Source organism: Carex rostrata, chromosome 9 (genome assembly GCF_964058835.1).
Source record: "Carex rostrata chromosome 9, lpCarRost1.2, whole genome shotgun sequence".
In the NCBI taxonomy this organism is placed as follows: domain Eukaryota; kingdom Viridiplantae; phylum Streptophyta; class Magnoliopsida; order Poales; family Cyperaceae; genus Carex; species Carex rostrata.
The window spans coordinates 5,844,212-5,977,174 of NC_135926.1; the positions used below are offsets into that span (position 1 = coordinate 5,844,212).

Genomic DNA, 132,963 nt, shown 5'->3' on the forward strand with positions numbered 1-132,963 from the left:
AACCTTTAGCAAAAGAGCAGCTCTAATGCACAAGCAATCATGCCTTAATGAAGACCCGATGTCAGGACCTTTTCCATCAAGCACCTCATTGCAAGCATCTATTCCATACAGATAATCGGATGAATAATCGGATAAATTATCCAAGCATTTGGTTGCAAATTGCACCAATTTTTTTCGCACCTCAAGCTACAAGAAAAGAAATGTCAAATCAGGGTTATGCTATTTTTTAAGAAGATAAAAATAGAATAAAATAAATTAAATGAAAGATAATTTGTCCCACCTTCTGCGAAGAATATTTTGTTGAAGGTTTTACGGAAATACTTGGCCAAGATGAAGGCTGGTATGGCACTGCTGGGAATGGTGGAACATACAAGCACTTCTGAATATCACCTGTGCTATATCTCATCGCATTCTTACCGCTATCTAAAATTACAAAGGAGAGATGTTATGAGAAAGTTCATGATGTCATATCTAAAAGCAAGATATCATACATTATTTTACATTGCTTACCAGAGGTAACATCCATTAGGTACACATGTTCACCACTATAACTTAAAAGAACCTCATCACCATTCGGACTGAATGCAACATGAGTGAGGTGCAAGCTCGACTTCCTCTGTTAAAGAAAACAATGCAATCTTTTACAAATTGTCACATTGTTACAAAATAAAGGTTGAGATTCATTGAAAATTTAACTGTACTATTTAACGATCATCATAAATAAAGCTTCAGTTTATAGTCCAACAACTTAGGCATGACTATATGGTATATATATAGCGACCCATAAAATCATGAAATTCGGTGCACGGCACACCAAAACGATGAACTTAATTTCTGATTTTAAAGCTTTTCAAATTCATTTTAAGAAAAGTCGCCATAATTGTCAAAATAATTGCATTATAAGGGATTACATCAAAGAAGAAAAAGGATAAGCAATGAGAAAAAAAGGAAACAAAAACAGGTAAGTTACAGGCTCAGCAAGGTGTACTGGACAGAAATAGTTGACATAAGGAGGCGGCTTAGCTGTGGTACGGCATGAGCTAAGAGGAGGGAGCATTCTTCTGTCATATAACCGAGCAAAAGCATCACTGCACAGTTTCAAAAGATGTGACATAAGCATATGCATTTTCTTAGTACTGTAGTGTGCTAAGAGTGACTATGATTTTTTTTTCATTGTGGGATTCATCTCCAAGTACACAATCCCTTAAAGGGAGACCACATGTATCCCATCTACTAACCTAGTCACATTGAAATTATAGATGTGCTCAAAAGGCTAGTTGCATACCTCCCGCCTACAAGAATTTGATGGGGCCGTGTGGGGCTGATGTCACATGACTTAAGAGACAAGCATTGCCTTGGAAAAGCCGCCAAAGATTTTTTGGCACCACTACGTAAATCAATCTAACAGAAAAAACAAATTAGAAAAACAATTCGAAGCAGCTATAAAAGGAACATACCTGGTCTACATTCAGGTCAAAACATTGCATTTATCCTACTCAGACTTCATAAAAAAAATAAAAATAAAACATGCGGGGCTGGTAAATGGATTGGGTATCATCTGATTTAACTTGCATCCATATCCACAAAGATGCAGAAAAGGATATTTATGATGATGAGAGGATATAAATATGATTTGGTGTACATAATGCAAGGAGAACATGCATTTAAAAAAGCACTGTGAGGGCAGAACCGAACAGGATACACATATCTACACAATTATTGACCAAATCCAAAATGCGAAGTTTTCGCTTCCCCTCTTCACTTTTTGCCAAATCTACTTTTCTTCCAAATCACCAAATTGCACTAATTTATTATGTTATATACAGATTAAGATATAAATGTACATTACTATCCACTCAGTTTTCAATCTACACAGACTTCATTACCATAAATTACTATCCAAGTTGTCCTACCTTCTAGGTTCACATCACAACCCCCACCCCCCCCCCCCCCCCACCCCCCAAAAAAAAAATATAACAACTCAATAAGTAAATAGACAATATTAATAATAAAATAAATTAAAATAAAAAAAGCGGAAGGAACCAGGATATGTAAATGACAGAAAGGACATACAAGTATATTGCGGCATTCCTGAGTGGTGGACCCTGCAGGAGGGCAAGAAGAGCACTCGCGAAAGTCATGCTGTCTGAAAGTGCCATCCTCACTTGCACTCCAAACTATGTTAGGGTTACCAACCTCCACCTAATAAAATAATTCTCATTAGAAAAAACATCTGTCTAAAGAATAACCAAAGCATAAAATGGATCTCTCTCTCTTTCTCTCTGTAGATATGTGTGTGTCACCAAAACCAGAGTTCCCCAAAAATTCCAAACCTCGTCTGAGGAAGCTGCCACCTACCTACCAACCACCCACCACAGCTCTTCTTTCTGAACCTAGGTCTATCTCTTCCTCATCCAACAAACAACAAACAAAGACTACTCCCTGGCAAGGTTTAAGGACTGCTGGATCCATTGGGTAAGAAATCTTCCCTCTCAGACCTGGCTCTTCTCTTCTCTTCTTGCCCCATTGCTTTGTTCCCTCTCATTGACCAGATCAAGAATATTCCCACGCCTAACTAAGTATGCAGTGTATCACTAGAAGGGGTTGATTGTTTAGCACACTGAGGGTATTCTGTGGCACCATGGCAGGTGACAACATAAAGCAGATCGGCCAGAGGTTTTTTCTCTGTGGTAGGTCCCAAAGTTTAACTGGTTAATAGGCCAACACTGGGCATGGGTCTTAATAGTGATGGTACGGATTTGGGGCCAAATCATTTGTTCTTCAGGTCTGAAAGGTAAGAAGTTCATTGCACATCATGCATCAAGAGATGTAAACCACAACTGATGGCAGTTTAAAGTAACTATTGCAATGGAAAAGACACCAGCATTTTAAGGGTTCTTTATAATTTTTCCACTGTGCGCGTAACTTCATTTTAATTGTTTTTTTTTTAATTTCTTTTTAATTCTCCTTCTAACCACAATACATTTCTTTAAATGATACCGATATGCATTTTGCTGCTAATTTAACTGGTAACAGTATTAACTAGAGTTTACTTACAGCTAGTTTCTTAACCCTCCTGGTGTGACATCGGTACAGAGCGGCAGGTACAGGAGCAACTTCTTGAACCCTCGGTCTCACACGAGATAAGTTGAAAACACGAACCTAGCATAAAACGAACAATCATTTCCTTTCTTTTCTATTCTATTTTTGTAATCCTAATCAACAAAACATTATTTTCACCTCTGCATCTCCGGCTCCGGACACTACCACCTCATCAGATGTCTCTGGTACAAATCTGGTGCAAAATATGTTGGTAGAATGGCCACTATCGATGCTATGACGAAGCTTCTTATCAGTATAGTTCCATATGTTAATCTGTAATAATGCGGCCATTAGTTTTCCACTAAACTTAAGGAAGCATTGTTTAAAGTGTACGATATCGGTTCTACCAAGGATAAAATATGGCCTGTATACACACTTACCTTTGTGTCATCAGAACCCGATATCAAGAGAGAACCCTTGGAGTTCCACGCAATAGCATTGACACAGCCAAGGTGGCCCTGGAAATAATAAGGTTCTGCAACTTGTTAGATACTAATATAATGATCATAACAAATTTTGTTGAAAAATATCGAGCACTTAGTGACTAGCTTTTGTAGCAGTACAATTCTTTAATTCTAATATACATCTGTGCTTAAAGAAAACTTTTACTTACTTTCTTCAATGCACAAAAGGTATTAAAAAAAATCATTATATTTTGTTTCTATATACTTTACCAACATTTCATACAGTAAGAGATAAGTGGTCAATGTACCTCCATCTCTTTTTCCAAGGCAAGCCTTTGCACCAGAGAGGAATGAAATTGCAAGTTCCTGTTTGTTCCCTATGAAATTTGAGACAAAAAAATAAGCTGCTGTTGTCAGATAAAAAGATATAGAAAAGTATCAATGGATATTGTGAGCTTTATTTCGACATAGAAAATTATCAGCTTAAATTTCCAAGCAGAGCCAAAAATTAAACCTAATTATACAAAATGTTCTATCCTCAAGGTCAGCGTACTGTTATCCTCAAACATAAACACAGACACAAGTTCCTCAATTTAAAAAAAAAACTTAAGAATGGTATTATTAAAATTTTCTCCTACATTTGTTAAATGATTATTCACTAGATCTTTCAAAAATATGAAAGTTATCTGTCAGCAAATAATTTTAATTTATTCCTTCTCCGGAAAACAATTATCCATCTTGCACCACACTAAAATTGAATAAGACTGTATCACAGTGGCGAGTACAAAAAATAGCATAAATTAATCTCCCGTAGTGTTCCTATCATACTACAGCATAATTCATTTAAAAAACGACAATTAAGCTCGATAAATGAAGAAAGCGAGGATGAAAAAACATAATCACAGAATCTTCAAAGATAAAGAAAAATTATCACGTTAAACAAAAAGAGGGAAACAAGCGAAGCACCTTAATCGAATCCAGTCGCCGCCTCTCGATATGATCAGAAATATTCCCATCGGGGAAGCTCCAGTGTAATTTATCCATTTCGTCGCGAGAATGAAACCCTAACCTGACGCCAAGAGGGAGCGATGAAGCAAAAAGTCTCTGATTTTAGCAGATGAACTGCCTTGAGATTGCAGCGTAGATCGTACTTTGTAATCACTTCTCGCTTCTCGTACTGCAACAAAGGTGCTTTAAAGTTACTAACTTCGAGCATAGAGCACAATCGAAGCATTATTGAGAGGAGAGAGACAGAGAGAGTGTGTGTGCCTGGCTCGAGATTTCGTTGCCGGACTTCACTTATACCTTTCCGCCAAATTCTCTCGCGATGGTGCCGCAATTTTTTCTCAAGAGCAAGAAGAATAATATATTGAGTGGAAGAAGGAGAGGTAGAGAGAGACGGGGTTGGAGAGAGATTCTTGGTTCAATTTCTGATGATGGCGGTGGAGACAGAGGTAGCGAATGGATCCTCAAACAGTCGGCTTCTTCTCAGTGGTATACATTATGTCGTCCCGCTCTCGGCGCTTCTATTTCGAGGTCGCGCGCATTGAGAAAAGAGAGAGACCGACCTACTAGAAAGTGCGAAAAAGAGAGAGAGCGCGCAACCTGGCACGTGACATCCCCATTGTTGTTATTGCTGGGCTGCTGGCCAAGTGGCCATTAAATCGAGACTTCAAATCCAATGGGAACCGTCCGATGACAAATAACGCTCTGATCTAACGAGTTCATTTCATCGTTCAGTTCTTTTTACTGTCCGTCCGATAACATGTCTGGTTGCTAGTTAGAATTTTAATATCTAACAAAATATTAAGAAAGACCATCTAATTTTTAAGGAGCCAACAAAAATATTCATAATAGTAGCTCTTAACTATAATTTTAAATACTAGTTAAGTGCCGTAGAAAATAAAAGTATTACATTATTATACTTTGATGAAAGGAAAGAGGTACTTGCATGAGTTTATGATATTTTGTACTTACTATATCGTTTGTAATTGGTATTATATTGCAACACATTGATTACTGGTTAATAAGAAGTCAATTTAATTTCTAGAAGACAAATATGTTAATTACAAGCATTATGACACATAATTAGATAGAAATAAAATTCATTATCTTCTCATTGATCAATATTTTAGGAAGGACCCTGATAACAATCCCCGCAGGTCTATCCCCGCAGAAAACCCCGCACAAACTGCCAAAAATATCATGGGGGGGGACCGCTCAATAATTAATACTCCGCAGAAACTGTTAGTATTTAACTTGAAGCATCAAAGTATTTATCCTCGATTTTCAAAGTATTAATCCATATGCAATGATCTCTATTTATGAAAGAATAAATCAATTCATTAATTGTCCTCGCACAAAATTTCCTTTTTTTTTGAATCATCCCCGCACAACTGGGGACCATTAAACATGGGGGGACCACTCAATCATTAATGAACGTTTAAAAAACTGTTAGTATTTAACTTGAAGCATCGAAGTATTTAACTTGAATTTGTCAGGTATTAAACCCTATGCAATGATATCTATTTATGAAAGAATAAATCAATCCATTAATTGTCCCCGCACAAATTTTTTTTTTTTTTTTGAATCGTCCCCGCACAACTGGAGACCATTAAATAAACAATCCCCTCACCCAATGATAAATACTCTGAGACATAATGATAAATATTTTATGTTACATGAGTAAATACTTTACATTATATGGATAAATACTTTATGTTACATGGATAAATATTTCTCATGCATACTTGCAACTTTCAGTAAAACATCAATGATAAATACTCTCATGCATAATGATAAATACTTTATGTTACATAGATAAATACTTTGTATTGCATAGATGAATACTTCTCAGACATAATTGCAACTTACAGTAAAACATCAATGATAAATACTCTCAAACATAATGATAAATACTCTATGTTACATGGATAAATACTCTATGTTACAAGGATAAATACTTCTCAGAAATAATGATAAATATTTTTTTGAACATCAATTAACAAATAAGCATTATTAACGGAAATTGTTTTTAGATAACAGTATAATTAATGCAGATATTGTTTTTAAAGGAATAATTAATGCAGGAATTGATGAGGAAGGCATAATTAATGCGGGGATGGGAGTGGGGGGTTTCTTATAATTAGTGGGGGGGATAAAAGGAAACTTTTAGGGAAATTAGTGGGGGGATATATGGCAGTTAAGGAAGAGAGAGATTGCGGGGAAAATGGGGGGATGAGAGTGGGGGGTTTGTTATAATTATTCTTTTAGGAAACATATATATGTTATATATATGTTAGTGGACTAACAAGATTGCATCAAAGAGATCAATTGAAGAAAATAGCTACCTAATAAAAGAAAAACCCGACATAAGTTCAAAACAAAGCAATTCAAACATACAATATTCTAATTAGACACAAAAGAGCTAGCCAACATAACTTCAAAACAAAAGCGAGTCAAAAACAATCCTAAACCCCAAACCGGTTCAGTTCTAGATCTTGTTCACCATGGTGCTTCTCTTCTTACTATGTTTCTTCTTATGCATAATCTGGAGCGTTAACTTCTGTACAGGGCTGATACGGTCTGTACCAGTTAGTATGGACCATATCTTAGGCGCCATTTGGTGAACTTCTTGACAGCTGTATTTTGATCAAATTACTTGGCCACCAATCATCTCCAGACACCCTTTGGCTTCTATAAAAGACCTCTCGACTGAACATGACATTATCTTTGTATCTTTTATGTTTTCAATTTCTTAAGTGAGAAAAGTGGAGTGTGTGGATTGAACATGACATTATCTTTGTATCTTTTATGTTTTCAATTTCTTAAGTGAGAAGAGTGGAGTGTGTAGAGATTAAGTAGGAGGGTACTTCGTGTATGGTTGTATCTCTCTTATTTCTCTATTGTAAACATGTTGTTCCGCAGCTATGTTTAGATTCTTAGGATTGGTAGTAAACCTTGTTACTCATGATGTTTTGATATATATTTTATTTTGATCATTGTTTAGTCTTTTGTTATTTGATTGCTTTTGCGCTTTATGTTCGTTCTTACTTGATTTTATTTGTTAGTCGAGACTGCCATGTGATGGCCACACATGGAAAGATAGTTAACATTAGGCTAACCATATTAGGATAAGGACGAATACAAATACTAGATTAGTGGTGGAGACCTTAGTCAGTGATATCATTACTTGGATCAACAAAAGTACACATGGGAATCTTAACATTCGCAGACGAATGTCGCATTGTCGTGCCTTACCATGGGACACCCAATAAAACCAAGATAGTAGGGCAGCATACCTAGTAAGTGATAGGGCCGGTCCTAAAGATTTTGGGGCCCAGAGCGGGATAAAAATTTGAGTCCTTTATATAGGGGTGCAAACGAATTAGAAATTATTTGATTTCGTTCGGATTTTAATCTGAAAAATTACTTAAATTATCTAATATGTATTCGTATCTAAGACTATCGGTATTTGTATCCATATCCGAAAAGTTATAACGGATAAGGATGTTGTTTAATAATTAACTATATGTATCTGCATTCGTATTCGTATCCGATAAGATACAACGAATAAGGATACGGTTTAATAATTAATTATCCATAACTATCTGTATCTGACCGTTTACACCTCTACTCCACAAGAAATGATTTGTTAAATACCAATGATTTATTACTTATATTTTAGTTGCATGGTATTGATATATGATCATTAATGTAGTTGGTTCAAGACTCTCTTTGGTTTTTTGTCCTATATGCTTAGAGAAAAAAAACATTATTGATCTTGAATTGATATATTCTGATTAACAATATAACATTATGAGATGAATAGTGACTAATATTTTGGTAATATGATATATGTTTTGTATCCAACAAATTTATTATGAAAAATATTAGATCTAATTAATGAATGAAAAAAACTATATTTAGATATTATACTTTACTAGAATGTATATTAGTAATTTATTTAATTATCCGAATTATATACATATCCATCCGATATCTGATCCGTATGGCTGCTGATTTTGATAGGCCTAAATTATATACATATTCAATCTGATTTTTATCACGAAATAACACCAAATATCTTGCATTTTGAATATAAAGTGAATAGAATATACATAGGATCACTGCGTTTGTCTAGTTTTAACTTGCAGGAAATGAAGAAAACCGAAGAAAAATGCTCAGCGCGGACGGACGGTTTGCGATATGGCCGCACTAAATACTTAGATGGATATCTAGACGCGCGCCAATTTGAAAAAGGTATAATAAGCTATGCATCAAAATCCGTGCAGATGCACGGATTTCAATGCAGCCGAAATCTGGTTGCACATAAAAAGTCCGAACTCAATGCGGGTGGTCTGGCCGCACTGTAGCACTATAGCAGCCAAAAATGGAGCCTGAACTTAAAAATGCCATAACTTTTGCCTCGTAACTCCGTTTTGGGCATATGACCACTTTTCGGAAAGCTAGCGAGAAGATCTACAACATAAGAAATTAAAAAAAAAATTTGGATCCAGTGGGGACGCACTCAGTACTTAGACGAATTTTCAGCATCTCATCATTTCACAGAAAAAAAGAGTCTGAACCTAGTGCGGACGCACTCACCTCCAGTGCGGCCCTAGACAGCCAGAAATACGTGTTTTTGACAGTTTTTCTATTTTTGGCGCACCAAAAACGCATTTTTACAACTAAACTTAGACAATGCAGCCTGGGGAACAATCCAAAAATAGCACCCACTCACCCCACAATTATGCTTCTTGATTGGGCATAGTCTTTGGCTATAAAAGGGGGGGGGGGGGGGGTTAATTCTCATTCAAGGCAACACACACTTAGCGTAAAATTCAGCAGCCAAGGAAAGCTTTTCTAGGAGGGAGAAGAAGGAGATTCGAGCAGGAAGTGGCAAGATTGAGGGTTTTGATCCAATAAAGGGTGTAATCATTTCTTTATTTCATTTCTTCTTATTTTTGCCAATTTTTGTAATGGATCTCTCCAAGAGAGAGTAGATATCTTTCTAGGGGTTTAGGTCAATGCATGAATTTGTTTAATTGTATCTTATTCGGTTATTTGCTTTTATTATGATTGTTTTATGAGATTTGATTGTTAATTTATGTGATTTATCATTTGTGTTGATTACATAGTTTAGTACTTGAAATCGCAGTAGTCCCGCTTCGAAATCGCTTTGTTATGCAAAAGATCCAAAGAAGTTAGGATGAGATGAGTGTTGGGTTTTGACGGTTCAAACCCATTGATTAAGTATGTTGGGGTTTTGACGGTTCAAACCCATTTATTTGCTTAAGGTGCGGAAAGAGTAAAACAAAATTTTTACATCTAACTTAAGCTACGGATTAAATGAATCAAGAAGATCCGTTTAATCCTATTTACAGATCTACTCCATAATTGATTTTCTAAAGCTTTAAATCTATTTACCAATTAAATAGATTAATATAACAATTTATACCTTGTTTCCAAATCACAGTTGGAATGCAGATGAGCGAGAAGAGCTACACCAGGGAAGAAATAGACTCGGAGTATCACACGTGTGATACCTCTATTGGTTATCCACCAGGACTAACCAAAGAGCGGTTTATTTCTTTTGCCAGAAATACTATAAACCGCGGTATACAGCAAAAACACTATTCACCAAAAAGGCGTAAGAACACTATTCACGAACTTTCGGTTAATCAGATTCACTATTAAGCAAAATCTGAAATACCGCGAAATTCGGTAAAACACTATTCACCGATCGAAAAACCGTAAACCGAGAAAGAGAGAAATTCCAATTAACGAAGTAATCAGATTAGCACGTGAATTAGTGAGTTTTCTCTTTCACCTATGCCCCTCTATTTATAGGCATTCGAGGAGGTTCGTAAAAGACCGAAATACCCCTGAAGTTGCCAAAATTACCAATTTGCCCTTTTGTGGCGGTTTTGGAGAGGTATCCAATTTGGATTTTGCTATTTCATATTGGTTGGATTTGTTTAATGGATCCTAAACCCATTAACCCAAAGGAATAGTAAATAGTAACTATCCAAATCAAATATGTATAATTGTCATGTACAATTATATTCGTCTGCAGTTTTCGTCTGGTAATTTTTATACAACATGTCAAACACGTTTATAAACTAACCAGTGTTTCTGTTTGTCATTCTAAATGACGTATAATTAATTATAATTAATTATATCAAGTATAACTAATTATAACCATTAGTTTTTGCTTTGTCATTTTACATGACAAATATAATTTAATTATAACCATCTTAATATTAATTACAATCAATTTATAATTAATCAGTAAGATTCTCCGAATAGCTCCTATATAGTGTGACCCAATAGGATCTGTGTTATGTTGGTAAATAGAGTTAAAACTGTTTTAACTTCTATAATCACGAGCGGCATCTGGCAGTATACATCATGACCATCCAATTACACATATGATGCTGTACTGTACAATATCACGATCCAGTAAACAATTTACTTGTGTCTGTTCTTCTATCTCATAGCTATCAGATCAGTTTCAAGGTAGATGTGTGTCATCCTTGTTAACTGAATCTTTTCTTGATCTTGAGTAGACTATCAAATATAATTACTCTTGTAATTATACCGCATGCAGATAATCTAACTCTACCAAGGGGCCCAGTGATGCTATAGCTCGTATAAAATACGAGGGACAAATAGTACTTTTGGTAGATTATCACTTCCTCAGCTAAGCTACACATATGGAAATGCTACCGTTATGACTGCTTTTTACGGACATCGTTAGATAACACTCACACATACATATTACTTAGTAGGAATGATAAATGTCTTATACTGTAGAACTTGACACTGAATGAAAACATTAATGACACGAACACAATTATATTCAATGTTTCATTCGAGATCTGTCAAATACCATGTTCCTAGAACATGTATCTATGTAATTAAAATGACATCTCGTGTCTATGGTTTGTAAAACTTAACAATCTTTTAATCCACATACTAACCTAGTAACGGTTAATTAGTGTTCCTGCTAATTACCTTGGTTAGTGACTTCTTAAGAATATATATCATCTTAATTATGGAGTTTCACAATTCCAGTAATGAACTCGAAATGATCCATAATACAATAATATTCAAGGCAACAAAATGATATATAATTAAACATTTAATTCATGAACAAAGTTTTATGATAATTTATCGTATTATTGACTTCTAGATTATTACAAACTAACAATGAGAGTACCAAATTATGAACACAAATACCTTAGAATTTGGATTAGAAGTGACCGTACTTTGATATCCATATCCGGAACTATAGAAATTAAGGGTTAGGGTTTGGTGATGAACGAAAGTGAAGTCAAACCCCTACTTAGGACATCTAGATTGACTAAGTATTGATATGTATTTTGTGTGCAAATGATTGTTAAATATCCCTTTAGGATGGTGACAGCACCTAAAATTTGAGGAACATTAACCCACCTCACCAAAATACTTGTATCAATAATTAGTTGAAATAGGCTAACAAGAGTTTAATGGGTCTAGATAGCTAGGGTGATGAACGACGATAAAGTCCGAAACTATCTAGGCACGTTATTAATTCACGAAAGTGACCCTTTTTAACACTTTAGGTTAGAAACCTCATCAAATCATACATGAATTTAAACAATACCGAATAGATAAAATTATCATGGGATTGTAGATCAAATGCCCCTAGATCTCCTCAACTAGAAAGCAAACCAACCTTTATTTTATTTGTTTTCATTGTTTTAAATTCCTTTCTTCGAGTATTGAACCCAACTTTAGGATTGATAGAACAACCCCCCCCCCCCCCCCCCCCAATTTACTTTATTTACTTTACTTTCTTTTATTTTCTAAAATTAATTATTAAAGTTTAAGCTAAGTATTTACCATACTTTCTGTGGTTCGACATCCAAAGTACTACAAGGATAGGTTGTGCGCTTGCAACTAACATTTCTTTGAGTATTTAGGTTTATAAATTTAAAAGTCTAAAGAGTATAAAAATAATCACAATTCCCTATCTCCAAATTACTCATCAATTTTACTGTTTTGTTAAGCCACCGTTGGATCAACAATTTTGTAAAATACTTCATAAATAGTAAAAAAAATCAGAAAAATGTAAAATTTGGTCTCCAAGCACATATTAATATGGAGAACAAGATGAATGGTTCGGATTGACCGTTTGGATATTGAAAAGTCAAATTTGGACCGTATGTATTTCGGCCCATATACATTTGAATGTACATTAGTCTCTCTCTCTCTCTATATATATATATGCCAATAAATCATTCTAAATAGAAAATTTTAGAACTTTAATATATACAAAGTTTGATTTCTAATATTTTATTTATTTTTAATATATAAATTTTTTTTTTTAATATATACATACTAAAAAAAAAATTTAGGGCCCTTTGGATCCTGGGGCCCGGGGCCATCGCCCTGGGTGCCCTGCCCTAAGACCAGGCATGGTAAGTGATATCTAAAATCTTTTAGGCTAATCATAGCAGTCCTTGCATCAATTGGGATAAGTCTTAGTCGGATCTCTTGATTGATAGAGTGATTGTGACATGACAAGAGTGGCAGTCACTAAATTGAATTAGAAACCCTCATACAACATCTGAAAACCAATATCAAATAAAGTAGAAACCAAAACGGACTCACACCACTATCTTATTTATTTTATTTACTTTTTAATTTTTGCCAAATACAAAGATCAAAACCAGCAACTCTCAAGTTTTAGATTTTGTCTAGCCTTTTAAAACATTATGATTTATTGTTCAAGATCTTAAATCTTATTCCTTGCGGATCGACACTAGATAGAAATATGCGCTTGTAATCTAATTCGATAGCAAACCGAATTATATCCTAAATTCAACTTGGGATATGACAATGGTATTAGACTCAAGTTTCTGCGACGTCAAGAACCGATCTTTGATTTTTCAATTTCATGGACACAATGACAATGTCAAAGACTCATAGCATGAGTAAGCAAAGGCAAGATGAGAAAAGACAGCAACTTCTCAAGCTCCAAGTCGAGATGAATTCCAGACTAGCACAATCAGATAAGTGAATACAAAATCTTGACGACCAAATTCAAGTACTCACAGAAGGTCAGAAGGAAGGAAATCAAGGGATAACACTACTGACGATGAGGATGGAGCAGGTACTATCTCATGTGAATCGATCCAAATCACCCATACATGCTTCACAACGGGAAGTGGGATGAATTCTAGTTTTGTTGTTATTTCACATAAACTAAATTCAATTGGTGATTATCACAGAGAAATGGATCTGTCTAAAAAATTGAATTTTTCTTGAGGATATGTTGAAATCGGGCAAGAAAGTGGATCATCGTAGGTGTGATTGGGATTGCCCGAAAGAAGAAGTATTTGAGGGTACATATCGTTGCCTTGCAACGGGTCTTTTTCATTGTTGCGGTGAAGGTTGTACACAAAAGATAATATGTGATGAGTACACCGCAATTTGTAGAGTGAGTGGATGTGTATTTCTGCTCTCACAATATGAAATGGAGGCGGTAGGAGAGTTCAATCAAAGGGAATTGTTATTAGAGATGATACACAAGGTGGAGAATTTTGCACAAAAATGGTCCAATTTTGGGGAGAAATTGGAACAAGAAAGGTCCAAATTCGAAGATAAACGGTCACAGACTTTGTCACTCGACCAATCACAAGAAGAATTAGAAGTCGAGTCAATTCAAATGTGTGATGATCACATTGAGTTGGAAAAAATTTTAAAAAGGGAAAGAGATGTCCCAAAACCAAGAATCACTTGTTGATTTACCAATACCAACCAAACAATCACCAATGCCAAACTTTTCACCATATATTCTACAAATTGATCCTTTCTTACTTCACATTATAGATGACCGCAGACTTTTACCGTGTATTATTTTCTCAACAAAGGGCGACAATGAAGATTTCTTAGACATTGATCCTCATTTGCTCACACCTACCGTTATTGGGACTCATCTCGACTCATACCTACTTGTTTACTTGAAAAAAAAAGGAGGCTAATTCCCTTTGATGCCAGTCCAAATTTTTTTTGCTTGATATTCTGTTAGGCAAAAAAACACCTCCAAAATCTAATATCTTAAGTGGGTCGATTTTTCTTTCAAAATCCTTGAGGACAAGGATCGTTTTAAGGGAAAGGGAATGTAATGTCCTAGGGTTTCATACTAAGGGTATTAGAATAATTAGAAGATAGTAATTCAGCCTTTTTACACTCTATTAGTTGGTTAAGGGCATTTCTATAATTTGTTAATTTCTATTTTCAGCTATAAAAAATCATACCTCGTACCAATTCAATTATGCAATCGTACCAATTCAATTATGCAATCAATGAAAAGTTAACTCTCTTCTGTCTCCCTTCTCCTCTCCTCCTATTATTTCCTTCTCTTTTGTTCCCTCCACTGCCTCCCTTCTTTCTATTGTATCTATTCTTGTTATATCCTAAATTCAACTTGGATATGACACAATCACTCGTAATAAAGCCATCATAATGCATGGGCATTGCTTGCAATGAACAAAATCAACAATTTGTTTTAACTCGTGTCACCAAAGAACTACAATTGGATTTGTCTCCATTGATTTATTCTAGACACATTTTGATTCCGTTAACTAAAGAGATTATTTGTTTGACTAAAAATGATGTGAGTAACAATGCAAGTTTTTCTACCCGACTAACAAAATGTGAAACAAGACGACAGACAAGAAAAACAAAGGGGGACTTTCTTCAACGATATTTACATGCTTAACTTTCTCTACTAATTACAGCAATCTTAATAATTCTAAAATATAAGCCATCAAGCCAGCCTAATTTCTACTGCAGGAGAGGATAACAATCTATCTACAAAACTGCTTTCTCCAGCATCTCTCTACACAAATTATGAGCACCCTTTCGCACCCCTCTGACACCTCAACATGGGCACAAGCAGACCTTTTATCCAAAATTAATTGCAAGATCTTCCCAACGACAACAAAAAGTTGGGCATTGCATTCACAGAGGATTAGAAATCCTTCCCAAGCTCTTTAGGAAAAACTAAATCCAATAAACCAAGCTCTCTTTTTTTGAAAACTTGGCAGGGGCTGCCAAGGTGAACCAAGCTCCCTCCCTCTCTCTAATCAATCTCAATATTCTGAGTGTATTCTTCATAAAAATCACTCACCTTCCCTTTAATTGTCTGCAAAGGAGATACAAACTAAATTAGGACAGGAAAGAAAAGATTGGTGCTATGAGCCTAATACGAATCTATTGAGATTCTTACCCTCAATTCTTCGTGAAGTATCAAAAATACCTTCTTTAGCAGGCAGTGCCTCTGCAATCAAATTTCATAATATCAGATGAAAGTCTGGATTAAAACTATTGATTGTGGAGAACTAATTTTATCTAGAGATCATACAATAAACATAATTACAGCAGAAATTCTTAGGTCTTGCTCCAGAAACACAAGGAGAAGGCCCTGGAGGTGAGGGGTGCCCAACCCATGTTTACTCGCACTAATCAAACTTTTGGAGGTAAACCAAGGGGAGGGAAATAGGAGAGGATGGGAACCAATGCAAAACAATTGAGCACCAATCCCTCAAGCAACAACACCCCCCCCCCCCCCCCCCCCCCCAACAACATACTCCTGCCCCTTGGGTCCCTACCCTTCACTTCTGAATCCTAGTTCTTGAGCACTCCCTATCAACCTTATCTATACCATGCCATCCTCAAAGCATACGTTTTGTTTTAATTATTTCTCCAACTCTGAAGTTATGAGGCTCGTCTTTCTTTTATATTTACTTTTTTCCCAAGTGGGAGTGTGGGGTTCTGGTGGCCAATGAATCTTCAAAGAGAGGGTAGAAAACCTACATCTTTGTCCTGCCGGAACGTTTCTCTCATTTTCTCTACGATAGATGCATATTGGACCATGTCCTTTCCCTTGGCCGCCTCCATCTCCTTTCCCATCTTGCTGTACCTTTCTCTGCATAATGTGATACCACACAAACAGACTTACTAATAATAATATCACTCATATTAGAACTGAAAGTTTTGTGACATTGTTTTTTCAACAGAGAGAGAGAGAGGTTAATATATCTGGGAAATTGGAAGTTTTTTAACAAATACACAAAAAAGAAACCGTGGTATATCAGATCAAACTTAGAGTTCAATAATGATTATAGCAATACCTATATTCCTCGAGTTGCTTGTTTAAGGAAACATACACAGGATACTTCTCTTGATATTCTTTGATGTAAGCTTCAAACCTGCATAGCATAACAGAATGAAAATTTTCCAAATGATATTCAAAGTCTAAACTACCCTGCATAAGTGCCAATTGCCAGTTCTAACCAATAGAGGTGCATTCTCAGCTGTAACATTTTCATCTTGTATCAGCATAATACTAGAGCATCATTTTATGTAATGCATTTGTTGTGGCATCATACCTAGATACTACCTCCATTGACAAAAAAGAAGCTAACAAATCCAAATACAAGCAATAAGATGCATGAGTACCACAGAGGAGTGCTTACTGAGCAATGTCATGAATACGGCCCTTCAGATCAGGCTGGTCCTTGTTGTACTTCAAATAAAGTGAATCATCACAACTTAAAGACCCTTTGTTCTTGCTCAGCTCTCCATTTACGTTAACTTTGCTTGGCTTCTTTGCATGGTCCACCCCATTGTTATTACCATCTTGCTTGTTATTGCTCTCAAGCTGGGGAACCGGGGGCCTAACTTGGGGCACAACAGCATTCCTTAAGATGTGGGACCCTCCAGTTCTGTTGTTATTGCGGTTAGCATCTTCTTCGTCTGACCTGTGGGCCCCGCCACTCTTATATCTATCTATGTCAGAAGTAGCCTCCAGATGATTGTTGCTGCAGCTATAGATAGCAGCCCTCTGTTGAGGTCTCATGGTTAAATTCGGAGAGGAGGCACTAGGGGCCTTTCTATTCCTCAAACTTGAGTTATCATAGGCAACCATTTTATTGCTGTTAACACTATTGTTAGCATTATTACTCTTATTCTCAATATTAATATCTTCTTCTTCATCTTCATCATCAGGTTTGGAAGAACTGCTACTTCCAAATAACCTCCTCAACTCGTCTTCAGGTGTACTGGGTTCACGGAACTCGCCCAATTCAAGCTCTGATATCTCCCTTCGAAGAACCTTTTTCATACGGGCAGGTGACTTCTCGCCATTTGTGCCACTTTTCTGAGGAACTGTGCTATTCTCCCTAAGTCTCTTAGCCAGAGGGGCGGTATCATTTGCTCCATTGTTTGTCAGGTCCCACATGCGTTTTTGTACCAACTTCTCATCAGATAGCTGCTGATTTGGTATAGTTTGATTATTTCCAGGTCTCCGTGCTTTGTTCTTGGCACCACTTTGCTCCTTTGAAGTTGAAACGTAACCAGAGTCTAAACTGATATTCACGTCCCAATCTACACTTCTATCAGGAGGAAGGTTAGGTGAGCTCTCAGGGAACAGACCGCCTTTATTTTCTACCACTGGAATCGCCTCCACAGGCAAGTTCGGGCTTGGGCCAGTTTTGGGTCTCTTAGCATCTGGTAACCTGTCAGTGGAGTGTCTTTTCAAGTTCGAATTGTTCTTGGAGTTTAGGCTGGGACCTGGTCTTCTTTCGCCCAAACTCAACCTTTTATCTGGAAAATCATTTTTCACTGCTGGTCTCTTAACTTTCCCATCACGTCCCCCCAAAATCTGCTCTAAATTCTCCTCCTCTGACACCCTATTGTCCACACCAGTCCCACTTGCAGTAACTGGAGTTACATGCATGTCATCATTCAGGTTGATGAGGGGTGATGAAAAATTGTTGACCAGACCAGGATCTTCCCCGGTGAAGATGTTCTGGCCATATGCCTGTTCTGCAGAAGGGAACGTGTTCAAGTCCGCTCCAATTATTCTATTGGTAGGGTGTGTTTCCTTTTCATCATCACTTGTGATGTTGACCTCCACATCATCATCACTACTTGACGAGCTATCGCTCTGACTGCTGCTTTGGCTTCCAGTCCCTGCAATTTAAATAGGACGAAGGAAAGATGATAAGCAGAGTACTAACCGTGCAAAGCGTCTGTTCATAACCCCAATATGTACCACAGCACATTCAGCAAACAATGTGCAAATGAGGTGCCGAACAAACAAACTATAATATCACAAAATGATATGGAACTTGCATCAGCCAGTGTAATTAAATATGATGTGCATTGTGAAGAAACACAAAATAGATTTGCAATACTATATAAATACCAATACGTTAAAACAAGTCAGGACTCAGGACATCATCAGGAGTACCAGCACAGTACAAATCATGATTACTTAAGGCTAATATACAGTTGGTATTTACCAATCTTTTAAAAAATGCAATTAAACTGTTCGAACAATTTTTGGACCCTCTAGCATAAAATTCTCTGAAGACACATTGTTAAATGGCTCTTTAACAACGATTAAACCATTAATTGACACCCCACTGGCATTAAACATTTTTAAGAGCTTGGATTTCACACAACAATAACATATTTTTTTAGCATTTTCCCATTGCAAAAGACCATCATCTATGCTGCATAATACCAATAGTTAAAGGATTTCAAGGTTTTCAGATGAGAGGTAATCTGTACCAGCAGGGCTGTGGCTAGGGCTATGAGTGCTCCTATCGCTCCCACTGTTCTCACTGCTGTCACTGTCACTGTCGCTGTCACTGCTATCACTTGAGCTAGAAGCCTTCCCTTCACTCTCAATATTAATATCAATACCAACATTAATATTATTAATAAGAGGTGATCCCCCCTCTATGTCAATCTTCTCAATATCCATTGGCTCTTCTTCAATATCAATAACTACATTCTGCATCTTGTTATCATTGTTTAGGGTATTTTCCTCCTCACGTAATGCTTCCTCTATCTCATCGTGAAATTCTGGCGTGTTATCTGGTGAGCTGAAATTAGCATACAAAGATGGAGGCAATTAGGAAAAACATTTGGAACTAAATTGTGGAATGTTAATTCATTTTAGAGGAGGGTTCAAATGCCTCCATTTTTTGTGCCTCCACCATGCCTCCATCTTTTAAAACTTTAATAACTCAAAATTTAAAACTTAAAAGTCAAAATAAAACCGTTAGATGTGATCTATGTTATTTTCTTTATGTGCTCATAAAAAATTATCACATGTCAATTTTGTTTTTATGTGAATCATTAAGTTCAAAAATCAATGTCCAGAAATCATCCAAATTAGTGTGTTTTTTACAAGCTCTTGATGACAATAAAAATAAAATTGAAATGTCATAATTTTTTACACGTGCATAGATAAAATGACGTAGATCATATCCAACGGTTTTATTCGGACTTTTAAGTTTTAAGTTTTGAATTATTAAAGTTTTTAAAAATGGAGGCATGATAGAGGCACAAAAAATGGAGGCATTTGAACCCTCCTCTTCATTTTATTATTTTCAAGCTAAATAAATGATCAACCGGTCATTACAAAACTGGTATCAATGGTACTGAATGTGGCATGAAATAATATAACAGTCAGAACAAAGCTAAGAAAATGGCTATACTATAATTAACATTCATTGCTGAAATAAACTCAACTCAATTGGCATATTAATCCTAGAGAAAACTGAAGCACGCCATTCAATAGGGGAAAAAAGGCACATTGGACATGCATTAACAGAAAGAAACAACCTACAAACCAAAAAACAAGCAACGATGCCATTTTGTCTACATGGCTACAGACACATTCTTATTATAAGAAAAGGAAAGAGAATCTATGTTAGAACCTTTGGTCTGATGTATGCTGCTTAGAACCCTCAGGTGCAAACCCAGGCTTCAAAATGTACCTTCCCGGAGCTTGATAAGTTGCAATCTGGTAAAAACAGGATGTAATTTTAGTATTTCATTGAACATCTTGTGGCCATATTGAAATAAGAGTCTGATATTACTTACAGTTTTCACTATAGTCTCTATCTTCTTTGCGGAATCTGAAAATGTGTTGCCTACAGCTTTTTCCAAGGCCTAAAATAGGGTTCATTAAAGCAATTATCAAATTATTGAAGAAATAAAAATACAGGAGTTCCAAGGAAAAAACACAGCAAAAGGATGCATCACATTCTGCAGGTCTTTCATTGGTCATTTCATGGTAAAGCAGGGCTTAACTGAGATATGGGTAGTCTATATTTTCTTTTTAATTGATCTTCGATGCTGATAACTGTTGCTTAATTATAAATCCCAAGATATAAATCCCTGATCAATCCATCAACAAAGAATACCAAGATATAGGATCCCAATCACTGAACTGACAAAACAAAAGGTTTACAAGAAACTAAGAATAAAATAAAGAGTGAGTCTATGGTACTATGCATATTACGATTTGGTACCGTGCTACGGCTCTATATTCGAGTTTTCAAATCCTAACGGTCGATCCGAACCGTTCATCTTGTTCTCCATATTAATATGTGTTTGGAGACCAAATTTTACATTTTTTGAAATTGTTTTACTATTTTTTTAGATTTATTGAAAATCACTGTTTTTGGATGGTCCAGAATTTTCAGATCAAGTGATTTTCTAAATATCTAAAAAAATAGTAAAAAAATTTCAAAAAAATGTAAAATTTGGTCTCCAAAAAAATATTAATATGGAGAACAAGATGAACGGTTCGGATCGACCTTTAGGATTTGAAAACTCGAATATAGAGCCGTAGCACGGTAACAACCCGTGATATGCATAGTACCATAGACTCACTCATAAAATAAATAATAAATATAAGAAGACCTTTAAGCTTAAGCCCTTGGGTTTTTCAGATAGTATATTGATCAAAAGGCCCCGCAAATCTGCTGAGTTCTGACTTAAATTACGGGCTTTGAATCCATTGCTTGACCTGACCGGCGTTCCCTTCTCGAACTTCTTATTTTCATCTCTATTCAAAGTTTGAGGTGTAATCTCTTCCTTAATTGTCTCGACAGTCAAATCCACGCCAGAACCCCTGAAAGAATGCTGAGGTGGTGATGGGGCAGGAGAAACAGGGGCAGTTTTGGTAAAACTGCTTGAAGGTGGGCCCTTAGTAATTGTCTTAGGTGGAGCAGCTATTGGGGCTGGATAGCAAAGAAATAATAAGATCAAAGAATTAAAATCTCCTTTCAGACATTTAAGTAATTATTTAATACAAGTATTATGGCTAAAAATTCAGGGTTTGCTGTCAATTACCAAGATTTAGACCACATCATTGATATAAAACCCCATCAGTACCAGTATCTGTACAGCTGTACTTTTTCTAGGTTTGGAAAGAGTACAAGTCATCTGAGGATCGACCCTTGACATAAATTATTTATGACTACCAGAAGGTCATGTATCTACATACTTTGTTAATGAAACAGTAGATGGTTCACAGTAACATTATAGTGGCAAGAACCTAGAAAGGTTATCATATAATTAGCTGACCATGGTTTGATTTCTTGAAGAACTTATCCTTTGAACCACCCCCCCACCTTCTCATGCTTCCTGAAAGAAATTTATTATATTAAAAAAAAATTCACGTGTCATGTTATTACCTAGCAATAAATTGTATATAAATTATAAAAAAGCAGATACTAACCCTCAACATTTGCAGCAGCCATCGACTTAACCTGCTTCTGGACAGATAGATTTGCCGGATCAAGAATTATTGATCTGTACCAAAATATAAGAATGTATTAATAGAGTATCTTGCACCGAGAATAATATATAAATCAAACTAAAATGTACACAGTACAGACATACTGATAAAAAATTGATTGTTTGCTATGCTCTCCAGTGCACTATTAAAGATGCATAGCAGCACCATTAATGACTGTGGTATAGAAACCTTTTTCTAGTCCACTTCAGAAGTTTATTAACAATATGCAATGAAAAAAAAGGAAATAAAAGCTGCATACAAGCAGATCCAATAATAAATATTCCCCAAACACACCTTACAAAACTAAAGACTGGTATTGGATTACTTAGTAGCACGGTCTCCACTAGCATAAAAACAAAAGGCACAATGCATACCATTACAGCAAATCCAGTTAGTAAGTGAAATATGGAAGAAAAAGTTAAATTTGGAATAAGAAAAGAGCTGTACTTGCGGGATTTTGACTCGAGCTCAGCCTGGACAGAGCGCATCTTAACTTGGTTCTTAGCGGACTCATCAAGAATCCGTTGAACATTCATTTTTCGTAGAGCAGAGCCCCGTTCCATTAGGAGACCAGTACCATCCTCGCCATTTCGGCACACCACATAAATGTCACAGACACCAAGCTCAGGAGACCATGTGAAATTGTACTCCTTTAATCCAACTTCAATAACCTGTCAAATCCAAAAGAATGAATAAATGAATTAGGGTTTGCATAATCTTAGTTGATATCAGAGCAGATAAGAACAGGAAACCATACTGAGTGGTAAACTGGAAAATAATATATGGATATGAATGGAACACAAAGTAGTGTTTCTCAATACAAGCAGAAAATAAATGAGGTGAATAAGTTCGGATAGAAGCTACTTTATTCGTACTTTATCCAATCTGATCTTCCAAAATTCCTTTAAATTTTAAATTCATGTGAAGGCACAAACCCCAATTTTAGAAGTCCCTTGTCCTCATTTCTCTTTATTCAATATGTTTTAAGTCGATTTCTCTTCATTTCTCTTTGCTATTCTTCTCCCTAACAAAACAGGTTTAACCTAACTCAATATACACCACAACAAATAAATGTTTATTCAACAAATTCTTCTCTTTGCTATGCTGTCAAGCTCGTTCAACTATCATCTCTACAAAGATATCCCAAAACCATGCCGAAGAACAATTGGCATTGGGCGCGCCAAAAAAACACAACGCGATAAATTGCCACCAACAGCGAAAGTAAAAAAGAATATATTACTAATCAAACTCACATTCTCAGACGGGTTCAGATAATTCGGTCCAAATTTAATTCTTGCAGTGCCGCCTTGCGCCTCGCACCGTCTGATCTCATCCGCTAAATCAGGAATTAACCTTATAATCGAAGCAAAATCAGGCGCACCCCCGGACTTTAGGTTAAAAGTCTCCTCTTGAGCCGGCGGCGCAGCTGCCAGCATGGATGGCCCACCACGACCCCGCCCACGGGACGAGGCCGAGATCGAAGCACGGCCCAGTGAACCTCCAGAGCGAGGAGGCGGCGGCGCCGCCGGCGCCGGTCGCCTCACACCTCCACCTCGTCCTGGCTTGTACATGTGCTGGAGAGCAAGAGATGTTGAAAGGAGGTAAAGAGAGGAATTACCGAATTAGGGGATGATGCGAACTTTTCTCGTGTGGGACTCTCTCTCTCTTTAGCTCTCTCTTTCAGCTTTTGTTTCGGCTGGGTCTTGGAAAAGGAATTTGGGTTAGGCGAGAAAGAAGCGGCCTCAGCTCAATTCGGCGCTTCGCTCGAGTCAGCCCCAGTTTATGAGTTAAATTCCAAAATAGATCAACATTTACAGGTGCATTTTTGGCAAATTATTTCAGCTCCCTATGGTCACCACTCACCCCCACCCAGAAATTTTTTTTATAAACCAACATGATTAGTTTTATTTTTACAAAATTATAAGAACTGAAATGTCATTTTGATCTGAATTTTTATTTTTCTTTCGGGACCGAAATGACAATTCGGTCTGAGATATTTTCACAATTTTTCAACATATTTTTTTCTCAAAATATGTAAAAACAACTCTAACCGAATTGTCATTTCAGTCCAAAAAATAAAATGGGACCAAAATTATATCTCGGTTCTTATAATTTTTGTAAAAAAAAAAAAAAGCAATCAATCTGGTTTGGTTTGATAAAATCTATTTTTTATGTTTATGGTTTCTAAAAAAAAATTCCCCACCCTGCCTGTTTTCATTTAGGTTCCAGGTTTTGCCTTGTTTCCATCTAATTGTCTGAATTATTTAGCGATAGTATACTTTGCAATGAATGTTAAAATTACAACATTTGGAATGACATCTGAAGTTTGAACATTCAATTTTGTTATTTTTCTTCATCGGATAATATAGTAAAATATTATAAAACTTGGTTTCTAAATAATTTTAAAGTAGAATATGGACTCGTTGCCCATAATGGCCCTATATAATGCATTGTGTCTGATTTTCTAATAAAATATATACATTAATTTTAATTAAAATAAAATGTATAATCTGAAGAGTTTGACATTGATCTTATACTAAAAAAATTATATAAATCAATATCAAACAGTTACCGATGTACTTTCCATTTCAAAATTTACAAGTTTAAACAAATTCTATACAAAATATCTTACTTTTCCAACATTGTCCAATTAAAGTCAAACAGTCAACAAAGTCGTACAAGTTTTAAATACTCTATTTTTTTATAAAATCTCTTGTTGTTTGTACTTAATTCATCAAATTATCTCGTGCTGTGTGTTTTTGTAATTAGAGGTGTAATACGCATTTAAATTAACTTTTTCAGAGATTATAACTAGCACCATTTTACGAACAGGGATCAACATATTTTTTTCATATTACAATATGCAAGTTAAAAAATATAATATAATAACTTTTTTTAGATCTCAATGCATATCCATGAGAACTTGGCAACAATAAATTTTTCTATTAAAGAATTTGTGAAAAAGTGAGAAAAGATTGCTGCCATCCCGATTTGCTCATGTTCCAAAATGCAGCGATTTTTTGCCATCTATGGTTAGAGTGGAAAAAAAAGGGTCATGCCGTGCCGTGACTAACATGCTGTGACTTTGGTTTTGTGTCGTACCGTACCGTGATCAAGTGAATAGTGACCCGTGCCGTGCCATGCCGTGTCCAAACATAACTAATTACGTTTCTCACGTTTAACTATTTTTTCATAATTTAAGTTAGTTTCTTCAAGATTCACAATTTGATTAAGACCTAACGGTCCTAATTACACGTGACTCGCGTGCCGTGACTCACGTAATTACGTGCCGTGTCCGGATCTTTCGCGTGCCGTGACCAAAATATCAAGGAGTGGTCACGGCACGCGAATGAACACGGCACGGAACAGTAACACGTGCCGTGCCGTTCCGTAATGGAGCCGGCTCCGCCGTGCCATTTTTCCCACACTATCTACGGTCCTAACAAAATCGGCAGCGCACCAACTGCTGAGCTCATCTCACAACTCACAAGCACGTAATCCCAAGCGGGGCCACGGTGAGATTAGAATTAGATGCTTGAGGGCATTTGCTCCAAATGCAGGGGTCATACGATCTATTATAAATAATAGGTGTGGTACTATAAAATTTAGATTGGGTGCAAGGTGCTTGAAGATTTTGGAAATAAATCTGCTACAATCCTAAGGCGATTGTACGGTTCTAAAATTTCAAATCCAACCTTTCATTGGTTTTGAGATTCGTGCAAAAAAATAATTTCTATAGAAATTCGTACAACTCAAAAAATGAAATGATGGATTTAAAATTTTAGGACCCTACAATCCCCTTAGGATCGTAGCAGATTTATTTCCAAAGATTTTAGAGTCTGAGATGGAAAAAAAGTTTAGATCATTTATATATAATGTTTTTTTAATTGATATGTTCATAAATTATAACTATTTATATATACAAAGTTTGGGTTCTAATATTTTATTTATTTTTAATATATAAAGATTATTTTTTTTAATATATACAAACTAATTTTTGGGCCCTCTTAGATCTTGAGGCCCTGGATGCCCTGCACTTGGGCCAGCCCTGATTGGGATGACTAAATCTATAGTATGGTGTGGTAGTTAGAATTTGAATTCAGATCTTTATAATTGTAAAGTTAAATTATTACTCCTTAAGAAGAATAAATATGACCTTATGGATTTAGGAGTGCGAAATAAATAATATCGAGAATTCTGAAGGATATACATGAATTCTCCTATTAATTGAATTCTCAAATTTTTTTTTTTTTTTGAAATCTCTGCAGACGCTACGAAATGGTAAGATGAGCTCGAACTCTCAATCTCTTCGTATGCAACAATCATAGGATTTTTTTTATAGCCAGATGTAATACCGCTCCATTCTCAACTTTATGTTAGTAAACAATAACAAAATAGAGACCTCTTGTTCTTCTATCTCTTATAACACAAGTGCATGAAAAAATTGAGAGGAGACAAAAAAATTTGACGACAAGCAAAGAGAGAAGTGTTTTCATCCTTCTCCAAATTAATTTCATTTGCAAGGAATAAAGAAATCACCTTTCGTTTCGTTGTGTTCATTTATGTCTCTCTCTCCCTTTCTCTCTCAATTGTGCTTTATATACCCTAGGAGCTTCTCAATCTCTGTTTCTACCAGCATCGAGAAACAAGAACACAAGTCACAGCATAGAAAATTTGTCATTAGTTCTTGTAATTTCTGACGAGTAAAGCACGACCAACAAATTAAACCACGAGGCAGTTTGGTCATTTGCAAGGGAATAGATTTTTTGAGAATGCTCAATAGTTACACGATACAATAGATTTAATTTTGTTCAACACAGTTACAGTAATAACAAAGTAATTGACGTTGAACTAATATGTATTTTTTAACTAGTGTGTATTAGAACTTGCATGGGAGAACTAGTTTTGTTTCAGTGACAAAATAATACATTTTGTTTGGTAAGATGTAGATTTGAAATTTAAATAAAAATATCTTGTGAATATTAGACAGTTTGATGACTTGATCATAAACTCTTTAAATACATACATAATGTGTGCGCGCGCGCGCGTGTTGACGAGATTGGCATCCGTCTGGTACGATTCATCCTATGTATGATGTATCAATTAAATGGTTTCCTTCCATACTAGTTGTTACTAGCATGTAGGGGCCAACCTAATAAATTCGTGTCACTAAGGGAACTTGAATTTTGAGTTTAGATATGGAGCCGATTTTTTTATTAATATCCAAAAAATAAATAAAATTTTAAAAAAAATATCCATATCCCGAACGAATTTCAAAAACTACCCAAACTGGTTATCCAATAACCGGATTTGGCACAAATTTCCAGTTAATGGTTTCCCGGACTCAAAAGAGTATATCCGGTTAACCATTAACCGGAAAGTTATATATATATATATATATATTTTTTTTTTTTAAATAACATATCCGGTTAATGGTTAACCGGACTTGTATTTTTTTTTTAAGTTGTGTTTTTTTTTAAACAGAATTTTTAAAATTTTTTGTATTGAAATATTAGAAATATCCTAGAAGGATCACAATATTTTCTGGATTACATAAAAGTGACTTTTGAACCGGGATCAATAACTCAGAATCTAAGCATTTTTATTTTTTTCCAATAACACATAAAAAAATATATTAATTTTTCTTACAGCCGCGAAAAATCCGCCCTGAAAAATATTGATCCGGGTTATTTGTTGCAATCTTTCTAATAAATCAAATTATATTGTATTCCATCTATTTTTAAAGAAATATATTCAACATTTCTAATATTTCAATACAAAAAATAAAAAAAATTATGTTTAAAAAAAAACACAACTTAAAAAAAAAATACAAGTCTGGTTAACCATTAACTGGATATGTTATTTTTAAAAATATATATATATATATATATATATAACTTCCGGTTAATGGTTAACCGGATATACTGTTTTGAATCCGGGAAACCATTAACCGGAAATTTGTCCCAAATCCGATTATTGGATAACCGGTTTGGGTAGTTTTTGAAATTCGTTTGGGATTTGAATATTTTTTAAATTTTTATTTATTTTTTGGATATTAATAAAAAAATCGGGATATGGAGCGTGCAATCTACTTTGGCATGAATATATTAAAAGGATCTTGTACATTTCATTTTTGACCTAATCAGTGTGAATTCTGATTGGACAATCTGGATCTAAACATAAAATTTTGAGTTAAGTTTAAATGATATTTAAAATGTTTAAACATATTTCATATTTTATAACATCAAATTTACAATAAAAACAACTATTGATGTTACAGTGTGTGGCCAAGGGAAGAGGGGGCTGTCCGATGGCCATCGGACCACTTTTGTGTTCGATGGGTTCTCTCACCGTCAGATCTGCTTTAAGATTCGTGTATACGAATTTTAAAGCAGACGCGAAATTGCGGGCGCGAATTCTAAAGCAGATCCGACGGTGAAGAGAACCCATCGAACACAAAAGTGGTCCGATGGGCGTCGGACGCCCCCCTCTCCCGTGGCCAAGATATGCTAGATGGTTTTTGCGGGGAAGGGGTGTCTTTAAAAGGGTTAGTCTTTTTCCATTTTGAAATCGTTGTTGTAGTTTACTTTTTTTACGAACAAAATAGGTAGTTGAAATTCAAATTTAAGCTTCTTTATATATATTGAAATTTGACAATCAAACTTTTTATCTAGGGGTGTCACTGATATTCTTTTAACCATTTACCCGATCCGTATCGTATTCAATAAGGTGGGTATAGGTAAGATCTTTTTTTTTTTTCTATCGGGTATGAGTATGAGTAAGGATTTTTTTTTTCCGTTAGCTAAACGGGTAAGGGTACAAGTAAAGGTTATTTCGTACTCGTTAACCTATAAGATAATTATATATAGTAAAATTATATCATATACTTGAGCAATAATAATGGTGAAATTTATTTGCATGATATTTCATTATGAAACAATAATTAATGATGTACTTTTGTTATTTAGTGTATATTTTTTTATAAGAAAAATGTTAAACATATTAGTTTTATTTACATACCTTACCTTATTATTTAGTTAAAATAATTGAATTTATTCGAAAAAGATATTTGTACTTTTGAATTATTTTACTTTATAAAAAAAATAATTTGATTGGAATTTATTTCACACTTGTTTTTTTTTTTTTTTGAAGTAATATAATTGCATAAGTGAGAAATAGAATTTATTTCACAGTTAAAACCCGTGTTATAAATGGGGCCCGGATTTATAAGCCCAGCATTAACAAAAACTTAGCCCAATGTTGGGCAAAAAAAATCCCTCTGATTTAGGCTGATCAGGCGGCCTATATCGCTTTCTAGCTATCTGGTTTGATCTGGACCATCCAATGGAGATCAGATCTTTTAACTTTTCAGACAAACTGAAATTCTTAAGACAACAGATTTTTTTGTTATTTGTTCAATCAAAGGTTCAGACATATAAACAGAAAAAAATATATAATTAATATAAATTTAATCGTCTGGAAACCATAGTTCACACTTCACACTGTTGACGATGTACAAGTATTATGATTTCTTTTTTTTTTAAATAGAACTGTTTTTTAATATTTTTAATGGAACAAGCACTGTTTATGATAAAGTTATAAAAAAAAGACTCCACTAAGCCATTTTCGGCCCACCGATAGTGCTGATTTTAGATAGATGTGAAGTTTTTTACTCCACCAATCTCTAGAATCAGTGGAGAAAATGTTTTTTTTTTATCACCACTGATCTCTAGAATTAGTGGCGTCTTTTTTTTATTGCTTTCCCATATATAGTGCTTGTTCCGTTAAATTTTTTAAAAACAGTTCTATTTTAAAAAAAGATATTTAATTTTCGTAGATAAACATTATTTTGTTTCATTTCAAGTTCAGGCGCATTGACTACAAAGAACAAGAAGCAGAGGATCGGATGCAAATTAATAATGCATTGATTACTTTTGGATGGATACAGTTAATTGATATCTGATCAACGCATATAATGCTGAGAAAGGGGAGGTAGCATAATTCGCTAGGAAAATGTTATATAGTTATCATACCCACTGTTATTAAAACTGGACCGGACCGGACGGATGGACCGGAATAAACCGGAACCGGAATCAAGTCCGGTTCGGTTCGTCTATAAGACCAAACTTACATATAAACTGGGAAAAAATAAAAAAACCGGACGGTTTTTCCAAAACCAATGAACCAAACCAACCGGTTTTTCATGTTTTTTTTGAAGTTTGAAGTTTGAACTAGCAGCCAACAGGGCCCATTTGGCCCATTTGGCCATTTATTCCTCGGTAAAAGGAAAAGGTAAAATGCACCTAACATGTGATATTTTGTGAGCAAATTTGTGTAGTCTTTTGTGTTGCTATAATGTATTCTATTTTAAATAAGAGAAATTTGGATATATACCCATCACAACTTTTTTAATTAGATATTTACCCATCCAAAATTAAAAATTAGATATTTCCCCATCTAAACATAACATATTTATTAATATACCCATTTTCAATTATTCTCACTAAAAAATATTAATTAAATATTTCAAGGACCATACTACCCTTCACACAGTTCTCTCCCCATTCCACCCTTCTCCTTCCTTCTTCTTCTCCCCAAGTCTTCCCTCTCCTTCACTGACTTCAGTTACAAAAAGAACTGTGAAGCACCTAAATTGGATTTATAAAGGAACGCTCATTTCTTCTCTCCCCATCCCACCCTTCTTCTCCTCCCGCCCTCCCTCTCCCCCCGTCTTCCCTCTCCACTGACTCCAATTACAAAAAAAAACGAAATTCAATTTATAAAAAATGAAATTCAATTTGTCAAAGCATCTAAATTGCACAAATTCATGAGACTCCAGTTAGATGCTCAATCAAAAAGCTTATGCATTGTCAAAGCAATTTAGATGCTCAATCAAATAGTTCCACTTACTCCAGTTACAAAAAAACGAAATTGGATTTATAAAAATGAATTCAATTTGTTAAAGCATCTAAATTGCACAAATTCACGAGATGCTCAATCAAATTGAATTTATAAGGATGAAGCAATACAATAGCACAAAAATCAAATAGCTCATGCATTGTCAAACTACATAACAATACCAATCAAGGTACATAACAGTACCATTCTAGATAAACTAGTTCAACAATTAAAATGAATCTCAATAATTGTTATGGTTGTTTTTCAGCAATTATTTGTGATATAAACAAAGATACAGTGAATTAAGTTGAAAAATGCAAAGTAAAAAAAAAAAAAAAAAAAGTCATCCACTTGCTAATTTAAATATTGATGTTTCATTTCATCTTAGTACAAACTGGTAAAAATTGTCTCGTCTCTCTCAAGCCGGTAAAATCAGATAAGTTTTTTTAATCACTATTTCACATGTCAAATACGGGTAACTAATAATTGAAGCTTGCTTAGTTCATACTAGCTTTTAATTGGTCAATTTGTATAGTTCTCTTTAGTTAGCATTTGGTTTCCTTAAAAAAAATTACTGGAGCATTTGGGACTTACACAAACATATGCAGTGCAATTTTATCCTCTAAATCATATGTTACAATTTTAAAATTTTACATACCTCGAACAATCGACCATCACATCTGTTTGCATTCTCACCGACTTCATCTTCTTACGGGTCGGTACGTCTTTGTTGCTCAAAACTTGGGGAGAAGAAGAAGGAAGGAGAAAGGTGGAATGGGGAGAGAACCATGTGAAGGGTAGTATGGTCCTTGAAATATTTAATTAATATTAATTAATATTTTTTAGTGAGAATAGTTGAAAATGGGTATATTAATAAATATGTTATGTTTAGATGGGGAAATATCTAATTTTCAATTTTGGATGGGTAAATATCTAATTAAAGAAGTTGTGATGGGTATATATCCAAATTTCTCTTTAAATAATTATGTATTTGAACATGATACGCGTCATAATATTATTTTTTTTAATTGAACTTTAGAAAATTTAATATGAATTTTTAACTGTTCTTTTCTATCACAATAAATAAATTTTTAGTCTTTCATCTTTTTTTTGTTGATTTTTATCTCATTCATAGACAAATTAAACTTTTATTTGATATATTAGTGGGTAAATTTCGGTGTAGGTCACTAAACTTTGTTATTTGCAACAAATTAGTCACTCAAGTTTGATTTGTTCCTTTTGAGTCACTCAACTTTGTTATTTGTTCCAATCAAGTTCCTCTATACTTTTTCATCCAAAATTTTAACGGAATATTCCTATTCCGTCCAAAAAATTAACGGAATATACTCATTCCATCCAAAATATTAACGGAATGAGCATATTCCATCCAAAATACAAATGAAATTTTGGATAATAACCCTTACACTTAGTTAAAATTAATTAAAGAATTAAGGATTAATTAATACTTTTGTTTTATTTGAATAATAACCTTTTTATTAAATAATTCAGTGTTATTAAAAAATCAGCGGTTGAACCAATTGATCCACCGGTCCGACCAGTAAACCATCGACTCGATGTATTACCGGATCGATGTCCGGTCCGGTTCTGATAACATTGGTTATACCCAAAGATCGAGAGTTCGATTTTCTCCCTCACGAACCTTGGTAGCTACTACCAAATTTTCAAAAAAGATCAACGCATATAATGCACCCCTAATCAATTGACTGTACTAAATTAAATTATTGCACCTATAATCTACTTGAATTTCCAACACATTTGTTACTTGTGTAGGACTAGTGACGGATGCCAATCTACAAACATTCAATTTTATTTTTCTTATTTTCTGATTTTTTAGAGAAAAAATTTGTTTCTTCTTGTTGATTACTTTCTTTTTTCCTCTTTTCATTGGAGACATACTCAGGAGTCCATCTTGCACCTTCAAGCTTAAAAGAACAACCAATAAAATCCCTGTCATAATTATCAAGAGAAACGAATTTAAATAAAAAATTCGTCATTAAGTAAATTAAGGATCGGTTTTCGGATAATTTTGATGCCGAAAAAAACAAATTTACCAGATTGTGTTGATCAAATAATATTTATATTTGCAAGAATTATGTATAGTCTAGTTAATAAAATATTGTTCTTCGTATGAGAGATCGCAAAATTAGTATTGCATTGGAAATGAGTTAAAGGACTTTAATTAATCTTGATTTCATACTATTTGTTTTACGTTGGTAGCTCACTGCTTTATAAAGTTCGATTTTATAATATTAATTATTTAAATTTTATATTGTATAATGTTTTTAAGTATATATGTATTATTGTAATTTGAATTTTTAAAACTAAAACTACTGTATAAAAAATATTGGTATTTATGAAATTTTTTTAGCCGCTTCGTTAATTAAATCATTATATGTCATCTGTTTTTAAATAATAATTTTTTTTAAAGTTTGGCTGAAAGCCTGAAACAAATATCTAAAGATTGAAAAAAGGTAATAGAACATATATACGCAACTTCCTGCAAAAGAAACCAACATGGCGACATGTTATCTTATAAACAAATATTTATGGCCACAATGATTATAATTGCCAAGCTGCAGTCACTATCCTTCTATTTAATTTGACGTAATAACAAATCTTTGTTGCTATGGATAGAATATTAGAATGCCTATTTTTTAGGCGGATACTTTGATCTCAATATATTAAGCACTCGCTGCATGCCTATTTCTAATAATTTTTGTATGAAGTATATATTTACGAGCTCTTTATTTTATAACTAGTTGACTAGTTTTAGTGTTTATTAAACTTTTATGTACATACATTTGATATTATGAAAAATAGTTTTAAAATTAATTACATATGTACTTTTAATTATGTATATAGAACATGTTTTACTAATCAAAATTTTGATTGATCATAAATAGAACATTTCGTTGTTCAAAATTTTAAAATATTTAATATTAAAAGACTACTAACTTCTAAACCGAATCAAATTTAATACAAGTGCTATAAAAAAAATTAAAAAAAATATATTATTAAGAAATAGATATAAGTTAGAATTATTATTATTTTTTATTAAAATATTCTGATATACTCCGATATCTTTTAGATGTTATTCTTAATAGTCGAGCGTGCATCTCTATGTAAAGAGACACGCCACTATGCTAAGCCTGCGGATTCAAGTTAGAACTGTTCTAATTAATTATCCATGGACCCACCAGAAGCACTTTGGTTACAACTTACAAATTATGTCGACACAATGAAAACATAGCACCATAGATTATTAAATTATGGATTGTTTTATTAAACATTTCAATTGACCCTCTGAAAAACGTCACACCTTAAAATATTAAAAAAGGGCAGACACTGGGTGGAAATTGTTGAAACAGATAAAATCAAATCTTAACTAACAGAAGTTTGATAGGCCATTATTTTCAGCTGAGGTGTTGGAAAGGAGCAAAAGGCTATGTATCAGATCTATCCAGTGCTAAGCTGATAGAAACAGAATTGAAATTATGGGTTTTGAATGAACCTTTCTTTATCATTAATTACACTATGTTTCTATCAATCAAAGAACTTTCAAGTTCAAGAACTATTATCAAGCATTCAAGCTTTAAAAAGAATAATAAACGAGAGAATGCAAACATAAACGGCGGTTGAGATTAATAAAGTACGAGGAAGAGGTACTTATTAACCTTTAGTTGATTTGGAATTAGGGCTGCAAACGAATCAAATCAAATCGAACTTACTCCAATTTGAGTTTGGTTTGAATTAATTTCGAACTAAGTTTGGTTTGAATTAATTTCAAATCGAATTTTTTACGAACTCAATTTCGAATTTTTTACAAACCTTTCAAATCGTAGTCACCGAAAGCGAGAGGTGAAAATTGTTTATCAGCAAAAATCAACGGTTTACGTTACTTTGAATTTCGAACTAGAATAGTTCGCGAACCTATTTCGAACGAACCAGGTCCAGTTTGAATTTGGTTTGAATTAATTTTGAATTATTTCGAATCGAATTTTTTACGAACTTTTTCTAATCAAACTCGAATTGAATCAAGAACTACGAATTTTTTGTGCAGCCCTATTTGGAACAGATGAAAACGTAGCGATTTTTCAAGAAGAAGACTAGATCACGGAGGGCCCATTGTATGTGTTGCGCGACTTTATTACACATGTGAGGATGGCCGAACAGATTGAAAGAACAACGGGTTTTAATATAGAGACAAAAACACAACCAATAGGGTGGAGGAACCAAAAAAAAGTTGGTATAAACTCAACATGAATGGAGCGCGAAATAGACCAATAGGTAATGTTGCTGCTGGAGGTCTAATACGAGATGAGCATGGCTTCAAGCATCTTGAGGTTCGATTTCAGTTCTAAATGATAAACTCAAAGCTGTCCAACTTGGACTTCAAATGGCGTGGAAAAAGAGGTTTGGCAAAATGATTATGTAGAATTTTTTCAACTTTTACAAAGTGAAAGAGAAGACACTCAAAACAACACTTTGGAGCAAATATAGGTGTTGATGGCCAAAGATTAGGAGATGAAGATCATGTGAACCGAGAAAAAAATAGAATGGTTGTGCTAATTTATTAGCAAAAAATGCACTTTCAAGTTGTATTATTTTTTAATCCTTAAGTTTTCTCTCTCATTTTATAAATAATTTGTATTATGCAGATATATTAGATGCAAATTGTAAGAATTTATTTAATTATATTTAATAAAATGGGAGGTATACTTCTTTCATGGCTATATCAAAGGAGGAGTGTGCTTTATTCTCTGGTTTGATCAAAATAAAGTATAGGAAGGGAGGTACTTTTCTCCATACCAGGTGATAAGTTGCGGTCAATGCAATCGGGTTTTTAACCAAAAAAAATGAAGATCAAAAGCAAAATAAGATAGTGTATTAATTGCAATACTGCTACACAAGTGTTGCACATATATATTGGCTTTCAATACTGATACACAAGTACTGCTGTACTGCACATATATATATAGGCTTTAAATAAACTCTGAAAGATCTGAAAATTCCACCGAGAGAGGTCTGTCATTTAAACGACATGGAAGAAAGTAGGTGGCTGTTATTACATACAATAGGACAGAGGAAAGTGAGAATATGAAGCTCAAAAGTAACGTGGGTAATAATATCACCATAATAAATGTACTCAGAAAAAGAAGCAACTACACAATGCCGCCACCAGCTTACAGCAGCTTTAAAACAGAAACATCTACAGTACCTCCCACTACCCGTTCGAACCCCCCCGAATTCGTATCCTCTGCATTAACTCGAAAGGGAATTTTTGAGTTAATAAATATTGACCATCCGTTTTTAAGATTCGTACCGACTAAATTTGCACTAATAGTAAAGGGTCCTCTGTATTATAAGCAAGAATCGGATTGACTTTTTTTAAAATCATACGGTTGAGATTTATTAACTCAAAATATTCATTTTGGAGTTAATGCAGAGGATATGCATTTGGTAATTGGTACACAACATATCCAAACTATAAAAAAATTATAATTTTATTTTAATAATGGTTTGATCATCAATTATCGCTGTTGTTAAAATTATGGTCAATATAAAATATCCTTAAATAAATAAAATCAAATGATAATAAGATGGCGATTATGATAACAGCAGAAGAGCAACAGGAGTATAACATCATTTCATTGACGCCGACAATAACACAAGTATTCGTGCATCCATACAAATAAAATAAGACATTAAATCATTAATAAAAAGATTTAATATAATATAAATAGCATATCCATGAAATTTATGCATGGATAATGATATATGTATATATACATATGCACATCCATGCATAGGTAGAGAGGGGCACAGAAACCTCTCACAAGCTGCTGAAAACCAAATCATGAAAGGGGAATAGCCTCCTACTAAAGTTTAGTAGCTTACCACAATTAATACCCTCTTTATATCATGCTCACTGCGTCAAAAAGGAGGTCAAGACCCCCACTAATATCTCCCACCTATCTCTTTCTTCTTTGAAAGCATAGGTAAATCAACGCAAAAGTAAACCCAAACCCACCTTAACTGCTTACCACCTTTTTATTGAACTATCATTACAATCCCAAAGAAATCTCACCAAGTACTTGGTATGAAAGAAATCACCTCGGCTTTTTTAAATCATTTTTGCAACTTGAACCTTGTATAATCTAAAAATTACCCAAAGCCTTAGCCTTCAATTTCAGAGATTTTAGATAACTAATAGCTTCATCTAAGATAGTGGCTGCATCTTTTCCCTTTCCTCCTGGTATAATTCGCCTTAACAAACATACAGTCTCTTGAATTTTCTTTCTCTTCAAATTCATGTCTATGCAATCTGATTTCTCACTGATTCCTTCACTTTCTCTCTCTTCGCCTTCCAACGTTTCTCTCTCTTCACCACCACCCACGCAGCTGGACTCTGCATCACTACAATCCAAAACGTTATTGTTGTTGTTGTAATCACAATCTTTAGCTGAGGTGGCAGTGTCAATAAGGGATGCATCTAGATCGATGCCGAGCCGCCGTTTCTTAGCATGTATGGTCGTACTTGCTACCTCTTCTCCAGTTATGTACTTCATTGGAGACTGTCCAGTGCTGGGCTCCTCTTCTATTATATACTCATCAGAATCTGAATAAAGAAGCGCATCAATCTCCTCGGTATCTTCATGCATCTCACTTTCAGTACCATCAACCGTACCATTCACATTGGTTTGGTTACTGACTGGTATATCCCATACCGGATTGACTGGATCTGGATCCATGTTCACTGTTTGGGAGGGATAATTAACAGCTGTCGGTAGATTATACAAGGGACTAGGAGACAGGTTGTAGCATTGCCCGCTAGGGTACAATTCAAAGGGTTGAAATCCTGCAAAAGGAATGTATCCATTTAGGGTAGCAGCGGAATACCCGTATTGGTCACCATAAATTGGCAATAGCACAGAAGCACCATTCTGTGGAATAAGAGGCGGAGTGAAGTTGCTGGCGTATTCCCACTGCAAATTGGGTGCATTGCAACCAGGAAGGAAATCCCTCTCCATACAGATTTTTGGAAATTGAGATTCTCGAGAACAGCCAAGGAAGCAACCTGAAATATGGATCAAAATAGCATCTAAATTGGAAAGGAATGAAAAAAATGGCTCAGATTGTAAAATCAACAATGTAAGAGACAAAATCCGTACCAGATGAATTTGCTTATAGCAAGATGTTATGAAAATAGTGGAAGAGTTTAACAGGGGGGCTGATCTACGTCACAGGTTTGAGGAGATGCCGGAAGTACTCAGCCTATAAATTAAATTTACAAGGAAATAAATAATTTTGCGATTAAAATAGATGGATGATTAGAGGAATGAAAAGGATTAAGTTAACACATGGTAAAAATTATCGGGGACAGCAGTATGTATCAGTAATGAACCTGGACATATCTACTCATGATTAAACATGCTATGGATTCAAATGCCCAATGAAAGACAAATCACAGAAATAACTTATATTAAGTACTAAATACATTCTAGAACCAATTTCCAGCCATACCAGTCGTGCACACTAGTATTTTATCATGGCGGTTTTGACAGATACACCACTGACATTATGGTATCACATTACTTGTATAAAACAACAATGTAAAATCCAAACATATTTTCCTTTTTTGTTGTTTTAGATCAATGATAAATTACCTGGCAATCCTGAAGGGGTTGAAAGCAAACAATGGTCCTGACAATTATGGGAGCACCACCGTAAATTCCAGTCTCGTGTTTTAATTCTCGAAACCTTGTTTTAGCTGCTGCTTGCCACACCATTCTACTCTCTTTCTCCCCCTTTTCTAATACCCTCCTCGTCAATTGACCAAACCAAACAATTATAGAAACAAATAAGCAAAGACAGTTGTGAAAATTGTGTGAATTAAGGTGCAAACTTGCGATGGGAAATCAGGGAATTGTGTAATGGAAAGAAGAAGAAGGGAACCTAAAATCAACCAACACTAATGGAAGGCCTGAACTTTGTGAAAAATGGGATTGGAATTGATTGTAACTGGAATGAGACACTGAAAGGTGAATAGACAGAGTTGAAAGAAGCAAGGAGAGGGAAGTGGAGTTACAGGATAACTCTGCAGTACAAGTTCAAGGAAATTCCTTTGCGCAGGATGTCAACTGAAAGAGAAAACCACCGCATAGTTCAACAAGTCTTTGTCAAAGAAAGCTCTTCCTTTCCCACCACAATCTACCTGAAGAAAAGAGACTCGAGTTATATTACAAAATTTAAACTTTATCAGAAATGCTAAAGAAACTTTACCATTAATTTGATCGAACTAAATTAAGGACTAAATTACACCTAACATCATTAAATAAGCACTTTTTTTTAATTTTTGAGGACATATCAATCACCTTGCTTAAACTTAATCCAAACAAATCAAATGATAACCCATTTCAGATCGGATCTCTTGAGCTTGTAGGAAAAAAAAAGAAGACATTAATAACTAACCCGACGAGCATAAGTGGAACACGCGCGGTTGATTGGATGATCTCGGAAATGAAGTTTAAAAAGTAGAAACAACGAAGAAATGAAATTGGGAAATGAGAAGAATCGAACAGAGCTTTCTCACTTTTTCAGTTTCTCTTTCTCAGACTCTCTCTCTCTCGATAAAGGAGTTCACGGGTGGAAGAAGCAGTGTGGTGAGGAGAGCGCTTTTATTTGCTTCGATGACAGAAGTACCCCTGAGAACTGTCCAAATATACGAAGATCAGGACTTTCTCTTCTGAATTGGTTTTTGACATTTTTTTTGTTTTGGTTTTTGTTTTGGGGCTTTTTTTTTTTTTTTGCTCAAGGCCCCTTTCAAAACATAAAAACCTGGTTACGTCCTACGTTGAATTGAGAATTTGATATCACAGTAGGGTGACAAAAAAAAGTTACGAACTCGTAACTTGTTCAATAATGGCTGGTTTTAACTTGCTTATTTACAACACGAACCAGTTCTAACTCGAGTTAGCTGACTTATTTAACTTGTAAGCTGAGTTTGAACATACCCCAACTCGCTTAACTCGTGAACTGAATTCAAATTGTTTTTCATAAAATGGTGAAAAGAGAGGCCATGGATAGAAATAAGACCCTATTTCATTGATGTTCCAATCAACTTTTCAATGTAACTTTGTAATAGGACAACATTTTAAGGTATAATCCAAGGTACAGCACTATGCACAAAGAATAACTATAAATAGTTAAATTTACTGGTCAAATGAGTTATTAAAGAGTTGTGAGCGACTTGAATTGGTAATAAGTTAAACTTGAATTTCGTTATTGTTTTTTCAATTTAAATTGATTCGTTCATTAACTTAATAAGTTGATCATGAATTATTGAAGATAACTCCCTAATTGACAGCTCATCTTCTGCCCTAGATCATAGCTAAGATAGGACAACCGGTGTTGAAATTACTACCTTTTCATTCATCCCTTGACAAACCCTTCTAAATTCAATAAAACAAAATGTGTGGGTTGAAAACTCAAATTCACCAAATTAACTGAAGCAGAATTGTATAACAAAAATTACAGTATACAAAAGATAATATGAACACTGCTATGACCTTAAGACAAACGTTGCTCATTCAAATAATGGTCATATGGTGTATCTCATTATGAAAAAAAAATCTTTGTAGAAACCAGAGAGTATGGACTGTTCTTTGAAAAAGGAACTGTCTGAGTTTTTAATTTAGACTGTTTTCAAAGCATGGTCTCTGGAGGTTTGTAATTTCTCCAACATAATTTCGCCTCTATTAATATTGTGAATTTGGATTTTTTTTTTACATTTTTTCGAAATCCAATGGTGCCACGATGTTATGGATCAAAAACCATTTATAACAGAACCTTCTGGATAAATTAGATATTCTCCTAAATTGCCCACCGACGGAAATTTGGAAACATTATAAAACATTATTCAAAATTACATATTCCTCAAAAGCTATTTAAATACTCGATTGTAACTGAGGGCCTTGAACAGTTGAACGGGGTCGAGTCAAAATTCAATACCAAATTGACACTGACACAAAAAATTAAGAATGATTTATGTCAATTGATAAATTTTATTCAATACTACTATTACTGTTTCCCATACATATTTTTTTTTTTAATTCCAAAAAACAAAATTCCGGAGCATTCACCCGTTGAATATTTAACAAATGATTAAAACATAGTTTTTTTTTTCTCTCACTTAAAACTACGATAAAAATTACTAAATTACATCTTAAATATGTTACTCGCTATTCTAAATTTTCCGGAAGCGTGTCACTGGTCAGAGATGGAAAAAAAAAATTGACAAGCAAAAAAAGCGCACAATATCTCCGGATCCCACAGAAATGTCAATGTATGCACTTAAATTGCTTTTGAGGAACATCATAATGGGGAATCCTAGTTCTCCCATCTTATGCTCGGGTCCCTTGAATCCAGTTCTGTGTGGCAGGTGCAAGACAATCTAACCGTGTAGCGAGTCAAGGAATCTAGAGATTGGAGTAATAACATTTCCAAATAATACTTATATTATATCTATTTTATTTTTGAATCCGACTAATTGTAGAAATAGCGTAATATTTCTTTCATATGTTATTATTCATAAATTTTGTGGAACTTCTAATTAGTTAGTAAATAATTAATATTTTAATAAATTATTTTATCATAAAACAACCAACTATTTTCGAATTATATTCGTACTATACTGAAAATAATCTTGATGAACTATTTTCAATTCACGAAATTGTTACTATATGGTTGTTAGTTAAAAATAATATATTTTTAAATAGTGAAATGTCTTGTGAAACTGTATAAAATTTCTAAGTCTAATGAACTAGAAATTCTACTTAGTTGGGTTAACATAAAGATTGATTATAACTCTATCATTACACATGTGCTTAATCAAATTTAATGTAAGTTTAAAAAATAAGGAAATATTTTTTTCCATGCTTGTGCTCGCTTGGACTTGTCTATCAACAATCTTGGCACATACTTTTCATAACTAAGCACAAGTGAAAGGGGCTAAGCCCCTATGAAATGCAAAATTTTCATTTTTATCCTTTAAAATTCTTAACCTTTATAAAAATGAATACTATTAGCTCTCCTCAATTTTTTCATGAAATTACATGACACCTATTTATTTAGCCTCTTCTATCTCAAGAGTTGGCATTTTTTTATGAAATAATATATTTTTTCTATTTATCAAGAGTTGACACGTCTTTCATTCAATGAAGCTCGTATCATATTCTAAAAACAATCAATCACGGAGAGAAAAAATATCAACTCTTGATTTGTCCAACCCTTCACCTCTTAAGAATAATCTTTTAATTGGTTTAAATATAAACTATAAACAAATAAATATAATGTATTTGTAGTGGGAACTCTTTAACTTATAAAATGTCATTAGTGTATTAACGAGTACCAAGTACCAACTAAATTCGTATTAAGTATAAATTATGTATAAATTTTTAAACTAAAATGAAGTATAGATGAATTTCTTGGTTCATCCGGTTTGCAAAGAAAATCATCAAAATACTAATGATTAGAGTTTTAGAAATCTCTACAACAATGGCAGTGTAATGATTGTTATATAAGATTTGGGGCTCAATTTTGGGGGCATGTCCAGCTCAAATTTGTAGCAATTGTTTGTTAGCGGTTCTCTTAAAAATCAATAAATAACAGTTCAATATAGGTGTAGACTATCAAGTATCAACGCAAAATTCGGTGAGAATTGAATGCTCCGTAAGGATAGATAATAATGTACAGCACAAGTGGAGCCAACATTTGCATCCACATATCTCACGCCAAAATGTTCGTTGAAAATTTGTGTCATAGACCAGATAAAAAAAATGAAATGATTCAGATTCACTGTCTTCTATATATGTCCAAATATTACTTCATGTTCTCTCTGAGTTATTGTTCGTAGATCAGTTAGCAAATTTACTCGATGAAAAGTTGAAAAAACCATGATGCAAAGACCTGTCGCAGTATCTTGTTCTATTAGCAAAGCCAAGAACGAATTATTATTAAACAAATCAGTACTGTCGGTGGGTGGAAATATACCGAATGTGGGGTCCACACCGTTGTGAAACAAGTCATGTGTTTATTTTTTTACAAAATAGCCCCATCATTTAGTTATGCTTATAAGTCACCCTTTATCTTGTCAAGTTGCAAACTTGAAGAGTACTGTTTGGTACATTTGCATCGTCTCTAACTATCGTTGTTTTACTCAAGTGGAGCTTTTTTTGTTTTTGTTTTTTAGATTCTATATGTGGCATTAGGGATATTACTGGTAGTTCGTAGCATTTATGGACGTAGTCAAAATTTTTGGCATGGACAAGTAAAAATATTACTGATATAACTAGTGAACTGCATACTGTCGTGAAATAATTAATTTAGACTGTGAACTGTTTAAAAATAGATATTTCATTTCTAGAAGTATCCAACAATTTAATTATACATAAGCTTATATTCAGTATTTATAATTCAAAAGTAAACAATTGCTTACCCCTAATTCAATGTGATCTACCACCAATAATGATCTCAATTTGCTTTAGTTTATACTTTATAAAAATCATAAATTTGAACCAACACACTGAATTAATTCCCACGTATATCGCAAACAAAATTGTTATATTTAGATTTTGTAATACTTAATTTAATTAGTTGCATAGATAATAACCTTAATATGTTTGCTATTCTATTTCTTGAATGCTTGTCTGAAATGCAATAAATATTTAGTTGATGTTTAGAAAACGCTACATGAATGCATATGAAAAAAGTGTAGGCTCGATGGTCATCAGAAGTACATTTGGGTTTGATGGACATTAGAACCGTCTGATGCACTTTAAGATTTTTGTGTGTCTCGTTCTGCATAAGACTGGAAAAAAAGCTCGTAGTTTGTGCTCGTGCTCGGGATCAGTCCATGACTTGCTCATTAATAGCTTGATCATTACTAGCTCGAACTCAAAATGAGCTATCTCGTCAGTGGCTCGGTCTAGAATTAGTGTATTCGAGCTGGATCTAGCTCGCTCGTTAGTGAATTTGTATGAATTATTGTGTTTCTTATGTTGTACGTCTAGCTAAATTCTAATTGTTTGTAAAATTTATTTTCTTCTTAAAACTCAGTCCAATGAGCTAAAACGAGCCAGCTTGATCGAGTTCATCAGTTGTTCAATCCGATTATGAACTAAGGTTTTAGATTGCCCCCTAATCGCAGCTCTGCTCAGCTCACTTGGTTTCTACAACAAACTGATTACGAATTTTAAAAAACATTGGACGGTTCAGAACTTCAGATTACCATGAGACCTAAATTACACCTACACACATTTTTTTTTTTTTTTTGTCAGAAATGCCCGTAGTCTTACACAGCTAATTATTGAAGGGGGTAAAGTGCAAAATTTTCAAAACATAAGGCGATTCCGGAAATTTTTAGAGCTTCCCGAGGAAAATCTTTATATTTTTAATTAACCTCTCTTATCCACGAGGAATCCAATCTTTCGTGCCCCTTGAGGAGTGACAATTTATATAACAACATTATCTTTGAATCAACTGATTCGTGGATGTATAGACCTTTACCAATTGGTTTTAGTAAGCACCAAGCCACCAACTTCTCGCCTTTATTTCACCAAATTTATATCTTTTCCAATTTATACCGCCTTCAAAACATAATTACACTCTCCGTCTTTATATATATAGAGAGAGAGAATGACCAATGTGCATTCGTATGCATATGGTCCGATATGCATACGGTCCAAATTTGAAATTTCAAAATTAAAAACGTCAATCCGAACTGTTCATCTTATTCTCCATATTAATATGTGCTTGGAGACAAAATTTTACATTTTTTCTGAAATTTTTACTATTTATTAAGCCACTTTGAAAATTGCTGATCCAACAATGGCTGCTGATTTTACTGTTTTGTTAAGCCACCACTGGATCAACAATTTTTAAAGTGGTTTAATAAATAGTAAAAAAATCAGAAAAATATAAAATTTGGTCTCCAAGCACATATTAATATGGAGAAAGATGAACGGTTCGGATCGACGTTTTGGATTTTGAAATTTCAAATTTGGACCGTATGCATATTGGGTCATATGCATACGAATGCACATTAGTTACTCTCTCTCTCTATATATATAATTTTTGAGTAAAAGTTGGAGGTTAAGCCACTCAACTTAGGCTGTGCTCCAGTATTGAAGGGGAAACCCTCATTAAAGGGAAGGAAGGGGAGGGGACGACGGGAGATGCTACCCTCGGAACAGTAGTTTCTACACCCCGATTTGGGGGTGACAAAGTTCGGAGAAAATCAAAGCTACGCAGTACCGCTCTCCCCTTCGAACAATAGTTCTTCACCTCCGCTCCCTCTCCAATTCTTCTCTCTTCTGGAGCAGAGGAAATCTTCGTGCAAAGACGGTATGGGGTGAGCGTCTCCTTTTTACAGTGATTTTCCATTCCCTTTCTTCCGCCTCCCTTCTTCTGGAGCATGGCCTTAGGAGTGCAAACGGATCAGATAGTGAGAAAATCATATTCATATCCACTTTCATTTTTTGAATATGGATCGGATATTAGACGGATACGAACAAGGGCAGAGCTAGACTTTTGAACTATAGGGGTCAATCATATAAAAATTTTCTATGAAGAATGGGATCAATTTACAATACCATGACATTTTACTCTAAATTATATTAAAAGTCATAGATAAATACAAATTTTTTTTTAAAAAAAAAAAATGGGGGTCAGTTGATCCCCATTGCTTTGACCTAGGTTCGCCTCTAGATACGGATACAGATTGAATATCTTTTTTTTCATAATAGTGAATAACGTAATTTTTTTTCCATGTATATATATATATATAGAGAGAGAGAGAGAGAGAGAGAGAGAGTTACCTAGGCTGTTGTAGTTCATGAAGTAAAGGGTGTGTTTTACTTCACGTTCATAATTTGCGATTTTAAAGTTCAAAAAGGATCAAATTTTACATTTTTTTTAAAAAATATTTAATATTTCTTTGAACTTTAGTAAACACACCTTTAAAAAGTACGATAACCTAACTATATGGAGATCATTTTGGTCCATTAGAATGCCAGAATGGTGGAATGTATGATAATGATAATTATGATATAATGAATGATAATAATAATATTAACAACAAAAATATTGATAACAATATAATAATATTTTGACATTTATTTTCAGCCAAAATAGCATGATTTTCCACTACTCCAGAAGGTTGGCTGACATACAAGCCTTAACAATTATGACTTGCTCATTTCATTAGTATTTTGATTTACTTAAAAATTGGTACTTATCAAATTATGAGATTAGTAATAAGATAATCAAATGGTAGCTTATTAGTGTAAAAGCATTACTTGCAATGTTTCCATCTAATAAATATAGTTGTTATTTATAATAAATTTGCATATTTCATCAATAAAAATGCAATTGCTAAATTAAAATGGATCAAGCTGTATTGATATCTTGCTCAATATATAGTTAACGACACAAAGTATCGCACCGCAATTGGTACATGGGAACCAGTCTGAATCAATAAGTACTCTCATTAGCTTTTCATTGTTTAATTGTATAGAGTGGAGGGGACAAATTAAAAGAGGAAGGGGTTATTAGCAAGGGACCTTATTCCGGGTCTACCCTTTTGGTAGCATTAAGCCTACGCCTTTAAACCCTCTAACCTTTAACCTCATTTTGAGGCGGGGAGAATTTTTTTTTTTTTAAATTAAGGAAATATTTTTTTCATTGGGCTAATGGCTCTTTATTACAAAATCATGTGACCATCAAGCATTCTTTAATCATTGCGAGTGTGTGGCTAGTGAAGTACACTTTTTTTCCCTTCTTTTTGATCCAATGCACATGTGTGCATATTTTAGACAAATCATTGTGTTGTTTTAAGCTTTATTTTTTTTTTCAAGTTTTTTAAATTATTATATAATTATTCTTTTAAATAAATTATCTCTAGATTGTGTTATTGTTACGGATATAAGTCTGATGAGGGCTTTTATACATACAAAAAAAAAAAAAAAAAAAAATTCTAAAGATCGATGTTTCATAGGGAGAATCATATTTAACATAATTAATTAAGATATTGTCTTTTGCATAGAAAATAAAATAATAGTTTTGTACTATTAGAGTATTTGAAAACTTCATCTCACTTTTAAAAATTATAATAATTCATAAGTATTTTAGAAGTAAATTTAAACATTTTATATACTTGCATGATCTATTTTGTACAGAACAATTTAAAATTTTGTAATAAACATGACAAATTGAGAGATCATATGTTAATTGAAAGCAGAGCCTTTTTTTTATTTCCCTAATGGAACTAAAAAAATCATATGTTCCCTAACCAATAAAATGTTAGCATTAATAATAATGGTTAGACAGCGTTGGCCCACCATTAGTGAAGCGTCAATACAAACAAACAAACGCAAAGGAGGTCACATAACGCAGTGTGTACAAACCAACATTTGCACTGGCTTAAAACGAAAGAAGCCAGTCACTACTCACTAGTCACTAGAAAAAGGATAGAAAATTAGTGGAGAGAGAAAGAAAAAGAAGATGCATGCACGTACTCCTTTCACTAAAATCTCACACGAGGGGTTCTTTTTTTAAAATGGAGGGCAAGCATGCCATAATCTCATGCATAAATTATGGAGATGCGTATAGCACAACTGGACCTACTTCTACTTGAGCCATTATCTTGGAGTTTGGACAACCAAATTTAACTTAATTCCATCTTTTCAACCAACCAAATATAGACGATTAAACATGAATTTATTTTCACTTATATATATATATATATATATATATATACTAAAAATCCCATTGGTTAATTTGCAACGCATGGCATTATGAAACAAGAGTATTTAGATCAATATTCAATTAATATAGAATATAGATTACTGGAAGAAATAAAACTATATATTGCAACTTGAATATTGACAGAGTAGTTTTTGCTTCATTCAATACATGAGTCATACGCAATGTTGTTTTGTCTTTATATCTGTACGCCCATAGGCGTAGCCAGTGATTGATTCCGGTGTAAGAAAAAGTCTTGTGTAAGCTAAAATTGAATTTTGGGATAGGCAAAATTAAACCATGGGTAGACAAAAATTTACATTTTTTTTTTTGAAGGTCAGCGGCTTTAATGCCTACTAACAATTCGATTGATAAAAAACGTATTTACAACGAGTCAAGTAATTCTAATTCCCAAATCTATTCCTTTATTCTCACAAAATCATCTAGATTACTCAAAATTACTTTAATCGTTCTTAATCACCCTCTAAATTGTTAGATCTACTTTATAACTGGATCTACTCTTCTAATCTTACATATATACACTCATAATCGCTCTAATACTTTAATCTTCATTTCGCTCCACGACCAGATCCGCTCTTCCAACCGCCATCGCACTCCAACAACTGGATCTACTCACCGTTGCACTCCGATCAAAATGATGACTTTAATTACGCTCCGAACTTCGATAATACCACGCTCTCGACTCCGCTCGGTTCCCCCCCTCTCTCTCTCTTATTATCTTCTCCGCTCAAAGAAATAGAGCCGAGCAAAAGAGAGAGGAGGACATGATGCATTAGAGATGAGATCTACAAGTAGTGGAAATGACGAACGAATATGAAATGTGAATTTGGGAGGATGAGAGAGGAGAGGGTGGCCCAAAAACTCACATATTGGATTTAGACTTAATTTTCAAAATTCGGAAGTAGACAGTTATCTAACCCCTGCTCTAATGTGGCTCCGCCATTACGTACACTGCATGAAGATAAAATAGCTTTGTCAATATCTTTGTAACCGGCTTAAAACTCGCAAATGATATTATTAATAAAACTCAGATACGAACATTATATCTGTTCTCCTACGGATTGTAAAGAAATAGTAAATCGAGCAATTCAAACTGCAGAAGCCGTTGTCAACTTGTCATTATGCCTCTTGCGACTTGTGTGATGTCAACTTTTGATTGGTTAGTATTAACCTAACCTTATCAAGTTATCATACAAGTTCCAGTAATTTCCTTCTTACAGAAACACACAGCCGCAACCTGCGACTAAAAACAGAATGGTATAACCCAGAACAGTAAAGACAAATAGGCTTGCAATTTTGTAATTTGTACCAATCCAACTGCAAAGGACGAGTAGATGAGGTGGAGAATACACCAACATACTAGATATGTGCACAGACAAAGGAATGGACATACCCAAACAAGAGAACTGACAGTGAGTGGATTCTCTGACATGATGAATTAGTATGGTGCTGAACATGTCATACGAGAACCGACGTAAGTATGCGTATCCTCTTCATTAACTCAAAAGAGAATATTTTGAATTAATGAATCTCAACTGTTTGATTTTAAACAAAGCCAATCTGACTCCTGTCTATAATATAGAGATCTTTTAATATTAGTGTGAATTTAATCCGCACGAATCTTAAAAGTGTGCATCTCATTCAGTGCAACAAGACACTCTCAATAATTTTCCGTCAAACCGATTTGAAAAAGTAATAGTTTGATTTATAAGCGCTTAATAGATGAGCAGACGATTTTCCTACACCCAAATTTAATACATATGAACCTAAATGATAAAGAATGCATCCATTTTATTTTTTCAATTTCAACAAATTTTGAGATTGATGGTCATTGTCAAAAATTTAGTTGTCAATATATCCCTTTGTACCAGACGTTACAGCTTTCAGGTAATTAACAAAAATAAACTTATGGTAAAGAGAATTTTTTTTATAAACCATAATTAGAAAAATTATTTTTACCAAACCAATATGATTACTTTTTTTTTTTTTACAAAAACCACAAGGACCGAAATGATATTTCGGTCCCGCATTTTTTTTAGGACCGAAATGCCAATTCAGTCCCCACTAATTTCACAGATTTTCGTGAAAAACAGTGTGGCCATTGGTGTAATACATGGAACCGAGATGCCATTTCGGTCCAGTGTTTTTTCAGCTGGGACCAAATTGGCATTTCGGTCCCATGTATTTATTTTTTTTCAAAAAATACTCTCCTCAGTCCCTCCAAAAAAAATATTAACATGCAAATCCAATTAAATATTGACATGCATAGCATGCAAACGCAATTAAATATTAGCATTCATTTTATTATTCTACATTATTCTACAATCACACTACAAAAATCTAAATTACACTAAAAAAATTAAGGAGTCTGATAATTGTACCCCAAACAAAATCCCCGAATAAGTCCCCAAGTACTTAATGTCTAACTTCCATTTTCAATGTTAATATTTAAGTATTTAAAGGTTTGTTTATAAGCATTCACAATGCTACTCAGAAGCATTTTAAACCTATGTATACAGTCATTTAAATTCTAAATTTGAATAGTTTTAACTCTTAACTACTTTTGTTTTAAAGCTAAAAAAAAAGAAAGTTTCCTTTCACACACTTTTATCTTTTTTTTCTCTGATCATTCTTGTTTATTTTCTCGACGACCCGTAATGAATTTTACGAATCTAAAAATACAGATGTTTTCTACTCAATTTTATCTTTCCAATGAGATCCATGAAGAAATATTTTTCATTTTTTTTTTTCAAATCGTTATTTTTTTTAAATAAAGCCCATGAGCACTTTACATTCTAAAGCATTTAAACCTCGGTCTACGACCATTTAAATTTGACATGGAAACTATTTAAATTAACTCATGCTATAGTCAAGCATTAAACCTCATATCAAACATATAATTTTTTTATTTTTTTTACAGCTGGTACTTTTAACCACAACGACATTCTAGAAAGTCTGTAGCATCTTTTAGAGTGTATATTTTAAATCATTTAAACATCTAATATCTACCATTTAAGCTGCTACGTTCAAGCGCTTAAGCATCAAATCTAGGTTATTTTGTTTTACAGCTGACACTTTTGACAACGACGACCTTCTACAAGGTCGATACGCTTCTTGAAATGCAGTTTCTCAACCATTTAAATCTCTGATGTATATCATTTAAACTACTACGTTCAAACATTTAAGCATCAAATCTATTTTTTTTTTATTTACAACCGACAATTTTGACGACGAAGACCTTCTAGAAAGTCAGTACGCCTCTTGGAACGCAACTTCTCACCCAGTTAAATCTCTTGTACAATCAACATTTTAAACAAGGTTTAAATTAATATATTCAAGCGTTTAAACCTTAAACATAATTATATTTTTTTTTCAGCTGACACTTTTTCCAACTGACACTTTTGATGCCTATTTTGAAGCCTTTAGATCTATGTTTGCAACCATTTAAAATAAAAATATGAAGCATTTAAACATTACAAAATTATATCATAACAAATATATCAAAAAATTTCAACAAGTTAACACAAACATTCACTGTTTACAACTGTTAACTAACATTTCACATTAAAATATATGCAACCTTCAAAATACAACAACACTGCAATCAATCTTTTAAACCTCACTGTTTTTGGGTAAAATATAACATTTCTAAAAGAATTAAAAGCTGCAAACTACTTTAATAAAAAAAAAACTCCTAATTTAAATGAAAAGCTCATAGTTTACTCGCCACTTCTCAGTCTTATAAAAAATAAAAACAAGAGGGGTCCCTTGTAATTTTCCAAAACACAAAAGCAGAACAAAAGCAAAATTACAGTACATAATATAACAGCTACCTTAAACATGATACACGCATTTAAATACCACAAGATACAGACATCCAAGATTCCAAATAAAAGCAAAAATTGTAGCAATACCAGTATATGTTAGAAATTACAGATATGCCCAACATACTTACATGTTAACCACCCCATAGAAACTCAAGTAAAAATGAAAAAAAATTGAAAAACATAAAAGCCAAAAATAGAAAGACAGTATCGGTATCAGTAGCAGTAGATATTGCGCACACAGTACCATTTACCCATACTTTACAAGCTGTATAGAAATTGTACAACCTAAAGAGAAACTAGTGCATGACAAAACAGTATCAGTAAGAGAAGTGTATCATTGAGGGTCATACCCTAAGCATTATGGTAAAGCATAATCAAGTATCAGAGACCTACTGAACATAATACCAGTTTTGAAAGGGCAAAACTGAAAATTGTGTAAGCTATATAAAAAGATAGGCATTTCATAAATTGGGATCGAGTGCCAGAAGAGACCAAATATACATTATTTCGATGTAACCATGTCCATATTTTTTGTTTCTTCTTTGATTCAGCAATTGAGAAACAGGTCAATTTGGGAAACGGGTCAATTTGTAAACGAAATAGACAAATACCTTGGAAACCATGACTTCTGCCTCTCTCTCCCTAGGTTCAAGAAGCTTTAATTTAAGTTCAATCTGAGACCTCACACCATTAAGTTTTTGAGTCTCCTCTGACAATATTTCTTCTCTTTCTTTCTCAGCCGCCTTTATCTTCTCCTCAGCTTGTTGTACTGATCAATTCAGGCAACAACAGTAAAAATTAAAATAAAGACTATAAAAACAAATAAAAATCTACTTGATATGGATAAAATATGAAGTTCAAATTGCTATTCTTTTCTCTTTCATTTCTTGTTTTATGGTTATTTTGCATTGTTACACACAATGTCCATACAACACACAAACATTTTCCTTGCTTGTCAACTAGCTTAGCTTCAAGTGTCATAACAGATACATTTTCATCACTCAGTTTTCCTTAAGTGTCTTTATTTTCAAATCTCAGTTTTGCTAGCAGTGGTATTTATAGTGAGATCTAACATTTAAACCTCAATGAGAAAGCATTCAAAATAAAATAACGAAGCATTTAAAACTAATGATCAAATAAATAAATAAAATAAAACATACAACAATAACACTTCAAATCTCTAGAAATAAAGCGCACAAACCTCATGTAAAAAATATTTAAATCTCAAAAATATACAACGATATGAAAGGAGAAAACTAACTTGCGATTGCAATTTGCGTGTGCGAGAGTGTTCAGAGAGGATGTGATCATGCAACGGAATATGAATTGAAGAAGAAGATACATTTCAACGTCAGTTCAATCTTCTCACTCACAGAGGTCTGAGAGCTGCCGTGTTGGATCTAGTTTGAAAAAAAATCAGCAACGGATAATATTTTTGGTGGAGTTAAAGTACAAACACCACTGCTAGCGACTGATTTGTAAGCACTGCTAGTAACGAAATAAAGTTCAAATGATACAGGTGATTTTTGAAAGTAAGCAATGATCCATAAATCAAGCAGATAAAGCACAAATTATACTATACTGTTTTCATAATTGAACAATCGGAGCACAAAAATTGAGAAAAAACAACTTCATTATGGTTTTATATTGATGGTTGTTTGTTACAAGGGAAATGAACAGTCCATTTTGGTTTAAAATTTGCTGAACCAGACGTATTGATTACCTTGGCAGCAAAAATTGAGAAAAGATAAAGCAAAGTTTGAGTAAATCAACCAAACTTTAAAAACATTCAAACAAGACAAGTAAAATCTAGCATACCTGTAGTACGAACTTGCGTACCACATGATGGTACATCTTCCTCTTCTTCCCTTCCATCATCATCAGCGTCAGTGAGATCAGCGATACTGTGTCAGCAAATCAGCAGTGTTATTCCCTCCTCATCAGCAAAATCAGCAGTGTTCTTCGCTTCCATCCTCATCAGCGTCTGTGAGATCCGATAAGAGCGATACTGTGTCAGCAAATCTCTCCGCCTCTTCGCTTAACCGGAGCACAGGACCCGTGGAGAACGGCGATGGAGAGGAGGAGGAAGGAGCGCTGGTGTGATCGGAGCTAGACATTGGAGTAGGAGGAACACCGATCGGATTGGGGTTTAGGCGGAGCGCTTGGACGGAGTGCTTAGGTGGAGACGGAGGCAGGGATTGGGAGTGAGAAAATAACAGCGATGGGAAGAAAGAGGGAGGAAAGAGATGGGAAGCGGAGAGGAGAAATGGAAAAACACCGGCCGTTTTTGCGATAAAAAATGGAAAGGTATCGGCCGTTATTAGCGATAAAAAATGGAAAGTTTTCGGTTGGGGGATTACTTGGGTACAATGCTCGGGTAGAGGAACATTTCTCAAAAATTAAATTATTTAACAATTGACTAATATTATAGGAAGCGTCTAAAATTAAATTATTCAACAATTGACTAATATTATAGGAAGCGTCTAATTGTCCACAGTCTTTTATCCACCATTTGTCTATAGTTTTGACTTGCGCGAATAATATAAAATTACTTCTACATGCTGTATAATTATACAATATATCAGTTAATCACAAAACATCCAGCAACTATTTGAAGTGGTCCCATGATAGTTAGAAAAAGATTGCAACTTGCACAACAGGACAAAATAAATGTACTTTCAAATTGTACTTTCGGAAATTACAGTTATAGGAAGTTATTGGCAGTTAGAGTTAGTTATTAGTGGTTATTAGAAGCTATTGGCAGTTAGAGTTAATTATTAGCTTCCGCACTGGGTTGAATCTTGTATACTGTAAAATTGAATCTTGTATACTATAAAATTAAATCTTGTATACAGTAAAATTTTCAATTGAATCTTACATACTGTAAAATTGAATCTTGTATACTGTAAAATTGAATCTTCTACACAGTAAAATTTACAATTGAATCTTGTATACTGTAAAATTGAATCAGCAGAACTCTAAAATTGAATATTGTATACAGTAGAAATTTCAATTGAATCTTGTATACTGTAAAATTGAATCTTGTATACAGTAGAATTTTCAATTGAATCTTGTATATTGTAAAATTACAAGATGGATACTGTAAAATTAACAGATCAATACTCCATATCACCTATCTATCATCTCTTTCCTCTAGATTTCCACAAGATGAATGTTGTAAAATTACAAGATAAATAATGTAAAATTAACAGGGGAGAAACCATAAAATTAACAGATCAATACTCCATATCTCCTCTCTATCATCTCTTTCCTCCAGATTTTCACAAGATGAATACTGTAAAATGACAAGATGAATACTGTAAAATTAACGGGGCAATACTATAACATTAACATATCAATACTCCATATTGTCTCTCTATCATCTCTTTCTTCCAGATTTCTATAAGATGAATACTGTAAAATTAACGGGACAATACTGTAAAATTAACATATCAATACTCCATATCGCCTCTCTATCATCTATTTCCTCTATATTTCCACAAAATGAATACTGTAAAATTAACGGGGCAATACAGTAAAATTAACATATCATTACTCCATATTGCCTCTCTATCATCTCTTTCCTCCATATTTCATTTGAAATGCTAGATCTGTTACTACATACAACAAAAAACAACAAATTCAACAGAAATAACTTACTAGACTTGAATTTTGCCGTGCTCTTCAACAAAAACAACTTCTATTCGATCGCACTCCACAATTGAAGGTTCCATTGCGATCATGTATAAAAAACGAGATCACGTCAGTAATCTCAATTAAATCGACATTGCAAACAAAAAATGAATGACAGAAGCAAAATTTCAGTGACAAATTAGTAACATATCAATCTATACACTAAATCTGACAAATTTAAATATCAAAATCACAAATCTAAACTGGAAAATCACAAAATCGTAACATTTCATAAAGAAAATTTTCAAAATATCATAAATCTACAGAAAATTATAAGAATAAGTGTAACCTTGAGTATGTAGAGCCGGCCTTCGCTGTTGAGGATCTGAAGATCGTAAAGCAGGGAGGAGAGAAGCGATCGCGACCACTCCATGTAGTACAACTCCGACCAGTGCCAGTTGTGTGCGTTCATCCCATCGGGGCGGGCACTCCTCCACGATCCATCCCTTGCCACCTTCGTCTAATCGCGTTCATCCCGTCGAGGCGGGCGCCTCCCGCTCTCTTTTTCTTTTTCGGCCGATTGAGAAATCAAATTAAAAAAACAAAAATAATGAAGGAGAGGAAGAACGGGAAGTTTATATGAGATAGTTACGGGAAAAAAAGGTTAAAAACAGTTTAGTGGGACCGGAGTCATTAAAACTAAATGGATAAAGCGTTGTGGACAGATGGTGGATAAAATCCAGTGGACAGAAACATTTTCTCAATATTATATACAAAAAATTAAATTACTAACAAACTAAATAATTCTACAATCAATAGTTACACTACGTAAACTTATTTATACTAAAAAAATAAATCATTCAACAATTGATTTATACTACATGCAAAAAGCTAAATTACTCTATATGCAAACTAAAAAATTATACAATTAATAATTACACTACATAAACTTAAATTATACTAAAAAAAAATCATTCAACAATTGATTTATACTACATGCAAAAAGCTAAATTACTCTACATGCAAACTAAAAAATTATATAATTAATAATTACACTACATAAACTTAAATTAACTAAAAAAAATAAATCATTCAACAATTGATTTATACTACATGCGAAAAGCTAAATTACTCAACGGACCGAATTCCCAATTCGGTCCAGAGAGATTTGAGATTTTCTGTGGCAGCATGTTAGAAAAACTGTAAAATTAGTGGGGACTGAATTGGTATTTCTATCCCAAAAAAAAATACGGGACTAAAATGTCATTTTGGTCTTTATGGTTTATGTAAAAAAAAAGTAATAATGTTGGTTTGGTAAAAATGAATTTTCTAATTATGGCTTATAAAAAAAAAATTCGGTAAAGAGCTATCAACATTCAGTCTGTTTCATTCTCATACAGTCGTACCTACAAAATACCGGGCCACTCATTTTTAACTGAATGGGATTTCCTCGCGTTGCTTTAATTACAAAAAACAGACCTTTTTTCTTTCTAAATATTTCATAAAGAATCTGATATATACAATTATATTAATCTGAATCAATGTACTTAACAGAGTTTGATATTAACAAAACATCTTCGGCAAAAAAATTAATTGTGAAAAGAGAAAAAAAGGAACTTCCCAACTGAATTCCCATATACTTGCTGAACACCTTTCTCCTAAAAATTCTCATATATTTTTTCAAGTTGGGAATTGGCAAATTGATATTTCCATTCCCATAAAAACTTCCATTGCCAAACAGACCCTTAATCTCAGAATTTAAGCAGAACAGATTATTACCTGACTAAAAACAATGGAAAATAAAACATCATAATATTTAATTAATTCCAAAAACACACAGCACAAATCCATCCACAAATTCTTTGACCAGACAAAATAAGAAACCCTATAAACTCACATTCAAAACCATCAGACAACCCCAAGAGACACTCACCCTCTGCCGCGCCCCCGGCCCCTACGACCTCCCCTCCCACCTCTCCCACCTCTCCCACCTCTGCCACCACCTCCTCTTCCACCATTAAACCTACCACCACCACTGGACCTACCGCCACCACTAGGCTTGATCTTGAGCTGGTCAGGAAGGGGCATAATGGCATCGACACACTTGCGGAAGCTGAAGTCGTCGGCAGAGCCATCAATGCGGCGCACAAAGAAGCATCTGCTCTTGTACACTGGGTGGAACCGCACCTCAAATGCCTCGACTCCTTTCCCAATCTTCCTCTCTGGCTCACTGTGCCCCTTCTTTAGCAAGTCTATCAATACCGTTTGCTCATACTGGAAAAAAATATTAAAAAAAAAAGTTAACAGGTGAGTTTTTTTTTCAACAGTTGGTGCACTCTTCAATTCTTTCGGTACTTGAATAGGTGATGGATAATTGACCTCGTTGTGATATATCACTAATGGTAATATGAAACAATAAAGTTGAAGATAGAAAGGTAGATAAGACAGTGAGCAATTTAAATAGCTTGTAGCCCTAGACAAATAAAATTGCAAATACTGTTTGTAATGATAACCATCAAGAAGAATCTATTCCAATACAGTTCAGGGTTTCTTGTAATACCTTTGTTTATAGGATGAAATATATTGACAACCATGTTTATTTGACTGACAGCAAGAATAAAAGATTAAAAAGGTAATATAAGATATTTTCTTTATAAAATTAAGATATATTGTATATCAAATTTGGTGCAATTTAGGAATCCTTTGCTCACTAATCAATCAATTATAAATAACTGAACAGTTATTTTTCAAATAGTTTGATGGATTACCAATCGATTTTAAAATTGCATCAAATTTCATACGCAACCAATCTAAACTATAAATAAGATGACTGTAATCATATATTTTTTTTAATTTTAATAACCATTGATCAATTGTCAGGGTTGCCAAAAAAATTGGTTCTCAATATAAAATATTGTTTCTTTATGAAAGAGACAGAACACGGGACTTAATTAAGACCCAATAAGCTGCAAGACACTATAAATCATACTAAAACATACAAAAAGAATCTTACTTTTATATGGTCAGTATATATATACAAACAATAGCTAAGATACACTATCAATAAGGAAAAGGAAAAATAACCTGGTTTATATCAATGTTGGGACCCCAGTTATGCAGGAGCTTAAAGAAGTAATCGAACATATCTTCTGAGGAAGTAAACACCTTGGGCCCAAGTTTTACTTCCTTTATCTCCTCCTTTTCGCTTTTTTCTTCTCCTTCTCCCTCTTCTACCTCTTCGTCTCTTTCTTCTGTGTGCGCCTCTTCAATTTCCTCCTCCTAAAAATGAATTTAAGAAATTAAAGATTTAAGTTAAGGTCCTTTAAAAAACAGCACCTGATATCCTTCCTCAACAATTTTTAAAGACCTACCACAAGCTACTAAGCACATCATTGGATAGAATATAACAAGGGTCAGGACCCATAACAATTTTATTTAACTTGAAATGTTAACAATAATTGTACGAGAATACACATTTGAATAGATAACTGTCAGGAACATGCATCATTCATATATATGATGATGATATTTGGTGTATGTAATACTGTTATAACTTTTCAAAAGTCAATTTGATGACCCTTGAATTATCAAAGGATACACTTAATAGGTTGGTTATCCATTGTCCAATTACCTATGAGGCTATGAAGTTACCTTCTTCTTTTTTCAAAGTTTTTCTTTCAATTGTCAAGTAATTCAATTACGAAGGAATCTCATTCCATATAATACAATGCCATTTTTATTACATGAATAAGGGAGAATTTGTTTTTAAGAAACAAATTGAGTGCTACTTACTATGTCAGTTATAGGCACACCATGGACTAGTTATAACCTAATTACCAAAACTATACATATCCAAAGTACACTACAATAGTATTTTAACTTGTGCCAAATCATTGCGAAATCAAAGTAGAGAAAAGAAAACAGTATAATTTAAAAAAAAAATAAACCACCTCAATCTTATCAAGTCTTTGTTCTTCAACCGATCTTTCCGCCTTCGCCTTCTTCAAATTACTCTCTTCTCCTTCTCCCTCCTCTTCCCGCACCCTTTTCGTTCCACCGTTCGCTTTCTCTGCTTGCCCCTCTGCCCCGTTGGTTTCCTCAGGGGAAACTACGTTCTCGACCTCCATTTCTACTGTCACGTTAGTTTCCAAAGGGGCTCCGGTTCCAGTCGACTCGATCGCAGCCTCCGCCATAGTATCGCTAAACCCTAAATAACAAAAACTCAGATAAAAAGACAGAACCGCGAACGCGAACCCGAACCAAAACCCTACTATATATTTTGTGGGTAGTTAATTTCCTTTAAAGGGGAACGAGGCCTTTATGGGCCTATGTAAGGAAGTTCTGTAATCGGCGAACGGTTTGAACGGGGAACGAAGTCTTGTAATAACAGGCGGTTATTTTTTCCGGGACAGATATTGAACAGTGGGCCCGGGGAGGATAAGAATTTTCTTTTTCGAACATAGCTTTAATCTCTAATAAATTCTCTCTACCACGTTTTGAACTGTAAAAAAAAAGTCATTTTTTGCTATCTCCATTCTTATATATGCACCTAGTTGTCCCAATCCGCTAATGTCTGAGATCGAAATATGAATTTTTGAATTGAACATCAGCTCTCTAATCACATAATCTATCTTATTTTAATTAAATACATCTATTTTATGTGCAGGAAGTCTAAATTTAATTAAAAACATACTTGCTACATAGACTGTTACATAATTTGTCACATTAAAATTGAATGAATCCCTATCAACCCGTTTCCTTATTTCTCCTTACAGCTATCTTCGATTCTTGCAATTAACTCATTTCCTTATTTCTCTATTTCCTTCATTTTATTTCTCATCTTCCTCTATAGTTTCAACAATAAAAATTGAAACAATCATATAGTTCTGGATTTTGTTTAGGGCTATTGTATCTTTGTGAATAGATAAATAGCAGATCTTGTGCTGATAGAAACAATCATATATTTCCAATATGAAGAGAAAATGAAGAATATCTAGAACTTTCATTTAGAGAAATAATATGTAGAGAAATTTTCATTGTTAAAATAATTTCCATCAATAATATATATGTAGAGAAAATCATTATTTGAATCATTTAATCATATCATTTTCAATTTTGTTTCTTTACATGTCATTTTTTCTCTAAATTGTTTAACTTGTCTAGCTTGTAGAGAAAATTAGATATTAAATTGCAATGATACTTCAATTTTTTTTTCATGTTATATTTTATCCCTTTTTTTTCATTTGTTGTTGTTTTTTTTATTGATATTTATTATTTGATTTTTTTTTTTCATTTGTGCCTTTCATTTTCATTTCATTTTTTTTTAATTTGTATGAATGTCAAATAAAAATGTTTCTTCATATTCTATTCAATTTTATAATATGTTCCGTTGCAACGTACGGGCACGATACTTATAATTGTATAACCATGTTTATCTACAATAATTGTTACTATATAGATAACTTTTTAAAATAGAAATTGGATGTCAAACTACTTAATTATTTAATATTCATAAAAAATCTTTTTGAGATTTCAAACCTATAACCTCCCACACACGTAGTATTAATTTTTACCACTAAATTAATGACTAATTTTGTGTATAACTAAAACACGAAACCGGCATTTCCTCAATTATAATTGTATAGATAAGTATAGCGACTAGCGAGTAAAGCAGTCCCGTGTCATGTCTAACCAAAATTACATTACCAATTTGGAATCGAAGATCTCCACTTTGTAAAAATGCTCGTGTCGTATACATATAGTTAGTTTTTATAGTAATTGCAAAAATTTTATTTGAATTTGTTTTAGATTATAAGAAGAAACAACGGTGGTTGTGCATTTCTTATCAAAACTGAAAAAGGTATTATCTAAATTTTATAAAATGCTTGCGCGTGATTTTTTTGCTAATTCGAAAAATCCAAATCAAATATTATGCCAAATATCTACGAGCATTTGTCTGAATTTGAAGCAAAATAGACACAGAAAAAATAGGTAATATACACAATGATGTCCATTCTACGTGCATTTGTATCTTCATTATTTTTAATGGTAAAACTATAATAACTTTGAATTTTAAATTTAAATATCAAAATAAAACCGATAGATGTGATCGGTATCATTCTTTTTTTCTATATACATATAAGTTATTATGACATTTCAACTTTATTTGATAATTATGAAGAGTTAATAAAAAAAAGTAAAATAAAAAGTGATCATTTTTATAGGCCCCGTCAAAAAAGAAAATAATATAAATTATATCTAACGGATTTTTTTACATATAAGTTTTAGAATATTTTTATAAAAAAATTAAAAAATGAATACATGATCAAATTATAAAAATGAAAATATTTTAACTCTCGTCTTATGTCAAATACTAGTTAATTATTTTGGAAGGCATCTGACACCTTGCTTTTCTGAAGGATGTTTTGCTTGGTGACGCGAGCTCTCTCAATTTCTTTACCAAACTTTCTTGCTAGTTGAAGAACAGTGACTCTCGAACAGTGAAATTAAATAGGTAATTTAATTTATCTGCACCAACATATCCAAGGGAATAGACAAGCATAGATTTTAGTCATTTATTCCCTCTCTTTGCAATTCCTGTTTTTATAAAAATGGAGCACAGTCCTCATTTTTAGGACATTAAAAAAATAATTAAAGTATACAATGACAACAAAACTAACTCAAACAATTAATTGACAGTGATCGATCATAAAAAAGTTACGATTAATGAACCAAGACAAGCAATAACTGTTGTTTACAAATAGGGAACTAAACTAAATCGAGCAATTAGGTCAACATTTGAAAAGTACAAACACAACATAGCATCTGTATCTAGTTAAATGTACCAACAACTACTAATAAAAAATTTAAAAGAAAATAACTAATTAGTAAACGAGCATAGTGAGCTTGGGGCTTGAGGTTCAAGGTTTCAATGTGAATTAGAAAATATCATCACAACATCCAGCGAGAGGCAGCAAAGGAAAAGGATCTAGCGAAGCTTCAATTGAGAAGAAGGAGAAATGTAGGAGAGGAGTGATGGGAAAAAGTGAGAAAGCCATCACAATGGAGAGGGAGCAAAGGAGGATAGAGGAATTCGCCCCAGGTACCTGACATGTAATAAGTAAATTCGGACTGTTCTTTTAACTTTGAGATTGGATTCTTTATATTTGCTATAGGCATTTGATTAAATTTAATCCAAACCGTCCTTTTTTTACTGTACCCTTCCAAGAAAAGAGAGGATGAAAACCTTTTCAGTTAACAGTTTTAACAAATCTATTAACAAAAACATTTTTTTAAAGTAAAAAAAATAAGGGTCTAGCTCTTAAATTTTATTACTTTAACATTAATAATGTAAGATTTAAATGAAAAAAATATATATAATCAGAGAAAATTTATTTATACAATAGATTTTTGTTTTTGTATAATTATTAATAACATCAAGTTGCAACGCATATTTGCATTGTTGTTAGAATATTCGATTGCATATTTCTAGCCATAAAATGAAGCAAATTATAATTTGTAACTGCCATGTAGATTTAAGTGAAGCTCTGAGCATATTGTCTGCAAAATCAGGACATAAGTTTTGTCCATATATTACTTGAATGTGGTTGCGTATGTACTTGTGTATTTGCAGCTGCCAAATAATTTAGAGATAATAATTCAGAGACAAAAGTAATTTTTTAACCTTTTAATTTATATAAAAGAAGAAGTAAAACTCTTACACCTTGTTTGGATGAAGAGTAGAGGAAGAGAGGGAATGGAAAGAAAAGAAAACTTTCTGTTGAATCATATTTGGTTGACAAAGTTATGTCAAAGATAAAGGATACGAGAGGTAGGAGTGTAAACGGTCCGATACGGATCAGATAGTGGTCAAATCGTATTTTTATCCGTTATAATTTTTCGGATCCGAATACGAATACGGATAGTTCCGGATATGGATACGGATCGGATATTAAATGGAAGATAAAATTATTTTGTTTTATGTAAGAGAAATATGCCACTGATATTAGAGGAATCTACTAATGAATATCATTTTTTAATATATCTGAATGCAAAAAATATAAATCAGTTGTCAAATTCAACTCAATTCAAATTTAGTTTTCAATAAATTAATTTCTTCTCCATTAGGGCCTGTTCGGCCGACAAATGGGAATGGGCGCGGGCACGGGATTTGAACTGAAAAACACTGTTCCCGTGGGAAAAAAAAAATTCAGTTGAACTGAATTTTTTTTTTCCCACGTGAATAGTGATCTGGCCGAACAGGCCCTTAACGTGCAAGAGATAAATAATAACAAGTTTTGTTTACATTAACAAAACGGAGACAATAGTATAGACGAGGATAGATACTAATATACTATTGAAGACGTAGGTAGATTGTGATGATTTAGCTGACATCAGTCCTCAAGTAGTCAGTGAAAGAAAAAGTACCGCAATCACACCACACAAGAAAATTACAAAAAACTTACAAATATAAGAGGGTCAAGACAAAAACAAAGGGGTTATTTCACGCATCACATGTGTACATGTGTAGTAAACTAACGTAGTTTTGCTGTTGTTTACTTTAATTTTTATATTTTGACTGGGCCTCGGGCCATAACTCAAGTAATTCAAATTCAGATATCCGGATCAGAGTGAATTGTCGGATACATATAATTATCCGTATCCGATTCCATATTCGAAATCGTATCCGTATCCATTAAAAAATCATCCGTATTAGAATATCCGAATTTGTTATTTTCGGATTCGAATCTGGATAATATTGGATTATATCTGATCCGTTTACACCCCTAACAGGAAATGAAAGGTTTAACTTTGTGTCATTGTAATAAATATAATTTGTTTTATTTCAATTTGAAATGTAACAGATGAAAATAAATTTTGTTATAAATATATTTAGAAAAAAGGTTAATTTTCTATATACCCTTTAACTTGTCTTGAGTTTCTTATTTATCCCTCTAGAGTTGAATATATTCTATATACCCTCTAACTCTTCAACACATTTTTTATTTCTCCATGACAGTAGTAATTTTTTTTTATCCCAGTTAAATAATATAAAAAAATTCACAATTCATATTTAGTTTACAAAAATTGATGAAATTACCCCTAAAAGTTAAAGAACCTCAGTTGCTTCTCTTCTCTCTGTTGTTGTCACCAATGAAACTCTCTTTCGTCCCTATGTATGACTGTCTCTGACATTGTTTCTTTTAAAAACTATTAATTTGCTCGCTCCAATACTCTCTTCTCTAATGACTTCTCTTCTCAATAATAATTTTGCTTACTCTTCACTCTCTAAACTTGCTATCTAACGTCCTTCAAAGCGGGCTGAAGGAGACTCGTGAAATTTGACATTGATGATAATCAAATTGAAGATGCTTGTTATCTCCAAAATGCATACAAACATTTTCAACGTTTCCAATTCAATTGAGTCTCAGATTGGTTAGTGAGTGGTTATTTGATTAAAGAACCTCTACTCGATGACATATTCAGTTTTTATAAAACTTTTCTATCGCCATTAATTTCTTAATTAAATTAACTCTTGCTCTTTGAGATAGAAACCATGAAGTGATGGTAATACTATTGGGCATTAACTAAACATAAATGCACTGCATCTATTAATAGTTTTGCATATTTCATGGTCTGATACTATAGCTCTATAACGCATATGTCACATGCTTCTCGGTAAAGTTTACGGGTTTCAATTAATTAGCTCAAGAGCTAATTTTTTTTTTTTTTGTAAATTCGTCTCACAATAAAGTAGTCAATTTGGGTGGAGAGAAGAAAGGATCCTATCTTCAGTTGAACATTCTATGATTTTTTTTTTAGGGTAAGAAACATTCTACGATTATTTGGAGTTGCATAGCAATTAGAGTGCATCAAAAAGAGAAGAGAGGAGGCTGAAAAATAATGATTCAGGAAGAAGGAAGTGATCATTTCGTCCTTCAAGACAGAAGGGTAAATTTGTCTTTTATTTTCAAAGTAGGGGTAAATAAGATTTTTCATAATGTAACTAGAAGAGTGCATCAAAAAGAGAAGAGAGGAGGCTGAAAAATAATGATTCAAGAAGAAGGAAGTGATCATTTCGTCCTTCAAGACAGAAGGGTAAATTTGTCTTTTATTTTCAAAGTAGAGGTAAATAAGATTTTTCATAATTTAACTAGAAGGCTGATTATATAAAGAACAAGTACATCGCAAACTAGTTCCGATCATAGATTGTTACGAGTTTACCACCACCCTCGCACTGTTGAACTGAATTGATTCGCAAACTTTTTGTGGGCCAATTTATTAGATAGGACGGGCCATTACAAGTCGAGAAAAATCCAATTCCAATCCAAAATGAAAACCAGAATCAGATTCAAGACAGAGATCACGAGATTTTAGAAGAAAAGAAAACGAAAAAAGAAAAAAGATAAAAGAGAGGAAAAGATGCGAATTCTGAGCCTATATAAACCCTTCTCTGCTTCCTACGCCAGGACTTGCGAAGCTTCTACTTCTTCTCCAGTGGCGCTACTTCACCGCCGATCTCCATTAGTACGGGCGCTGTGCGTGCTAAGCATCGGTGCTCTCTCTGCCATAGCCTTCAGGACGGGGTGCGCTCAGTCTCAGTCTCACCTCGGGTATTATGTGGTTTTATCTAAGTTAAAATGGTTTGGTTTAGCTCAAATAGAATTCCTCGTCTGAGATTTTTTGTATCTGAACCCATTAGTAATTGATTAGCTCTTGTTTGATTTCGAGAATTTCGGACATATCTACTCACCAGCTATTGTTTTGAATCTTAATTTATTAGACCTTGTTTTTTTTATCTGTTTATTTATTCGTTGTACAAATTGTGCAGTTCAAAATTTTCTAATCAAGCTTCATCCAGAGCTCTTCACTCGGCTGGAATGGATACTGCTTCCACCATTGTTCCTTCAATTGTTGTCTATGTTACTGTCCCTAATAGAGAGGCAGGCTAGTCTTAAACTGTTTTTAATTTAAATAAATATTAATATATCTGAATAGATAATGTGTATAACGTTATTGATCAGTCTGTTTTTTTTAGTTCAATTCAATTAATTAGAGTTGTCTTTCTAATTTTTATGGATAAATTGATATTTTTGTTTCGATCATGTAATAGGCAAGAAACTTGCTGATAGTATCATCAAGGAAAGGCTTGCTGCATGCGTGAACATAGTGCCAGGTAAGCCTCAAAATATAGACCCTTTTTTTTCTTTCAAAACATAAGAATTTATCTATTTAGTTGGGAGAGTTTACTGGTACCAACTTAATATAAAACCTTGAGATTGTATCATACTACAACAACTGTGTTTTATATTCTTTGTTTCAGGCATTGAGTCGGTTTATTGGTGGGAGGGAAAGGTAGATTTTACATCCTAACTCTCCTCTTGTTAGAAAAAAACAATTGAAACTGCATCATTCTTTCTTATTGTTTTGTAAAATTAAATCCGTTAACCCCAATGCTCTTTTTGTTGATTAGGTGCAAACAGACTCTGAGGAACTACTGATTATAAAAACAAGGGAATCACTTCTACCTGTTCTCACTGAGCATGTCAAAGCCAACCATGAATATGAGTATGCCTTAGTAATTTTTTATTAATTACCGATCTATTTAGTCAAGTGCTTGAATTGCACATTGGGTATGCAATTTGGGAAACTTAATCTTACCGGGAAACTATATAGAGATCAAGTTTGTCCCTGAAATATTTAAAAAGTTCACTTTGGCCCTTCTTTTAGGTAATAATATAAATGTGCTTATGTGCCATTTCCCAAATATATATTTGGTGAGCCTTCTCTTCAAGATAGAAAGGAAATGGATAAATCAGCTTCATATGAAATCAGAGATAAAATTTTCAATTTCTTCATCACTAATCTGGCAAGAAAAAATTAGCTATGGATCTCAAATATAAACCAAAAGAGAGAACAGATAACTATTCAGCCACAGAACCAAATTAATTCTTGTAACAATTTCATGTTTCCTGTCATTTCCTCAACATGGCCTTCATAGAATGATAATTAATAATAATATGTGCAGTGTTCCTGAGGTGATAGCAATGCCGATTACAGGTGGCAACACCAAGTACCTAGAGTGGATCAAGAACAGTACAAAGGCGAATTGATCTCTCGGAGCTCAGAACTAGTAAAATTGTTATGCAGTTTTAAATTTCAGATTTCTGAATCCTGTTTGTGCTTCTAAAATCTGTAGTAGCTTCTGGTTGTAAACTTCCACTGTTGTTTGATTCAGAGTGGTGATTTTGATGATCTGCTGTATTATCCTTTCTAATAATTATTTGTAATCGAACAATTCAAAGGGTGCTTTGGTGAAGTACCAGCCGAATCAAAATTATTCTAGGTCACAGTTATCAACAGCATTTCATACTGTACACGAACTCCTGGAACAAGTTTTAGGGAGTATGTGAGTGCTTTTATCAAACACTACAGATGTTTTGTCTCAGCTTGGTACAAGTGAAGCATCTGATGCTTTGTTATCATTTTCGAATTGATGCTGATCACTGTGGCTCTATAAATCACACGATGATTTGTAAAACCAGCATTTTTCTTGTGGTTGGATGCATTTTGAATTAACGTCAGGGAATTTATTTTGACCCGGTCTGTTGTCGTCTTGGGCCGGCCTGTTTGAACATCTCTGTTCGCAAGTAACAATTTTTTTAATCAAGAAATTAGTATGTAAAAGTCAGGAAATTGTCCAGCGCTGCAGAAGTTCATTAATGAATCAATTGAACAAAATACAAGGAACAATAATCCGGGATAATAAATTTTAAAATATATATACCACATTATTTTATATTGATATTACCATAGCATAAATAAAGAATTTTATTTTTAGGAAAGTTGAGGATGGAGTCTTCATTTCTGCAATAGAAAATTATGCATAGCCAGTCAACTATTTTTTAAGATAAAGGTGAGAAATACATTTTCTACCTCTAAATATAAAAGACATTCTATCCCAATTTGTAACCCTACACAATTTTCTAAAAAAATTAATGTAGCAAACTTTGTGATTTCTGAAATAATTTATCGCTTATCATGAGCTTAAATTTTTATTCAGGCGAGAGATAATTAGATAACAGGAGGTAACTAAAAAGTCATGAGTGCAAAATTGTCCACGATAAAAATTATTAGTTCATACTTCAGAGTCCAGTCTCTATTGTCCGTATCATTTCCTCTCCGTACATAACGAATTCAAAATTGTCCGTATTCCATTTTGGATCGAATTTGTCTTGATTCTGATTCTGATCGGATGATCCACATCTAAACACAAAATTTGAGTTACTACACAGCGTTGGCGGAGACTTTAAACTAGAGGCCCACTAATCTAAAGAGCATAGCATACAGATTTAGATAGGAGTCCTAAAATAGAATCTGGATGCATTGTTTATCCTCTCCTCTATATTTTATTTGAGCGAATGCCATAAAATTCATTATTTCAGAGAGATTAGGATTGTTCAATATACATATGATAATTCAGATCGATCAAATATAACGATATAAGCATTCCAGATATTGTGCCTGTCAGATCCAATCACATTCTTTGGTAGTTTAATAAAATCCAAAATTCATAAAACATAAAATCAAAACGGTGTTAGTTATCTGTTGGTATTGTTTCTTTGCATCTCTCACGTATATTTCTTTTCTAAACTTATTTACATTTTACAATCAATAATAATGCTTCTATGTGAAAACAATGCAAATATTTTGTATTACTCTGTGGTTTCTCTATTCATTATGAATGAGAGTTGAACTTTTGAATAGCTTCGCCAAAAATTTAGAGCAAATGAGAAAGTTTGATATGTGGGCAAATGTCAACTCTATGGAAATTGAAGAGTGACTTGAAATAGTTGATGAACAGATTCTTTCAATATCACTAAACCAAAGTCTGGATGAGGTTGTTATTTGGAAATTATAATTTTGAATCTTCTATTTCGATAAACTTTTTCCTTTTTGTTTTGGTTGATAGAAGAGCCTTTATAAATACAGGACAATGATTTTCTCTAGTTGTAATTATTTTTTAAATGAAAGAATATGATTTTTTAACATAGGTTTTCTCCAATAACTTATATGTGATTATATCATCTTCTTCTTTATTTTTTTTGGAAGAAATGTGTATGGAATTATCTGTACAGAGTTATGCTTAATATTTCAAAACAAAAGGTAAACCAAAATTAGGTAAACTTTTTTTTTTCAATATTTCCTAATTAATATAACACACACTTAGAAAAAAAAATTAGAAATATCTTGTCTCTTCAAAAACTCCGTTATACTTTTAAACTAATGAGTCATGTAATTAATATGAGGTTCAACTAAACATAACATACAAAAAACATGTAAGAACATTCATGTTTATGCTCACTTTACATTCCCACATTAATTGTTCACAAAAACTAGCAATTTTTTTTTTCTTTTTTCCTTATTATAATCAATTTTCATCCATAGCCGTTCAAAGATTCAAATTAACTTTAAAGCTTGAGTACTGAGCATGGCAAAGTCTACTTACTAAGAATGGGGATTCAAATCTGCTCCCTTTCTTAAGAAAAGGAGCACCCTCCTATTTCTCCATCCGAACTGTTCAAAATCAATCGTGCGGCTTCAATTACATCTGATTTGTTTTAATATATTATATTGATATAAAAGAAAAAAGTAATTGAAGCCGTACGATTAATTTTGAACGGTTCAGATGGAGAAATAGGAGGGTGCTCCTTTTCTTAAGAAAATGAGCAGATTTGAATCCCTAAGAATGGTACCCTATATGCCAAATGAAAAAATAATAAGTTTATTTATTTTATTTATTTTATTTATAATAAAATAATAACAAGTTTATTTATAATATATTACGTGTTCTATGATTAAGAATGAAAAATATGTTTTGATCAATATATTGTATTGAAATACTGACTAAAAGTGTATTCTATACATCCTACATTGATTATATTTTGTCACGATCAATATCAAGACAATGATATAAAAAGCTAGTGTGTATTGTGCTCACTAAAATAGTTTGGTGAGCACAACTCTAAAAATCTATCGAATTGGTTTCAAACGACAAATTCAAACCGTTGAAAACTATCTATATATTTCACGAGTGATACATCTATAATTTTTTTGAAAATTTTGAATTCATGTAGTAACAAATCAAATGATAAAAAAAGATTGAAATATAAATTAAATAGACACCGAAAATATTTTAACTTGACCGTTATTCTAATGGTACCGGACTACCGGGTACGGGATACCTGTTTATATATGCAAGGGCAACTTTTTAATATTTATTTCCCTTGATTCTTTTGACGGCCCGTTTGTGAGAGTGATAAGTGTCCAAACTCCAGAGGAGAGGTTTTATTTCGAATTTTCGAGTTCCATTGAAGAGAGAGTTTACAGACAAGAAACCAAATAGTCGAATGTCCTCTTTCTCAGCCTTATTTATGGCACCAATTAAGCCCGTAACATGCTCTTTTTCTCTAAGGCCCAATTATAAAGGGACCGAAGCACCAATTAAGCCCGTAACATGCTCTTTTTCTCTAAGGCCCAATTCTAAAGGGACCTAAACCACTCTCTTTCCCTTCGCTGGACGCAGGTAGGGGTGAGTAAATCGCTCATAACTCGTGAGCCGCTCATAACTCGCTCATTAAAAGCTCGCTTAAACTCGTTCATTTATCTGCTCATTTAAACTCGCTCATTAACAACTCGCTCATTTACTTAATGAGCGAGCATGAGCATGACCCAACTCGCTCATAACTCACTCATTAAAAATTTGTCACATCTAATCCCTGCCACATTTAATCATATGTAATTACGTGTAACATCAACCTTGCCTCATTAAGATTGATAGATAGTGAGCATAGTTTCATATTTAATCCTGTGTAATATAGTGAGCACAATGTAACATTTAATCTTGTGTAATATACTAATATTCATAATTTCATATTCATTTTTTTTTTTGTAAATCGGCAGAACCAAAACCTCCGCCTAAAGCCCAAAACAAGTAATAGTCATAACAACTCGCTCATTTAAATAAATTATGACAATTTGTTGGATTTTGTTATGCATGGGCATACCATATAATTTTGTTATGAGTCATAATTCATAACTCGTGAGCCGCTCACAACTCGCTCATTAAAAGCTCGCTCATTTACAACTCGCTCATTTAAACTCGCTCATTAACAACTCGCTCATTTACTTAATGAGCGAGCATGAGCATACCCTAACTCGTTCATGCTCGCTCATTAATCACCCTAGACGCAGGAATCCAACCCGAGCAACGGAGCAGATAGTTAGTGAGGTGTAACGTTAACTGCTTGATTCAGATTGAACGGTCTTGATAAGTTAATATTTATACAGTTTTGTTCGAATTTGGCGAAAAAGTCTCTCCTGTCTTTCCTTAACCCTCCGCGCCAAACGGCGGAAGAGAAAAACCCTACTAAAGACTCTCTCTTTTTTTGAAAAGCTTGGCAGCGGCTGTCAAGTGTCACGTCTACTAAAACCTCTCTCTCTCATGGCGTCGCTTTGTGATATATCACCGGAGAATCCCGCCACCCCAAACCGGAAAAGAGCGCTCAACGGAGAAGAAGGAATCTCCGATTTCAGCAATAAAAAACCAAAGCTCCGAGTCTGGGAAAATCTGGACTTAATTCTCTCTCTCCAATCAAAAGATACATCCCTTCAAAGGTTAATTCTTCCGTGCAAGTACTCATGTATTTTCAATTTCCATGTAGGGGCACAAGCTGCTCTATAGTTTGTTCCGACATTGTGAAATTTAGCCAAAATTACAGTCTCTAGTTTCATATCACTGGATGCACATGTATCTGAGTCTTAATTAATTTAGGAATAGTTGTAAAGGGGACCGTCTATTGCTGATCCATCCCGTTTAAGGCTGGCTTATGTGCATAGTGGGTCAGTTTCTGCCAGTCTAGCTCAGGATTCTTGAATAGTTGGCATGGTAGATTAGGTGTGACCCATTGGCAGGAGCGGACCCACATTGGACCTGGATTTTGAATTTTAATGGATATTTGTAGGTCCCGATCAACTTTTCCCCGCCTGAAATTTTTTTTGCCCCCCTCTAGAATTCTGATTTGTAATTTGAGTTAAATTTGGGGTTAAAATTAAAATAAATTTCTTAAATTATGATTGGTAATTGGAATTGTAAGTTAGAGCATCAGAAATTATAAGTCAGGGCATTGAAAATTATAAGTTAAAACATTGTTTTTTTATCTAGTACCCGATTAGTTAATGGGCTTAAATCCAATTCACTATTTTTTCCCCATCCCCCCAACAAAAATCCTGGATCTGCCCCTGCCCATTGGTGAGTATGGTCTGACCAGTCTTTTCTTCATCACAACTTTTTATAAATAGAGGCCATCACATCATTAACACAGCTTTCTAACTAAGAAAAATGAAGAACACGGTCTAATATACAAAGGGAAGCAGATTTGTCAATAGCAGTAAACTGACTTATGCTGATACATTACCGGCTTGAGTCATGCCATTATTTCTTGACCTATTGGAAGGTTTAGTCCTAACCGCAGTTAAATTTTCTAACAATGCAATGTTGACCACATCAAAACTATATATTCCTTAACCTGTACATTCTTATGCTGAAAAAATAGACCAAGCAACTGAGCTGCTTAGTTCTGAGTATGGTGTTATTGCCTATTTTAATCATTTCCAAAACAGACTAATTGAGTCCAATTGTAAATTGTGCAGAAAGATTGAGCTTGCCTTTCAGTTTATAACTTCAGAGAGCTTCAATTTCAATGAAAGAAAGGATGAGCCAATATCCACCTCCCGTTTCGCCTCCTTTCTGAGCAACTGGGTACAGCCCGTCTTGATTTCTTCTGAAAACAAGAAGTCCTCCGATGACCTCTTTGACCCATGCTTGGATGCAAGAAGCTGGGCGATTTTCAAATTTTGCCTGGATAAAAAGCCCTCTATATGTATTTCCCCCAACTTGCTTCGACCAATTGCTCATGTTACTAGGCATGCGTCAGTTCAATTTGGAGTCTGTTGTGATAGGTTTCTTGAGCAGTTCTTTGAGTGTGTTTCCTTGGTTGTAACCTTAAATTCCAGGGCCTTCTACAATGCTGGTGTTGATTTGTGGATCAACTGTGCAATTGAAGTGTCTAATCTTGTAAATAAAGTTTTCTCAAAAGAGGGTTTTGGTTTTCCAGGCGGTAAGTCCCGTTTGGAGTTTTCCCTTTCTTTACTGGAGCATTTTTCTACCTTCTTACGGTTTTACCCAAACCCAAAGAATGTTTTTCGGGTTTTTGTGGATCGGCTTCTCGACCCATTTTTGAAGTTGTTGGTTTTATTGCATTCGAGAGAGAGTTGTGAAAATGCTGAGGAAATTGTAAGATCGTTGAAGGCTATTGAAGGTGTTTTGTCAAATGGGTTGTTTCACCCAGCCCACATTACAGGGTTTTTTAGTCTAAAGAACTTGGATTTGCTTAGCAGTGCTAGAGAAATAGGTGTCAAAGGGAGCTACCATAACCACCTATTCCAAAGGTTTAGAGGGATCGAGAAGGAAAATAAGGCAGTAATTCTGGCCGGTTTTGGATATCTTTTTCGGTTATTTTTAGATAGAGCTAAAATCCAAAAGGCAGCGAAAACTAACGAGGCATCAGAAGATGAATCCAAAGAGATGAAAAAGCCAATTTTTGAAGTTTTTATTCATTTCATGCAACCTTTGTTACTTGAATGTAAGAGTTTGAAGAATTCCCAGTTTTCTGGTTTGGGAGAAACTAAGCTTGTAGAGATGCATTGCATGCTGAAATCCATCAATGAGATTATGGTCTGTACAAACCAAGAGAGGATCTATGTGCCTACAGAGGACACTGAAGGATTACATTTTAATTATTTGAAAGAGGTTCATGGGGTTATAGTTTCTATTTCGGAAGAAATTTACCGGTTTTGGGTGTCAAAATCTCAGTCTGGAGGAGAAAGCATAAAAAAGATCCTAGCTTTGGTTAGCAGAGAGGTTTTTGCTGCATATGGAAGTTTTCTTGAAATTGAATATAGAATTCTTGGGGATGAAATTGTTGGTGTGTGGCTGATGATGTTTGCATTTATGGCCATTAATTTTTCTTCCAAGGACACAAGGCCACACTCTTTGTTAATTAAGGAGATATTAAATCTTGGCTCCCAGATAATTAGTGTATTTAGCGAGCTTCGTCAGGTGAGTTAGTTTTTTTTGCTTTCAATTCAATGTCATTCAAAGAAATTAATTTAAGCCAAGTGGTACTGTATCTTATAGTTTTCAAACTGTAAGCACATTGAGCTTCAGTCATTGGACAACATATGACTAAAACAATTAGAAAAGCCAATGTGAACAATTAAATAAAATATCTATTCTGAAACTTAGTAGAACTGGTATGTAATTTGCATGGATATTATGGCCAAATTGGTAAATTATCTGACTGTTATGTCCCAAAACCTGATAAGTAATCCTTGGTTTGGATTTATAGATGCTCGTGTATATAGTGTTATTGAGGTTGGCATAGCAAAAGATGGAATTGACTCAAATAACAACAATTAAATTTCCGTTTTGGATGGTTCGTTTATCCAATCTTAACGGCTTTTTTAAAAGTTTCTCAATGTTTTGCTTTATTGTAGGTGTCCAATCCACTTTTTGCACTGCTCCAAGCTGTTAGACTTCATGCAGAATCCCACAATCCCCTTGAACCAACGTCTGCCTTCTCAATTGGAACTTTACATTTACCCCCTCAAGATATTGTATGTTCGCTGAATACCTTCTTGTGCACAACCTCCTTTCGGCTTTCCATTTCCAATGCTGTCAAGTCAATGCCAGAGCGTCAAGCTGGTTCTTTCATAGATGAATTGAAAGCTGACCTCATAAGCACTCTGAAATGGATGGCTGATTCAATCCTTGATTTTGATCTGAAGTCTGAGATCTTGGGAAGAGTACTCTCAGAGTTGTACACAATATTGCTCGATTCCTTGACTGTCACCTCATCAAACAGTACTTTGGTTGGAAATTCAGTCGATAAATTGATAGGAGAGATTCGGCCAGGCTTTAGTCCATTGATTGAAACTAAAACAGAAAAAGAAAACAGAAACCTGAAAGGAAAGAAAAATGAAACTGACTTCATTTGCTGTCTGTCAGGTGGAATTAGCATCCCATGGAGTGTTTCCATTTCTTGGGCAATGGTATTCTTTTTCCGGTTGTATGCTTCTTCTAGAAGCTTGTACCGGCAATCTATTAGCCTAATGCCACCTGATCAAGCAACTAAATTATCAGAATTAATCGGGAATTCAATTGCCACAAATTTTGGTACAAAATGGAGGAATTATTCTACTTTGATTAGCTTCAGCTATTTTTACTGGATTTCAAACCCATCAATTTCATTACCTGATTTAATTCAGAGCCTCTCTGATGCTCTTTTTAGTGAAAACTACTTGGGCCGATCTTCACTAATTTACTCCTTAGTCATCATGGTGTTCCAGCGGCTAAATGACCTAAACCGTGAAATTGGAGTTTTAAAATTTTTACAAAAAGAAAAGGGGGATCGTCCCGGAAGAGACAAGAAAAGGAGAAAAAAATTGAAAGAACAAATTTGTGATTCAGAGGCAGAGGCGGCTGGGCTCACTGATTTCTTGATCAGAAATTTAAGTATTTTTCAATGTGAATTGAACTCTAATGGGAATAAGTTGAGTTTGGGGTTTTGTTCGTTAGATGGGAGATCATTTATGGTTGAAGTTTGGGGTATTCTTTGCAGGAATATTGACATTTGGAGCTTATATGCTTCTAAGAAGGGTTTGAGCAAATTCTTCTCTCGTGTATTGTATTATTGTACATCAAATGAAAGAGAAGTTGAAGAGATAGCAACATCAGGAAATGGGGAGGCTTTACGCCATATTTCTTTTGAACTCCTTGGCAATATTCTGCTTTATGATGAGCCTGTAAGTTCTTTCCTTATTTTATTATATACTGCTGCATGCAAAATGAAACAAGTGGAAAGAGAAACCTTATTTTATTATCTCAGTTACACATTTTTTAAACTGATATAACTATTTCTTCCTTTTTCAGGTGCTTGCCAAGAGTTTGTTGTCAAGGTTTTGTCACCTTCTAAAAGGGTCACTAACCTCTGTGGTGAATTCTCTTTCGGCAGATGTGGGTACATGCCTAGAAAGTCCGCCTGATTGGTCTGAAACAAACTTGTTTGTGGGTACGTGCCTAGAAGGGAGCTCAAATTTGGTTTTCTGCAGCATGAGCGGAAAAGAAAGTACTGATGAGAAGTCAGTTTTACCCCTTAAAGATGAACTGAGACATTGTCAACTCATGCTTGATCTGTTACAGAACATGCCGACAGTCATTTTCAATGTGAAAATTTCCTGTAAACTCGCAACATATATTCTCCATCTTGAAAGGTAAGCTTTTTATTGATAACCTTGAGAGGTAACCATTTAATTGTAAATTATGTATTTCCGCACATTTCCTGATCAATGCACAATTGGTCCCTCCTCGGATGTTGATGTTGATGGAGTTCGATGTAGATGACGTTCTGGATGTAGAACGATTGATGTAATTTATGCTTAATTAATGAAAATTATACTTGACAGCTACTGTCAAGGTTTCAAAAAAAAAAAAAAACAATTGGTCCCTCCTCTAGGAAAGGATTAATGAAATCTTAGGGGCCCTTTTTATGTGGGGGGCGGGGAGGGTTCTACTAAATATATATTCTATCACTTGATATCAGTAAAATGGTTAACTTTAAATAGTTGTCCTTGAAATATTGTTCTATTACACAGTCTTTATGGTTTTTATTTTATCCTTAACCTTTTTACCTAAACTTTCAGGGTAGTGGTATTAAACATCTTAAGCAGCATTGGCGATTCTTTTGCTGATAAGCCTTCTGATCTTTTAAGAATTTTTGTTTCATGCCGAAGAGCTTTGAGACATATCATTACCTCATCTGATGATTGGAGCATCAACTCTAAGCTTTTCTTAAGGATTACAAAACTTTTTGGCAATGAATCTACATTGGAGTGGCTCCTAAGTTCTCTCCAAAGAACTTGTAGAGAAAAATCTTCTCAAAACATGAAAGAAATGCTATTCTATTTAGCGGATCACACCTCGCATTTATTTTTGAAATTTGCTGAGATTTGTTTCTCCTTTTCATTGAGTAAAGGAGAAAAGCTGATTAGTTTGTACTCAAATGATTCAACCAATGGGAGAGATAGTTCAAAAGTTTGTTTGGCATGGAGATGTGTGGAAAATTTGGCTCAAAATATGGAAAGTCAAATTAGAATATTAAATATACCTAAAATGGGTGGTATAGGTTCATGTTTTGATGTAATTTCTTGTCTGCAAGGTTTTTTGTGGGGCCTAGTGTCGACTTTACAAGAGGTCAATCCTACCTCAGATCTAAAGCTGTGGTGCTGGTCAAGACTTGATGGTTTTATTAGTAGTTCTGAAAATTTTGTGGATATTTGCTTGTATTTATTGCTTTCAGAAGGTGAGAAGTTGTCAGATGATCTACCAGATCCTCATTTTGAAAATCATTTGGTGAATTTTGGTGAATTTATGAGAAGCTGGGTCAATACAAAGAAACAAGATGAAATTACTGACTTGCCATTCAGCAGGTTTTGTGAGAGGGCAAGTGTCGATAGGGTGTCCCTATTTAAGAGATTGTTTACAGATGAAACACTAGAGATGAAATTTATCATTCGCGAGTTATTTGTTGCATCTGGTGCTATTTTCAAGCTGAGGTGCATGATGTTGCCCCCTTCTAATAATCTGACAATTCCAATGGGCAAAATCAGCATTTCCAATTCAGTCTTGAATGAATTGGCAGATTGTCCGGGCTGGCCAACCAAATTCTCTTTCACATGGATTGAAGGAATTTTGCAATTTCTCCAAGTCGTGGCTGGCTATATAAAGAACTCTGACCTTGATTTCTCAAAGCAAGTATATTCTCAGCTGATAAGCTCTCATTTGGGAGTAATTGGTAAATGCATCTCTCTTGAAAGCAAAAGGGCAAATCTGTCCATTCACGATACTGGATCAAACACAAAATCCCTAAATCCAACTGGGGAATCAGGCCAGGAGTTGAGAAATGAGCTGACCCGGTTCAAGTCTATGGTTAGGGTTTCGTTAAAGAAGATTATAGGTGGTGGCAGGAGGTCATCGGGCACAGTTTTGGTACAGGCTGTAGAAAGAGCTTTGGTTGGTGTGGAAAAGGGTCATCATGCTGTCTATAATATAAAAATTGGAAATTTTGAGGGGGGATGTGGAACTGTTTCTCCCAGCGTGGCTGCTGGAGTAGATTGCTTTTACAGAATCCTTGAATCACTCTCAGGTAAGCAAAATATAATCTATATATTTTGTAGAGTTTACCATTATCAAGTCAATAATCAATATGTCGTGGAATGTTATGGTGTGAACTCCTTTTTTAGTGTGTGTGAATTTGTTATGTACCCTTGTATTACTTCATAATGTCATAAAATTATTACATACAGAATACCTTTTAAAATTAGTTAGAGCTTCTGGGGTGCTTTTCCAAATTTTCTTTGGTCTCATCTGAAGATTAACTGTGGGGCTAAGATGCATGGACAATGGGCTTAATTTGATAATCTTGAAAATGAGTATCAGTAGTTTTTAATTTTATATGGATGCTGAAGATGTAATCTATGTGATATTGCCATTCATTGAACAATTTAGTTTTTTTTATGGTCTCTGTTAACTATTTATTGACCATTGATCGAATTCCAAACTACACATGGATCGAATTGGTAATCAATATGCCCAATTAGACGTTGACAATCTTGTTTCTAGTTTTTCAATTATTTTTTGTCTTGATTTGAAAATAATTCAAGATTGTCAACTATTGTCAAGGGCTCTCTGTACTTCCTATAATTTTCTTTTATGATCATTTCATATGTTTTGAGAGAAACTACTAATGGAATTTATTTTTGGCAAATTTTAATGAACTTATAGGAAAGGAACGTGCACTGAAGAAAACCATTCCAAGTCTAGTTGGTTGCCTATTTAACATAATACTACACCTTGAGAGTCCCAACATTTTCTGCATTCCAGAAATGCCCTTCAGCAAAGCAAACTCCTATCCAGATGCAGGAGCGGTTGTATTAATGTGTGTTGAGGTCTTGACAACAGTTGTTGGGAGACACTCCTGCCCAATGGATGCAAGCCATGTGTCTCAATGCCTACACATACCAACAACACTTTTCAGAAATTTTAATCAGATGAAAAAACTTGTTGAGAATGGGTTCACGATAGATCGGCAACATTTTATTGATTTATATGCTGCATGCTGCAAGTTGATATGTGCTGTCCTTAAGCATCGAATAAGGTAAATGCATTGCTTCCTGTATCAACTTTCAGCGTTGCAATATTCTGGATATTTTATGCCGATTCAATCTTCTCTACTCGATTTATCAGAATTAACATAGCAATGTTTGCAGATAATACCAGGATTTCTTGTACTCACGATTAACACCCAAAAGTTTTGTGATATATGTCTGATAAAATGTTAGTGATTCGATTACATATCAATATTTTTTTCCTAGATCTTTTGAACAGAAATCGAAATAAAACCAGGTAAATAATTTAGTATTGTGTTCCAAATATACTTCAATTTGTTTAAAAGATTTGGATAAATTGACCTGAAAATAAGACCTATTTGGTCATTCTTTTGTCGGCTTAAAAGGATGCTTCTTTGTTATATGCCAAAGACTGACAATGGTGAGTTTTAATTTGGAATATAAAAAAAGGAGGCATTATTTGCAAGAATGGCAACAGAATTGGTTATAGTTCACATCCTTCAATTTTCACTGTCCTGGGATGTGTACTGGATGGTACACCTTCAGCACTGTGGACTGGTACTGCAACCAGCATGCTTGCCTGTAATGATCGTATTTTTATCTTTCTTCCTTTTTTGTTTTTGTTTTGAAGGTTCTCTCCTTTTCTATTGTAGGGAAGTGAGACTATGTGTGGCATTACTAGAAGATTCTACAACAGCTCTCCTTGCGTGCTTGGAGTCTGAGAATCATAATATGTCACATAAGAGCATTCAGTTTGCATGGGAGACACAAGAGGCCATAAAATGTGCCTCCTTTTTCCGTAGAATTTACGAGGAGGTTTGTTCATAGTAGATTCTGAAATATGAATATGAAGTTCTTGTTCCTGTTCTTTTTCCTTGACAAGGATTGTATTTCTCTTATTTTTATTCAGATAAGACAGCAGAAAGATGTACTTGCAAACAACTCATTTTACTTCCTTGCCTCTTACATCAGCATTTATTCAGGCTACGGGCCATCTCAAGCTGGCATAAAGAGGCAATAAGCCTAATTCATTTTTTTAGTTTTGTTATATATTTATTATTTTTGATAAACCAAGTATTGCTGGCTTAAAATGAGAGCAGATCACATGTGCATGAACCAAAATAGGTCATATCTAAGAAGGTGAAATGAAAAGTAGTATTACTAGCACTGATTTGGTGAAGTGTAGCACTCATATATTTACTGGTACCAAATACTGGCACCCGTTGTTACTGTTTTTCTTATTAAAGTGACCTTTTGCTTTTCTTCCTTCTTATTTTTAGGGAGGTAGATGAAGCCTTGAGACCTGGTGTGTACTCCTTAATTGATATATGCACACAATCTGACCTACAACAGCTCCACACTGTTCTTGGTGGTAAGTTATCCAAATTCTGAAAGGTGTTATTTTTCTTATAATTTTGTAAAAAAATTCATAGCAACATATTTACTGGTGCATGTTTGTGGTTTTGCAGAGGGCCCACGTAGAAATACTCTTGCTTCACTTTTACATGACTACAAGATCCATTTCCAGTATGAGGGGAAAATATAAATTAAATATAATAATAGTACAGGGAAGTTCTATAGTTGTGATCCTTTTGCAGCCTCAGACAAAGGTTTTGCTTCTACTAATGTTTTTATTAAGACCTTTAATTCTAGTTTCCTTGCTTTTGATCAATCTTTTAATTTTCCTTATTTTCTATATGCTTTGCAGTTGGAAAGACAGAGAGCTGACCGTGCTGAAATGTGGCTACGAAGGTACACCAGCAATTTTGTAGCTGATCCGATTTTCTTGCTTTCCTTCCCTTCTGTTTACATCTTCTTCCAACTTAGTTATTGAACACACTTGATTCTTGACTCATTTGAGTTGAGATAACAGCATTATAAATTGAGAAATATTTTTTTTCAAACAAGCCAATGGCAGTCATGCATGCATTTTTTTTTATTGCCTATTGGTATATGAATGGTAATAATGTTCTTGTCTGTTTTTGAATATGACTCAAGAGTCTTTTAGCAAATTGTACTTGGGCCTTTGCAATTATATTAGAAGGTTACAAATGAGATAAAATATTAAATTCTGTATGTTGGTTTCTAGCCATTATTCATTTAGAAGTGGACAAATCTGGGCATGAGGAAGAAGCAGCCAGATCTTGTCCGGTTAACAAATTATATTGGTAAACTTCTTGTCCAATTGTTCATTTGGTACTGGACAAATCTGGCCATTATTCATTTACATCTCTCCTCCTACAAAATTGATTTAGGTTGCACATTTCATCATTTAGATCTCCCTCCCTCCCTCCCGTCCCTCCTTCACGGGAGACGTTGAGGCTTGATCAGGATGGTTGAGAAAATTTGGCAGTACATGAATGGTAACAATAATTTGCTTGGGTAGCAACTATGAAACGTCCATTGTAAGATTAAATTAGCTTGTTGCCTTGTTGGGGTCACGTGTGTTCATTTGTGCGGTGTAGTTATTACTGAGTTAGGCTAATATGACACTAGTGTTATGTCAAACTAAATAATACCACATCTTAAATTCTTAGATCTGCTTTAAGATTCGTACTATCCGCTTTTACTGTTCAAGCACTTCATTTAGTACGAATCTTAAAGCAGATCTAAGGGTTTAAGATGTGGTGTTATTTAGTTTGATATAACACTAGTGTCATATTAGCCTAACTCGTTATTACTTGTCAAAGTTTGTTTTTTGACATGTTGTTTGTTTTTTGTTTTGGGAAAGTTGTACTGTATTGTTTAATGAACGGTACTTTTAGATACAAATCGGAGGGCTGTTTCTAATTTTTACTATATTAATTATATAAGGAATTAGCCATCATTTAATGCGTGGCACATGACTGGAGACCAGTTTTCGGACGCTGCTACCTCCTATAGACCCTATTAAGAATTTAAGATAGCCCCTGATGAAGGGAATGCGTATCCTCTTTTGAGTAATGAATTTCAAATGTATGATTTTAAACGGAACCGATTCAATCCATGCTTATAATATAGAAAGCTCTTTAGTATTAATATCGATCTAATCCGTACGAATCTTATAACAGATTTGATGATCGAGATTTATTAACACAAAAATACCCTTTTGAGTAAATGCAGAGGATACGAATTCTGATGAAGGCATGTGCTTATTTTCATACTCGGTGAATTACATGACGTGTCTACTATCTTTTTAATGAATTTTTACAAGGACTATGCCTTTCATTAGAAAGAAACAGATGTCGGAACTTTATTTTTTTTTGGTTTGAAGCCGGTAGGCGCTTTATTATCAAACAAGTAGCATTACAAGTCCTATCTTGGCAGGGGTTTAACTACAACATTTGTACATGTTTTCAAAGAAACTACCATACACTAGCTCTGTATTTTCATTATCTACTGCAACTGAGAGAAAGTTGGAAAGGTGAAGCCAACATAGTGAGCTTGTTCCTTCCGTGCCCAATTAGCCAGGAGATGGGCCTTTGCATTCTCTTCCCTTTTTACATGAATGCAGCGATATAGTGAATTCGTCTTGAGAATCAGAGCAATCTATAACAACTGAGTATATGATCTCCAATCAGCCTCTTGAAGTGGTAGCATTTTCCTAGCTGGATCCAACGTGTCTACCAGAATCTTTGAGTCAGTAAAGAACTGACATTCCCCAACCTGCATGAGTGTTGCTTGTTTAACCGCCATCAAGAGTGCTGTGACTTCCATGTGGAAAGGCGAAATTGCTCTCTGAAAACAATTTGTCTCATACCTAACAAGCTCCTCATCAAGCTCCATTAGATGTCGGAACTAATGGAGCCTGTTATTTATGGTATTACATCAGATTCTAAACAGCAAACAGACTACTAGGGAAACTGATATTTTCTGTTTAAAACCTATTCCAGTCCCAAAATAGAGAAGGGATGAAATGAGTTTAGTTTTGGTATCTTTATTATATTTGTATTTTAAAAATTTTAATAATTCAAAATATGATAAAACTCAAATGCGAAAATAAAATTGTTAAATATAATTTATATTATTTTCTTCAAGCGTATGCAAAAAAATTACGACATTTCAACTATATTTGAATTAGTATCAAACTGTTATAAAATTACACTGACTTTTTTAATATTAAGTTCTTACATTATTAATTCATATAAAAATAAAATTAAAAAGTGATAATTTTTTATGTGCGTGTAAAGAAAGTACTCAAAGCAGTAAAGATCCTATTTATTGATTTTAATTTGACATATACGTTTAGTTTTGATATTACAAAATTAAAAAGTATAAAGACCCAAAAAATAATAATTAAATTATTTAAATCCTCAAAATATCACATTACCCAATAAGTAAAGCAAATTAAATCTTTGACCAACTGATTAACTGCCTGAACTTGCATAGAAAACCTTACAGTTCACACATGCATCTACCCCGACTACAAAGCACACACAACACTACTACATCAATTATTCCCTCAATTACCTCTTAACCGCTGTAAAAACACATAAATTACCCTTTTAATTAGTTACACAGCTCCCGTGCGAACCCCACGCGAGAGTTTGCCACATCAATCACTACCCTCATGTTTTGTTGTTGCAAATTTGCTATCACATTGACCACCTGATTGACATTTGCTGGTGCCTCAGCCATTGCCAGGCATGCAAGTGGAGTAGCACTGCTGTGTATCAGCGAATTTTCCATTGGCAAGGTCAGATCCAGAGCATCCATGTGCAGAGTAATGCTTGGTGCCTGTGCCACATCATTAGTACTGAAACAAGTGTCGAATGCACCAAGTGATGAGTAGCCATTTGGAGCGTTAACCTGGCGCCTGAACTCATTACGCAGTGCCTCATAAACCGGTGCAGTGAACCGAGTTATGACCGTACCGGAGTCAACCACAGTTCCCTGCCCAACCAAAGTGTCAAAATTGAATGAATTTAGTGGAACCTTTACATTAACCTTACCGACACTTATGCCGGTCAAGTTAACATAGTATAGTGATGGCCGGTGTGGGTTGTTAAGCAATGGGGTGTAGCGAATGCTCTTCGGTTGACCGACGGGTCCGAGCCGAAGGGAGCCTGAGAAATAGTAAGATTTGTAGCTTGGTAGACAGTATGAAAAAACACCACCATACATGTTTCCAGTTTGGGAAAGTAGAGACATGGGTCCACGACCGAGGCCGAGAAGGCCTTGTTTAGGTAGGTTGGCAGTGTTGCCAGTGAAAGAGTTGACACAACCGAAGGCAAAGTTTGGAATGGCATCCTGCCCTAGCTGCAGGGTTTCTTGAGAAAGACCAGCAGTAAAGCTTGAATCGCCAACTGATTGTGTGTACGAACAAGGAGTTGTTGTGGCTGTGTTTGGATCAGAGCACGGTGTGCCGGTGAACAGAGGACACCATGTTGAAGCACACTGGAGGGATAAATAGGAAGTCGAGTTGGAAGGGAGGAAATTGGTTGAGGAAGGACAGCCACTGCATGGGCTGCATGGGACCCAGGCAGCATCAGAACTGGTGTCGAGAGAGAGGAGGAGAGGCTGGGCCGGGGAGCCGAGAGAGGCACGCACAACATAAGAGGGGGTGTTTAGCATTTGTTGGCCAGAGCCGAGAGGGATGTTGTGGTAAGGACTGGTCTTTTGGGAGAGGAGAAGGGAGAGGCGGGATGAGTCGGAGCGGGCGAGGAAGAGAGCGGAGTCGAGAGGGGAAGCGGGGAGGCGGCGGTTTACATGGTGGATCGGGAGGTCAGTTGCAGACGTGGAGGTGGTGGATAGGAGGAAGAGGAGAGGGAGAAGGAGAAAGAGAGGGGAGGCCATTTTGTTTTTTGTGGTGAGAATGACAATGGATAGGTGATGTATATATAGGTAATAGGTGACTGTAATAATGATATTCTGAATTCTGATAATGTTCTTATAACATTTTTTAAATTCTCCAGTGCTGTATTCTGATGCCTACAACTACATCTGCCTTTTAAATTTCTCTGTGCACTCGTCCATTCTCCTCCCTTAATCAAGGGTTCTGTTGGGTAATTTATCGATCAGATTTCTTATTGCATATTTAACTATTTTGACAGATAGATTAAGCAAGACATGACATGCATGCTCGCGTGAATGGGACGGTACTCTGATTAGTATCATGGGATCAAATGCCGATCGGACGGCCCTCATTTGATCTGATATCGAATTGAATTTGGTTCGATGCCCAATCAAACCGTCCCGGTTCCAATGTTAAGATGTATTATTTTTTCAATTTGGTGCAAGGAGGCATAGAATTTTCGAATCCTGACCGGGTGGTACGATAGGAGAGGAATCAGAGAGTTCACGGGCAGCCGTTTCAGTCACACCGCATGTCGCGTCCACATTGTCCCGTTCCATCTGTATCTCTCTGTTTTTCTTGTTCTTTTGCACTGAGTTTTGGCAAGAAAAAAAAAAATTCTGTCGTTTTGCTTTTTTATTTATTATATATAATGGGTAATAAGAAAGCATGGTATAAGGTAATGTATACAGGATTGCTGTTCGGAATAGAAAATAAATTGTTGATGTTAATATTAACATGAATTTTATTATTTAAAAAATAATAAAATTGAAGAACCATTTATTAATACAGTTAGATAAAAAAAAATATGTTTTATAAGAATGATGTCAGAATTTTGACCTCTACCTAATTTCATACTAAAAAAGATGAAAAAACTATTGGTACTATTGTCTATATAAAGAAGTCGTCCCTCACTTTAATTTTATAAAATAGAATAATTTCATTAAATGGCTCAGCTTAATCGTTTGAATTTCAAAACTAATTAAATTGTGCTTTGATACTAAGTATATTATACTATTTTAGTAATTTATGACAGCAAATTTGATCTAATCTATATCATGTTAATGTGATTCAAAATTTTATTTAAATTAATTAATTTGTTAATGCACATTATATAAATTTTCACCGATCACTACATACGTATTAAGCCCAAACGAAACGAATAACAAAAAAAAATTAATAGCATTATAATTTAATTCTAAAATATAACAAATAAATCTATACATTAAATACATCATGTATCAAATATCATAAAATATACAAAATCATTATTTTTTTATCTCATTTTTAATTTTTAATTCCCTTTTAAATTATTTTAAAAGATATTATTATTAACTAAGTGAAATATTAAAATATTGTATAAATCAATTTATCAAAAATTACTGATAAAAATCTACATAAAATGTTGATAAATTAATTTTATCATAAATTGCTAAATAAAAAATTATATGAAATATAACATAATTAACTTTGATCAGTCATAACTTGAACCACAAACTCTAACATAATCAAACTAAGAATTACTTGAGTTTTAACTTAATTTTAGACCTCAACCAAATAAAAATAACTTTAGTCGGTCTAAATTGAAATAACCAATTTGGATCTCATTAATCTTAACCCACAACCAGACACCACCATATCCTTTAGCCCAATAGTCCGAGGGATTTGGCTAATATGTTATGGGTTGCATAGAGGCCTCCCGTGCTACGGCTCAATATTCAACTTTTCAAAATCCTAATGGTCGATCCGAACCGTTCATCTTGTTCTCCATATTAATATGTGTTTGGAGACCAAATTTTACATTTTTTTTGAAATTTTTTACTATTTTTTTAGATTTATTGAATATTGTTATTTTTTATGGTCCAGATTTGTCTGAAAAACAGCGATTTTCAATAAATCTAAAAAAATAGTAAAAATTTTCCAAAAAATGTAAAATTTGATCTCCAAACACATATTAATATGGAGAACAAGATGAACGGTTCGGATCGACCGTTTGAATTTTTAAAAGTCGAATATTGAGCCGTAGCACGAGAGACCTCTATGCAACCCATAGCACCGTAGCCAAGTCCTAGTCCGAGTATCCATACCGTAAGTACCTGCAAAAATCTCAGCCGAACGATTTTTTCTTAAGAATCTATCTGAGTAGGATGTACAAGGAGTCTTTAAGATTCATGCCACAGTGAAATGAAAGGTTCGGATCTCATTCTAACGGATTAGGTAGCTGATGGGATCTGAATTCTATTAGCTCGTTGGCCATTTATTATTTCGTCCAGCGTTGTTGCAACGAGCCAACGAGGCTATCGGAATCCTCTCTCCGTTGTATCTGGGTCGGTGGTTATGAGAAACAACTTTTAAAGATTTCATACTTCCTTTTCTGCCGTTAGAATTAGAACTATGCTGTTGGAGTGAAATAATTGAAATACTTTGAAACTGGCAACTAAAATTATTAAATTAATTAATTTTCAGTAACTTCCAAAAATAAATAGAGATTTCTTGTGTACGAAAGGCAGAGGCGAAGGGAGTAAGAGTTAATGGGTAGGGGTGTTCAAATGGTCTGTTCGGTTGAAACTGAATTAAAATAATTAAATTAAATTTTTTTTCGGTTTTCAAAAATAGAACTGAACCGAACCAATTAAGCCTATAAACCGATTAAGAACCGAACTAAACAAACCGAAGTAAATTTTGGTTTGTTCGGTTCAAACCGAAGTAAATCTATTGGTGTCATTATTAATGAAAATTAAACATGTTCATAGATAAGTTGTTCAATTTCATACAAAATATGTTGATGTTTTTAAATAGGAAGCTGATAACAGTGTTCGCGCTACAGTACCCGCAGGGGGGACCACCGAAAATTAAATGTGAAAAAATAATTTTTTGTGGGGATCGCAAAAACTCTACAATTCGATTTTTTTTCCTAAAGTATTAATATCTATGGACGGAAGTATTTATACCTATGAGGTGAACAATTATTTTTTGTGCGGGTATTATAGCACGAAGATAATAGTACCCGCACTGTACCCGTGGGGAGACCACCGAAAATTAAATGCAGAAAGATAACTTCCTGCAGGGACTGCAAAATCTCCACAATTTTAATTTTTTATATATATTATTAATATCTACGTAATATTTTCTTTCAAATGAAATTCATGATGACGTACTTTCAGACTTGTCGTCGCGCAAATATTTATATCTCGTCGTACAAGTATTTATACCTATACTTGCAAGTATTTTTTATATATGACACTGAAAGTATTAATATCTAAGTATTAAAAGTATTTATACTTATACATTGAAGTATTTATATGTATGAGGTCAATTATTTTTGTTAGAGGAAGGCTGACGCGGGGATGATTGGAGAACTCCAAAAATGATAATTATAACAAGTAATGCATCAAAGTATTAATATTTTTTTTAAGTGCTAATATCTTATCTTCTAAGTATTTATAACTACGAAGATATACATATCTAAATATTTTTTACATATGACACTGAAAGTCTTTTATAACTACGAAGGTATACATATCTAAGTATTTTTTACATATGACACTGAAAGTATTAATATTTAAATACTAAAAGTATTTATTCCTATGAAGTCAACTATTTTTGTTAGATAAAAGTTGACGCGAGAACGAGTGCGAAAATTGTAAAAGGGAAACTATATAATTAGTCAGGACCATAGAGAAATGATACTACTCAAATTTTTTTTTTTTGAAACTCTGATAGTGGCTATCAGAAAGGTCACAGTACAGTTAATTACAACTCGTTTAGAAAAAAAAAAAAAATACAACTATACACAACTAATATAAATTGCCACTCCCATAATTGTCAGTAGTACTTAGATACTACTGGAATTTTAGAATAATAATTAATTGAGACTATATAATTAGTGGGGACCATAATATATTATTTCTCTAAGTGTGGGTACTGTAGCATGATTACTGTAGCACGGGTACTAAAATGATTATTCTTTTAAATATTTAAACTAAAATGAAAGAAATAAAGCAATTATTGGACCAAACAAAATATAAACCATACTTGAATCAATATAATTCGGTCAGTTCGGTTTAATCGGTTTCGAAAAATCTAAACCGAATCGAACCATTTAAACCAAAATAATTCAAAAATTCAACCGAATTGATCCATTTAAACCGAAAAACTGAATCATTTAAACCAAAAAATTTCGGTTCAGTTGAAAACCGAACCGTTTGAACACCCCTGAATGGGGTCAATTGACCCCCTTTTTTTTAATTTTTTGGTATTTATACACAGTTTTTTATATGATTTAGAACAAAATACTATGGATACGGTAAATTAACCCTCATTCACAGCATAAAAACTTTATATGATTAATCCCCATAGTCAGAAAGTCTAGCTCCGTCCTTATGAAAAGTATTATCATACATAACCCTGTTTAACACCCAATTTAAATAAGCCAAAACGTAGATGAAACTTTTGCACATCATCCGGCCGATCTTCTTTTTTTTTCTTTTTCTTTTTTGGTTTTTTCAAGTACGAACAGAAAACCAGGACTCACGGGTTGCCTGTTTTTACGAAGAATGCCACTTAACCCCTACTCATTGCAAATCTGGTCATCTGGAAGACAAATAATTTAATGCAGGGTAATATTACACATTTACCTCCAGAAATGTCAATTTTACATAAAGCGTCTCAGCTGATCATTTTCTCCATCTCTTCTGTCCCTAATGTCAAGTCAACATTCAACAATGGATAGCATCTATAATGTTAAATGAGCAGCTTGGACACACAATAAATAAATCCTGATGAAAATTAATTGAATGCTACATAAATATGTCTATATGCGTGTATACGTTTATATCCGAATTAGCTAACAATAAAAATAAAATAAAGATAACTTCAAAACATGAAATTAATAGCTCTGGAGAGTGAGAACTAGGCTTTGATCTAGTGACAATGACACATGATCTCTATGTGAAAGGTTATGAGTTTGAAATTCGGATGAAATAAATTCCTTATTATAATAATAAAAATATTAAATAGTTGGGTGACTTGACCTCCAATATTTACTAAAAAAAAATGGTTCGGGAGAGTAGAGTTCGAAATTATAGATAAATTGAATTCAAGCCGATTTCCAAAAAAGACAACATAAATATCTTATATTTTTTAAGATCTAATTTGTCAAGATAAGCTATGGATCTATGGATACAGGATACTTCTCTTTTACAAATAGCTGTAACCAGCTCTCCTAGACACCTAGTGCAGATTCAGTTTTCTTTCAATTCCCTGGTAACAAAAATTATAAATTGATTCCTCTCAAATAAAAAGTGCTCTTTCTATTGGTTCTCCACTTGATATAATATGATATTTATATCTATGTGCCAAATGGATTCTTTTGTCATGTGTGAATATCTGGCAATCACTTGGCAACAAAAACAGTTAATGCAATTCTGAGCACAAAAACTTGGGACTCCTTATTGGATCACTTTTTGTGTCTGGTAGTATGGATTCGGCTCCACTGTAATTTCACGAAATTCATCAGAGTTCAGGTAAAATTAAAATATCCATCTTATGATTGAATGGTCCAGATCAAATAAAACCTCATTGCTTCACTAGTTCACGGTATTTTAAGGACATTCCAATGAATTTTATAACAGAAAAGGAAGCTCATTTAATTGATATACATTGATAAGTCAAGGCAAACTTTATGTGACGAACATTAAAAAAACATAGTAAAAAAACATTGGACATTTGCTTATGGAGATCATGTTGAATTGTTTGGATTTTAAATGGAGATACAAATTCATGTTACAGACCGATCCTAAGTACCGTATTAAAATGAAGGCAAACATTATGTAACGAATTGATCGCTTAAATGATTAGGTTTTTTATTTATTTTAAAGCCACTAATCTTTAGTTAGTCTTTCCTTCTTCCTCCAAATAACCAAGATAATTTATAGTTTAATTTATGTTCTTGTCTCTCTCAGGGGAGGATTTAGGATTTTTGTTTGGGAGCAAAAAAATTGCGAATTGGGTTTAAATAACTAATCGGGTCAAACCAAGCTTCTAAATAGCTAGTTATAGCGGTTTTGGACCTAAAAAGCTAAGTTACGGGGTAAAACTGCGCTAATTGAGCTACGGCCGCTATAGCGTGTAGCGGCAATAGCGGTCTACTATGCTACATGGGCTTATGATTTTGCAATTTTAATGGGCGTTAATGTCCAGATGAGTTTTTTTTTACTTTATCAAACTATATCAATATAATGAAACATGTGCGAACTATACCGCTATATCAATTAAATTTTGCATTATGCATTATTGTTAGGTTTTCCAAAAATGAAAAATTAAAACAATGCCTAGGGATCTTGTTCGTAAGAAATTAAACTTCAATATGAATATTATAACTTCTTAATCAATTTAGTGATTTTTTTTCTCGATGAGACATGTTTACTATTAGTAAAAATATAAAATATAATTTTTGAAATAAGAAAATGCTATTTATGATAGCTTCCGCTATAGATGCGCTATTCTCTAAAGCTTTTTTTTTTTTTGTCTCCCCGCTATGCCACTATAAATGCTATTTAGAACCTTGGGTCAAATCCATTAACTAATCATGTACTAGATAAAAAAATAATATTTGAACTTATAATTTTTAATACTCTGACTTGTTATTCTAATTACCAATCATAATTTAAAAAATATATTTTAATTTTAACTCTAAATTTAATTCAAATTACAAATCAGAATTTAAGAGGAGAGCAAAAAAAAAAAAAAAGTTCAGAGAGAAAGTAAAGTCAATCAGGACCGATAAATAATAGAAAAATTCAAAATTCAGAGAAGCATTCTGTCCCTCTCTTCTCCCCCAAATCCTTGCCATTACTCATTAAAGTGTTAAAGTGTTTTCATTCAGACAAAATTAAATTCTGATAATTCTTTCTGACGTTTTTTTTTCCAAGTGTTGCGCAAATAATTCATGACACAGCGGCACAACTACCTCATGACCACCAAAGCCCAAACTAGAAAAGCAATAAAAAAAATTATAAAGAAAAAAAATCTGAAATGGCACTTGAACTATTGTTGTTGGTTCAATTGAATTCGTATCCTTTGCAATTTGGACCGTTTGATCCGTGTTGGTACTAATTTTAGAGGGGCCTCGTGCATTCCACCTTAGGCCGAATTGGTTCGGATTCTGATCGGACGGCTAAGATATATTAATTCAAAGTTTGAGTTAATGCAGAGGATACGGATTCGGTTCAATAGATTTATAGACCCATCAACTTATATTTTGTTAATTTGCCCCCCTAAATTACAATAAGAGCATGTGGATCTCGATAAATATTCGGCATGATGATCTGAACCGAGTTGATGTGTTACTAGGATGTCGGCAGTCGCAATTTCCAACAATTTATTTGGAAATGCCTCTAATGATAAGAAAGCTGACTAAGGACTTGTACTTACCGTTAATACAAAGATTTGAAACAAAACTTGATGGTTGGAAAGGGAAATTGATATTAAGAGGCAGGTTTTATTTCAATTTATTTTATGGCTTGCTTTCAACTGCCGAAATGGGTATTGCGTAGAATGGATCAAATAAGGTGGTTTTTTTTGTGGGGAAAAAATGAGGATAACAAGTAATTGGGATACGGTTTGCTTGCCTTGGGGAGGGATGTGAGTATCCAACTTGCATATGAGGAATATATTGTTGTTACTTTGATGGTGGTGACGGGGGTACACATTGTGGACCACTACTATTTCTGTTTTGAAGCGAACAAGGAGCAGGGAACCGGGAACCGGGGCCAATGTTTTGGAGGCAGGTCGGATCTTTCTTCTGGAGAAGTTTGAAGTCCTTAAAACTGGTTTTTATTTGGTGGTCTACAAATAGGAGAATGAATCAGGGTAGAGGATTTTGTATTGGTTGGATGCATGGAACGTACGGTTCACCATTAGCCAGCAGAGGTTTGAATTCGGTATCTAACTTGAATCATGCTTTCTTTGGCGGAGGGGTACAGATGAGACAGCTAGTCACCCACAACTCAGGTTTGCCAATGATGCAATTCACAAGGGCTGTTGATCAGCTGCTTTGGCGAGGGCAAACAGATGGACAATACTCGGCCAAATTTTATGGTCTTTCAAAAGAATATGGAGACTCAAGGTACCTCTGTCAGTTTGTATATTTCTTTATCTACTCCTCAAGAATAGATTGCTGATTGCTCATACATGAGTTGATGATGACAACTTACAAAAGGTTTTAATTGTCAAGGGCGTTGTGAAACATGTGGTTGAATGCACAAAAGCTCTACGGTTATGGGATAGTATGGCTTTTACTTTGGGTGTGCATATTATGCAAAGAGAAGATACGGAGCAATCATCCTTGGATTTAGGGCTACAAGATTGGGACGTCCAACGAACAAGAAATTGTATAGAAACAACGCAACAAGAAAATTCTTTGAATGCATATTTTTCGCTTCAACGTGCTGGAAAATATAGAAACAACGCAACAAAAATTGTTTGAACAAAAGCAAATACCGATACATATTCTGCAAAGTCACGGTTCATGATGCTAAGATGTGGATGCAATTCTGCTAAGAGGATTATTTTAAGGGATTCCTTTTACTGTTGTTTTGGGCACTTGATGCTATGATGTATTTTTTTATTTTTTGGTTACCCCCGACAGCCTCTGTCAGTATTTAAAAAATAAAAATCTGATATTGAAACAAAGTAATGTAGTTGGAGGCTAGATTCACTTCCTTTGGTGCTACAAGGTTAGCTAAGATAAGAATTCATTCTCATTTCCCATAGAAGCATACAACTCATTCCCCATCCTTCCCACCTTGTTTCTTACTATTTCACGTAGCCTAATAATTGGTACCAACTTCAGAGGATGTATATCAATCCAATCAATGCCACGAAGTCACACTAGGGCGCATTTTTCAATAGATACGGTTGGAGCTAGATTAAATCATTATTTATTTTTTAAAGTTAAAATGGGAAAATAAAGGACCGGATGAATTAATAAGCATACTGTACTTTATAAAACATCCTTGCAACGCAGTATGCTTGCTAGCTGTTAAAATATATTTAGTGCCAAAATCAAAAGAATAATAAAATGAGTTCGAAATTGAGAATGTATAAATTAACATATGAAGCAAACAAAAGTTAGATGGCCAAATTGAATCAGAATTTGGATCCTAAAGTAACACAAAATTTGACCTAAGATTCAGATAGTCCAATCAAAATTCGCACGAATATGAAATAAACTCTGTCAGTTCCAACCTAGACCACGCACGAATATGAAATAAACTCTGTCTGTTCCAACCTAGACCGAATTGGTCCAGATTCTGATTGGACGGTCCCGATCCAAACTCACACTTTGAGTTATTTTAGGGATCCAGACCCACTGAACCAACCACAATAGTCTGAGGGCCATTTTCAGACTTTTCTCAATTATAAATGGATAATGTAGCCTGGACCTGGACTTTGTGAACCAACTTTAATTGTTCCGGACCAAGCTCATGAGTAGGTCGAAGAATATTAATTTGATTTTGATGAAATGAACTAGCAATCAGAAGGATCGATTAAATAACAACTCTAGATTCTCGAAGCAGTTATGATCCAGTTCATGTCACCCTTATCTAGTTCAGAAGCAAAAGTATACCAGTGCAAACAGCCAGGTCAGATAACCAGTTTGAGAAAGAAAAAGGGAAAATTTCTAGTGTACCCATACAAATTTTTAAAATAGTTAATATCCTCATGAAAATAATATAATATCTAATATTCTCATACAAACTTAACTTTATTTCTTCTATCCCCTTTCTTTTATTTAACATTTTATTTATTTATTTTGAAAATAAAAGAGACAAATATACCCTCCTTTCTCCTCTCTCTCCTAATCTCCTTCTTGTATACCCTCTTCTACCTATTCTCATCTTTAACCCATGGTGTTTTATTTGGGGAGGCGGAATGAAATTATAAAGTCCAAGGGAAGAATTTTTATTTGTAAATAATTTTGCACTACTATACATTTTTCAAATTATTTTGGCCCACTCACATCGCTATAGGCCTGTATCGAGTGAAGTAGCCTGATGAACTCTGCGTTTTTCTTTTGACCTTCTTATTTACCTAATGAATCTCTTTGACCGTCACATTTCATCTTGAGACTTCTCAATGATGGAAATTGGATGGACATTACAATGAAAGTTTCAGGTTCTCACAAAGAAGAGACTACTAAAAGAACCTCGGCACATATGTCCATTCTTGCACAACAATGTAAGCTTGTATTTAGTACTGGTACATGTCAAGTACCTATACTCTTCACCTTGTCTTTCTAGCAGCAATTCCATAATACTAGGAACAGTGTCGTGTATCAATTTTTTAATCATCGCCTGAAGCACCAACCCAATTGTTCATTACTGATATAAGCACGTCCTTGCTCTGCCATTCATTTGACTAATAACAATCTACATGTAAAACTAACTATTCTAAAATGATCACATTTTTATAAAAATATATATTCATATTCTTTGGGTGCTCTCAGAAAATGATTGATGCCTTGCCATCTCATTTGGATTTATCTTTTAATCCCATCTTCAAATTTGAACCATCTAGAGTGACATTTTCCTTTTTGTAGTTAAGAAATAATTTTTTTTTTTTTTTCCAAATTGTATGTTTCCATCATAATATTGTAATGGTTTCAATCTTTTCAAAACCATGCTTAGAAATTCAGAAATAGTCACAAGTACACTGTTCAAACTAAAGCACTAATTTGCCTAAAGAGACAAAACTCTGTTTTCACATACAATCTAATTTGTTCTCTATGTAGCCTAATTTCTCCTAACACAAACGTCCTCTGAAATAGGCTAGATTTTGACAGCATGCATAGCCATTTGTCTTTTATTAAAACCAGAATAGAAATGCCTGAAGCTTATATAATGAAGGATAGAGAAGAGAGAGGAGGGTATATTTGTCTATTTTATTTTTAAAATAAATAAATAAAAGGTTAAATAAAAGAAAGGGGATAGAAGAAATAAAGTTAAGTTTGTATGGGGATATTAGATATTATGGTGTTTTTATGGGGATATTGGCTATTTTGAATGTTTGTATGGGTACACTAGAAATTTTCCCAAAGAAAAAACAAGCATACAACAACAACAAAAAAAAACCAAAGTAAAATCCTTTTATAAATAATCCATATCAAGGTCTAAATACTATCACATTGCACCAAACAAAGCCAACTCAGAGTTGCTACCAAAAATTCATCTCACATATAAAGGTCCATACTATTAGCCAGTGATAACAGAAAAATTCTTAATACTACATTGCTTGAAGTGAAGTACAGAGTGCTAATTTCCCTCGTATTTTGGATCAGCCATCACGTAATGATATGCAATCACCAAGACAAATATAAAGATGCCGAGAAAATTTGAAAAGAACCCCAAATCCTGATCGTCAAACATCTGAAATTAGAAACAGTAATGATTAAATTTAATAGATCCAAGAATGATTATATGGAATGTTTCGACTAAAAAACATTCGAGCAAAAAAAGGCAGATTCTATCTAGAGATAAGAATTTGCCAAATGATACAGCTCCCTCACCATTGTAAGATATTGACTAGATTATCCCAGGCAGATCTAAAAGTCTATTTCAGATTGAGACGGTCCAGATCACTTCTGATTATTGAATTTTCAGATTCGGGGGCTGTTTGGCCATGAGTGATCTCGGTCATCAGATTCGAAATAGATGGTCAAGGTATGCGTGGGACGATCCAAAATCGGTACAAATGTATTAAAACAAAAGAACCAACATTCCCCCACCCCCCTCCCACAAGGAAATGTTCATGGATGCAAAAGAACATTATAAAATGGGAGTACAATATGATAAACTAAAATATTGAACTCTTCCCATTTTCTTTTGCCATATTGTCCCTTCCATACAAAATTTAAAAACGTAAAATTAAGATTAATGCCAGAGTACAAAATAATTCATAAATCAACAGAGATAACCAGGACAAACACAAGGAACGATAATTTCTTAGAAAACTGTAAATTTCATAGTAGATACAATGAGATGTGAAACTTAATATTACCATGGCCTTACTTAAGATTAAGATTTATAGTTAATAGCAGCAACTTCTAGTAATCAGCAAAAGTGCAAAATATTATCCAAGATACTTTTATGGCTTATAAAAGACCCCTGGATAGTGGTTTAGGGTTTTGTATACATATTAGCTTAATAATAATACCTGAATCTCAGTAGAATACATGCATGAAATAAATTAGTGAAAAATATTTTTTTCTAATGAGGGGAAAATGACTTCTTTTTCTCTAATTCCCTCCATTCTTTTTTTTTTTTTTTCTAATCCTCCATTCAAACCAGATCTCCAACGCTTTTATCTCAATTTTCATCAAGCGTTCTATAGTTTGAACAATAACTCCGATTTGTGTTCTAAATTAGCGCTAATTTTTCTCTCGACTCAACTTGATCTATGCCGATTCAAAAACTACCATCAATAAAATCGTAGTTTCAAGGTAAAACGAAATCGAGCAGATAGTAATATGAATGCATCGCCAGGGAAAATTAATAAGTTACCTTGTCAGATCTGAAGCTGAAAAAAGAGTGCGAGCGCGAAAAGAGAGACTCGAGATGAGACCGAAGAAAATCGGGAGAGAGAGAGAAGGGGCACGATCCCTGAAGGAGATGAATTCAGGGGCAATGAGGCCAGTGACCAAGGCGTTATTACATCAAAAGCCCATTTCCGATAATTTTTTCTCTTTAAAGACCATAAAAGTTATATTCTAGAAGAAGGCCCATATAGTTTAAGGAGCTTCAGCCCAGAAATATTTGACAACTGGGCCTGATTACGAAGGAATGGTACGTATGTTTAGGCAAACTGCAGGAATAGAATACTCCCAGCCGAGCCGAAAATCACTTGGGAGATCAATTATTCAGTTTGAGGGCCTTCTTTTTTTTTTTTTTTTTGGTAAAATATGTTTGGTTCCAAGGAAAAAGTTGACAGGTCGAATGAAAGATCGTGAAAATGTTTTATGGTTTCATCAAATAAAATTTTCCTAGAAATATTATATTGGTTGATTGTAACACCACAAGCTAGAAACTATGATACAATGAGAAGGCGAAACCATAAAACAAAAACAAAAAATATATTATTGTATAAATTTGTTATTTCCAACAAATGGTATGGAATCTGTAGCTTCAATATATATCATCATAACCAAATTCCAAGTACGTCGTGGGAAATTTCCTGAAGTTATATTTTTCTCATTAATGATCCTTTTCATTATTAGTTCTTTCTTTGCCAAACAGAAAGTTAGAGACTAGTATAAAAATCTAAATTGGTATCAATTTGCTTAATTTGCACTGTCAGTAACACTAATAAACCCATAATATATTTCTGAAACTATAATTTAAGCAACAAACACCCTCCCACAAACTTTGAATTTTTAATTTGTACACACTGAGCTTCAATGTCGGTGCACTGATATCCGTTAGAACAGGAGAGTTTATTCAGTCCTTATTCAATACGGTTGCCTCGATCAATAAAAGACACTGACATAAAGTAAGAATGCTCCTTCAATTAATTTGCCTAGACTTGTACTTAGTGACTAGAATTCAATTTGACTGTAGGCTATTTTTCTTCAAGTAGCATTTTTTCCCAGTACCTGATTTTCAGTAGGTTTTTGAGAATATCATCATCAGGCATGGTGTCAAATAAGTTTCGGTAAAATGTTTACTTAAGATGTCAATTTTTCATTTCATGTGTCAGGCGATTTAGTAGCTTAACTGGGTTGGCTTGAGCATAAACGAAATTAGGGTTTTCGAGATTTTCACTTGATGGTGGTTCTACTGCAACTGTAATTGACTTTTTTAATTACGCGTGTTGAAAAGTAATCGATTTTTTTTATTTCTTTGAAGTTTTTATATAGTGCAACCCTTTTCTTAAAATATTAGATGTGTACTTGTAGTCTAGTGGTTAAGATTTTATTTTGCGCTCAAAAGATCTTAAGTTTAAATCTCACTTACCACAAATTAATAATTATGTATCTTAAGTTTTAGCCTCCCCCCAAGCAAGTACATGGTATCTATGACAAGGTAGTGAGATCTGAATTAACTATCTAGGAATCGAAACATGACAGCAATTATTCAACAGTAAGCAGAAACCTCATTTCTCGCTTTGTAAGGAAAAGTGGTACATTCCTTAAAAGCAGTACCAGTAAAAGTTCCAATCCATATGGGCCTGGTGGTGAAGCCAGTTTTTTGCCCTTGACCTTCTTCCTTGCTCACTAGGGTCAGCTTCATCCTCTGCTGCAGCGAAGGGTGTGAAGGAATTGTTAATTTGAAGGGTTGGAGTAGGAAGCAGAGGAGCAGGGGATTGTAGGATGAATGGTGATGGCTGAGGCACACCTGGTACAACTGGCACAGCAGGTGATGGCATTACTGGTACTGGTACAGATACCGAATAAAGTAAATCAGATTAATCTTTCAGCACATGCATCAGCAACCTTTCATTCAAATTTGATCGAAGCCAAGAAAACAACATCCACATCATAAGTACTAACAAAATAAGATAAGAGTGTCTCAAATCATAACCAGTAGACAAAAAATTCAAATGATACCACACTAATTTCCAGATTTACATTGACTAACATAGTCACACTAAATTTCATGTGCGGGTTGGTATAATCCCACATCTCTCCAAAAACAGAAAACCCTCTAATTAAATAGAAGAAACTAACCCTAATTCTTCCTCTACTCTATATTAATAAAACCATGTTAAAACCAAACCACAGCAGTTTACCAAATACCAAAAACATCCTCCCCAGCCGCATCCACATCCACATCTATGTTGAACCCAATTTCATCGGTGTGATTACGACCTCCAGTATCATCTCCCATCAGATCAGAAACCGTAGCCTCCTCATTCACATCAATTCCTCTAAAAACCTCTTCGTCTTCTTCTTCTAGAGCTCCTCCGTTGCTGACAGTTCCCTTCCATGCTAGCACCTTCTTCCTAGAGGTGGTTTTCTGGGGGGCTGGATTGACTGGTTGAGGGTCCACACGGGTGGAGGGGTGGTCGTTGGAGGGCCTGAGTGGGGCCCAGTTAGTAGGGGGAGTGAGGCCCTCGGGAAAACCCAAGGGGAAGAAGCCCCATGTGCAGTAGTACATCTCAGTGCCAGGGACGACTGGAGGAGGAGAAGACAGTTCGACGGCGACGAATGGGCGGCGACAGCTGGGGCACCGGAGCTTGAGGTTGAGGTACTCGCGACCGTACTGGTGCACGTGGCAGCACGCGGGACACGAGGTCCAGAATCCCTGATCCGATTGTCGGCTCATCGCGAGGTTAGGGTTACACCGGTGACCCCTTTTGGGAGGAGGGGTTTTAACGAGGAGTTTGTTACAAAGGGGAAGAGACGAGATTGTGGCGAGGTTGTGGCGGGATCCGATTTTAACTAGAGAGTAGATGTGGAAATAAAATTTGGGGAAATTGAGGAAAAATATTAATTGAACGGATTCACGGCTCCTCTCTTAATTAACACGATATTATCTAAATATTTTAATATATAAGATAATTTTATTCTTTAAAAACAGCTTTCCTCTCGTGTATCACACAAAAAAAAATCCCTAATATTTGTTTATCCTTAAAAGTTATTTATAAAATAAATTAATATTTTGTATTTGTCATTTATATTTTGATCACTTCTTTAATATTTTTAAAGCAATTACAAGAAAAGAAAAGAAAAAATGTAATTATACTCCTCATTCAGTGGAGTTACGATGATTCTTTTTTTTTTATTATTATGATGATCTATATATTGATTTATTTTATCAAGCTTCGCAAATTTTATTGACAATCTACTTTATAAAAAAATATTTTGACAAGTAACATTTAACCTTCATTTTGACAATAAACAAGTAATTTTAATTACATTAGTTCTACCTTCTAAGCATTCAAAAAAGTTACATCTAAAACAATATATATAAACTCTATATAATAAGTAAACAAAAGTTATAATGACGTCATATTTACTTTCTTTGAATTAACTACATGCTATTGTGCAAGTTTCATAATTAAAATCCAATATATTGTTCTAGGTGTATCTTGTTGGAATTTCTGTATTACTCACCGGTTCCTTGAATACATACACTAATACGATATATTTTACGAGGGTTGTTATTTTAAACACAAGAAATTAAATTTAACATCGTGTACTGAGAGAAACTTTTTACTCGAAATATTTATTTTGTCCTTTTATTTTTTTTTATTTCTTATATCTAACTCAATAACTCAGTTAATAAAGAAAGCTAACAAAAAAAAATAATCCTTCTCTTTCACTTTCTCTAAATATCTTTTTAATTTATCATAGATTAGTAGGAGCAAAACTAACATGTGTTGTGTTCATCGAGAAGATTTGATGAGCACAATTCAAAAAATTTATTGAATTGACATGAAACGACGAATACAAACCATTAAAACCTAACTGCTTCACGAGTGATGTGTGATATGCAAAATTTTGAAATTTATTTAATACAAAGTCAAATGGTAAACAAGTAAAGTTTTACAAATTATTTTACAAGTTATGTAAAATTTCAAAATTTTGCATGTTTACGCATCACTTCTGAAGTAGATAGGTTTCAATAGTTTAAATTTTTCGTTTGAAGTCAATATAATAAAATTTTGAAATTGTATTCACTAAATTCTCTTGATCAACACAATACACACTAGCTTTGCTCAATTATAGCACCTTTAGTTGCATGACTTGCATTTATCGGGAGAGTACCTTTAGTTAGTATCTATTTTTTTTCAATATGAACTTATTGTGATTTTATCAATTCTTGTACAACCTGATAGCCACTGTTAGATTTTAAAAAAAAAAAAACAGAGAGAGAGATTTATTGTACAGCACACAAGGTCCTTGCAATTATACATAAATTATAATATTAAAATAATAATCCACGTATTATTATTGTTGTCGTCGTTATTTTACTATCTATTTTGATTTTGTTATTCCGATTGAATTTTATTTCTAACCTATCTCAATTTGTCTGGAATTAAAAACTTAGTTGTTGTTGTTGTCGTATATTTGGTTCACAAACATAGGCATTGATTTTACCATTATATTTTTTATAATTTTATTGCTTAGGAGGTAAACTTTCTCGCCATATTACCCGTTTTAGATAAAATCTACATATAATTTCAAATCATCAAATAAGTATTTTCTAGTATTATTTAGTTTGTCATATGCATTAGAAAAAGAAAAGAAAAAAGTTATTTCTGGATATCTAATAACTTCTATTTTTTATTTTTTTTTATTCAAATAATAACTTCTATTCACATACGCGATAATGCAGAATCAAATTTAGACCAAAATAGAAGGGCCATAAATAAGGATAAATTAGATAAAACATTACAAAATAAGTTATTTCTAAATTTTTCTTTTTAAAAGAGTTAATGAAGTCTATTTACATGCATGGCAATGCATACTAAAATGGAAGCTGATATGAGTACCCGCGCTACAGTACCCACACAGTACCCGCACCTAAACTGCCATAACTGTTTGTGGGGACCAAACTGCTATAACTGCACTTAAGATCTGTAACTTTTTTTTTAATATTAATAGTCAAATCTTGAAGTATGTAGTCCAAAGAACACAAGTATTTATATCTATATAGTAAACAATGTAAATGATAAATTAATTATTTTTAAATAATCATACCCGCACTTTTTTTTGAAATTTCTAATGTCGTACCCGCACCTAAACTGTCATAATTGCTTGTGAGGACCGCAACTGTTCCAGATCTGTAACTTTATTTTAAAATATTAATAGTCAAATCTTGAAGTATATAGTTAAAGAACACAAGTATTTATATCTATATAGTAAACAATGTAAATGATAAATTAATTATTTTTAAATAATCGTACTCACACTTTTTTTTGAAATTTCTGATGTCGTACCCGCATTTAAACTACCATAATTGCTTGTGGGGACCGCAACCGTTCTAGATCCATAACTTTTTTTTAATATTAATAGTCAAATCTTGAAGTATATAGTTCAAAGAACACAAGTATTTATATCTATATAGTAAACAACGTTGTAATTTTTACATAACTACTTGTGGAAACCTAAACTGCCATAATATTGTAATTGGATCCCTTCTCTTTTTACATATGACATTGAAAGTATTAATATCTAAGTATTGAAAGTATTTATATCTATGCACTGAAATATTTATTTTTATGAGGTCAACTATTTTTGTTAGAGAAATGTTGACGCGGAATTAGTGCCGAGGTTTTGAAAGGGTGCTGCTAGAATTTTAGAATAATAATTAGTTAAGACTATATAATATCTTTTTAGAATAATAATTAGTGGACACAATATAATTAGTTGGGACCATAATACATTATTCCTCTAAATGCAGTTACTGTAGCGCGGGTACTGTGCGGGTACTGTAGCGCCGGTACAGAAATAATTATTCTATTAAAATTTAGACCCAAAATAGAACTGCTTTAAATAATACCAAATTAGATATTAAGAGAAAATATTTCTAAAAATAAAATCATCCGAAAATACCATCTATCATTTGAATGAATATTTAATGAATTTCAAAATATAAAAAATTCTGATTCACATTCCCCGGCCTAGCCTTCTCCCCCTGTCCCCGCCATCCTAAACCCTTCCACAATTGAAAAGCAAAATCTGTCGTCTACCTCCATTCAACTCTGGTTTGTTTCTAAGGCCCTTGAGTACACCATGCCGAGAAGAAAGATTGAGATAAAAAAGATCGAGGATAAAGCGAAGAAGCAAGTGACGTTCTCTAAGCGGCGCAAGGGGCTTTTTAAGAAGGCGAAAGAACTCTCGATAATGTGCGGGGCTCAGGTGGGGATTATCGCGATATCAGATACTAATAAGCTTTACACGTCTGAGGAGAACGGGAACCCCACAAGGTACATTTTTTATATACTATTTCTGATATTTTAGGTTTACTGGGTAGAGTTGTTTACGAATTACGATGTAAGTTTGTTTTAATCATCCAATTGCATTTCTTAACGTGGTGTTTTAGTCTGATTTTGTTTATTTTGCTCTGTGCTATCCTCATTTTGAGGTTTCGATCTGTGTTGTTTTCTCTAGGCGGGCTTATCTCAATATGGATGTGCGTTTTGCGAAGTAAAAAGGATGAATATCAAATTTCGAAAGGATTGATCTTATCTTGATATTTCTTGTTTTTTTATAGTGAAATCAGGGATCTAATATATGGTTATCTCCAGGATCAATGGCATATAATATCTTGATGTTTCTTGAATATTAATCTTCTATATTTGACTGACCATGTTCTACATTGAAACTTTTATCTTTATGATCTCAGTTTTGATGAATTGCCTTTGCATCTGTATAATAGTTAGCAAATCCTTGACTTTGTCAAAAAAAAATTAAACCCACAACATTATTCAAATCAGCGAATAATAATCATGTCTGTTATTTTTCATGAAGTATTGATGCGATCCTTGAAAGGTGGGAAACTGGTGAGGCTCCGGAGAACCTCCCTCTTGATTCATTAGATGTATGAGGATATTTCTTTCTTCTATTTAATTTTACACATTTTGGAAATTAGACATACCTTGAATCATGTGTATGGCGCCTAGTTTGGACTAGTACCATAACTGACTCAACGGATTTATATATTTTTTTTGGGTGTTTTTCTTCCTTTTTTTTAAAGTAACACATTACAATTAATGATTATAAATATTAATTAATAGTATGCTAGTTGTACTTGTGTTTAGCCTCATAAAATGCTAGGTGTATGATAGATTTATTTTCAAAGGCACATAAAAATGTACAATAAAATATTTGCTGGAAAAAAAAAACTGAGAAAGGTTTGAACTCATTATTTTTGCTAATGTTGTCTTGTTTTGTAGGTTGAGGCCCTTGAGGAGGAAGTTAAGAGATTAAGAATAAAATGTGCTGAAGAAGAATTGATTGTTAGGTATATAATACACCTCCATTGTTTTATGTTCTGGTTATATCATACCTGTGGAGAAGCAATGATGTTTGAAAAAAACCACAAAATGGCAATTTTCCTGATAATTCTTATAGCCAAATGCAGGGCAAAAACCTTGGAAAGTTATCAATGGAACAGCTTAACCAATTAGAGGAAATGCAAGAAAATGCTTTAAAACGTTTGAAAGCAAAAGAGGTATTTATTTAAACAATTGCACCCTGTGGCTAATATTCCTCTATCTTTATTTAAAATTTAACTGTAATTTTCAACATTTTCTTTATTTAGAGGGAGTACTATGAAAACAAAATTGCTGAGCTTCAAAATAAAGTAAGTTATCTCTCTGAAATTATTTAATTGTGTATGGCGTTATGTCTGATTTAAATCACTTGAATACATCTGGTTGGTGTTCACCTGGCTCCCTAGTACTTGATTATAATATTTTGCGAAAATAAAATAGACAGTTATTATTAGCCGATTAATTTTTATTAGAGAAAAGAAATATATGATGCTTATCAAAACCACAACTAAAATATAAATTTTGGTGGTGCGGATGCATTGGGTCGACTCAATACTACCCAATAATAATATTTTCAGAATAGACATCTGCAGTGCTCCTCAAATTTTGCTGCCATGGATCCATTGTATTTTCATTAATTGAGCCTATATTAATTTCATTTTATGTTCTTTCCTTTTTGCTGGTTGTTTATTCCCAAACCATGCTCAAATTTTGCTACCATGGATCCATTGTTTTTTCATTAATTGAGCCTAAAATTAATTTCATTGTATGTTCTTTCTTTTTACTGGTTGTTTATTCCCAAACCATGCTCAAATTAGGGATGAAGGTAACAAGTGCACTCTGTTTTTTCCTTGCAATAATTTCTCCTATAGTAACATAGTTTGCACAATTCTATATGCAGCTGGCAATAGAGAATGTGGTTTATAACGAAGGGTTTTCGTCTAAATCGGTTGTTTCTCCAGATGAAAATCGTGAGGATTCCCTTGATCTAACTTTGAAGGTAACAAGTACACTCTGTTTTTCCTTGCAATAATTCCTCCTGTAGTAACATAGTTTCCACAATTCTATGTGCAGCTGGCAATAGAGAATGTGGTTTATCAAGATGGGTCGTCGTTTAATTCGGTTGTTTCTCCAGATGAAAATCGTGAGGATGCCCTTGATTTATCTTTGAGGTACTCTTATTTTATTTTTTATAGGGTGCCTATTACTTGTAAGTTGTAACAAATTGTGTATATCTTCAGATTTTTTTTTCTTTTTTTAGAAAATATAAGGGTCATGCCCTCATTGCTTGTAATAGATGAGTTACAAAAGTTTCGGCACTGCATGTTGAATATGCAAAGAATGCTCAAGACATTTGAGCATGAGAAAAACTTAGAAATAAATAACAAAGTAGGAGAAATTCAAAGAAATGGAAATATTGTAAGATATGTAAGAGTTGTTGGGTGCCCTTCTTTTTAGTAGTATCCTTGGTCTTCGATGTATTTCATCTGGCTCAACATCTCACCAGCCATGTATGTCTTTAATTTTACTCTGGAAATTCTGGAGCATCTCTCCCTCCATTTGTCAATTTGTGTTACTAGAACGCTGGTTTTCCTTCTCTGAGTATGTTTTAGAGATGATCAGATCTGTAGGTAACATGAGTGATGATGACATTGTGACCCTTATAGAAATTCCTTCAGAATTGTATTAGTCCAATCCTGAAACAGAGTTAGTGCAAGATTTAATGAACTAGATGAGAGCTCCTTATCTTCTTTATTATTTTCTCTTTTTTCTCGTTGGAATTTAATCTTTCACATTTTGTAGGTTGGGGCGTTAAAAGGTTAGCCTAACAATTCATATAGTTGTTAGCGGCGGGGATATTCTTTTCTCATTCGTTATGTAAATACAAGGGAGCACGATAGTAAAAGTTAATCAAAGTACTTTTTTGTCTCTCTGTTGAAGAATAGCAATAGAAGAAGAATTTCAGTCCAAAGTCATTTTTTTTTTGTACTCTGGAAATTAAAAGATATGAAATTAGTAAAAAAAAAATTTTGCTCTTTATAGTTTATAGCAATAACTGATTCTTTTGAGTAAATGGTTTTTTTTTATCCCTGTGCTGTGAGAAAGCATAAAGCTTATTATCAAACTGACCTGATGCCATTTGGCTTTTCTTTAAAAGATGTCCTGCAATTTGTTCATTAGTTTATTTGATTGTTACTTCATAACATCCTTAAAAAAAAAATGGGTATCTGATTATTTATACCCCCGAGTAGAAATCAAATTTGTTGATTTGCCCTAATCCAATATAGATTCAGGGTTCAACATAACTTTATATATCCCCCACCAGGTTTTCTTATAGCATTCTTGTAGAATAAGTGATGACTACTATTTTTGGTCCCATTTTTTATGACTGAAGATTGTTTAATTTGAATTCAAATCCAGTGCAATACCTGATGAGTCGTCAATTTTAATCTGGGTACGCGACCTGGGAGGATACAGACTGTTCGGTTACGTTTTTCTCTTCTTTATTTTAGAAAGCTTGGTGGATATCTTTAAAGTGAAATTTGAAGACATATTAAGTGAACGAATATTGGAAGCGCACTACCAACAAATCTAGGATCTTCAATGAATTATGAAGTAATGCACCTCCATGGTACATTAATTTTCAAGAAAAAAAAAATACAATAAAGAAGCAATGTAAGCTGAGGAATTCAAATCTGTTGGGGCGCGTAATACAACTAAAACGTTTCTGCTATAATTTTTTTACTTGCAGTATTGCAGATGTACCCAACAAAAATCATCTGATTATCAATCTAATGGTAAATGGACCCGGTGTCTAGTGTACATACATATATATATATAGGTTGGCTAATAATAAATCAATTGTTCCTGAGGTTTCGTGCAACTAAGTCGTTTTTCAATTTTCAAAGTTCAAAAAATTGATCCGAACCGTTAGATGTTATCCCTATATTAAAATATGCTTGGAGACCAAATTTTACATTTTTCTAAATTTGTTTTACTATTTATTAAGCCACATTAAAAATCACTGATCCAGCACTGGCTTAACAAAACAGTAAAACCATAAGCCACCGTTGGATTAGCGATTTTTAAAGTGGCTTAATAAATAGTAAAAAAATTCCGAAAAATGTAAAATTTGGTCTCCAAGCACATTTTAATAAAGAGATCAATTTGAATGGTTCGGATCGACATTTTGAACTTTGAAAATTAAAAAATGACTTAGTTGCATGGAACCTTAGGAACAATCGATTTGATATTAGCCAACCTCTATATATACATAGAGAGGGAGAGAGAGAGAGAGAGTAAGGCTACCATACATTGCAATGCATAGGCATCTTTATGCATTGGACTATAATCACCGGATTCAAAATCCAAATAACCGATCCAAACCGTTTATCTCGTTCTCCATATTAATATGTGCTTGGAGACAAAATTTTACATTTTTTGGAATTTTTTTACTATTTATTAAGCCACTTTGAAAATCGTTGATCCAACGGTGCCTTCTGATTTTTACTATTACCATTGGATTAGCGATTTTCAAAGTGGCTTAATAAATAGTAAAAAAATTCCAAAAAATATATAATTTGGCCTCCAAGCGCATATTAATATGGAGAACGAGATGAACGATTTAGATCGATTATTTGGACTTTGAATCCGGTGATTTATAGTCCAATGCACAAAGATGCCTATGCATTGCAATGTATGGTAGCCTTACTCTCTCTCTCTCTCTCTCTCTCTATATATATATATATATGAGGAGGGATCCAATTACATTATTTTATGGTGACCCATCTTGACACCATAATTTTATAAATCATTTTTGCAATTTCAAAATACAAATAGTCGATCCAAACCGTTCAACGTGATGTCCATATTAATATGTGCTTGGGGACCAAATTTTACATTTTTTTGGAAATTTATTACTATTTATTTAGAATTTTTTTAAATTGCTGCTTTTCAATGGTCCAAAATTACCTTAAAACAACAATTTTGTACACGTCTTAGTAAATACTAAAAAAAATTCAAAAAATATAAAACTTGGTCTCCAAGCACATTTTAATATGGAGATCATGTTGAACGGTTCGGATCGTCTGTTTGAATTTTAAAATCGCAAAAATAACTTATAAAAATATGTTGTCAAGATGATCGCCATAAAATGGTGTAATTCTCCATTCTATTATTAAGCACGTTGGGTGTCCGATCTGCCAATGGTCACGATTGAAAGTTGAAATTTCAGATTTAATCTTTATCCTCCAATCAAATAATTTGTCTTCTTTTGATTAGATACATATTTTTTTACGTGTAGAAGTCTAAATTTAGTTAAAAATATACTCACCACACATATGACCACACAATATGTTACAATTAAAATTAAATACACTACCTTTTAGTGACTTTTTATTAGTTTCCATGTTTTCTTATTTCGCCTTCTTTGTATAGAATCAAACTTTTATTTGTTTCCACTATTATTTATCTTTATTTGTTTCTATACAAAATCCCTACGGCATAATGAAAAAAATTAAGTCTCCAAAAAGTGAATCAACTCTCTTTTCATATCTCTTGGTAAGCAAATTAAGTTATATTAAAGGGGTCTTGATTGAAAATCTCGCAATGCAATAAAATAATATGAAGAAAATGATAGAATTTACTATAGTTTCACTCATCTTATTTTGACAACAATTTATGTTCATCTTTATTAAGTTAGTTTTAATAACCAATACTTGTTTGATATAAATAAATAAGAATATGTTTTTCACCATCAGTGTTGAATGAAGAAATAAAACAATTATTTGTTCCTTCTTCGAATTTAGTATACATGGATTATTTGTGTTGCAAATAATCCTGAAAAAAAAATTGTGTATGATATCTTCTACTGCTATTTATTATTTATCTATATGTTCAATCTTAAAATTCAATCTTATAATATAACTCCGTTGCAACGCACGGGTACTATACTAGTATATATATATATATATATATATATATATATATATATATATGAGTAAGGCTACCATGCTTTGTAAATTAAAGTGAGTATTTTAATTTGTGCTCATATCTCTAGTTTCAAAGTTCAAATAGTCAATCCGAACTTCTCAACATGTTCTTCATATTGAAATGTGCTTGGAGACCAAATTTTATATTTTTTGGATATTTTTTACTATTTATTTAGAATTTTTCAAAATCAGTGTTTTTTTTTTTTTTTTATTTTGTTATGAGAATAGTAGCGCAGATTACCCACCTGTTTCAACAGAAAAGAAACTGTATTACAACACCACCTATACAACCCGGTGCAACATGGATAACCCTATCAGAAACCCCTCGCAAAACCTCTAGAGCTCAATATCTTGGCAAAACAGTTTAAAACAAACAAACAAGTACAAGCATCACAAATATATAATTACCACGATGAAAACTTTTGATTGCATTCATATTCAAAGTCAAGAAAAGATTGTATCTAAGTTTCTGAAAATGTGTGCTGAGCGCAATAGACTAGCATTTAGATACGGGGGGTGGTGTTCCTAGGCCTTCAGTTCATAAAGATAATTCTATCTCATATCCTACATTGTACTGGTGGCAGGATTTGAAGTTGTACTGAGGGTGGAGCTTGAGGAATTCGATTTCAGAGATAGTTCTCTCGATTGATATCATTATATCTCTGTCTAAGCAGCAAAAGCTGATTTATTTTATCTTGGCATTTTATTATACGTACTACACCAAAGGTTATTTTTTTTCCAGTATAGGGCTTGGAGTAGTTTGTGTGGTTATGTATCTCAGTTTGGGCTAGTCTACCTGTTAAGGGCCAAGACAGTGGGGGGCTTCCGGGTAGAGGCAATCTCCATTTGTAATATGGATTTGCCTATGGATTTAAAGGCAAGCCGGTGGGTATAGAATCCCACTTTTTTCCGATTTTTTTTTTTTAAAAAAATGGCTACAGCAACTCAGTAATTTTTTCCGTTATATAACCAACAGTGTATTTCTTCAGTTTCACACAATTAGTAAACTCTCTCGACTCTTGACCATTGTATGACACATTTGGAAGGAAACCACAAGGAGTCCCTCTGTATTCTAACTAGGTCCAAGCTAGTTATCAGGCAGAATCTCGGTTACCTATTTGAAACCGACACAGCATGCAGGCCAATACTAAATCAACAAAAATGTCCACCGTGAGGCCGGAAAGGTACACAAGTTATGCAATAATCAATCTCAAGAAAATAACGGGTATCTACTGATCTAAATTATCTGGTTATTAGGCCAATTTCCACCAGATGTCATATAGTGTTTTTTACTGAGGTTATTTGGAGAAGCTGGTATTGACCCTAAGACATGCTAGGTACTGTTTCAGTTTGTACTAGTCCCGCACTCCTGTGGAAGGCATGTGCGCCCACTTGTGTGCACACTCAGGCATGCACAGACAGACACAGGCACACAAGCACACCAAGGTGCAGACCCCCCCACACACACAGAGAGAGAACACAGATAGACCAAAAACCTCTTGCTGAAAAGAGGCAAAGGAAAGATCAGAGTTATTTTAATTTTTTTTTCCTAATTCATTCCAGAAACCCCAGTTACATTCCCATTATACCCATTATTATTCAGATTTCCACCATAGCTTGGGGAGACTTGAGGCTGGATTGCAAAGAAGCTCTTGGAATAATCTGCATCTCTCCCTTCAGAATACATGGCATGACCAGAGAAGTGATCGGCCCACATGTCATAGGTAAACTCTTTTGCAGAAGCACCCTCATTTTCCTCCCTTTTTACGCTTTTCTCCTTCACCACCTTAGGACCTGGTGCACGTGCATGCGGTGCAATTGGTGAGGTTTTGGCTAGGAAAATGGAGTTGTTGACATGTGGGCCCGAGAAGACCAAAGAGGGGTAGGAGGAAAGCTCATTATCTATTTTTTGGGTCATTTTGGCTTCCTTGTTGGGTGCACTTGGTCTAAATGCATTAGCTGTAGGATTGCTTTCAGGCGAAAGAGGCCAAGCCTGTTTAGGAGTTGATCCGCTAGGGGATAAAGGTGACGAAGGCGTTGAATTGCTACTGTGACTGCTAGAGACCTCCAATTTTGCAGCTAAATTTGAATTATTACTAGGTGTGCGCTTCTTTTTGCGTTTTCCCTTTTCTCTGACAAGTCTGATTGTGAGGTTGTTGGTGCTGTCAGTTTGTGGGCTCTCAACTGATGCAGGCACAGGATCCTTTGTGGGTTTGAGCGATGAATACAATGGCGTTGCAGATTTCTTCAGCTGTTCAGATGAAGTCAGGTCAGTGTCCAGCCGTTTCGGTGTGCTCTGGCAGATTGGATAGTTTGACATGAAAGGTGATCGCTCCTGTTTTTTCTGTTCTCTTCCAACCGACCTGTGAATTTACAAGACTACGTCAAATTAAGAAATATAAACTCCTAAAAGGAGGTCAGCTTAAATGTGCTTACATCAAACTCTACTCGTAGAGGAAAACTGAAATAAACCCGATTAATGAAATAATAATAGTAGTAGTAATAATAATAATAATAATAATAATAATAATAATAATAATAAAAATAAAAATAATAATAATAATATTCTCAATTACAGAGTAGTGCATGGACTTACAGCACCAAAATAGATAATATACAATAGACAATGAAAGGAAAATATCAGTGCTCTGAAAAAGGAAAAGAAAGAAGGTACCTTGAAGCTTTGGTGCTATGATGGAAGAACAACCTATTGTCATCTTGACCAGCGCAGTGTTCACCACTATCCAAACGAAAGTAATACTCGCTGGAACCCAATGTCAGAGAGAGAGGCATCATTCGCACAAACACCAACACAACCACAAAAACTATTGCAGCAAATAAGAGAAAACAAGAAACTCTCCAGTACGCTGACATCCTCCTACACTGACCCACCATGCACACGGGCACTTGCACCTTCATTGGAATTACAAAGATGCCTCCGGCCATGACCAGCTCAAGATCTCTCTGAACCATACCCGAAGAAAAGTCAGGCCGGTATGAGACCCCAATCACCTCTGATTCACCCGGAAATAGATTGAACCCGAGACAATTGCGACTGATGGTAAACCCGTCTGACCTGCAATCAGTACCCGATACCCGTATCTTTTTAATCTCCAATGGCAGCTCGCCTGTATTTTTTGCATATATCTCCTTGGAAAATTGATACTCACATGAGGGGCACTTCACCTCAGATTGAAGAGAGGAGGAAATATTGTTTATTGGGTCTGCATCCAATTCAAATTCAATCTTCCAGACAGGTTCAGATCCATCAATAAGGGAGATTGAGTGTGACCCACCTGACGCATGGAGAGAGACCCATTCTATCCCTGAAATGTTGTTTCGAATTAAGGCCGAGCTGGACCAGGTACACCGACTTGAGGGATGGAATATTACAGGGCCTAATGAAGCGGATTCAAATGGGTGCAGGACCACCTCTATCAGACCTGAATCCGCTACCGAGAAGCCAAACCTCGTCTCAATTGTTCCGATTTCTGGGGATCTGGTTGGAAAGGTGTGCTCCGATGAGTCATCATCAGAGGTCTTGCAATCTGTTATAACCTCCTCAGAGTTCAGTACCAATTGTACCAGTGCTGACTTGGGGCCAGGGTTCTTGACTGTTATGGGTTGAGAGAAGTGGGACCCAATTTGCACTGGAGGGAATAACACAAGTTGATCGATTAAAAGTGAAGACCCGGCTGCTTTCCCATGGGATAACCAATTTGCAAGTATTAGATCGCTAGCCTCAACTCCTCCAAAGGGAGAACTCTGTATTAAAAAACAATTATTAGCTTATGTATGAGTTATTAACATAAAGATTTAGTGTCAACAATTGACTGGTACTGGCACTACCATCAGACTATCAGTTAAGACTGCTCCTATACAGGCCTTATACCACAGCTATCCTAACATTGACCTATTCTTTTACCATCCTACTCTATCTTAACATGGAGTCAAATTTTGTAATTTCAAATTTGATCCCTGTAGTTTGCATTTTTATAATCCAATTTAAAAGTTACAAGATACTGGCCTATTTCAAGCTAGTCTGAATTTCTGCATTTAAAAAACAAGCCACTACATATTGCAAGTTCAAAAGTTTTAGTACCTTCTCCTCAGTCAAATCTTCCAAAATGCCCCCAAATGATCTTGTTTTCACATTCATTGCCTCTTCCTGTTGTCTTTCTGGTTCTAATTCAGAGGCACCTGCATCTCCATTGGAGACACGAGCAAAATCTTCACATGGGATCCTAAGAAAAGCATTAGAAGAGTGATTTGTCTCTACCACTACATTGCACTCTAATTCTGCCCCTCTAATTTCTGACTTTGCATTCCTCGACTTGTGGCTTATCAGAGCTACAGCAGTTGTACTTGCGGGAAAAAGCACCAAATGTTTCACATACCTAATTCCATACATTTTATCGCCTTCTTTCTCTTCAAAAATATTCACAATACTCAGCGAATCCAACCCGTCATTTTTTAAATAAAGAGTAAAAATCAATCCACTTCCATCACATGCCATGTGATAGTTGAACGAGGCTGAAATTGAACCCCACCCCATAAGAGCACTGTAAGTTGGATTATCATGCACTTGCACCTCAAGTGGTACAACTACTGTACTAATCCTTTGTGTGATACCATTTCTCAATTTCATGCAAATTGCACCAAACACTTTCCCTTGTGATTCAGCTTGTAATCTCAGCTCTACAATTGCATCACCATTGTTGGGCAAAATCTCCCAGTTATTAATGGGTCTAAGATCTACTCTTGGTAATTCATTCCATTCATTCCCCATATTGAACCACTCGACTTCACTAGAAGAAGTGGCCGACATATCCAATTGGCAAATGGCATGGTTTGATTGGCTCACAGATTCTGAGGCAGACATCCACACGGCCACCTCTTCTACATAAATTGATTCCTCAAATGGGTTGTGTATAGACAAGGTCTTTGACAGAACTCCACTTAAGTGCAAGTCAATACCCACTAGAGGCTCAATCTTGTAAGGCGAATCAATGGCAACTCCTTTTGCTTGTAAAACAAACCCTCCAAAGCTTGTTTGAAGCACAACTTGTGCAGAACTTGAGCCCAAATTTCGGGGCAAGAAAACAAAATAAATGGAGGCGTTCTCTCCTGGTTCAATTGAGACCTGATCAAAATTATATGGGTAAAATTGCGGGTCAGTACAATATGGCTCATAAACATCCAATACACCCTCTTTGTTCAAATTTGTCAGTGTCAAGGTTGAAATTGAGGCCGCATATAGGCTAGTAGTGCCCCAATCCAACAAAGAAGGGGTTATCTCCACATTGAGAGAGGAAGGAGACCTGTTAAGCCGGCCTATTTCGGCATCTTTGATACCTTCTTCCAAATCACCTGTTACTCCGTTTGAAGCTTTCATCCAATCATCAGGAATTAGTGGAGCTTGGCATGAGGCCGTGTTATAACCTCCAAAACTCCTATGCACACCGTCTGTAGACTTAGACTCAACTGAAGAGCATGTGACCAGACCTCCGTTGGTGAGGCTGAAAGAAACTGATTGCTCTGGATTAGTGTTGCCTGTTTCATGCTGTTGAGATGTTTTTACTGAAAAATCAGGTTTGACTGAAGGGAAGCAGAGGGAAGCGGAGTCGGAGCACAAAGCCCCAAACCCAAAACAGGTCGAGGAAGAACCGAAGATGAGCTTGTTTGAAGAGGGAAGAATCTCCGGTTGTGAAGCCAAGCTGTCGCTTCCCTCAACAGAAAAGAAAAGGGGGGAAAAGAAAAGAGGGAAGCTGAGAAGAAACAGATTATACAGCATCAAAAGGTAGAAGTTTTCCCTGTAAATAAGAAATGGAAGGAAGGAGTGTTATGAGTGTTATAAAAGACACTAATTATCAAGCTTGCTAAAAAATACAAAAACCTTTAGTTCAATTGATTGTTCCAAAAAAAGAGAGAAGATAACCTATGTTCCACTACAAACCCTACCATTTTTGTACCGCGGAGAGAGAAATAAAAGGTTAAAAAAGAAAAACATGCTATCGAGTCTATCAATTTATATTTCCTTCTTGGAGAACTTGAGTACAAAAAGTTCAAAAATACATGGTTTATTTCCCTTCTTGAACCAGTCCCCAAAAACAGATAACATAGAGAAATGGAAACGAGCAAACAGCTTAAAGAACCAAAATTTCTCAAGGATAAAGCAAGAGAAAAAGGAAGAAGAAGAAGAAGAAGAAGAAGAAGCAATAAACCTGCTCATGGCGCATAATCAGTATTGCTTCAACTCAACGCGAGATAACCATAATAGATAGAGAGATTGTGAAGGTATGTACGTTGGTCTATTGAAAAAAAATTAGGCTCTTTTTTTTTTCAATTTATTTCGTCTGTATTTCTATGTTGCGGCTAGGAAGAGAGAAAAGAGGGCAGAGAAATTATTTGGGACAAGGAAGGGGAGACTACAGTAGAATGAGCCAAGAGAATTGGAATCCGCAATTTTCGTACTTTTTTAATACCTCTTAAAGTTACATTTTTGCCCCTTCTCACGTGCCACGCACGCCGCCCCAAATTGAATTTAAAACCATTTATTTTCTCTTATTGCTCTTCTCATTTTGTTATTATGTTTTCTTTTGGGAAAGTGTAAAAGAAAATCGCATTTCTAGGAATTTGAATAGCAGAAATGGCAAATATGCTACCTAGTACCTACAACTAACAGATTTTATTTCTTTTTTTTTGTTAGTTGAGCTTAAAAGGAAGTCACAAGTCATTGGTCTTTTATGTGTTGTTTCCATGAAATTATAGCAGGGGATATAAAACTGCATGATTTATAAGTTAAAATGAATGGCAATTTCAAGAAATAATAAGCTAGAAATTGTATTTTTGCAAAGCAAGAAGGAAGTGTCCGTCCCAATATAAAACCTGAACAAATGTATCTTTTTTGTTCTTTAATTTTAGTAGTCAAGGATGATGGACAGCATATAACAATAAAATAAAAGTTATAATTTATATTATATAGGTCTGAATAAATAGTAAACGAAATAAATGTATTTTATATCATTCTATATTTACAACCAACTGTACATCCTTTGGTCTCAATTATTTAAAAACTATATCATTTATACTATAAAAAATATTGCATTAAACAAGCTCATAGTTGTTTTAGGCATGAGATGCTTAAATGCACGCTCCAAAAATTATCATATATATTTTATATTTATGATTATTCTATGAGATAACATTGACAGCAAAAATTTCTTGTTTATAAATTATCGATTGAGGTAACAAAGAGATTATTGTATATTCTTATCTTATTAAATATGATACAGATTGGAAAACAAAAAATGACTAGAATAAAAACTTGAATTTACTTGGACCTGAGCTTGACTGGTATTCTTGTTAAATTTAAATGAGACAGGGATTTCTCTTTGCAAGTTATGATCTAGTGTAATTCGAAAAGGTGATCTATTAGTCCCAATTTAATTTTATCAGGAAAAAATAGTCCAAAATACATCGAAAACTAAATCTAATTGACATAGTACATCAATCTGTAAGATTCAAAATCTAAAAAAACACGAGATCAAACTGTCTCAATCTGAAGATCAAAAATAAATATTTAATTTTGAACTAATATGTTTAATTGCAATTTAATTGTTGATCTATTCAAAATTTATTTCTAAAGAACGGAGATTTATTGGTGCACCGCGCGCACAAATTTGTCTCTAGAAGTTACTAAAATTTGTCTTTGATAATAAATTGGTCAAAAGAATTAATACTTTTTCACGAACCACTCAATATCTACACTACTTTAATCAAGTAACTTTGTTGGTTATTTTATTAAAAAAACTAACAGAAAAATAAATATCACGTTAATAAGAAGATATGTCCAAACTAGAAAAAAAAATTGTCCATCGTAACATGTGTTTAGTTCTATCTAGATAAAGTGATTCTGATAAATTAAAATTTTAGTAACTTCCATAAATTAAAAGTTCGTGATCAAATTATATAATATTTAATTTCGAACTGATATGTTTAATTGTCAATCAATTAAAAATTTATGTCGAGAGAACAAAAACTTATTGATGCACAACACACAAATTCTACATAGATTAATATTCTTAGAAGCTACTAAACTTTGTCTTTGATAATAAATTGGTCAAAAAAAATAATGTTTTTTCTACGAACCACTTAATATTCACATTATTTTAATCAAGTCTCTTTGTAAATTATTTTTATTCAAAACTAACATAAGGTTGTGGTTATGTTAATAAGAAGGCAATTTGAAACTAGGAAAAAAAGGATTGTCGATCCTAACACGTGTATAGTTCTATTTAGATAAAGTGATTATGATAAATTAAAAATTTAGTAACTTCCGTAAATTAAAATTTCGTGATCAATTTTGTATAATATCTATTTCGAACTAATATGTTTAATTGTCGATCTATTGAAAATTGTTGTCGAGAGAACAAAAATTTATTGGTGCATCACGCATGCAATTTCTACTGAGGTAAATATCTCTAAAAGCTACTAAATTTCTGATTTGGTAATAAATTGGTCAAAAAAAGTAATGTCTTTTCACGAATCACTAAATTTTCACACTATTTTAACGCAGTCTTCGTCGATTATTTTATTTGAAAAGCTAACGGAAAGTTGGTGGTCACATTAATAAGAAGATATGTCGAAATCATGAAAAAGAAATTGTCCATCTCAACACATGTTTAGTTCTATCTAGATAAAGTGATTCTAACAAATTAAAAATTTAGTAACTTCCGTAAACTAAAATTTCATGATCAATATATAGAATGTTTAATTTCGAGCTGATATGTTTAACTGCCATTTGATTTTCGATCTATTGAAAATTCATGTCGAGAGAATAGGAATTTATTAGTGCACTGTGCGCACCAATTCTTCGGTTGTAAATGTCTCTAGAAGCAACTAAACTTTGTCTTTGATAATAAATTGGTCAAAAAAAATTAATGTCGTTTCACGATCCACTTAATTTTCATATTATTTTAAAAAAATCTCTTAGTCAGTTATTTTATTCAAAAGAACTAACGGAAAATAGATGGTCGCATTAATAAGAAGACACGTTGAAACCAAAAAAAAAGGATTGTTCATTCTAACGCATGTTTGGTTCTACTTCGATAAAGTGACTCTGATGAAATTACCATTTAGTAACTTCAGTAAATTAAAATTTCGTGATCAATTTATATAACGAATAAAAAATAATAGTGATCTTAAGAAAAAAAAAAAATTACACGGGTTACATGTGTTTAAGAGTGTGGAAAAAATTGGTCCTAGTAGTTTATTTTTTAGTCATTGCTCAGTGAATGCAAATTACCATCTTAGTTGGCAATTGATTTCTGTAAAATGAATGCATGCATACATCCATTGTATATTTGTATTGGGAGAAAAAAAAAATCTTTAAATATTGTTCAACGTTATTGGAAAGAAAATATAAAAGGTATTTGTTAAAGGACGAAGAAGGTTATTATTATATATGGAATGTAAAGGGTTAAAACAGAAAGGACTTTACAAGCTAATTATTAATGGGCAGCATGATAATTTCCAGCGAGATTGTTAAAAATAAGCATACTCACAAAATTGTTAAATGAAATGCATGCTATAAGATTATTATTAAAATTTAGAATTTGTGCATTTGAACCCTTCTCTAATATAAATTAAAGAATCCAATATTTTAGTATAAAATGGTTCAGTAATTTGAATTTGGTCCAATTAAAACACTTCGATAATTAAATTTTATCTCCATTTTGGTGATAAAAATAAGCAAACCAAATACCTAATTAATGCAAAATATCATAAAATAATAACTTAGTTTCGCAACATTATACATGACAAACAACAACAAAATAAAATAATTAGTTTAATTTGTAACCCCTATTAAATACATATTTAACTTAACATGTCAACTCTAAAAATACCTTAAGTTTGTTTATACATTTAATTATTATTGCATGCAAACCCTTGGTGCAGCTTACTTTTTTTGTGAATCCATCTCTCAACATGACTTTACAAAATTATTTTTATTTCTTACGAGAAAATCCTGCCGAGATTATATCGTCTATAATACCATTTAATATATACGCAATTATTTGCGATTGGTAACCAATTTCAATTTCTCAACCACTTAATATGGTGAAACGAGGTGCATCTTCATTAAGGACAGGATCGACTTTTCACATGCGTATTCTCCTCCGAGAGAACCTAATCAACTTTATTAGGTCTTTTGTTGTGCATCGCTAGGCGTACCCTCCAGCGTACCCTCTCAGCCGAGTGACTTTTTTCGTGCCTGCCTTAGATGCATCAGGTGATGACTGATGAGGGTCTTTGAAAATAAACGGTCTAGATCTCATTCTACCAGGTCAGATATCAAAATGGATTTGAATTATGCTATCTACCTGATATAATGGATTAATGAAGACGAAGACAATGAGTTGCGATAACGACAACGATAACGATATTATTTTTATAAAAATATTGATGTTAAATTAAAACGAATTTAATAATTTTAATATTATCTCTGAAGGGTTTTAATTTGTAATTGTCAAAATTGAATCTTGCCAACTAATTCTTGAACGTGTCATACTTTTAAAAAGAGAAATAGACTATAAATCAGAACTTATAATGATGAAACTTTAAACTTTCAAGTCTGATAAATTGTTCTGAAATTTACAAAGAGAAATAGACTATAATATAAAAAACAATGTATTCAATACTCAAATTGGACACTATTATTCTAGGTTACGTATATAATATAATATTAACTTACCATTTTACATAAAAACGAGACCATTAAAAGCCATCACGAATTCAATAAAAACTATCAGATTGTTAGTCATTCTAAATATTTATTATATCGAATCTCTGTTTAAAATGGAAAATACTCTAGTAGCAACAACATTAACAATTGTTAATTGGAATGACGTAACGTCGTAACCCATTAGAACAAAAGGTAAAAAGGTACCTCTAGCTAATTGATATTACCAAAAAAAAATTCCAATAGATAATACCCAACTTACCTTACTAGGATGTACAAGGGAATAATCAGCCTTCGTTTATTACACATTATTACATGGTTAAAGACTGAGTACCTCGCAAGATACATGACCGTGTAGAATACTCGTAGCCAGGTCAAAACTAATTTAGTGTCTATTTGAAATATAGGATAATCTGTTTTAAGATTCATATTATATTAAAATAAATAATTCAAATCTCATTCTATACGGTCAGCTATTGCACTGGATTTGAATTCCATGGTTAAATATGCATCTCAAATAGAGGTGTCAGTGGTACCAGTGGAGGAGCCACTCTCAATAAATAGGAGTGAATTGATTCTTATTTTATCTGATACGAAGGATTTTTTTTTTGAATTAACTAAACGGGTGAAAACTATTTCATATTTCATATTTGTTATTTGTTATTTATATATGATATAGTATGTTCATTACCCGACTATCTATGATATAACATCAAATTTATTGTTTTTTCATTCATTTTTAAACCATTCATCCAAATTTACATGAGACAACATATTTTTTAATTTTGTACTTTATCAAATTTTCACAAGACAAACTAGTTATATTTACATTTTTTTTTTCTCTCTCTCTTGCTTCGAAAAATATTTCACGGAATGCACAAATCAAAGTGTAACTACAATCCTTTTACCCGTTTACTCAATCCGTACCGTATTTGATAAGATATATATGATAAAGTTTTTTTTTTGGTTAGTTTATCGGATGTGTAAAATTAAATTCTATATCGTACCCGTAAACAACCCCAATCTCAAATCAAAACTTTATTATTGTTTGAGAGAACCAAATCAAACTATTTAATAGAAGTAACATCTTATAATAAGAATATAGTAGTAACAGAGCAATTTCTTGATAAATTACAAGATATATAGTGAATTTACTAATAAGAAAAGATATATCCAAAATTATAATATTGGAAGTCGTCACTTTCCTATTATTTCGGTTGTTTTTTTAATCTATAACTATTAATATATTGAAAATTCAACGCGTTAATCATTTTTTTGAATATTATTGGAAGTGTCATTAACAAAGGTAAACGTACTTAATCAAGTAGATTAGAGAAATTGAACAATTAAATTAAATAAAAGAAGAAACTTTTTTTTGATACATATAGCGTGACCTGATTGTAGCTTCGCTTCCAAAAAATTGTAGATGTATTTGCGATAGGAACACAAACTCGAACGATTAGTCTTTGATTTAGTGACTAAAGAAAATATTTTATGTTCGGCATGTTAGAAATAATGAGAATTATTTGAATATTAAATAATTGTATGATTTCACATTTAACTTTTACTAAACATAATCAAATAGAAACACAAAGTCCCGCAAATTAAGATACGCATGGCATAAAGGTTTCATTAAATCAAATCATATAGAATATATCGGGCATGTGATTAAAATGATTAATACAAATATCTAGTGGATGGCTGGATGCTACTAAAAGGTTGTATTCATGAATGGTTTGATTTTTCAAAAAGGCGGATATTTGACATGATCCACACCGTCTAATAGAAATCTGATGATTCCTATCATCACCGTGTTGTGCAATAGCGAATGTAAAATTGCTTCTTTCAAATATTACTTTCTTTTAGATAAAAATAAAATAAAAATTAGCCTACCAACTTTTATTTAATTATTCATAAAAAAATGAAGGCCATAATAATCATTGTTATTGGAGAGTCAAATAGTGAAGTTTCTAAATAATACTCGTACTACATTAACTTTCTTTTTTTCAAAATGTACAAATAATAATAAGATATTTATTCCATATTATTTATAAAATTAACGAACTTAATTTTTTTTAACCGAATATCAACATTTTATATATTGTTGAAATTATAAAATAACTAGTTGTTTCTAAATTATATGAATTTTAAACCACGCTAAATTATTTAAAATTCGTGAACTTGTTACTATATTGGAAGATAATATCTGTGTTATTCGGATGGCCAAGTATTTTTATTCACTTAAAAATGAAAGCGTAGAAAGCTACGTTTGCATTTCTGCGGGGACCACACCAGTGGAACCTGATTCTCTTCTGCATATACTACAAAGTTAAACAGTTGGAAAGGACGGAGAAGCAATAAAATCACGCCACGTGTAAAATAACGGGTTTTTAACGGTAGGATAAACATAGCGGCGCTATCTCCATCCCAAAAGATTCCAATTCAACCATCTTTTGTGCCATGGGCCTCTAAATTTTGAAGTTCACATCTTTTATTCTTAGAATGAGTATGCGAATGATACTCTAAAAATAGAATATTTTTGGTCGAATCGAAATTATTTTGAACCTAATTATATCTTAGAGATCGAATACTCACATATGTTTTTACTTTTTTCTGTCTTTGTTTGTGTTTTTATTTTTTATATGTTTTTCAATAATAAAAGTTTTAAACTTCATGTCAAAATATAATTGTTAAGTATGATCAAAATTAACTTTTTTTTTATGTGAATCATTCAATAAAAATAAATTATTACAAAGAAATAGAATGAATTGATGATATATAACACACGTGATATGAGATGCTTAAATATGAATTGGTTATGTATTAAAAAATATTTTACGGCTTTATCAAAGTTTTCTTTATTTTCAAAACTTCTTTTATTAAAGATTGTTTACTCTATTTCAAAATTTCTTTGGAGAATCTATCAAAAATTTATTCTAAAGAATAAGAGAATCGAGGGATGACTTGAAAGTTCAAATCGTTGAACTGCAGTCATTCCCTGATTAATAGAAAATACTCAAAATAGAATAGTCAAGCCTGGAGCCTCAAGCTCCATTCGTGTAGCAATTTCACTTACATGAGGTGTGCGTAGCAAAATTTTCTCAACTCCGTCACCGTTTATGCTCTTGGGGACCCACGGAATCTGGGCTTTCACTTCGTCTGGGACCCACGCATCTTATCTATTTTTTTTTTTTTATCTTTCCGGCGCCGTGTACCAATTAGCCTTGTCGTTTTCACCATACGATCGTACCTCAAAGGATCACGCTTCAGTATGATTTAATTCCTAATTGATTCATTCATTGGTGCGGAGTCATGAATACTGGATCATCTGTGGCACAGTATAAATGTCTCGTGATGTGCCGAGTGGTATTATTCGTGATATAGTCACTTCAATAGTGACAAATTCATTATTCGCATATAATATGGATATAATAAAAAAAATAGTTTACAATGAAATTGAATTATCAAAATTTCGAAGTTTAAAAAAAAAACAAATTATTCAATTATATGTGAATAGTTCGAAATAATTCGAACACCTGTTTAATTTGTCTTTCAATTCGATATCTATCAATTATGTGCAAATCTTGTTACTGTGCTTAATTTTATTCGTTGTAAACATGTAACAAGATTCTTGAATAATAACACCATTATATCCTAATTATTTTTTTTCAGCACGAACTATTTTAATAAGGGAGCACCTAGCTATCCCCCCATAACAATCCCCCATTTCATCCCCCGGTCATTAACTACTTCAATAACTACTAACTACTTAGGTGACCACTTACTATTTGGGACCACATAATATTTGAAAGATTTTACAACTGGTGCGGGCACGTATTCATCTATAATGCATCAAGTATTCATCTATAACACATCATGTATTCATCCCTAATATATCAAGTATTAAAAAAAAAAAACTAGACACGTTTTTAGAGGTGAGATTTTTTTTCTTCGTTCAATCTAATCAATATTTTTGACGATCAGTGAGTAATTTTACAAATCTAAAACCACGAATGTTTTTGACATAATTTTATCTTTCAAATGATATACTTTTGAGTTATCCGTTGTACAAGTATTCATCCTCGTCGTGCAAGTGACTGGACACATCACTCATCCATCTTTTACATGTTTTTAGAGTGATGTATAATTTCTTGATGTAGATTATTACAATACAAGTAATAAATCCTAGTTGATACTCAATTCGGTTGCAAGTGTACAACCTTGTCAAGTAGTACTTAGGGATCGTCTCCACAGGGACAAGTTGGAATATTAACTCTAACCTAACAATTTAATTTAGTAAAAGAAAGTAAAAAGGTTTTGTATTTGTTCAAGTGGTTTGGTTTCGATTAAAATGAATTAAACTAAAGTCTTTAAAGCAAAATTAGGTTTTTAACAAGAATGAGAAATTAGGGTTTCTTAGGGTTCCTATCCACTAGTGTTATGACTAATTGGTTTATTAAGTTTGTTCTTTTAGTTATGAAGGCACAGTTGGGTGTTGTAGGTACAAAGGGATATCTCTATATTAATACCATCTTTAAATTAGAATAAACGTCACCTCTCGGTACTTGGCTACCCTAATCTAAAGTCATTAAGTTCTTACTGTCCTAATAAATCTAGAAAACTATCTTTCACCTCTCGGTACTTGGCACAATTCTCTAAACTATTAGGTAAAGCCAGTATAAGACAAGCGTCACCTCTCGGTACTTAGCCTATCAAATACCCTATTCTTTATGGTCTGGACCTAATATTCAATTTCTCAATTGCAAATACCAAATCCTAGGGTTTCATGTGATTTCGATTAAGTCTTCATAATCAATTAAAATAAAGAATAGATCATAACAAAGAACAAGAATATATAAAATAAAACCAACTAAATCATAACAAAAGTTTCAAGTACAACCCTAATCAACCCTAGAAAAGCCCTTAGCCAGTCATGGCTAAGGCACAAATGAAATCAAAAGAATAAAAGAGTTCCAAAAGAAAGAAAACAATAAAACCGGTTGATCGATTTTGCTCTATCCTTCCTTCTTCTCTCTTCCTTGTTTTTCCTTGCTTTTCCCTGTTAAAACCCCAGAAATTCTGTCTAAAAAACGTCCCTAATCTGTTCTACAAGTTCCCTTTTTATAGCCCCCTCTAAAACCTAAAAATAGATCTCCAAAAATAGCAAATTCGGGCTCTGAACCGCCTTATTGCGGGCCGCAATACATTTATTGCGGACCGCAATGAGTGGAGGCAGTTGATAACTTCACGCAGAAACACTGTAGAGGTTATTGCGGGCCGCAATAACTGTGCTGGAATAAAAGGGGCTCTGACTTGTTTGGTTGCGGGCCGCAATAACTATGCTGGAATAAAAGGGGCTCTGACTTGTTTGGTTTCAGGCCGCAATAACTTTATTGCGGGCCGCAATAACTGTTGGCAGAAGCTCCAATCTTCGTGCTAACTCACTCGTTTTGCTTCGTTAAGCTCCAAACACTTGATTACCTGTAGAACAAACATAACTAGGGCAGTAACTTGAACTTTTGGACATTTCTAACTTAATTAAACCTAATTTAATCAAAACTTGGCTAAATTTACATAACAAACCCTAGGTTTCAATAGATACAATTTCAGCTTATCATAGAGGTGGTTTTTTTTCTCCGTTCAATCTAACCAATATTTCTGACGATCTGTGAGAAATTTTGCAAATCTAAAACCACGAACATTTCTACACAATTTTATCTTTCAAATGAGATCCATGATGACATACTTTCGAGTTGTTCGTTGCACAAGTATTCATCTCTTATCGAGAAAGTATTAATCCTTGTTGTGTAAGTACAAATATAAAAACTGAACACATCACTCATCCATCTTTTGCACGTTTTTAGAGGTGGGTTTTTTTTCTCCGTTCAATTTAACTAATATTTCTGACGATCTGTGAAGAATTTTGCAAATCTAAAACCACGAACGTTTTCTACACAATTTTATCTTTCAAATGAGATCCATGATGACATACTTTCGAGTTGTCTGTTGCACAAGTATTCATACCTAAGATATTAAGTATTCATTTATACATATTGAAGTATTCATATCTAAGACATTAAGTATTCATTCATATATCTCTATTTTTTTTTATTTTTTTTATGTCATTTATTTAATACGCAGTGGCCTAATTCACCATTAATAAAGCTTTGTTCTTTGCAAAACTCGCTACTTCATGAGAAAGGAGAACATAAACATGAAAGAGATTAATTGCATATACATATACAAAATTATTTTGATACGATCGACAATGACGGATCTGACCCGGTAGAGACGTGCTCAAGTATTCATTCATACACATTGAAGTATTCATTCATACACGTTGAAGTATTCATTCCTGGTAGATGCGTGCTTGATTGGGATGGAGTGACGGATGATCTCCGGCAGAACGTTCGCTGGAGTAGGAGCAGCAGGCATAGAGGGAAAAAATCGAGGCCAAAGTGTAAGAGGGAGGGAGCTTATTGTATTTACCATTTCGAGGTGGAAGAGGGAGGGGAGCTTATCGATGGAAAAACGGAGGTGGAGGAGGAGGTCGGAGAGGGAGGTAGAGGCGGAGGTGAGGTGAGGTTTGGGAGGCGAAGGTGAGAAAGGGGGTGGGAGGCGGAGGTGGGAGAGGGAGGCGGAGGTGGGAGAAGAAGGTGGGAGAAGAAGATGAAGATGAAAGAAAAAAATGAAGGTGGAAGAGAAAGGGAGAAAAAGGAAATAAATAAAGGTTGTTAGAAATAATAGTTATAGTTATAGTTAAAATAGAAAGTTAGTTATGGGATGAAATGGGGGATGGATAGGTGGGGAAAATTATAAGAATAATTATAAGGAACCCCCCACTCCCATCCCTCCATTTTCCCTGCACTCTCTCTCTTCCTTAACTGCCATATATCCCCCCACTAATTTCACTAAAAGTTTTCTTTTATCCCCGCATTAAATTAGACTGTCATTTAGTACCAATCCCCGCATTAATTATGCCTTCCTCTAATAACAATTCCCGCATTAATTATTCCTTTAAAAACAATCTCCGCATTAATTATACTGTTATCTAATAACAATCCCCGTTAATAAATGCTTATCTGTTAATTGATGTTCAAAAAAATATTTATCATTATTTATGAGAAGTATTTACTCTTGTAACATAGAATATTTATTCATGTAACATAGAGTATTTATCATTATGTCTGAGGGTATTTATCATTGATGTTTTACTGGAAGTTGCAATTATGTCTAAGAAGTATTTATCTATGTAATACAAAGTATTTATCATTATGCATGAGAGTATTTATCATTGATGTTTTACTGAAAGTTGCAAGTATGCATGAGAAGTATTTATCCATGTAACATAAAGTATTTATCCATATAATGTAAAGTATTTACACATGTAACATAAAATATTTATCATTATGTCTCAGAGTATTTATCATCGGGTGAGGGGATTGTTTCTTTAATGGTCTCCAGTTGTGCGGAGACGATTCAAAAAAAAAAAAAATTTTGTGCGGGGACAATTAAAGGATTGATTTATTCTTTTATAAATAGAGATAATTGCATAGGGTTTAATACCTGACAAATTCAAGTTAAATATTTTGATGCTTGAAGTTAAATACTAACAATTTTTTAAATGCTCATTAATGATTGAGCGGTCCCCCCATGTTTAATGGTCCCCAGTTGTGCGGGGACGATTAAAAAAAAAAGGAAATTTTGTGCGGGGACAATTAATGGATTGATTTATTCTTTCATAAATAGAGATCATTGCAAAGGGTTTAATACCTGACAAATTAAAGGTAAATACTTTGATGCTTCAAGTTAAATATCCGCAATTTTTTAAACGCTCATTAATGATTGAGCGGTCCCCCCATGTTTTTTTGGCAGTATCTGCGGGGATAAATGCGGGGATAGACCTGCGGGGATTGTTATCATGATCCAAATTATAATTACCCTTTTAATAATTTGATGAAGTATACTAATAACACAATATTTAACCCAAAACTATTCATTAATGTTCGAATTTAAAATGTTGTTAGTATACTAATAAAAATAGTGCGTTTAAACAAATAAAAATATATAATCAATGCATCTAAGTGTTTACTGCTATTAGATTTATCATCTCTAAAAGAAACCATATATTTTTTAAGCCAGACTATTCAAATTAAAATTGCACAAATCAGATTTTTTTTTTTCCTTCCAAACTCTAACCTCCTATTCGGATCAAAGATAATTCTCACAAAATTATAACAAGTAACACTGGTTAGAAAAATTGTCAACACTATATAATAACAAAGCAATGCTTTTCCTTTTTTTTTGAATTATTATTTATCAAAAAAATTGAGCCAGCAAAGTGAAAACGCCCAAAGATGGATAAGATCGGAGGTCCATATCAATTCAGTTTTTTATTATAATTCTCGTCGGAATCAATACCATTTGGTATCTACGCAACTCAAATGCATATGCTTCGCAGAACTAATTTAGAAACGCAGGTCCAATTACATGTCAGAAATTTGGCGCCTCATTGCCATTTATAACTTGTAAAATTATAATGCAATTGTAACAATGTAGCTTCTACGATTCATTTTTCTGTATATAAATGCTCTATTCTAGTAAATTATTTTGTCAGCTTGTGGAGTGGTACAAATTATCTGACGTTCAACTGGAGCCGTTTAATTTGCATCAAGATTTATACACATATAATTTCTTAAGTTATTTGTACGAATATTGATGCAGATTAGACAGCTCCGATTGGTCATCAGATCGACTGACCAACAACCCCGATTCTCAGTTCGTAAACCTTATGCATTACTAATTAATTACATGCGCATGGATCCCACTCAACTACCTACAATTAATAAAACTAATAATTAGCATCATCAGATGTTTGTTTGCTGTCAATTATTTGTTTTTAAGAGCATATATGATTTAAATATGGATATTAGTGCGCTCCATACAATGTAGAAACTAATTAAAATTCAACTAAGAAATGATGATTGTCAAATTGTTGTTGGTCGCCACTTTTCTAAGCTATCTCAGATGCATAAAATATATAATTAATTTCTCTCCAGGTAGGATTGTTATAGAAGCTTTTGCGGCAGCTGCTGCACCTATAATTAATTAATCAATGTCTTTCTTGATATAGGTTAATTAGAGGCAGCTTAACTGAGTGGTTATTTTGGACCACCAAAATGTCTGGATTCCTTTCTTGCGAATATTTCTGTGCTTAAATCCTTGGGCCACCAATAATTTGTGCAAACTCAACTCATAAATTCGTGGAATTCATATCACCTAAAATATCTCAATTTTTAAGTTTGAATCTGGTCTATTATTCTATACTAGCACAAATCTTAAAGAATCCTCATGTATTGTAGGCTTCACCCACATTACGATCGGACGGTTTGAATTGAAACTCAAACGGTGCATTAGCTCAGAAAATCCGGACTTCAATTATGTGAACTCGTGGAGTCCAAGGATCTTTTTGTCTGGTTTTCTTGCTAATTAAGTCTAAAATCTCTAGAGTATCAACGTTTGATTTAGTGACAAGATTTAGCAGCAAAATGAAATGCTCCATGTGTAAAAGAAGATTACGAATTTGAAATTCGAATAAAATTTAAAAGATTAAAACTTTATTTTGAAAAATAAAAATAAAAAGTCTGAACTCTGAATCAACATTTGTTAGGTTCTTGGTTCAGTTACAGGTTATAAATGTTGTCAGAAATGTTATTGATCGATAGAAAGCATCCGTGGGATATGTCATATCCTGTTTCTTTTACGCATATCTAGGTTTGATAAATTATGTGGTAGGCCAGTAGCAACCTCTAGTCCCAACTATGAGATCAAGGAATATTTCTGGTACCCCAGTCATTTAACAAATAATGCTGGAAACTAAAAAAATGTTAGTACTTGTACCTCAAATTTTAATGCAATTTTAACAGTTTTTAATTTTCGTTAATAATTGATGAAACTGGTCGGAATCTAAAATTTCTTATCATAAGACTAATTATTACAAAATTATAATAAACAAGAATTGTTTTCTTTTTCGATTTCTTTCAAGAAAGAGATATATTCGTGTAGGAATTTTATTTCTTGAATAAACAAAGAAAATATAAAAAAGATCGAACGGATGAAAACATGAATGATATATCACTTCTAAGGACCTTCAGTACTAAACTATTTCTATCATGTATCATTTATACGTAGCTCGATCGTCTATCTAACGATGAGCACATATATAAAATTTTAATTTTCCAAATTATGTGAAATTTGATACCTGATCAGAACTAGTACGTATGCCATCAATGTAATATCTCCTTACCAATAGGATTTAATATACAAGAATTTGATTCCTTGTATATATACTTGATCAATATAAATTGTTTGGTTAGGTGTAACCAATGGTTAAGGTCCAATATGCTTGGCAAGCATGTCTACACTCTACAGCTGTTTACTAGGGATAAATTAAAACTGTCATATTAATACAAAATGTTAATTGTCACCTCCGATATATTTTCACTGTTATTTTAAAGGAATGATAACTGCACTCTTAGGCCATGTTCGGCGCGCCGATGGGGATGGATGCGGACATAGGAAAAGTGAAAATTTGAACTGCTTTTTTACTGTTCACGTGGGGAAAAAAAATTCAGTTGAATTGAATTTTTTTTTCCCAAGAGAACAGTAATGCAGCCGAACAGGGCCTTAATTCGCAACTCTCATTTCCCCTCAAATATAATTTTGTCCTTCTTTTTCGGGAAAAAAATATTTATATTAGGAGTAGGGTTAAAATATAATATTCACTTTGTGCTCTAATCATGTTCCACGTTCTTATCTCTGTTTTTTTTTCTAAATCCGAACAGTTGATCCGAACTGCTCAACATGATCTTCATATTAAAATGTACTTGGAAATCAAATTTTATATATTTTATAATTTGTTTACTATTTTTAAGATATGTACAAAATTATTGTTTTCATCAAATGATCGTGAACCGTCAAAAACAGTGATTTTGTACATATTTTAAAAATTATTTAAACAATTTCAAAAAATATAATTTTTCCTCCAAACACATTTTAATACGGAGATCATGTTAATTAAACGGTTCGAATTGACTGTTAAGATATTGAAAATAAAGATAAGAATGTGAATCATAATTGGAGCACAAAAATAATAGTGTATTTTATACCTACTCTTATACTAGATTAATAAATAAAAACAAAAAAAACTATATATTTTCTTACCGGACGGTTTTTAATTTGAACTTCTTTATGATTATTCAGAAAAGATAAAAATAATACATACTTTGAATGCCGGAAATAAATCTGCTATGATTCGGAGGAATTGTAGGGTCTTACGATTCTAAATCCAACATTTTATTTTTTGAGTTGTACGAATCTCCATAGAAGTTGTTTTTTATGCACGAATCTCAAAATAAATGAAAAATTAGATTTAGAATCGTAAGACCCTACAATCCCCTTTAGGATCGTAGCAGATTTATTTCCTTGAATGCCAGGTATAAACGCTTGAAGAATTAGATATAAATAATACGCATTTTAAGTGTATATATTTTGGAGGTGCAGTAAGGAGTTTAGAATATATATGGAGTACAATAACTCTGCTCTATATATACACACAATGTAATTCGGATAAAATTTCCAAATGTAATAATTCAATAATTCATCTTCGGGCCATCTTTGTTTGCAACATTCAAACATACTAAAAACAAACAAAAAAACAAAACCCCTATATTTTCTTTGTCAGTACTTTATGCAAAAGCTGAAATCCTATATATGAAATGC

The 132,963-nt window shown here is 33.7% G+C and overlaps 11 protein-coding genes and 1 long non-coding RNA gene across 27 annotated transcripts in view; 3 read left to right on the forward strand and 9 right to left on the reverse strand.

The window, feature by feature from the left end:
- Positions 1 to 5,132, reverse strand: part of ASG2 (transducin family protein / WD-40 repeat family protein) — a 10,141-nt gene extending 5,009 nt beyond the window's left edge. For 5 of the 6 annotated variants that reach the window (XR_013513127.1, XR_013513126.1, XM_078308405.1 and 2 more), the window contains exons 1-12: positions 4,776 to 5,113; positions 4,473 to 4,683; positions 3,815 to 3,883; positions 3,483 to 3,560; positions 3,241 to 3,375; positions 3,058 to 3,162; positions 2,074 to 2,202; positions 1,286 to 1,401; positions 971 to 1,088; positions 511 to 616; positions 281 to 423; positions 4 to 186 (exon numbers count right to left, since the gene is read on the reverse strand). Coding sequence is in view for 4 of the 6 variants with exons in the window: in XM_078308405.1 (XP_078164531.1) it covers positions 4 to 186; positions 281 to 423; positions 511 to 616; positions 971 to 1,088; positions 1,286 to 1,401; positions 2,074 to 2,202; positions 3,058 to 3,162; positions 3,241 to 3,375; positions 3,483 to 3,560; positions 3,815 to 3,883; positions 4,473 to 4,550 (1,260 nt within the window). In the remaining 2 variants the exon portion in view is untranslated. Of the gene's footprint in view, positions 1 to 3; positions 187 to 280; positions 424 to 510; positions 617 to 970; positions 1,089 to 1,285; positions 1,402 to 2,073; positions 2,203 to 3,057; positions 3,163 to 3,240; positions 3,376 to 3,482; positions 3,561 to 3,814; positions 3,884 to 4,472; positions 4,684 to 4,775 lie in introns of all 6 variants that reach the window. The other variant, XM_078308403.1, reaches the window with a different exon arrangement.
- Positions 5,133 to 15,236: 10,104 nt separating this feature from the next.
- On the reverse strand, positions 15,237 to 23,933 carry LOC144559384 (dentin sialophosphoprotein-like protein). Of its 3 annotated transcripts, none has more exons than XM_078308400.1 (13): positions 23,421 to 23,933; positions 22,615 to 22,838; positions 22,108 to 22,181; positions 21,954 to 22,013; positions 21,288 to 21,607; positions 20,463 to 20,531; positions 20,297 to 20,382; positions 19,140 to 19,456; positions 17,039 to 18,536; positions 16,694 to 16,771; positions 16,377 to 16,488; positions 15,790 to 15,840; positions 15,237 to 15,705 (listed from the first exon to the last, which is right to left on the reverse strand). In XM_078308400.1, exons 1-13 carry the CDS (start codon positions 23,736 to 23,738, stop codon positions 15,643 to 15,645), a joined length of 3,270 nt encoding a protein of 1,089 aa, XP_078164526.1. In that variant the 5' UTR covers positions 23,739 to 23,933; the 3' UTR covers positions 15,237 to 15,642. The 3 variants fall into 3 exon arrangements, with proteins under 3 accessions (XP_078164526.1, XP_078164528.1, XP_078164527.1); XM_078308402.1 differs by having other exon boundaries at positions 22,615 to 23,191; positions 23,421 to 23,548; XM_078308401.1 differs by lacking the exon at positions 16,377 to 16,488 and having other exon boundaries at positions 15,567 to 15,705.
- Positions 23,934 to 36,965: 13,032 nt separating this feature from the next.
- LOC144559227 (transcription factor SAC51-like) lies at positions 36,966 to 39,733 on the reverse strand. Of its 2 annotated transcripts, none has more exons than XM_078308224.1 (4): positions 39,559 to 39,733; positions 38,754 to 39,297; positions 38,259 to 38,361; positions 36,966 to 38,164 (listed from the first exon to the last, which is right to left on the reverse strand). In XM_078308224.1, exon 4 carries the CDS (start codon positions 38,115 to 38,117, stop codon positions 37,245 to 37,247), a length of 873 nt encoding a protein of 290 aa, XP_078164350.1. In that variant the 5' UTR covers positions 38,118 to 38,164; positions 38,259 to 38,361; positions 38,754 to 39,297; positions 39,559 to 39,733; the 3' UTR covers positions 36,966 to 37,244. The 2 variants fall into 2 exon arrangements, with proteins under 2 accessions (XP_078164350.1, XP_078164349.1); XM_078308223.1 differs by having other exon boundaries at positions 38,754 to 39,301.
- An 11,773-nt stretch (positions 39,734 to 51,506) lies between these two features.
- LOC144559607 (uncharacterized) lies at positions 51,507 to 54,057 on the reverse strand. Its single transcript, XR_013513188.1, has 3 exons — positions 53,553 to 54,057; positions 52,996 to 53,134; positions 51,507 to 52,503 (listed from the first exon to the last, which is right to left on the reverse strand). It is a non-coding gene; the product is annotated as an uncharacterized LOC144559607 (long non-coding RNA).
- A 3,061-nt stretch (positions 54,058 to 57,118) lies between these two features.
- On the reverse strand, positions 57,119 to 59,715 carry LOC144559715 (DCL-like protein). The gene is made up of 3 exons (XM_078308820.1): positions 59,318 to 59,715; positions 58,452 to 58,646; positions 57,119 to 57,641 (listed from the first exon to the last, which is right to left on the reverse strand). Exons 1-3 carry the CDS (start codon positions 59,558 to 59,560, stop codon positions 57,297 to 57,299), a joined length of 783 nt encoding a protein of 260 aa, XP_078164946.1. The 5' UTR covers positions 59,561 to 59,715; the 3' UTR covers positions 57,119 to 57,296.
- A 5,976-nt stretch (positions 59,716 to 65,691) lies between these two features.
- CUTA (Nitrogen regulatory PII-like, alpha/beta) lies at positions 65,692 to 67,796 on the forward strand. Of its 4 annotated transcripts, none has more exons than XM_078308257.1 (6): positions 65,692 to 65,968; positions 66,199 to 66,314; positions 66,481 to 66,543; positions 66,691 to 66,722; positions 66,841 to 66,935; positions 67,396 to 67,796. In XM_078308257.1, exons 1-6 carry the CDS (start codon positions 65,790 to 65,792, stop codon positions 67,478 to 67,480), a joined length of 570 nt encoding a protein of 189 aa, XP_078164383.1. In that variant the 5' UTR covers positions 65,692 to 65,789; the 3' UTR covers positions 67,481 to 67,796. The 4 variants fall into 4 exon arrangements, with proteins under 4 accessions (XP_078164383.1, XP_078164384.1, XP_078164381.1 ...); XM_078308258.1 differs by having other exon boundaries at positions 65,692 to 65,953; XM_078308255.1 differs by having other exon boundaries at positions 65,702 to 66,001.
- A 3,950-nt stretch (positions 67,797 to 71,746) lies between these two features.
- On the forward strand, positions 71,747 to 81,614 carry LOC144559331 (Urb2/Npa2 family protein). Its single transcript, XM_078308344.1, has 11 exons — positions 71,747 to 72,044; positions 73,080 to 74,547; positions 74,985 to 76,292; positions 76,420 to 76,760; positions 77,190 to 78,691; positions 79,330 to 79,702; positions 80,327 to 80,489; positions 80,584 to 80,687; positions 80,954 to 81,045; positions 81,143 to 81,283; positions 81,382 to 81,614. The coding sequence occupies exons 1-10, from the start codon at positions 71,872 to 71,874 to the stop codon at positions 81,217 to 81,219; spliced, it is 5,601 nt and encodes a 1,866-aa protein (XP_078164470.1). The 5' UTR covers positions 71,747 to 71,871; the 3' UTR covers positions 81,220 to 81,283; positions 81,382 to 81,614.
- A 2,328-nt stretch (positions 81,615 to 83,942) lies between these two features.
- LOC144559149 (Eukaryotic aspartyl protease family protein) lies at positions 83,943 to 85,457 on the reverse strand. Its single transcript, XM_078308128.1, has one exon. The coding sequence runs from the start codon at positions 85,446 to 85,448 to the stop codon at positions 84,162 to 84,164; it is 1,287 nt and encodes a 428-aa protein (XP_078164254.1). The 5' UTR covers positions 85,449 to 85,457; the 3' UTR covers positions 83,943 to 84,161.
- Positions 85,458 to 96,577: 11,120 nt separating this feature from the next.
- Positions 96,578 to 98,158, reverse strand: LOC144559220 (dolichyl-diphosphooligosaccharide--protein glycosyltransferase subunit 4A). 2 transcript variants are annotated; one of them, XM_078308215.1, is made up of 3 exons: positions 98,010 to 98,158; positions 96,737 to 96,875; positions 96,578 to 96,698 (listed from the first exon to the last, which is right to left on the reverse strand). In XM_078308215.1, the coding sequence occupies exon 2, from the start codon at positions 96,873 to 96,875 to the stop codon at positions 96,762 to 96,764; it is 114 nt and encodes a 37-aa protein (XP_078164341.1). In that variant the 5' UTR covers positions 98,010 to 98,158; the 3' UTR covers positions 96,578 to 96,698; positions 96,737 to 96,761. The 2 variants fall into 2 exon arrangements, with proteins under 2 accessions (XP_078164341.1, XP_078164340.1); XM_078308214.1 differs by having other exon boundaries at positions 96,578 to 96,875; positions 98,010 to 98,120.
- Positions 98,159 to 99,979: 1,821 nt separating this feature from the next.
- Positions 99,980 to 100,889, reverse strand: LOC144559221 (uncharacterized). Its single transcript, XM_078308216.1, has one exon. The coding sequence runs from the start codon at positions 100,767 to 100,769 to the stop codon at positions 100,230 to 100,232; it is 540 nt and encodes a 179-aa protein (XP_078164342.1). The 5' UTR covers positions 100,770 to 100,889; the 3' UTR covers positions 99,980 to 100,229.
- A 3,257-nt stretch (positions 100,890 to 104,146) lies between these two features.
- LOC144559670 (uncharacterized) lies at positions 104,147 to 107,441 on the forward strand. Of its 4 annotated transcripts, XM_078308770.1 has the most exons (6): positions 104,147 to 104,379; positions 104,924 to 105,416; positions 105,527 to 105,626; positions 105,717 to 105,758; positions 106,522 to 106,619; positions 107,251 to 107,441. In XM_078308770.1, exons 3-6 carry the CDS (start codon positions 105,531 to 105,533, stop codon positions 107,261 to 107,263), a joined length of 249 nt encoding a protein of 82 aa, XP_078164896.1. In that variant the 5' UTR covers positions 104,147 to 104,379; positions 104,924 to 105,416; positions 105,527 to 105,530; the 3' UTR covers positions 107,264 to 107,441. The 4 variants fall into 4 exon arrangements, 1 of the variants encoding a protein (XP_078164896.1); XR_013513202.1 differs by lacking the exons at positions 106,522 to 106,619; positions 107,251 to 107,441 and having other exon boundaries at positions 105,717 to 106,258; XR_013513201.1 differs by lacking the exons at positions 106,522 to 106,619; positions 107,251 to 107,441 and having other exon boundaries at positions 105,527 to 106,258.
- Positions 107,442 to 111,922: 4,481 nt separating this feature from the next.
- Positions 111,923 to 116,883, reverse strand: LOC144559042 (uncharacterized). The gene is made up of 4 exons (XM_078307960.1): positions 116,663 to 116,883; positions 114,541 to 116,251; positions 113,113 to 114,203; positions 111,923 to 112,801 (listed from the first exon to the last, which is right to left on the reverse strand). Exons 1-4 carry the CDS (start codon positions 116,668 to 116,670, stop codon positions 111,988 to 111,990), a joined length of 3,624 nt encoding a protein of 1,207 aa, XP_078164086.1. The 5' UTR covers positions 116,671 to 116,883; the 3' UTR covers positions 111,923 to 111,987.
- Positions 116,884 to 132,963: the final 16,080 nt, after the last annotated feature.

What these genes read in the sequence shown, in the direction of transcription:
- LOC144559670 (XM_078308770.1), top strand. Translation starts at nt 105,531, where the DNA reads ATGCAGGGCAAAAACCTTGGAAAGTTATCAATGGAACAGCTTAACCAA. An exon ending in AACGTTTGAAAGCAAAAGAG is followed by an intron (nt 105,627 to 105,716) that starts GTATTTATTTAA and finishes TTCTTTATTTAG; the next exon opens with AGGGAGTACTATGAAAACAA. An exon ending in TTGCTGAGCTTCAAAATAAA is followed by an intron (nt 105,759 to 106,521) that starts GTAAGTTATCTC and finishes TTCTATGTGCAG; the next exon opens with CTGGCAATAGAGAATGTGGT.
- LOC144559221 (XM_078308216.1), bottom strand. Translation starts at nt 100,769, where the DNA reads ATGAGCCGACAATCGGATCAGGGATTCTGGACCTCGTGTCCCGCGTGC.
- LOC144559149 (XM_078308128.1), bottom strand. Translation starts at nt 85,448, where the DNA reads ATGGCCTCCCCTCTCTTTCTCCTTCTCCCTCTCCTCTTCCTCCTATCC.
- LOC144559042 (XM_078307960.1), bottom strand. An exon ending in AAGATTTGACTGAGGAGAAG is followed by an intron (nt 114,204 to 114,540) that starts GTACTAAAACTT and finishes TTTTTAATACAG; the next exon opens with AGTTCTCCCTTTGGAGGAGT. An exon ending in CATAGCACCAAAGCTTCAAG is followed by an intron (nt 112,802 to 113,112) that starts GTACCTTCTTTC and finishes GTAAATTCACAG; the next exon opens with GTCGGTTGGAAGAGAACAGA.
- LOC144559384 (XM_078308400.1), bottom strand. Translation starts at nt 23,738, where the DNA reads ATGTACAAGCCAGGACGAGGTGGAGGTGTGAGGCGACCGGCGCCGGCG. An exon ending in CCCTAGCCACAGCCCTGCTG is followed by an intron (nt 18,537 to 19,139) that starts GTACAGATTACC and finishes TTTAAATTGCAG; the next exon opens with GGACTGGAAGCCAAAGCAGC. An exon ending in AAGCAACTCGAGGAATATAG is followed by an intron (nt 16,489 to 16,693) that starts GTATTGCTATAA and finishes CACATTATGCAG; the next exon opens with AGAAAGGTACAGCAAGATGG.
- LOC144559715 (XM_078308820.1), bottom strand. Translation starts at nt 59,560, where the DNA reads ATGGCGGAGGCTGCGATCGAGTCGACTGGAACCGGAGCCCCTTTGGAA. An exon ending in AAAGACTTGATAAGATTGAG is followed by an intron (nt 58,647 to 59,317) that starts GTGGTTTATTTT and finishes ATTCATTTTTAG; the next exon opens with GAGGAGGAAATTGAAGAGGC. An exon ending in CCAACATTGATATAAACCAG is followed by an intron (nt 57,642 to 58,451) that starts GTTATTTTTCCT and finishes ATTTTTTTCCAG; the next exon opens with TATGAGCAAACGGTATTGAT.
- LOC144559227 (XM_078308224.1), bottom strand. Translation starts at nt 38,117, where the DNA reads ATGGAGAGGGATTTCCTTCCTGGTTGCAATGCACCCAATTTGCAGTGG.
- LOC144559331 (XM_078308344.1), top strand. Translation starts at nt 71,872, where the DNA reads ATGGCGTCGCTTTGTGATATATCACCGGAGAATCCCGCCACCCCAAAC. An exon ending in TATATTCTCCATCTTGAAAG is followed by an intron (nt 76,761 to 77,189) that starts GTAAGCTTTTTA and finishes CTAAACTTTCAG; the next exon opens with GGTAGTGGTATTAAACATCT. An exon ending in AATCCTTGAATCACTCTCAG is followed by an intron (nt 78,692 to 79,329) that starts GTAAGCAAAATA and finishes ATGAACTTATAG; the next exon opens with GAAAGGAACGTGCACTGAAG.
- LOC144559220 (XM_078308215.1), bottom strand. Translation starts at nt 96,875, where the DNA reads ATGTTTGACGATCAGGATTTGGGGTTCTTTTCAAATTTTCTCGGCATC.
- CUTA (XM_078308255.1), top strand. Translation starts at nt 65,790, where the DNA reads ATGCGAATTCTGAGCCTATATAAACCCTTCTCTGCTTCCTACGCCAGG. An exon ending in TATTATGTGGTTTTATCTAA is followed by an intron (nt 66,002 to 66,198) that starts GTTAAAATGGTT and finishes CAAATTGTGCAG; the next exon opens with TTCAAAATTTTCTAATCAAG. An exon ending in TGTCCCTAATAGAGAGGCAG is followed by an intron (nt 66,315 to 66,480) that starts GCTAGTCTTAAA and finishes ATCATGTAATAG; the next exon opens with GCAAGAAACTTGCTGATAGT.